Source organism: Brienomyrus brachyistius, chromosome 19 (assembly GCF_023856365.1).
Source record: "Brienomyrus brachyistius isolate T26 chromosome 19, BBRACH_0.4, whole genome shotgun sequence".
In the NCBI taxonomy this organism is placed as follows: domain Eukaryota; kingdom Metazoa; phylum Chordata; class Actinopteri; order Osteoglossiformes; family Mormyridae; genus Brienomyrus; species Brienomyrus brachyistius.
The window spans coordinates 2,977,016-3,121,194 of record NC_064551.1 but is presented as its reverse complement, the minus strand read 5'-3'; the positions used below and the strand labels follow the sequence as shown (position 1 = coordinate 3,121,194).

Here is a 144,179-nt window from a genome sequence, read left to right as displayed (position 1 = left end):
GCACTTTGACTATTCACCTCTCAGAGAAGAATACTGTACAATGCATGAATGACCTTGGTGAAATGAAACTGACATTTCCTTTTATATTTAATTTTTACTTTCTGGAAATACAGCTGCATGTTTTATTGATTGCATAACAGCAATGATGGGCATCTCCAGGAAACCTTTTTGCACCCACATGAAATTTAGTATAAATTTTCAAGAGACATTTTTTAATATATATGAAAAATTGTGCAGAGTATCCATATAAGTCTTCCATTATACCTTTAGGGTCTTACTGTTAGATTAAAATTTGTGTGACTCTGGAATCTTTTAGATCACTGATTAGACTCGAAACTGTTCGCAGTTCTCCCACAATGCAATTTTGTCTAAGATCGACTAACAAGGTAATCTTGCCCTTTGTAAGGCAAGGCAGAGTCTCAGGGAGATATTACGGGTTGCTTTGCTGAGACCACTCTTCTCTCAGTCTTACCTCAGCAAATGCATTACTGCAGTTCTTAGAGGCATTGTGCTATCGGAAATAAAGTCTTTTCAAAGACACACTAAACTACCGTCCTGCATGCAAGCCACATTAGAGATTCAAAGCATTATTCAATGGAGAGAAAGGCTATTAGCTCTGCCTTCTGGGACATGCTCCGGCTCCGATCGGAATTCTGGTGTGGGTAAATCCTCACAAGAGTTCCTCAAACAAGCCTGCCGGTTTTCTTCCGACAGACCAGCGACGCACAGTGAGATAATGACATTAGCTATGGTGCCCTTATATTAGGATCGCTGTTTGTCTAACTGCATATTCATTGGCTTTGTGCTGATAAAACCAGAGAACCTCCCCAGACCATCACTGATGAATTGCGACGGAGCCTTGCAGAACTGCATTGTTTCCATATTGGTGTGTAAAATGATCTCTGGCAAACTGACTTTTAAAATAGGACGTGTCTGCTATCACCAAATTCTCTACAGATTTCTTTTTACTTCCAGAACTACTATGGGCAAAATCATACAATGAATAAAAATACAACTACGTTTAAATGAAATTCGCATTCAGATTTTTTTTTGGGAGGGAAACATAGCTTTGAATCAATGATAATTCAGCAAGACATGAACACGATACCTGCCTCACGTACATTTTAATTATGACATGTCCTCCACGCTTTGCCAGTATAGTTTGAATGTGACACGATTTTGTCTAACAAAAAGATATAAATGGCTTTATTTATTGTCTGTATCATTGCCCACATTGTCTCAGAAAACTGCCCTTTGATGAAGTATTGGCCCATATCTGTCTCTCTCTGATTTATCCTTTCGCCTCCTGTGCTAAAGGAGAAAGCGTAAGGAAAATAAATGGGCTGGATTTACACAGGTGCTTCGGAGCGCCAATGAGGGACGAGTCTTTAATGGATTCAGTGATTATTCATATGCATTAATAATGACATCCATCGGCACACCTTTCGTACAGGATTTATCCCCTTACTATGCCCCCCGGTCGTATTTTAAAGTGCATGCCGACAGGCAGGCCTCTGTAAATACTCGCTAAAATTGGTTTCCTGTAAGCCACGGCTGACAGAAATGTGCTTCAGAAATGACGCAGCTTGTTTCCTGCCTCGAGAACAAAAGGAGCATGTCAGAGTCTCCTCAAAGGGACCATGGCAGCTCAAATGGCAAGTAATGCTTGTCAAGCTTCACACGTGTGCACCTACATGCGAATGCAGCTGCATGCGAGTGGACCTGCAGCTACATGCGTGTGCACCTACATGTGAGTGCAGCTACATGCGTGTGCACCTACATGCGAGTGCAGCTACATGCTAGGCCGCCTACATCCGAGTGCAGCGACATGCGAGTGCAGCTACATGCGAGTGCAGCTACATGCTAGGCCGCCTACATACGAGTGCAGCGACATGCGAGTGCAGCTACATGCGAGTGCAGCTACATGCGAGTGCAGCTACATGCGAGTGCAGCTACATGTTAGGCCGCCCATATACGAGTGCAGCGACATGCGAGTGCACCTACATGTGAGTGCAGCTACATGCGTGTGCACCTACATGTGAGTGCAGCTACATGCATGTGCACCTACATGCGAGTGCAGCTACATGCGAGTGCAGCTACATGCTAGGCCGCCTACATACGAGTTCAGCGATATGCGAGTACAACTACATGCGAGTGCAACTACATGCGAGTGCAGCTACATGCGAGTGCAACTACATGCGAGTGCAGCTACATGCTAGGCCGCCTACATGCGAGTGCAGCCCTCTGTTTCCATGTGGGTACCTGTGCTTGTGTACTTCTGTGCACATGTAGAGTTGCAGCAGTTTTGTATTAATGTTTTATTATCCTTTCTACATTATATGTATAAAATAAAATTGAAACAAATGCTTCCCCTTTGTGTATATTGCAGTATAAACCTAGTTTACATACAATAAAATAATACTAGAGTAAATGCTGATGAGTTCCGCTTTAGTTAAGATACAGCATGGAAACAGTAGCTATATCTGTTCACATATAATAAGATTCCCTCCTATTTTCGCTCTTGTATCATCATTGCTTACGGAATCGGTGAACCATGAGATTCTTAAGTCATTTAATAACCTTTGCCCCCATAAATATGTGGGTAATATTGAGTATGATGCATTAATTTACTGTCTGGGCCGACTCCCTGGCATCTATCTGCATAACAAACGGGCACAGGGTTCAACCCGTGGTCTAATTACCCCGCAACCAGCTGGTGAGTGCGGCCCGATAGCACCGTCGTGCTACCGCCATGCCAAGTGTCCTGCTTTTTGCAGCCCTAATGAGGAATCCTTGAATGCTATTTTTTATTTAATTTCCACACTGAGCCGCTCATGCCAACGTGCCATACACCAAGTCCAGATGGTACACTGTATGTCAACATCTTGAGGACCATTCATAGTGTGGTCTTATTTATATCCCAGACTGAAGTCTCCTTGCCAGTCAGAAAAGCCAACATCTGTTAATTCGCCAACTCAAACAAAAAATGACATACGCTGGTGTAATGAGGGTTGCGATATGTGCAATGAGCTTTCGGGTTTCATTTTTCTTTGTGTATAAAGCTAATGGCACAATAATTTACATTTGTTGTTTCATTTTAACAGCTTATATACCCAGTGTACACTGCACACACACTAGTGCTTCTGGCAGTGCTATACTGTGCCACATCTCCAACACAATGGTAACACCAGAGTTTAAAAATAGATGGAGCCCAGAGGAGCCAAACTCCGCCTCCTTGTGTCCAAATCGCACCTTGGCAGAGCGCAGCTTTTTGATCAAAATGCAATTTTGATCGCAGATACAGTAATTAAAAATATAAGATATACAGTTTTTTTTCTCAATGAAAAATTTTTGCCAAGAGCACAGACAAGTTTTGCCACGGACATGTTTACAGATACAGTGTATGGACAGATGGACAATCCCTGTTCCTGTTTGTTTATGGACAGATGTACAATCCCTGTTCCTGCTTGGTTATGGACAGATGGACAATCCCTGTTCCTGCTTGTTTATGGACAGATGGACAATTCCTGTTCCTGTTTGTTTATGGACAGATGGACAATCCCTGTTCCTGCTTGTTTATGGACAGATGCACAATCCCTGTTCCTGCTTGTTTATGGACAGATGGACAATCCCTGTTCCTGCTTGGTTATGGACAGATGGACAATCCCTGTTCCTGTTTGTTTATGGACAGATGGACAATCCCTGTTCCTGCTTGTTTATGGACAGATGGACAATCCCTGTTCCTGCTTGGTTATGGACAGATGGACAATCCCTGTTCCTGCTTGTTTATAGACAGATGGACAATCCCTGTTCCTGCTTGTTTATAGACAGATGGACAATCCCTGTTCCTGCTTGTTTATGGACAGATGGACAATCCCTGTTCCTGCTTGTTTATGGACAGTTGCACAGTCCCTCTTATTCCCTGTCATGTGCCCATAGCTTAAGGGATAAACCCCGGATTCCTGTGACCCTGCATAGAACAAACGGGTACAGAAGATGGATGGATGGTTGGTGGATGGATTGATTTCTAAAAAAATATGACCTTTGAAATTTCTGGACATTGTCACTGTTACATGTGTTGGCGTCCTTCGTTCGTGTTGGGATGCTAATGTTGTTTTATGCCAGAGGATACTTGGCTTGGTTTGTGAGCCCAGAACCTACCTGATTCACTACCCATATTAGAATTGAAAGGAGGACGTCTGGTCGATGGTGTCGAAGTTTAAGGTTAACTGGGAACACGGAGCCCGTGTTGTTGTGGAGACACTGTGTTAATCAGTAAGCAGACATGACAGAAGCCCTTTGGCTACAGCGTGATCCATACGGCACCCTTGGGCCTCTCTGTCCAGAGGAGCCACGCAGTGTCACCTCAGCGGCAGATAAGGCAGCTCGGAAAGAAGAAGCACTTTCAGAAAACCTTGACATTGCAAACGAAAGAACTTGACAGGATAATCGCATTGTTTGCACGACAGCACTGACATCGAACATCTCTGACGGGCTGGAGGGTCCTGATTCAGATAATGACGCCTTCAAAGAAGTTTGTTTTCTTTTTCTTTCTTTTAACTCAACACACATTGGAAAAAACGAATTGGGGGGGGGGGGGGCTTAAAAAGATTCATGCTCACTCGCAGGGTGTGAGTTCGATCTCTTTTAATGTACTGAAAAGTCACTGTGAAAGCAATGCCGTCTGAAACGTGGTAGGTGATCTATCAATAAGCCGAAGGGGGAAAATGGGGGAAGATTAATGAGCGATTGAATTCCCTGGAATATAAAAAGGATGTTCCGGGTTTCCATTGTTCTTTAAGGTTTATTTAAATGAGCATATATTCACATGAAAGACAGGACTTCTGGAGGGAACAGCGCATCAGTCAGCCATGACTGCCACGGAGACCACAGGAGACCTGCTCTCGCAGGACACTCTTTTGGGTCTCGTTCACTGAGAAGGAAGGTGGCCGCACTATGCATTTCTGAAAAACTTTTTTTTTTTTTTTGCAAGGGCTGCTTTCTGGAACCGACCAATTGTCCTCCGCATCAATCACAGCGCGTCTGTCTGGCCGTCAGTCAGCAAGCTGGCGGAGAAGCTCGCCATCAATAACCCGGCCCTGACAGGCAGCCGCTGAGCCCCGAGACATGTCTCCTGCCTCTCCTGCTCCTCCTGCTCCTCCTGCTCCTCCTCCCAGCTCCCAGCCTAAGCTGCTCACGGTGCCAAAGAAGCCTGCACTTTGGCACTTATTTAAATGGAGTCATGGAGCCCAGCGTGAGCCCGGCGGAGGACAAAAGCAGAGGGGCCCACACCATGAAAAGCGATTAACATTTTCACAGATTGCAATTCCTAGCAGCGCGGTCTCCCTCATTGTCTTAAACGAAACGGATGAAGTGTTTGTTTACTGAGTTATTTCAATACCAATTAGAATAATAAAACAGGCTTGATCGGAGCAGGAAACACGAGTGCATCCGAGGGTTATTGTCACTTATGTACTCAGAATCAAGGATTTGTTAAATCAAACAAACACAAACACACTACTTCCATTTTTAATCATTTTGTAAAGGCTGTAATGTCTCAGAGATTTGGGATCCTCTTAAGTATGAAGTGTAGTAGCGATGGCCTTATGTGATTTAAAAAAAAACCCTTTATAACCTTTTATATCTGAAAAAGAAAAAGAAAACAATTACAAACATTTTGTCCCAATATAAATTAAATCTTAAAGCAATTGTTCCTAAATAAAAACACCAGTAATGTATGTGGGATTTCTTACATTTTTTATTATTTCTCAAACACAGCCTTAAAATAAATCCATAAACTGAGACAAAGATCACGAAGATGGTGAATGCTGATTTATAATGGCAAAGTGTTGGGTCAATCACAATTCACAATGCAGTAATTCATCCTCTCTGAGAATTTTAGGGGCTTGCACGCTGGAGGAGATTGATGCCAAAATGCTGCTAGACTCGCATCTAGAAATTTTAAGCTTTAAGATTTAAATTATAAATCCATTCATAACTCGTTTTATCTCGTCTTTATACTTTGTTTTTCATTGTTGAGAATAACGTCCCCATAACTCTATACTGGTTAAAGGGATCAAAGTCAGATCAACAGAGAAATAACTGTCTGGGATCTATTAAGTATAGTATGTCTGCAAAGTTTATTTTGTACAAGATTATCTAATGACCAAAAAGCATACAAAGTACAGAAGACTGTCCTTGAAGGAAAAGCAGGAATTGGCTGACAGTCTGGCCGGTCGGGCTGCCCTCCCTCTGCATCCCGCATTAGGATTTTAGCAACCCGACCCTGGAAAATAACAAGGCGAAAGAACAAGCTGTAAGCAAATAGGCTGTACTGCTGTGAGTTCACAGAAAACATTGTGGATTCCAGGCTTTAGCAGAGTATGAGTCTGTCTCTGTGCTTTTTTTCCTCCTGCAGAATCCCTGGATACGAGGATTTTTAAAGCGAATTTGAGCAGTGAAGCTGGATGCCAGAGCTGATTTTACGAACTTCACGTTCACATGCTCAGCTGTTTTTCCACTAATTTTTCGCCAAATTCATTATCTATAAAAAACTCACAGACAAACTAATTCATTCTCTAATTTCTTCTGCTCCAGTGAAGAGAGAAATCTAATAATTGCAGTTAATTTGTTTGACTTTTGTAGACTTTTGTCATTATGAAGTTTACAGCCACGATAAATTTCTGCCTGATTTGTGTTGAATAAATGAAGTAAACAGTAGCTATTATCAATATACTTTAACACAATGAGTGCTTTATAAATGAATATTGTATGTAAAAATAATACCATGTTATTTGGCTGAAGATGTCTTTTATTTTCATTTCATTTGTGCACGTAAACACTGGGCCCCAAAAGTGAGTTAAAACTCAGTAAGACGGTGAATGTTCTCGGCCCCCGTCAGTGGAGAGAGTAGCCGTGTTCTGGGGACAGACGTTGATTAAGTGGCCTCAGGTCTGTTCAGGGGCATCAGGGCTGTTTGTCCTGGTCTCCATGCTGTGAGGATGACACCTGTGCCTTCTCATCCATGTCATCCCTCCCTTCCTCCAGCCCCCCCCAAGTGGAAGGAGGCACGGAGCCACACCCCCCCCGCCCCCCCAGGTGTACCGCCAAACTCGTTTTGTTTTCTCTGACCTCTACCAAAAAGAGGAGGAAAAAAAGGAGTCTAACACCTTCAATTTAATTATACAGAGGGTCCCTCGCTCTCTGCATACAGAGGGCAGCGTGCGCTGTGTTAGACAGAAATGAATTCTGATACTATGTGACATTACATAAGAACTGCTACTACTTATATAGTTCTTAAAATTTTATTTTCAACTTTATTTTATTTAGCCTTCTAGTAGTCCTGTTAAGAATTTGCCAACCTAAATGGCCAATGTAGTTGGAGAGCATATAAAAAAAGATTTCATTAATTCTCTTGATTTTCTTCTACCTTGAGTAATCAAAATGGTCTTTCTTCTTGCCTAAGTGTAATTTTAAACTAAATTCGCATAACTGCCCGCATTCAGGGAGGTGTCTTTGTTCCCCCCGCCACGGACGTCACAGACAGAGCATTGTCCCCCATCCCTGCAAATCACGCCGACACAAAACGAGACTGTCCTGTTCGGAAAGCTCACACCGTGGTTTTCTTACACACCCGTTAATTTGAGACAGGATTACGAGGATTAGGAGTGAATTTACATTGTGTTAAATTTTCAGGGCTGTTCTGTCCATTCACTTTGAGGTCGCCTCACACCAGCAGATTGCAAGGGGCTGCAATTTCCATCCTCTAATTGCAGAAGCAACAACAGAAGAGATGGAAAGACTGTTTATTTCAAAGGCATGAATTCATATTTTGTTATATGATACCTCTTGGGGAAAAGTAAGTAAGCATTAGACCTAACATTAAACTTTCCCTGAAAGTTAATTGTAATATCTCTAATTCACTGATTCACAGCAGAAATTGGTCTTTTTAAATTACATACTTTCTGCCAGCCTGTATTTCATTAGACCTTGTTTATGATGAGAGTATGATAGTAAGTTGCACAGGGTTTTCTCCCCACTTATGCCCTGTCTTCCCATTGGCTACTTCCTCGATTGTCCCTTTGACTTAGCAGTTACCTGCTGATTGAACGATCCTGAATTAATAGCTCTGCCTCTGCCAGAATTACAAAGAACTACAATGAAAATCCAATAATGGGCTTCAGGAATAAGCATGTGTTGGGTTATCAAAAGCACAGTGCTGTCACACAAAGAGAGGCAACGAGGGAGATACTAATTAATAACATTAATAAATTATGCACAAAATCATTCTTTATAATGGACCTTTCAAACAATGAAGTTCTTCCCGACCTTCAAGGTATTCCCCTTTTGTTTTGAATACTTCCATGTGTTTTTGGGAAATCCCCCCCCCCCCCCCCCCCGAGCCTGCTAACCATCTCTGCACCTCCTCTGAAGTCCCCTGAAGCAGTGCTTCATCAGCACCCCCACGGCTTTTAACCCCCGGGAGCCACACCCCCGAGTGCTGCCTGGCTTTCCTGAGGTCTGCATTGGCTACGTTCTTTCTTAGCTTTCTTATGGCCTGTTAGAAGCTCAGAATTCACTCCCCATTTCCACTTGCGATGTCTGCGGGAAGCTCAGAGTGAAGTGCAGCTCCGCCCGTCTGTGCCGCTTCTCCCCCCGTGTGCCTAGCGACCGGACGTCCAGGCGTACTTATCTGCGAGCTGCACCGTGCCGTTTTGGTGCTCTGCCTGCAAAGGGCTAATTCCCATCACAACTGTGTATCTTTATCTTTGTCTTTTAATAACCGTGCTAAATTGTCGTTAATTACGAGTTTACGATGCATTGTACTCCTAATGCATGCTTCTGTTAATTGGCTGTGAATCTGGAATCACTGTTACCAAATGTCTTTTTCACTCTCGAATGGATGAGGACATGCCTGAATGATATGCAGTCCCTATGAAAGCGATGCCTCTCTCTCTCTCTCTCTCTCTCTCTCTCTCACCATCTCACTCTTTTTTTATTTATCCTTCCTGATGAAGCGGTGCTTTGCTCCTTTGATCAGTGCGCCCATAAGCGTGCGGCACACATGAAGCCGATCTCTCACACGGAACCGCAGACGCAGCCCACGGGTAGATCTGAACTCGGCGAGAACATATGGGGTCAATTAGGCCGAGTTTGCTCCTGGAAGAATTTCAATTGATCTACAATAGAGACCTGCAGAATAGGTGGTCTCAGGCCATTTGGCAAAGAAATTGCAGACGGCTTCCCCCAAGCTCACGACATGATGGTATCAGGTGTTAGCCAGCAAATGATCCGGGAAAGGTGAAACCTGGAGAACAGATTGACTGACTAGAACCGAGTACCACCGGCAATTACAAGCAGCGCGGTTCTGCGGAAATCCTGCCATTGCTGAACAAACACATTATTCCCACACTGACGACGTTTCTGTTTGAAGAGTTAATGTGCTCCGACCTCCGCTTACTCTCTTAACGTGTTAAATGTGCAGCCTGCTTGACACCTCTTGTATTTTTTTAGCCGTGCGGTTTGTCACGAACCCCTTTCGCCACCATAGGCCTTTCTGTGAAGGCTGTCCCACGTATGCCATAGCACACAGCAACGACGGTGCCTCTGCAATCGCATGCAGTAACATGAGTGTGTGGATTAAGTTTATATTTCATTATGGGGACCAAATCTCCCCCAAAATGTGATTAAAAACCTGCTATTTTGATGCTGCGGTTTTTCAGGTCCCCACAAAAATCTGTGACTGCAATCATAAAACTAAAAATTCCAAATGTCTTGTATTTTGTTTGGTTACTTATGGTTAAGGTTAAGGCTGGGTAGGGGTTAACCCTAATCTCACCAATGGCAACCTACAAAACCCTAAGTAACCAAACAAAATACAGTAAGTAACCAAACGAAATACAAGACGTTTGACATTTTTGTTGTTTTTTCCCCTTCAAAAGGAAGGACGTTTAAGGTTTACTAAGGTTTTTGGGACACACACAACTACACTCAGGTTTGTAATTATATCTTTGTGGGGACTCTCAATTCATTTCTATAGGGAAAACGCTAATCCCAACATGACGACCTTAAGCCTATAGAAATGAATGGATGGTGCCCACCAACATAGGAGTACAAACTTGTATGTGTTTTTTTTTTTTTTTATTGTGTTTTAAATGTAGCGTGGGCCAAAACGAAGTCATGTATTTCAATTTACGCCACATTCCAGAAGGTTCCAACTAATGTTGACACCTTCACTGGATCAGAATCGTTTCACGTTATTTCAGGCATAAAATACAGTATAAACGCATATAAATATTGTGTTGACAGAAACTTTAACCTTCCTTGAAAAACGATACGCAGCTATCGTACTGTTATCGCTTGCCATAAATTTCCCACTCAAGGACAAAGTTTATTTAAAGTTTTCTGGGTGCTTGCTCTGGTATTCAAATGGGAAAGTGTTTTGATTAACTGGGTGCTTGACAAGTACAGCTCTTAGAAAGGAGGCAGTTAGATAAACATGTTTCTCAGGAGTTACTTATACAAACAACAAAATACATTCATTATACATTAATACATTCCACAGCTCTGAGACAGCACTTGTGGAAGATTAAATGGTAACAAATCCTGATGTGGTTTTGCAATTTTTTCACCGAGTAAAAACACAAATACCAATAGTTTATAAAGGCATCGCAAAAAAATAATTTTTCTGTAATAAAAGCAACTTCGGCTTTGTTGAGTCCGAGAAATCTGCAAGGGCAAGAAGGTAACGACATGGGCCCTTTCCTGGGGGGGTGAGTATGAAAGGCTTCTCTCTCTCCGTTGCAGGGAGATGAGAGATGGAGGAAAACGCATCCAAATGGTTCAGGTTCAAGGGATAATTCAGCCTTTCGTTCAGTTCAGTCTATTTCAGACCTTACAGCCATCATAGCAGTCAGATGAAGATGAGAAGTATTGTCATGTGAAGAAATTGAAATGAAATTCCTGCTGGACCCAGCGGGATGCGGGTTTTATCTGGACTCAATGGTGTTTCCCCAGGACGGTATCTCATTCCGGGGGGAGAGGTTCTCCGTGTGGCCACCTGCCGTGCCAGCTTTGTCCTGGGATCACAAGTTGTTCTGGGTGAGCGGGCTCGGGACACGGCGAGAGGAATGCACTCAGCTCCCTGCTGACATTTAGATCTCTTTATTTTCTTAGTGCTTTCATTCAGCCAAGAACAACTGGCTGGAATGGGGGGGGGGGGCGTGAGGGTGGAGCACCAACGCACCAGTGAGGAGGGGAAGTGGGAGACAAGGGGGCAGGGGAAACCGTGGGCTGGCAGTGGGATTGCCTATGGAACCCTCAAATTATCACTATGGGGGGGGGGGGGGTCCCAACTGGGCGGGCGACCAACGGCCGCAATTTCAGTTACTCCGCCTGGCCCCCGTTGTTGCTCCTCTCATAAATCGGTGGTTTGAAATGGAAAAATTAGGATAAAAATTGGCAAAATAATAAAGCACCGACAACAAGGTCAAGCAGCAGTTTTCTGCATTGCATGCAGAAAATGTTGTTTACAGAAAGGGAATTATGCAGTAGGGCTGTTTAATGCTCGCAAATGGATGGAACGGTTACTGTGACACGTCGAGGGGAGACGTTCAGCCGACTGCGATTTCCACTGTGCCCCGAAAGGAAATGTGAGCATCACTTCACGGACGATAAACACTATTTACTGCGAATATCTGCATTAAGAGAAGGCGAGGGCTGGTCTGAGGAGGCAGTAAGACCCCTATTTCTATGTTTGGTAAAACAATGCGGATGTGTTGTACAGCGAAAGGGCGGAATCACTGCACTGGCTTTGCTGACTCAAACCCTCCACGCTTATAAACTACAGCCAGGCAATGGGTGGGTGTGATTCTTGAAAGACCCCCCCCCCCCCCCCATGCAGTCAAACAAAAACAATAGACTCTAGAACAAGGGCCAACGTTGAAGAAAGAAACCTCAACCAAGCAGCAATCGCTATGGAGACACCTTTTATCCTGCTCGCCCTAATCCTGCTCATCTGCTGCAGGTAATTAATAGCCGGCTGCATTTTTCATTCCTGCCCTCACTTCGGCAAAATGGAAACTTCTCCCATGTAAGAAGTGATTCACATTTCCTGTTGTTCATTAATAATAGTTTTGTCTGTAATGTTTGTTGAACTAGGATGTTAGGGGATTCAGAACACAAACAGATATGGTGCGAAGCAAAATTCTCGATTGTTATCAAATATGCGAGTGTTTCGAAAAAAAAGACACTGTGAGGAATGTTGTGTAACAAACACAAAAATAAACCTCTGAGCTGGAAATGCATCTAAAAATTGCCTTTATTATGATTAACTGTAGCTAGTGCCAAACATAAGGTTATTTATACTCTATACTGTATACTGTGCTACTTGTCCCATAACATGTAGAGAAATGTTGCAATGTGACAGCAGGGGTCAGACTCTCAGTTTAATCCATCTATCTTCTATACCCTCTTTCTCCATCCAGGGTCAAAATGAGCTTGGAGCTTATTTCTGGAAGCAGAGGGCACAAGACAGGGGGCACCCTCCATCAATGGGCACAGGGCGGGGGACACCCTGGACAGGATGGCAGTCCATCAATGGGCACAGGGCAGGGGACACCCTGGACAGGATGGCAGTCCATCAATGGGCACAGGGCAGGGGACACCCTGGACAGGATGGCAGTCCATCAATGGGCACAGGGCAGGGGACACCCTGGACAGGATGGCAGTCCGTCAATGGGCACAGGGCAGGGGACCCCTGGACAGGATGGCAGTCCGTCAATGGGCACAGGGCAGGAGACACCCTGGACAGAATGGCAGTCCATCAATGGGCACAGGGCAGGGGACACCCTGGACAGGATGGCAGTCCGTCAATGGGCACTGGGCAGGAGACACCCTGGACAGGATGGCAGTCTGTCAATGGGCACAGGGCAGGGGACACCCTGGACAGGATGGCAGTCCGTCAATGGGCACAGGGCAGGGGACACCCTGGACAGGATGGCAGTCCGTCAATGGGCACAGGGCAGGGGACCCCTGGACAGGATGGCAGTCCGTCAATGGGCACAGGGCAGGGGACACCCTGGACAGGATGGCAGTCCGTCAATGGGCACAGGGCAGGGGACACCCTGGACAGGATGCCAGTCTTTTACTGGGCACAGACTCATACACACAAATGGCAGCTTGGAAACATCAATTTGGCCAACTGCAAGTTCTCAGACTGTATCAGGCACCCAGCATGTTCAGAATAAATGGACACTCGCACACACTTATACACACAGACCTGGAATCATATCTTTGTGGGGACTTCCCACTCATTTCTATGGGGAAAACTCTAATCCCAACATAACGACCATAACCCTAACCCAGCACTAACATTAACCACAAGTTACCAAACTAAATACGAGGCTTTTTGGAATTTTCATTTTTTCTTATTGCATTCATAGATTATTGTAAAGTTGAGGTTGTCCTTGTGGCAAACACCATTCCTCTGTTCATTGATCAGACTGTCCCAGTAACAGCCTGTAAGTGTGATCAGCCCGAAACATATTGCTTTTCTTTGTACATGAGCCCTGATCCATACTCATGGCCCTGTGATTGGATAATGTGAGCCCTGGTCCATATTCACTGCTCAGTGATTGAATAGTGTAAGCCCTGGTCCATACTCAGTGTCCTGTGATTGGATAGCATGAGCTCTGGTCTATATTCACTGCCCTGCGATTGGATAGCGTGATACCCTGGTCCATACTTACTGCCCTGTGATTGGATAGCATGAGCCCTGGTCTATATTCAGTGCCCTGCGATTGGATAGCATGAGCCCTGGTCTATATTCACTCTCCTGCGATTGGATAGCATGAGCAAAGGTCCATAATCACTGCCCTGGGATTGGATAGCAGGGAATCAAAACAACTGGACTTTGGCATTCGATCATTATAGCTCAAGGATACAAAGCATCATCCAACCAATTAATTTGTACAAGTAACCCGATCATGGCAATTACTGACTTTTATAAACATCTACACCCTTCATCTCACAGCAATGCCAGCAGAAACCTGCAGATGGTATTGTGAGCAGAAAAACACACACTCCCAGTATAACACACACTCCCAGTATAACACACACTCCCAGTATAACACACACTCTCAGTATAACACACACACCTGCTACAGTGTTTCATTTATTGTACAGGGGGGCATTTGAATGCATAAATCCACATATGCACTAAGCGGATTTGTTAAATTACTAGTTTACATAGAAACACTTTTTCTGCAGTTTGCTTTAAGTGGAATCTGATACCTGTGGACATCTACGGCCAAACTTGTTCTGGCAGTTCAGCTATACAACTGTGATCCCCCCCCCCCCCCCACTTCCTGTCCCACCCCCACTCTCCGCTCCCATCTCCTCTACCGTCTCTATCTCGAATATTCCGAGTTCATTACAGTGGAAAAAAAGGCTGCAGGGTTTAATGATTGAGATGTGTGCTAATTCTCAGCCTGGTTAGCACTCGTTATGAAAGAGGATTCATCAGGTCCATCGAGACGGGTTCACTCAGTCAGACTGGCAGAGTGCACCAGCTGGGATTCACAGTATATCTAATCAGTTGATGGAAGTATGCAATCGGATATAATGTCTCCCTTTCTGTGATTTTGGGACGGCAGCGGCCAACCTTGTGCAAGCCTGCTCCCGGGCCATAAATGACTCCAGAGATTGGCTGGGTGGGGGCCGGGGGTTAATGATGAGACTGGTCATTTTAAAATAGTGGGCAGCCTTGGTGGTTTTGAACAGTCACCTTGTAATTAAAGATACGTCAGAGATACAGTACCAGTCAAAAGTTTGGACACACCTGCTTGCGATGCATTTTCTCTACTTCTGCTGCGCTAATCACGTTATAATAAACGCTCTCGAGGCAATGAAGCACCGGCGAATTCTGCAAATCCCAGCATGCGTCGCAAGCGCTCGTGTATATAGCCCTGTGTCTGTGTCACTGTAAATATCCCTTGTACTGTTGTTGTTGTGGTTATAGTTCCTGATCACGGCGTTTACCCGTGTCCTGCGTGTATCCTCTCCGATCCTCGCATGTTCCTCGCTTGCGTAAATCCCCCACCATGTGTGCACCTTACAGTTTGGCGACTGACCTCCCTGTGTTTCCGTTGTGTGTATTTGGGGTTCGATGCTCCTTCAGTGCCTGTTACAGTCCTGTTCAGAACTACAATAACGAGCGTGTTCTGTTCTTGCAAGCAACTCTCCTCGTCCTTCACTGCACTCGCTCTGCCCAGCACTGTATTGGTGTCAGAAGTGTGATGCCAGAAACAATGTAACTGGTGCTGCTGGAGCGGGAGCTTTACAACATCATCCGGTAAGCCTGCTCCAGCCTGGCGGACCTCAAGGTGGCGCGCGAGGAGGAGGACGAGGACAAGGGACGTAAAGCTCGTCTACTGGTGCTACCGGAGAGAAGGCCCCAATGCCCAGGATGGCACTGGAAGGCTGACCAGATAATCCACGTCAGGAAAGATGCTTTAAGCTACTTCAGGTCTTACAAACTACTATAGAACTGAAAGGCTCCTGTGCTTGACTAAATACTTCAATTCTGGTACTATGATTGATCCTTTTCTTGATTTAAAGACTCATCTAGTTGTTTCACATTAACATTAGTGACACATGCATGATTATAAGACACTGACCAATCAGCACACAGAAAGAACTCAGTGCTTAAGTGAAATCCGGGTCCTGCTCATTGAAATGGCAGTTTATAAATCCGGTCCGACCTCAAAGTGCCTCCCTGACATAGATTATCTGGTTACTCTACCCCCTGGTGCTCAGTCAGCGGCAGAACGAGAGAGTAACCTTGGCCAGCGGTGTGGTCAGCCGCACGGACCACCTCACCTCGTGCGATACCTCAGACCTCCATCTCCTCCATTGTTCAGGGAGGTGAGGATCACGCAAGCTCTGCTAGAACCACGGCCAATAGCTGCTAAACACAAATAAAGCAATAGATAGATAAAATGGGTTTTCTCACTCAGGCATAAGCAGACGATTTAGAGGAAATCAGCGGGAGGGGGAGGGGCAGGGGTCCTTTCCTGGGCTCTGAAAAATGCATTATTCCCACGTAATGTATATAAAATGTTCTGGAAAGAAAAGGCTAGTATAAAACTTTCCAGATGGGAGAAGACGTGGTGGCAGGCAGACAATTTGCCGTTAAAAAACACAGAGGGAGAAGGAAAACAACTCGGAGGCGTTTTCTAACAAAGTGGGTAAAATGCGAGACAGTAGCAACGGCTGGGCAAAGAGCAGGAATGTCGAAAGGGAGGCAGAATCGATCACGTGGCCCCTACCTGATTATCAAGTGAAGCAGACCATCACGACAGCACAGAGTGTCTTTCTGTCCGCTCTGCGGCCGCATTAATCTTCTGGGCTTGTGCCAAGCCAAACACGAGCATACAAAATGCCTGCAAATTGGACCATTTTGTTTCCAACTTCCATATCCGTTTCTGCGCCTTTATGTAAACCATTGATAGGATTTCGCCGTCCTGAGTAAGACTATAAACATCATATGAGTCCCTTGCCTAGTAATTTGCTTAATGTATTTGATCTCCTTGGATGTTATTAATCAATATAACTTTAATGAGACACAGTGTCCGCAGAGACTTTACACCGGGGCATGCACCGCAAACCATAAATATTCACCGTATTGTGTTACATGACAGATTTTTCCGTCCTACCTCCTCTAACACGCTCTCATTTTTATCCATTGCTTAAATCTTGCATATGCAAAACTGCTCAGTTAAACAGATGATAATGCATTTCCCAGAAGCATGCAGGCAGCCACAAAACAGTCGCACCGCATCGTCCTCATTTCCACCCTTCTTGGATTATTATAGCTTTGCTGCTGACGACGTCGCCTCACGTGGGGCTGTGTTCGCGGACGTGAAGCGGCTGGCCACTGACGGCAGTTGACTTTTGGCTCCGTGGGTTTCGAGAGCACGCCGCTATACCGGGCACTAATGCGACATTAATACCTTGTTTCTGTTTTGAAGGGTACATGTGTATTCCAGTGGGGGGAAGCTGGGCCCCCGATATATCAAAGAAGTTCAAAGAAAGTGTTCTTTGGTGTCGACGACACAGCTGTGTTTGCACGGGCGGCTGGAACAGGGTCAGCGAGGGGGCGCAGCAACGGCGCACTGGAGGCGCACTGGAGGCGCACTGGAGGCGCACTGGAGGCGCAGGGAGCCTGGATGGTGACCTCTCACTGTCACCCTGAAAAGTTTGAGATGTCTTTTGGGGGTGTGGGGGGGGTCTTGTGGGGTCCCCAGCAGCTACATTCCCTTCTGTTTTATTGTATTTTACTAATTTGTCGTTAATTTACCGTTTATTTACGTTCCCTCATTGTTTTTACTTACATTTATTCCATCACTGGCCTGTTTGTTAGTCACTTCTCTGTCTGTGGTTTTATTTTAGCCCCCATATGTGAAGCGCTTAGATCTGTATGAAAAATGATATTAAATAAAGATTATTATTAGTATTATTGTTACATGAGCCAATGCTATGTGCTGCCCATTTAGCTGATTCGGTTTCAAATCCAGCATGGCCTGTTCATATCTCCCGGTCTCATTTCACGCTGCATATCACGTGGAGTAAAAATGACAGTCACCATATCCTCAGTCGCTTCCATTATTCTCTTTTTGACATTTATGTTGTCATAATTTTCCCGTGCAGAAACAAAGTAAATCACCCATTAATAACTGACGCCCAGTCTGGAATGTTCCCCAGCCTCTGGGATAGATGCCAGAGTCACCCTGACCTGATACTCGATAAGCGCTTACGGAAAATGAATGGACGGCCCGACCAATATCTATATATACACCTTAAAATGCAAGCTAAAGGCAAAGTACTACCATGGCAACCATGAAACCACCCCTGAAAAGGTGCTCATTCTGGTGTTGGATTATAGGGCTTTGCGTCTCCTGTAGGTTACATAGAACAAAAACAGGCTTTTCAATCAGAGATTTATAGCTCGATATGGTCTAAGGTGTGGCGAAGTCCTGGGGTCCTTTTTGGGGGCTTTTTCTGGATTTCACCCCATGATGTAAAATGAATTACACTGATTATAGTTTGATGCAGTAGCTCAGCGGAGTGCAGTCGCTCCGAACGAATGTAAACGCCCGACAGCCGGCGAGGTTATAGGAGCCAGTGGATTGTCCTGGAACCCAGTGGAACCCACCCAGAGAGCTCCTTTGATCGACGGGGCAATTTGTAGGACCTGATGGGGTAACGGAAATCTGCAGAGGTGTGTTTTATGTAGCCGACCAAATGTTTAAGCATCCCCCACGGCGAGCTGCTGCATTCTGAGTTTGGCTGGGAGGTGCGTGCACAAGATTTTAACCACATTTCCAATTCAATGCACAGTTTTTGTTTTGGAGAGCGATAAACGGCATGATTAGCACTTCAGCTTTAGTAATTCCTCCTCCGTTCCGTTCACATTTTCAAATAGACTTATTGTTCCCAAATCCTGTTAAAATAAAACATCAAAAAAAAATATTTAAACAATCATTTTGAAATGTAGGGGAATTAATATGTGTTATTTTAATATATGATGCTAATTCATAACATTACATGTTATTATATATATGAAATGCAGACGGGAATTTTCATTAATACTGGGCATTGAACTGTAGTGTTTTCTTACAAAAACTAAGGGTCATGATCTCAGTGCACTGCGGTTGAACCAAGTCCGCCAAGAGGCAGGATGCAAACAAACAAACTTATTTTGTCCGCCAAAGCCAGCTGAGGGCTATTCAGCCCCGGGGGGCTTTTAGGGGCCGCGGTGATTTAGGGATAAGTACGGGGAGTGGGGGTTTAAATACCAGGGCACATAAATGCGAGCCAAGAGAAGGACCCGTCCTAATGACACAGCCCGCGGCCTCGTTAGAACCAGTGAAAGAGGACAGAATGTAGACGGGCTGGAGTGTGTGCCCAGTGCAGGCCGGGGGACCGGAGACCCCGGGGAATGTGTGGGAACGAGACCTGCTCCCACAAACTCTGCGGCGGAACAGAAAATGGGAGAGAGGCAATTGACCCGTGAACCAGCCTGAAAGAGAAATGACAGGTTCGTGTAATGATGCTGCCTTTCAGCGCGCCGCACATCCCAGAAATGCGGTCCATGGACAAGCGGGACACAACTCCTGTCCCAGACCGGGCCGGAGTCCCCCCAGAGAGACAAGCCAGTGCTCGCTGCTCGCATGATAAGTGGTGGAAATGACCGTCAGATTATCCACTTCGGATACTTCCCTTAGCACTTAATGCACAACACGTCACTGTAAACAACTAATCTTAAATTAAACCCTTAAAAAATAATCTATGGTATTATCATCGAGGTATTAGCATGGAAATACCACTATGGTAAAACCACTGCAATCTAGCCAGCTATTTACCATGGTATATGACATAGTATTGCAATGTAACATCACTTGATATATGAAGGTAATCCGTTAAGCTTTTTTGAATTGTACCGTGGTAATAACATGTTTTAGAATAAATCTCCCTTTTGCCACATATAAATGCTAGTGCCTCATTAATAAAAAGCAAATATTTGCTTATAACTTGCTTATTATTGTCTATTAATGAAATACAAAATGTTACAGTACAACCTAATTACTAACCTGGTTATAAACCAATTATAAACCCTTTATAAGGGTGGTCTTATTACAAAGTGGTACCCAGGTTTTTATATATGCTATGTTATGGTAATGTCAAGCTTATTTCCGATTGCATTTTACGTAATGTTTACCATAGCATTGTAATGGTACAGCACTGAAATAAGACATAATAATTACATTGAATGAACTATGTACACAATAGAAAAACACTGAAGTACAATCCAGTACAAACACATTCTGACATGATGATACCATGGTAACGTTCTGTGAGGGAACCCTAGTGCACCCCAGTGATAACACGTCCTCACCTGTGAGACAGGTAATTGTGTATATGAGTGTGATTATTAAAAGTTCATCTTGGGAATGGTGTCATGCAGCATTTTATTTGCAATCCATCCATCCACTTTCTGTAGCCGCTTATCCTATTCAGGGCTGTGGGGGCCGGAGCCTGTCCCGGGGGCTACGGCCGCAAGGCTGGGAATAACCCAGCAAGGGGTGGCAATTCATCACAGGGCTATTTTAATTTAGAGGGGAAACACCCATATTCTGTAGCGAGTCGCTCTTTAAAAGGACTTTAACCATATACTGTATATATTCCCGAACCAAATTTTTCAGCAAAAGTTACCGAAGTTGGCAATAATAGCCGAAAGGGCTTCACACTCATCATTAAACCACAGATCCAGGCCGGAGTGTCTCGCCATGTGTTAAGCTGGCCCTGCCCCCCCCCTCCCCCCCCCAAATCTCTCTGTGATCCCGATAAGCGGTTTAAGTCTCCCTCGTCACCCTCCCCCTCTGTCTCACCCCCAACAGCCCCCCTGCCTCCGATCACCCCCCCCCGTCCACTCCCTACCCACTCGGCTTCTAGTCACGTATTAATTGTCCCTCATTTTCCATTTGAGTGAACACCCCCCCCCCCCCACCCTGCTCCCCCGCCTCTGAATAACCGTCTGCAGTGACAGTCCCTGGCAGGGAGACGCTCTGCCAAGAGAACCTAATAGCTGCGATTCTCCCAGCCCGACCCCTCTGCCATGTGACCTTTCTCCCGCCTGGCGCTCGACCGCTCGTTCTGAAAACCTCTCTAATGTTTTTTTTTGTGTGTTTTTGCGGGGCTCCCCGCATGCTGCATGTACGCCTAAGCCGAAGAGCGCAGCATCAAATGGCCCTGGAATATTTTTAGAGGCCCGGGGATTGTAACGCAGGGAGAGCTCAGTGTGGGGAATGGCTCTGGACTGACAGGACCGATGTGCAGCCCGGCCGGCGGAGATGTTTACCGCATCCTCTCCTGCAAATTGGCGAGGCTGACAGGACTCGAGCAAAGCCGCAAGTCGAAATAAATAAAGAAATAGCCCATCACGAAGGTATAACACTGTGTCCGGAAATGCACAGAGATTTTAACGCCGCACGCGTCGGCATCTCACTCTGAGAGCAGCCCAGATTAATAATGCATATCCAACCAGGTGAAATGGACTTTCCATGTAAATCATACCATCCCAGAAGAAAAAAGGACATTTCCTTAGTCAGCGGAAAAGGAAAAATATTGAACTTATTTTCACATTGCATACTAACCAGAAAGATAGCATGGAAATATAATATTTTTGTCTTAATAGATATATGCAGAGTGACGTTAAGTGTGTGTTGTACTGAAATCCCGTCACATTAGTTTGATTTAACATTTTCAGCTCGTTCAAAATTAATTCCCTTATAGTGAGTGATGGGTATCAAATCGGCCATCGTGATTAATTTGTCTTCCTTCTTGCTTTGCTTCTTTTCTTCTCCGATACCTAAGAGGCGTCTTTCTGGCAGTCGGACAGGTGCCGTAGAAACAGAGCATCTGAGGGGAATTTACATGTTCTGAATTCTCAGAACCGTAGGTGGAATGCAGGCCCTTCGGCTCCTCATCTGCGGTTCTAACGGATTTATGCGCAAGTAACCCGTCCTATAAGTTTTATGACATCCGCCGATTTTTTCGAATTAAAATTCTAAAAAACATCACGGCCGACTGCATAGGCTGGACATTATATCCACCCGTGTTCCCGCCCGCTTGAAAATTTACAGCTGCAATCTCTTACCCGGGGGAAAAAGGCAAAAAGAGTCAAGCTTCTTGGGGGGGTACTCTACAGGATAATGTGGGTGGAAGGTTAGATTTCACTTAAGGCAAGAGAAGAAAGTGGTCAGGAGGTCACCGAGAGAACAATAATCAATTAAAGTGGAATTAGTGACATGAGTTATGTTGGCTTATTATACGGTGTTACTTACACAAAACAACCAGCCAAACATGGGATAACAATATGGCTATCCAATACTTTTGGGAAAGTGATATAATTGTGTGCAAAGATTCGTCATTCTGCCAGAATTGTTCACCAGCAGAAAAGTTGTTTCCTTTCTGTTTCAAAGCACTGGGAATAGCACATTGTGTCTGATTTTAAACGGCACAAAGCGTAGCAAACAGTCATATAGTCTCCATTTCCGAAATTAAATGACTTCTATTAATGCTATTCCTTACTTACTTAGGAACCTGTCACCTCAGTATATCAAATGAAGTATTAATTCGTTGTTTTGGGTAGATCACTTATCAAGGAAATTAAATACTGTATTCAGACATTTTAGGGACAAAAGAATATTTGGTTTCCTCTTTTATTCTATAAAATCTTTACCATAATCAGGTGACTAGGTGTGTATATTTAGTCAAAGGGCACTTTTAATGTATCTGATTTATATACGTGGAATATTTTTAACAATGGAAAAGAGACAACATGAAAAACCAAGAAATCAATGCATCTAGCAAACGGCAATATAATTGAATGTTGTTAACGTTGAATGTTGTTAGCAGGGAGATGTAAACTGGCTTGTTTTCTGTTACACGTCTGTTGGCCCGAATAGCAAGCAAGAGCTGCAGGTTTCTAATGAGGCATTAATTTACCAAAAAGCCAAAAAACACATAATACCCCTCTGGATTTGCCAGACCATCTGTTTCATACTTTTAAGGACAGACAGTTATGCGTAGAGTGAAACATCGCTGGCTTAAACTGTGCAACCAAAATTTTAAAAATTCTAGAATCTCCAATTCCTGCATTATTTTTTTACGGGATGATGACTAAATTATGCTGAAGCAGACAGGCTGTTAAAGCCCAGTAGCTGCCTGTCTGGGACAGGGCCGGTCGGAGGACATCGGTAAAGGCAGGGCACGCTAGTCTGGGTCCATTGATCTCCCGAGGTTTGTGTCACTTAGTCACCTGACCTGTTTTAGCGGCCACGGTGTGGACCACGACCCAAATGTTCTGCCCCGATCTCATATTGATGGTCGACCAGCTCGCCTTTGCAGGTGCATTAATTGCCATGTCAGTACCTTGCTGCCTGGTGGCTTTGTGATCATTCCCAGAGGCAAACCGTTTCTAAGCGAGACTGACCGGATCGCGGCATCCATTGAGCCGGAAACTTCAAGCAAAAGCCAGTATGAGAGAGTCGAGTACATCGAGGAATGATATTCCTGGTTTCGTCGGATGCCTGTCATAGATTTTCTCTTTCAAAGTAGAAATCAGTTCAGACACCTATAATAAGAACTATGATCTCAGCTGTGACGCATCTTCAGATTCAGAAGCAGAAAACATCGATCTGTTTGGAGGGGGGGCGGGGCCTTGCTCAGTGGGTCAGGACCCTGTGCCTTTGATCAGATGGTCGCCGTTTTGAATCCCAGGGTTGGCAGAGTGATTGCACTCTTGGGTAATTGAGGCAGACACTTAAGCCATTTGCTCCAGGGACAGTCTGTACCCCATGAAATGTACCCCTCTTCGGATAAAAGCTGACGTTACATAAAGTGATTGTAATCTGTCCATTTGAAACGACGTGGCAATTACCTCCAAATGGACATTAGTATCCGGGTCTGTGGGCTCTATCAAACGACTTCCATAGCTTTTCCATAAGGCACTTCACCACCTCACATTAAATACAAACACACCATCTATGTTTTGTCGTTAGAAGAACTTTTGTTCGGGGGATGAATACACGACATCGTCTACTGCGGCGTGTGAAGCCAGCGGGGCTCCCCCGCTCGCGCGCGGCACGGCGTGAGGACAAAGTGGATTTCCATCGATCCGCGAAGCGCCACGCCGCACAAACAACAGCGTAAACATTTATAGGACGGAACAGGAAGGCTTCCTCGCGAGCAAATCAATCTATCGCACGCTGGGTGCCGATGTGAAGCAGCCAGGCCCAGTCACACCCACAATGCCCCCCCACCAACATGGCCATGTGTACACCGGCCTGCTAATTAGGGCACCTATGTAAGTCACAAGCCGAGGTATTTTTTAAGCCTTTCGGAGAACCACTCGTTTTTGGCGGCGCTAGGAGAATGAATGATGCCCCACATAGGGCTCGACTGCAGCAAGCACTCCATCACTTTTCATTTCATTTCATATGTGCACCACTCGACTACTGGAGAAGCCAATGAGTGGCGATTAAGCCATGCATTCACTGTGGGCATCAGAGATTCTAGGTGGCTCTAGACTCCATTTAGGGGGGGCTTCAGTCCCCCCACATTTTTTGTCTCAACCCCCCTCCCCCCGAAAAATATTTTTCCTGAAATCATTTAGCATCTAAAATCACACTCCACTGTGGTTTGCGTCAAGTCAGTGGCTGCTGGTTAAACGTGCATTAGCTGTGGGCATAGACGGTTCTAGGTGGCTCTAGCCCCTTTTAAGAACTTTTTTGTCCCCCCCCGTCTGAGACTGTGTCCCTCACTTGTCACATTCCGCTTCTGGCTGCTGCTGTGACGGTTTTATTCCTCGCTTTGCTTTGATTGCGCCTCTCAGGCGAGATAAATCACTGAACGGTCTCCTTTCAAATACCTCAGCTTATCGTTAATTAAATAAAACCGAACATCTCTGATGTTATTTACTGGGCGCCGCTCCTTTCGCTTGGTTTCTTCTCTGTCTCTAGGACAAATCCAGTACTTTAATATTCAAAGTTAAACACCAAAGCCATGAAAACAGAGAAATCATCGCTAACGTTCAAAATAACACGGCAAAGCTGATTCTCTTTTAATTGCTGTAAACTGTTGATTCGCTAATTGTTATTCACAAAATATTTAGCTAATTTGTTTATCTTCCAATGAAATTAACATCTTTATAAAAGATTTCAGAAACAGCTCCAGTGGATATCCGCCGCTTTTTCTCAGCTTACGAACGTGCGGAGGCTGCTGGGATCTTTAAGCGAGAGCATGATGGAGAGAGACGAGCAGGAAGTCTGGAAAGTTATAATTCTGAGTTCCCGCGAGAGGAACAGCACGACTCGCCCCCCGTCGGGCGCTTGGCTGCAGCGGAGGGGGCCATCGCAGGATGCACCGGGGAGATCAGGGGCGTGTTTACGTCCCCCGCCCCAGCCGGCCCACGCCGAACGCTCATCTCATGCCACAGACGCTCAATCCAAAAATGGAAAATGAAGAACAGCTAAAGAAAATGTGTTCGAGCGTGACGGGGGCTTAACTTCACACAGTCCCTGGGCTATGAAAGTAGTGGACAGGTCATGGCGGCCGGCAAGCTGGCCATCGGCGGATGAGTCACCAGACACAAATAATTTATGCATTTTTGAGAGGATCCTGCCTATTCCACTGTAAACCATCATTTCTCATATGAATATGTATTTCTAATATATATATATATAACCTATATACACACAATACACACACACACTACAGTTGTTATTCTGCTGTTAACATTGTCTTCCAAGGCAGCAGTTATCAATGACACGTCAAACTAATTTATTTTGCAACCGCCGCCCCCCCCCCCCCCCCCCCAGCTGTGCAGTGAATCATTCGACGGCCAGCAGCTGAACATGCCCACACCATGGCTCGGAGATGCCGGCCCGCACTGTCGCCCTGCCTCACGTTTTCCCTCTCGCCGCCGGCTCGGTGCGCAGAGGTGACTCGTGCGCTGTGTCACAGTGCCCGGCCGTGGCAGAGAGTCGTCCCCGCGGCGGGGGAGGTGGGGGTGGAGTGGCGGGGGGGGTGTCTGGCGCCCTCTCCCTGACTCACAGAACAGATGCTGTACGCTAACAAACCCGGCACTGGGGGAGTCCTCGCTGTCACTCCGGTGACAGGAAGCCAGAGACACACAGCTAGTTCAGAGGTGGCGGGAGGGGGCACAGGAAGAATATAAATAATTAAGGGACAGCAGGTGACATGCAAATCCGATCAGGATGCATTCAGTACCAATATGCTAACAATTAAGGAATCCCCTTTCTTGTTCAGGGTTTCTGGAGAATTTTATTTACTGACTTTAACGGAAAACAGACACAAGGACTTTGTCATCTTTAGTAATCATTACACACATATGCATAAATGTTTATGTCGTAACGCAGAAACTGCAGCTGCATTTGCAAGCTCCTCGTCACGTCGCACTTTGGAAGGACGCATCCCGGATAGACTGTGTATATTTACGCGAGCAGTTTTTTCTGCTTCTCAGTCTGTAGCTCCTTGACAGCCTCAAAGTGCTCGGCGCTGACAGGACTCGGGTCGCCGGCTGCGCGGCACACAGCCGAAGCCGCCGGATAGGACCCAAGCTCCGGGGAGAGGTGGGTCAGGACGAGGGAAACGGTGGGACGATGGACAGGGATGCGAAGCAACGCGTGGAATCAGAGAGAGAACCAAAAGTCTCAACCAGAACGGATCAGACAAATCCAAAAGTGCAGAACCGTACAAAACCAGAGAAATGAGAAATCTGAAACAGATTTACGCAAAAAAAAAAGAATAAGAATTCCAGACGGAGAGAGCAGGACCACCAACACTCACCAGAAAGAAACAACAAACCTCACGACTGAGAAAGGAGACAGCACACAGAATGAGCCTGAATACAGTGATTGCAGGTGTGGGTGGTTCTCTGTTCGGACCGTGCGGAGGTGTGCATGGTCACGGGGAATCACACTTGTGGCAGGGAGCTAATTAACCAGATTCGTTAGTGGATGTTGCAGTGTTACCGTAACACTCTTGTTTAAAGACTTGAATGACACGTAAATGAATGTTAGTTCTCTGACTGATATAATGTGCAGACTGACTGGCGTAACATTCAAAAGATACATTTATATCATTATATCCATTTGAAAGGTTTACTGAGACAACTGAAATGACATTACACATTATTGTGGGTTACAAGCACAGTGCATTGTTTGATTGCATTACTCATGCATTGTAACGTGCTGCGATGTCCCTTTATTGAGTTGGTATGGAGTGTAGCCTTGTACTTCTCAAAAAAAATGACAAAACATGATTTTATTGTTATCTTGTACTTGCCTGTGTTTTCTGAGCAACGTTAGGGATATTTAGCGTACGGGAATGGGGGGGTTGCTGTGCTCCCGAATGTGTCGGGTCACGCTCATAGTGCACAAAGAGAGAAAGGACACAGGGAACCGAGCCGCTGTTATCTGCCCAAAGGTGTTTCCTGCTCATTCTGCACACATACAGCAGCTCCTCAACAAAATGTTATTAAAATTAAGTATGTTAACAGCTGAGAGGGGAAAAAAAACTATGTATTCCAAGAAGTTAATGTTTTATTTATGATACATGTGCACCTTTTTTAGTCTATTTAAATGAGCTTTCCACATATTGGATGAGCATATTACACTATAGCGCATGTGCAGGCACGCGCACACATACACACACACACACACACACACTTTACAGATTCTTGTTCCTTTAGTCGCCCATCGTACAAACTCCTGGTGAAAGTGCTTGTGCATACAGAGTTCGGCCAAAGTGCACAACAGTGCCAAAGGCTTATAGGATAAGACACAAACATGCGTTTAATTAATCCACCATGAATAATTCAAAGTTACATCCCTTTAAAGCCAAATTATTATTTACTATCTAAAGTTATGGATAAATTATGAAGAGAAACGAGCACAGCTTGCATGCATTTTAATTACTTTGTACTGCGGGGAAGTAAAACTGGCTTTTCATCCGACGCCAAATGATCTACCACCTAGTGGAGCTGGTCTTCCACATTACTGGGCGCCACTCATGCGAACGCCACGCCTGAGCCCGCGTCTTACGACGTGATGTGCAGCAGTGTCGCATGTCTCCTGGGCGCCGCTCTGCAGGCCGACAGGCTGCACTGGCTACTCGGGACAGGTGCATCAGACTGGAATATTTGTGCATTCAAAATAACATACTGCATTATCACTGCAGGTTGTGCAGTGACATTTTTGTGTTTGCGTATGTGTGAACCTATATTGGATTTCATTAGATTAAAAAATATTCACTGATATTTATCTGTGGGGTGGCACAGCAGTCGGCACTGTGGACTCACACCTCCAAGAATTTGGGCTTCATTCCCATCATGCACCTGTGTATGTACCCGTCTTACATACTTCACTCCTCGTTGGTGACTTGCAGAACAAGGAAATATAAGGGTCACTGCAAGGCAGTTTAGCCGCTAATCCTATACAGAAGCAACTTAATCCCCACAAAACGGAACTCCTGAATGCCTATTTAGTAACCAATTAGAGTTTGAGAATGATTCCTTTCATACAATGATCACTCCATAATTAAACCTAATTTAGTATTATTTGGTTTGCTTAACATAATTTACCCTGTAGCCCACCCTCATTCTGTACAGTTTTTTAGAATTATAGGTATCACAGATAATTTGCTGCTTGGCAAATGTTCAAGCACTTCATAACGAATGATATGTTTAGCAGTTTCTCACTAGTGGGGGTCTTACTGACCATAATCCCAGTGGTGATATGTGAAGATATAAAAACCGGCCGACAGCATACTCAGCATACCTAAGAGAAGCTCAGAGGAATACAAACGCCTACTATCGGAATAAATCACAGAACATTTTTGAGGCCACACCTTGTGCAGTGGATATTTTCTACAGTTGGTTCCTCACTGCGAATAGTGTGCTTTTTCTGTCTCGTAAACCCAGATAAAGGTACGAGGGCTCGAGGAACAGAATCTATAATTCCACTGGACAGGAGTCTAGCAGCAGCACAGCTTTTCACTAACGTGAACCGGCATCATCGATGACAGGGATGAGAATGTGAAGGAATACACAACAGGCGTCAGAATCGAACAGCTCCTGTCGCGTCACTGCGCACCCCGCACACGCATACACAGTTCGAATTATTGGATCTGTAGCTGCACAGCTCTATGGGATACAGCTGTTTTGCTTTTAATCGATGGCGTTTCATAACCAGCTGTTGTTCTGGGCTGTTACAGTGTGCGATTGGCCACTGCAATAAGTTTGTTGATGCCCAGATTCAGGGTGAAACACTCTGGGGGTTTGGCTGTTCAAAGATGTATGTGTCGCGGTTCCTTCCGTTCGGCATCATCACTGATTGTCTTTTAGGCTGCGAGGAGCGAGAGGCTGCACCTGCTGGCCGCTGATGAGATCTTTGATAAGTTACTGTACTACAGAAGAAAAAAAAACAGAGTAACTCCAAACACATATTCGTGTCTGATCCCGCTCCTGAGTCGCTGTTGTTGCTTTAGTTGTTGGTCTTTTTTTTTTTTTTTTTGAGCCACTCTACTGCAGTGATTAATTTTATGTCGTGACAGAAGGTTATCGATTGCTCTATCTTCTCCACTACCCATAAGCATCGGACTCGGCTCACCTCGGCGGGCGTGTCTGGCCGCACGGGGTCTGCACGCTAAGACCATCGTGGAGATGGAGGAGGCCCGGCTGCACGGTGACCATCCTTGCCCCTGTGCTTGATGCAGTGTCAACCTTGGTGACACGGCGGCTTTATGCCCGTGCCGTCCGCAGACAGGGCCGAAGCGGCCCCTGACAGCCCCTGTCTTCGGGGAGCCGCCCGGCCAGACGCACCGCTAACCTCGATGCCCTTCTGCGCATTGTTTACCGTCAGAATTTGGCACCTAGAAGAAAAAAAGGTTTGCGTCTCCTTACTAAACCAAGATCGCACCTTGACAACTGCGGGATTCCAGCTCCTTGAGCACCAGTGGCTCCTTGGGGGCCTTCAGAGTTTGGCTTGTGCACTTCCTCCACCCGACTGCCTGATAAAAACCCTTTAGCATGACCAGATGAACTTCTGCTCCCGTACCCTGAACATAACAAATTCGTTACATAGGAAATATAATCACCTCTGCATCTATTCTTACAACACTTTGCAGAGGAATTGCCTCGTTTCTTTGTCTTTCTGCATATTTTGTTCAGTAATTTAATAAATAAATTGGAATAAGACAAAGCAATAAATTAGGCTTTGGATACATTTAACCCCCCAAGTCAGAGGTTACAAAAATGGACAACAATTACAGACCAACCTACTTAGCATCCTTGCCTAAATGAATAGTGTTTTATTCTTGGTGAGCATTAATGCATGAGTAATTATGCAGAATTATTCAATAGGAGTATAATTATGCAAAGTCGTTTAAATGACAGCCAAATCTGGTGCATTATGTTCATTGTTTTGCAAATGTGGTTGATGATTCAGTTATCGGTCTCTGGCTTAGCAACACCTGTTTGGTATAATTAAAACAAACTTTGACATGGAATTTTGACTAAGGCAATCATCATAAAGGCAAATGCTGTTCAGCTCCGGATAATGCTGGGTAACGTCTACAGTGCGACCGATCCCAGTATGAACTTCCTGGATTTATTTAAAAAATATTTTTAAAGTAGAGGTGAAGCTGTATTGCTAATTTGATCCTGCGAATAAAAGCCAGCAGCCATTTTGTCCAAGGTGATGTGCTGTTGTGATTATTTTGGGTTTGCCTTTTAACAGATATATTCAGTGCCGACGCCTGTCTTCCTGCATGCAATCACAGAATTTAACTGGAGGAATGTCACAGTTGTTCCCAGTTTATGGGCTGTTATTTTAGGCTTCGAAACCCAAACAATTTACTCTTTGTCTGTTTGGTTATTAAGGGTTATCGGTTATCACTGTAGCCTCACACTTCCAGGGCTGTGGATTCGATTCCCAATCTCAGCACTGTGGCTGTGGAGCTCGCATGATCTCCCTGCGATCGAGTGCGATCTCCCTGTGATCGAGTGTGATCTCCCTGTGATCAAATGAGATTTGCGCGATCAAATGCGATCTCCCTGTGATCAAGTGTGATCTCCCTGTGATCGAGTGTGATCTCCCTGTGATCAAATGCGATTTCCCTGTGATCAAACGCAATCTCCCTGTGACCCAGTGTGATCTCCCTGTGATCGAGTGTGATCTCCCTGTGATCAAACGCGATCTCCCTGTGATCAAGCGGAATCACACAGATACAGTAGAGGTACAGCCCAACGACATGCTGTTAATTGGTGCCCTTAAATTGTCCATAGATTATAATGCAGTGTGTCTCTCTCTAATGCACTCAATGAAAATATTCACATATATTAAGGCACTCTGAGCAATATTTATCCCTGAGGTGACATGTTGGCTCAGCGGGGGCACAGGTGCCTCTCACCATTGGGATGTTTCGGTTTGATTACCCCCCCCTGCTGTGGCAGAGTGTAGGTTGCATATCCTCTTTTTGTGGGTTTCCTCCCTCAGTCGAAAAACATGAACTTTAGATGAACTGGCTTTAGATGAAATTGCCCAAAGTGTGTTACTGACTACATGGATGCACACCTCGCGATGAACTCACACCCCATTCACAACGCCTCCGGTCTTGAGCCGTCTGCTTCCTCGGTTGCCCTCTATACTCTGGACTAGATCACTGCTCCTGGAGGAAGGATGAGTGTGTGTGTAATGTAGGGTTGGCAGCGCGTGTCTCACCTCCAGGGTAAGTGCTTCGAATCCTGGCTCGGTTCCTGTGACTGCAGAGCTTGTATGTTCTCCCGATGTCATGCAGGTCTCCTGCTGCAGCAGAAAAACGTGCATTTAAACTGGTCTGCATTACCAGGTTGTCTGTGGTGCATGTGTTCCGGATGCATGCCTGCGAAGGGAAAGGCTCCCTCTTTAACCCATAACCCAGGCCAGGAGAAGGAAGTTTAATGTATTTTTTTTCATTTGTAATGGGCAGTATAATGAAACAAGTATATGAGTGAACTAAAACCATTTAAATGAAAAGTTAGAAATTCGTACAGAACCACACAGCACTTTCACTTAGCTGGATATTACATAAAGTACAGCAGACCTTGGGATTAAATTATTTAAACCTTTTGTTCTGCCTCATTGCTATATATATTGCACATTTTTAGCAGAGGTATCAAAAGCCAGATAACTGAAATAAATTGAAGTATTTAAAATGTCCCAGAGGTTGAACTGTGGTGTAAGTAAAATAGGTTCACTGACATCTTCAGACCCAGTTCCCGGGAGGTCAAAGTCAATAACCTATTACATGGATTAAAAGAACCTTCCCGTCTCCTGACTGTTCTGAACTGGGCAACAAATGACTTCTGATTTTTATTCATTGGTTTTTAATACAAAGAAATAGTTGGTAAAGAATGTGTCAGAATCAATTTGGAATCAGCTGCACACAGCCAAGCAAAGAAGGAGCCGCGCTGTTACGTTTGGACTTGCTCTGTAGAAGCACACATACATAAAAAAGCAAATGTCTTGTTTTCTGGTGCAAATGTTAAAAGTCTGGCACAAAATCTCCCATGATCCACAACTGTGGTGCAAAACCCCATCCTGGTCAGGAGCTAATAGCATACTGGTTTTATTAACCATGGGTTTAATCTGTGACGGATCTTTCAAGAGGTTTCTGGGAGCCACCATGAGTCGCATCTAACCTCAGCTCTGAGTCCTTTTCGCTTTGGCTGTTTAAAACATTTAAAGTGATCCGGCGTGAAATGCCGCGTGTGGCATGTCTGTAATCGTGCCCCGACGGTTTCCAGTCGAGACCGGCTGCACGGCTCTAACCCTGATAGCTGTCTGCTGAAACCAATGCACTGAAATGCAAGACCTCATTCCAGCATTGCTGTAGCCCGCAACGTACATCTGACATTCCGGCATTCGGGAAATGTTCCGCAAAATAAATCAGGAATGAACAAAAAATAAACGTATCTATTCATAATAACATTGTCTATAAAGCTTGGCTGCAAAGAAAATATCGAATAGCTAAGAAAGATAGTACCAACAGCCTAATCAAGTGAATTGTGTCCAAAAGCAGTGATGCAAACCAAATCCCTGGTCACACAAATCCCTTACAGAATATATCTCTCTGCTTGTAAAAACAGCTTACATTAGATAAGGCTTTTTTTAAATTTTTCGTTATCTAATGGCTTTTTAACTTTAAACGCTTTTTCCCCTGAACTATTTACAGTTTTCTGTACTTCGAGACATACATTATGTTCAAGGCAATCAGAGCTAAAACAATAATAATAATAATTATTATTACTATTGTTATTGTGATCAGAAGATTTTTGGATGCATGACATCTCTCAGCCGGTTTAAGAACAGAACAGACCTTAAAGACAAACATCTGGGGCGACCTGTTGGCATTCTGCCACCATAGCTCTCACCAAATAATGATGATGACGATGATGGTGATGATGGAGCTTTATCATGCAGCAGTTCATTTTCTTTCAGAAACAGGACTGCAAATTCACCCAGGGCATCAGCGTATCACGACCATTGTGAGTTAAGAGTTCGGACATGTGTGCCATCTGTGTAGTATTATCATACCATCAAGGCGCTGCGAAGGCCCACAATGGAGGGTCAAACTGGCTACGAGTTGAAGTCCGCTACACAATTTACCTGTCAGGATTTTTAAATACATAAAGGCAGATGTTTGATCTGAGTCGATAGCCCTAGTTCTGTCTTTACTGTGCGCCCACTATCAGTGCTCCCGCTCGGTCTTTAGTATCTCTTATCTCTGACAGCTCCACAATTCTTATGCCAAGAGTTAAATTATTTTGGAATAATGCTGATCCTCTTAAGTGCCTTTACACCTTCTGTTTGGTTTAAAAGGGATCTGTTAGATAAAAAAAAAATGTCAGTATTTATCTCTGCGGCTCACATGTGCGATCACACATGCTTATGTGTGTCCGAACGAATGAATTCTTTCTAATGAGCTCATAGGACAGCAGCAAAGCTGCACCTAAAAGCTGGAAATCATTTAACGTTTAATTTAAAAAGGTAGTGCAGGGCGGGGGGGGGGGGGGGGGTAGTTTGAAGGCATCTGAGTCATGTGAAGATTTGAAAGTAAATTACATTTATGTGCCGTGGTCTCAGTTGTGCCCAAAATGAAAATTACGGCTTTACTGGAGAACCATCATCACAAAGCATAAACAGATGGTTTGGAATTTAAGAAAAGATTAATGAAGAATTTCAGACACCGTGTGAACAATAGTACAATATAGAAGAGAACTATTAACAATAGCAGATCTAGGATGCTGTTTATTAAAGTTTATGTTTGTTTGTTTCTCTTTCTGCTGCAGAAAGAAATGTCTCAAGTGAAAAGCTGCGACCTCTGTATCTGCCTGCTACCTGTTATTAGCCTCGTGTAGATCTGCGCTAACGGCCCCTTTCTGGTAACTGTGGTGTCCCCATTTTGTGGAACAAGCAGACAGACGCGAGACCCTGAAGCGTTGAATGCTGCAGCGTGGAGCCGATGTTGGGCGTCACCCCCGTTTAGGCGAGCAAAAGCAGGAGCGACACTCAGCCAAACAAGGGCAACAGGAGTGGTGAGTTTACCTGCTCACAGCTACTGGGAAGACTGGTCAGGGAGGACCTGTCAGCCAGTGTTATAGACAGTCTTGCTCCATTCTGATGGGTGTTTCCGGACTGAAACGAGAAGCAGATTATCGAAAAGCCCCCCGGGGCAGCGGGCTGCCTCTTCTTTGTCGGCTTTAGGCCCCGATAAGCGGGGAGGTGTTGAAAAGCAGCCCGAGACTGACCGGTGACTGCAGAAGCCTCACACTTTGTTCATATCACATGCCAGGGTCCTCACTTGTATACTTGTCACCTGGGCCTTTGTGTTCACAGCCCTGCACAGATCCACACCCTTCTTCTGTTTATAACAACAGACAAACATCACGAGATGGAAGATTTTCTGGGATTTTGATTAAAATGTCAAACAGTCATCCATCCTGCAATATTATTAAAATCTGCTCAATATTGCGACTCGAAAGATTAATTTTCCCAGAGGAATAATTGACATATGAGCGATTATCATTCACAATACGGTATAAGTCAGAGACGCGATTACATCAGGATATTTTTAATTAACCTGGGGCAGCATTAATTGTATCGATGTTAAGTGCAGCTCCGGTGGGACTTAAAGCTCAGGGTTGTCTCAGAGTCCACTGAAAATGAAGGGATTTATATAGAAACCACTCCAGCTGCCTTTGGCATGTAACACTTGCCTCTTCCATATGCATATGATCTCGTTCCAAAAAAAATGACGGAAAAGCAGAATTATTTCAGATGTAAAAAGGTCATCCAGCTGTGTTGAAACCTACTGACAAGGAGAGATTGTAATTGTTTACAAACGTACTCTTGAGTGAGATTACACATAAATTTCCCCCTGAAACCATTTTTATATGATATATAATGAAATCACTTTCCAACAGATGGTGCCCTTGCAGGTTCAGCTCCGGATCTGATCTCATCTTAACTTCGAGTAATCCTTTAGTCAGTGTGAAATAGGTTTCTGTTGCCAAAAATTAAAAATGTTAACTGTACATAAACACCTGATATCCTTTTTTCAGAAATTACAGTCATATATAAAAAAATTTCACAGTTATGATTTCAAAATGACAAGAGGTTTGAGAGAATAATTGTAATTTTGATTGTGGGGGGTTTTGTATTTATTTTGTTTTTTTTTTTCAAGCCACATATTTACTTGTCTGCCTTCCAAACATAACAAGAAGCCAAAGAGCTTCATGGCATTAGACTCACTGCACAAGGTCACCACCTGGTATGTGGCCTGTGTCGCCCTGTGCAGGCAGGGGCCTGTGCTGTCATCACTGCCATGCGCACAGGGCTCACCGCCTGGCTGGTATGTGGCCTGTGTCAGCCTGTGCTGGCATCACTGCCATGCGCACAGGGCTCACCGCCTGGCTGGTATGTGGCCTGTGTCGGCCTGTGCAGGCAGGGGCCTGTGCTGGCGTCACTGCCACGCGCACAGGGCTCAACGCCTGGTGAGTGCACAGTGGGTGCACAGAACCATCTCTGTGCACTAATTTTTGAACCCAGATTGTGCAAGTAGTAGGACACCTGGCATTGACACTCACAGGAACTTTTATGACATATACATACCATGACATTTTGGACAATTCTATGCTTCCAACTTTGTGGGAACAGTTTGGAGAAGGAAGGCCCTTTTCTGTTCCAGCATAACTGTGCCCCAATGCACATGGTTGGGCGAGTTTGGTGTGGAAGAACTTGACTGGCCTGCACAGAGCCCTGACCTCAACCCGATAGAACACCTTTGGGATGAATTAGAGCGGAGACTGCGAGCCAGGCCTTCATGTCCAACATCAGTGCCTGACCTCACAAATGCTCTCCTGGATGAATGGGCAAAAAACTCCACAGACACACTCCAACATAATGTGGAAAGCCTCCCCAGAAGAGTGGCAGCTGTTATAGCTGCAAAGGGGGGACCATCTCCATATGGATTTAGAATGGGATGCCATAAAAGTTCCTGCGGATGTAATGGAGGACAAACCACTGCCTCATGGCACCTGGATTAGGTTCCTGGCCCTGTCATGAGTATGAACATGGATGGATGGATGGATGGATGGATGGATGGATAATACAAAGAAATAAGAACCAGGAAGTAGATGTATATGCATTTATGTGGCAGCCTGAGTCACCAACCTGCATAGGTATGAATTTACAAGCTTGCTGTGTGGTGTTTCATGTGGAAGGGGGTCTATGTACTTAAGGGGAGAAGCTCAGGTGAAAAGCCTTTCTGTTCACCTCAAATTGATTATTTTTTATGAGGGAGCCAGGAAACTAGGTCATGGCTTTCATAGTTTTTCTCTCTTTTTTTTGGTTAAATCCTGTTATAAGGTCTCACTAATAAGATCCCCTTCCATCCTCCAGACTCTGTGTAACTGTGATCTGTGTCCCTCCACAGACAAAAAACATATACTTTGTTTTCATAACTTTCAGATGTGAGACCTACAGAATTGACATGCACCAATAAATATTTTGTCCTCGTGTTCCCTTATGGAGATCGGGAAGGCTGAGAGATAGAAATGCAGAGATGTAGAGTTTGCCCTTGCATGCTTCCATGGGCAAGAAAAGCTGGAAGGTGTCTGTCTTCGTATCACTTCCTGAGACAGGGTGACTGGTGACGGAGAGAGATTAATATATCAACCTGAAATCAGAGGAAAGACAACCAGTTGCAAGATGAGGAGAAGATAACATGCTGTTCCTTCTTGCGGCAGGAAGTGTATAATGTCCGGGAACGGTGATGTGTTTAGTGCTTTTCAGCTGGCGTCTGGTCTTATTTTGCTGGTCCGATGCCAGCACTGGGCTCCATGCTCACGTACGCTGCAGAGGACTGTGGCACCTGAGAAGCCTGACCTAGATAGAGACTCATTCTGAGCATGTTCACAGCTTTGCAGCTCGAGGACGGACACTTTGATGGGCGTGCTGATGCTGCACTGCGGGGCTGTCTGCCCAGTCCTCTAGAATAACAGCTGAAACTCACAGAGCCATTTAAGGAATCTGACAGCATTATAACTTTGTGTGGCGGCATGTTCACTGTTTACCAGTCTGGCAGTGCTATTACCATTTAGTATTCTGGGCTACTGTGTCACATTATTCTGTATATGAACATTGTTTTTTTTAGGCCCAGGTTAGTAATATATATGCAAAATCGAATAAACCTGTTGCTGAAAACATGTGTGATTTGTAAACATAACTGATTATAACAAAAGAATTCAACGATACTATAGAAATTCCCTTATCTGATACTGATTCATGCGGCGACCACCACGAGCAGAAAAGTGTAGCACACTTAATAAATACTGCTGTAATCATACATATCCAGTACTAGTCTTACATACATCACAAACCGAGGACAAAGTGTGCAGTATTCTAGGTAGTGTATTCTACGTAGTATATACTAAAAGTGCACACTACGGAGTTATAATATATATATATATATATATATATATATATATATATATATATATATATATATATATATATAGTATATACACTACGGGGTGTACTTCTGAGTGTACTATATATAGCAACCTCATCACTTACCATAGTTGTAACCCTACTGGCAACCTTAAGCTAACCTTAACAGGTGTCTTCAGTAATCTGGGGAGTGTGGTCTGTCTGGGTCAGCGCCCGCCCCACCCCACCCCACCCCACCCCAGCCTGTCCTTTGTGTCTCCTCCCCGTTTGGCCAGCAGGCGTTGCTGACCATCCTGTCCTCCTCCCTCTTTCTTCCTTTTCAGTCCCGTTGTCTCTGATCCCTAGTGTGTTTTGTTGGCTTCCCGACCTGATGCGTAGTTCAGTGGGCCGAGCGTGCGGTATACAGACCGCGACCCTCTGGCCGTGGGATCGAGGCTGATTAGGCGCCAGTCTCCCCTGTTCGTTTCCATTTATTATTTAGTTCCCCAGTGTTTCTTATTTTCTGTTTTGTGTTCTTGGTTGTAGGTTTGCGCTGCTTGTTTCTTTTTCACTTCTGGTCTTGTTTATATTATTTGGTTCTGTTAATTATCCTGCTATATTCCCAGAGTGTTGCTTAGTGTTTTCTAGTTTTGGTGTTTGTACTGTTCCCTAGTTCTGTGCTTGTTTATTGTTTCCACCTGTTGCTCATTGTCCTGCTCCTTATGTGATTGTTTTTTTTTTTGGTTACGATTTGCACCTGTTCCTTGTTTGCCCTGGTGCTCCTCTGTATTTAAGTGCCTGCCTGCGTTTAGTTCCTTAGTGAGTTGTTGAGTTGTGTGCTGTTACTGTATGATGGAAGCGCTGGCCCCTTGTATGGTCCTGGCCCTTTGCTTTTTGTTAGTTTGATCTGTTTTATGTTAATAAATCCTCATTGCCTTTTTGATCGATCTTCTTTTCCTGCCTTCATCATGCCCCATCGCCGTGACGATGATCAGCCAGGATAACTGCTTGTTTGGAAGATCCGGGCTGGCACCCTGATGACTGAATAATTTCAACCTCAACCTTTTTGTAAAGTCGGATGCCAACCCCTGCCCTAATCCTGGCGCTAACTCTGACCACAACCTGTCCACCCCTATGCTTTTAACCCTACCCCCTCTCCTTACCTTAATGACAATGCTGAACTTCAGCAGAGTTTCCCAGTCCAGTCAGCCCATGTTTTTGCTCCCTCCCAGCTCCCTGCCAGACAGGCCACATTTTTCCTCCCTTTCGCTACCGGGATCCGGATTGGGAAACACTGGTCTTAAGTGTTCATCGAGCAATTTCCATGTTATTGGGTGAAGCTGATGAGCTGTTTACCGCATCTATTATGTCAAGGGGAAAGGATTTCACTCTAATGGCAAAATATAGCTCTGTATGCATTTCAAGTCATAAGGGGCTCTTGAGGCTTCTCTGTTATTCCTTAGCTATCATACATCGAGGCACCTGGAATGAGGGATAAATGGATAATCGTGTTTTCTGCAGCATCCTAAAGCAGGGCCGTGCCTGAGAATGAAAAGTGTCTGAGTTCATGTGCTTTATGTCACCAAGTGCCGGTTTGGATTTCATACGTTCATTCGTAAATTTAAGAAGATGTAAAGAACAATTGTTTCTAGATTTAATTATCTGATAGCATTGTACAAGGTGTGCTTTTCCAATTAAATTCTTGTCTCTAAGCCGGTCTTGTCAATCCTAAACCCAACCTGCTTTCCTTCTCCTTTTCAGAAGTCTTCAGTATTATACAGTTCGGCAGATATGAATCTTCACGGTGCCTGCCATCTTTGGTGCTTAGTGCTTTTTTCTCCTTGTTAAATACAATCGTTCTTTTTTTCCCTCTGCTGCTTTTGTTCATAGCATTTGATGTTTCAGATTACTGGAAGGTGATTCACCGAGCGATGAGGATGTCCTTCCTCACTTAATATCTAAAAAACACATAAAATCTTCCTATGACGACGGAAGTAGAAGCATAAAGTATATTCACAAAGTAAATAACAATTCTTATTAAATGGATGTGTTCTGTAGGTGTTTGTTTGAACCACACAATCCCAACCACTGTTGATCTTCTAGTTTCATAAATCTTTCAGTTAAAAAATTGTTCTGGAGGATTCAAATGTGTAACATTTTGTAGAGCATTTTTATATAAAGCAAATGACCGCGTCTAGTTGTCTCTCATGCAATACGGTACAGTTATTCCTTTTATTGCATGTATGGTTTTATTAATCCATTTGATTTCGAGCATGCATGCGCAGACAGAAGAGCATCACGCAGGATGGCCAGCCACCCGGAACGCAGTGTGAGTGTGTCTGAAATGTACTCCGGCTGCCGGTGTGAGCCATGTAAACTGACACCTCAGGTGGCCCCGAGGGCCACACCAGCGCAGCACTGCTCCGGGGGACCGCGCTGACGTTAATCACAAACACACAAATTCACTTCAGTTGGAATTCATAATTAATATGAAGCGCTTCAATTTTTTTTTTTTTTTTAGATTACTAAATTCTTTCATTATTTAATTTCTAAAAGAGGATAAAATTGGCAGGTGTCTGCATATCTGGAGCTGTTGATAATTAACTGCATCGGTAATGAACTGGATTTTGTCCGGCTAAAGACGCAGAGGGAAATAACATGAAGTCAAATGTGTGCCTGGACATAATGAAAGTGCAGCCGCTCGCCGGCCCCTCCCACCGCGGAGTGCGTCTCCCCGGTATTAATATTCCAGCAGCATACGTTCACTCAGGGAGAGGTCGCTGTTGCCTGCTTCTGCTTCCCAGGGATCCCGAATTAGCATGTGAAAATATACCACTTGTTAACTTGTGTGTGACTTTGGGGTCTGCATGGCTGTTGGCCACGGCGAGGGCTCCCCTGGGCCCCTGCTCCATCCTCCGACCCAGGGCTCAGAGCGCCGCCCTCCCCCGCCCTCCCTCCCTACACCTCCCTGCCCCTCCTCACCCTTCCCACCCCCTCAAAGCTAACCGGTGCGGGGGGGAAGGAGGGGGGCCTTCAAAGACGCAAACAGCTCAGCACTTCTTCCTGTCCCCATTACTCCGGCGCAGAGTTAAAGGAATCAGGACATAAAAGAGGGGGAGGAATTGGGGTGTATGTGTGGATCTCTTTAAAGCTTACATAATCCCCCATGTTTCCCTTAAGGAAAAATTAACTAAACCTGCAGTAGGGGGGGGGGTCCAGGAGGAAAACTAATGACAGCAATGAATGGAAACTTCGGGGTCAGCAGCAGCATCCAATCGATGGCCACGGATGTTACAGATGACGACTTAAAAATCTCGGTTAGCGGCCCGTTTGCCAAACAACCCAAATTTAAGTCGGAGTATTTATGGCAGAAGGATGGATAGAAACGTTTTGAGGAAACAGGTGCGAAGCAAAATTAGGAGCAGAGACAGAGGGAGAGACTCACACTGTAACGCTGACAAGTGATGATTTAATGATGGCAGCGTATTTCCAAGGCTGCTCATTAATTATCAGGGAATGAGGGGTTCCGCTAAATCAGGAGAGGATAGCATCATTTCACAGCATCAAACATGCCAGCAAATGAAATTCTACTTTCATCCCCGGCGTAGATTGTTCAATCAATGGATACTAATGTAAGATACGGTGCAACTACGAATAGGCCGCAGACTCTGTCAAACAAATCCAGTAAATCAGATTCGTAGCACCGGGAGCCAAACCACCACAATTCCTGTGCCGCGATCTGTGCCGCTCTCACCTGACTGCCTCTGTTTCGGCGGCGTCTCCCGGCAGCCGTCACATCAGCAATCCCAGCAGCCTTTGTCACGGGATGGCCTGCCAAACCTGCGGCCATGATTCTACGCTCCTTACCGTCGAGGTCTTCTTCTGTGGTCTCGCTGGCCCATTAAACAACACAACCTGCTTACATGCAAACAACAAGGGGATGGATGGCAGGAGATTTGCATATTTCAAATGCCAGGCCTGTATGTATGGAAACCGCATAGTGTTTGACCATTTTGTATTTACACCACTTTTATGCAGTACCTGAAGTCACCTATAGTAGGGGCTGTTGTTCTGTCAGACCACTAATGAATACAGCACTGAAAGTTTTGCATACAATAACAATAGCAGCTGCAGCCCTTTTTAAAATAATAACTAAACATAGATAGAGGTATAATGTGCATATACCCTGTGAAGCACTGGCATCATATCCAGGGTGAGCCCCTGCCTTATGGTTCCTGGGAGAGGCTCCAGGCCCCACAAGACCTTGTACATAAAATATCTAAATATAAATCTTTTAAGCTATACATATAAGTAGTCAGGGACATATGATGCAATTAACAGTCAAGCAAGCCACTTGGCCAGAGAACCTGCAGGTGATTTGTGCAAAGAACTGGAAGAGAAGTGGGGGGGGGGGGGGGGCTGTTACCATGGAATGCAGAGGGGTGTTCAGTCTGGGCCGGGTCCTTGTTATGCACGGGGCGCGCAGTGAAAATCGCCACGTTAGGTGCACTCAGCATTTTTGGGCAGGCAGCTGAAGAAACAGTGGAACTCCATACTGTTGCTCCGGACGCCAATCCAATGTCAGGGTACGGTTCTACCCTTTCACGCAACGGAAATCCTACCCAGTTGGCAGACTCATCCTCGGCCCATTGATTTATAAGGACGCTGCAGTAACAGAATACCAGCGGCACATTTGGACATACTGTAAGTCAGAAAAGTCACGGCTAAAAGTCGCCGTACCTGAGTGGAAGGCTGTTATTTTCGATATGTGAGCCTCTTGTATTTTTGGCAGGATTGCAGAGCATTAAACCTCAACAACAGGATTGGAACCTAATGAAGAGCAAAGCTTTCATAACTTCCACTTGCAAAACAAGTACGGTCTATGAGTTTTACATGGGCTAAGAATAAACCCCTAAAGCGATAGCTGATGAAGAAGATACACGATCGCTGTGATTCGCCACCAGAGATGAAATATCCTGTTTTAATCTACAGCAGAAAAGCAGTGGCAATTAAAAATACCTCGGTTTCCTTTTGAGTGAAAAAAAAATAAATCCCCCCCACTTCTCGCTCCGCTTGCACTTTGATTGAACTCTTCTCGAAAGCGAGCGGTTTCATCACATGGCATGTTCTGAATACATTCCTTGCGAATTTCGACAGTCTGCCTGCTGCCAATTGCATGATCTGTTTGATTCATTCATTTTCATCTTTAGTTCAGAGGCAGCAAGAGCCACACTGGAAATTGAATATAAGGATACAAATCCCATAATGCCCAGAATATACTGGCATTTTCCAGTTAATCCCCATTAACATATTTGCATTTGAATATTAAAGCTTTCATAATAATAAAAAAAAAACCAAATTCCGAAGTCGTTTCACCTCATATTAGTTCTGCACGACCTGGTGTAACACTGAAAGTGGCAAAGCGTATATGTGAATGAATTTCAGACGGAAGACCTCAGGCCATGACCTACCAAAAATACAGGAGGTCATCGTGCTGACAGGTGACACTCTGCTGCCGGGTCACGCGAAACCTGCCCAGGAAACCAACACCTCGCCCTCCTGTGCTCCTGCATGTCTGGTTGTCTTCACCATCACTCTGGGAACCTACTACTTTCACGGAAATCGTGGAAGACAAATGACCCTTGGAAAGGCCCGATCATCGGGGATGATACGCCGACACTCGCAGCTGCCCCTGCTTCTCCTTTTAGTTTGTTTACAGTTGGTCGTTGAGGGCTTAGTGTGACCAGATAGGCGTCTCCCAGAAATGCCTGCTCCCAAATCCCATCGCGAATCGTCTAACATCCTCTTAATGTAGCAAAAACCTTACACCGTGATTAGCTTCCTAGCATGCAGTTGTTGCAAAAGACGGTAACACTATACTTGGCGGCCCACAAAAAATATAGCATTATGCTATTATTTATGTATCAATTAACCACAAACTAAGTCTTAGTTACACACTGATCGCATGATAATTCATCATTAACGAATCGTGATGCATGTTTTATCTGAAGCGGTTACGGTATTCGTTACTATATCTGTTAATTCTGTAAACCTTTGTGAACAAGTCATGAATAACATGAAATGCTGATCTCATATGTGTTAAGTGAATCGTGATCCATTTGTTATCTGACGTAGCAAGTATATATTTGTTCATGATTTGTACTTGAGTAGTAACTGAGTTATTGCTACGTATTTGTGCCCCATCAAATGAAGCGTTACCCAAAATAGGCATTTTTTCTTAATAATTATAAAAGATATACCGATGTATAAGATGCTTGAACTCTTAAGTACTGTGAGCGAGATTTCTTGTCTGAAAACCAGTCATTATATATCCTCAATAGGTAACGTTTTTTACTGCCAATGTACATTAATGAAACGTCTCCCTTAGTTTAGCTTGTCAGACCTTGGCAGTAATGTACTGTAAATCGCACACCACATGAAAAAATCCATTTCTTCTTTCGCAATGGCAAGAGCTCCATCTCCAATTCTTTGATGCTCATTGTTTATCAGGCGATATTTCAATAAAAGAGCAAGTCGGTTAATGCTACTCTCAATAAATCTGAAACACGCATCACAAAATTAAAACATTTTAAGGGAAAAAATGTGTGTGTGTGTGTGTGAGTGATGGAGAGAGAGCGAGAGTGAGAGGGAGAGAGAGTGTAATGTAGGTGTAAAACTGATGATATCGATCATGTCTGTCAAAGAGCATTAGCTCAACCATTTGAAAACCAATCCTAAGCCACCTCAGTATTTGCACCAACCATGCAATTTACCCAGTGTTTGTTGACTCAATTACTAGCATACCATGTTTGGTTAATCAATACCTCATCAAATCATTTAACTAATTAATCAATTAAGTGAGCTGAAGGTGAAATCTCATAGATTAACACAACGGTTGCTGTGTACCTTGGGGGAGGTTTGCGAGGGAAAGTGATAATCCTCTAGCCGTCCAACAAGATACCAGTAACTTTTTAGAGAACAAATGAAATCCCTATCATTTTTACGGCATTATGGTTCAGTTGGAAATATTATAATAGTAAATTGCATTTTTTACTATCCATATATTTTTTTTATATTCTCCTTGGCTGCCTAAGACTTTTGCACAGTACGAGGTATTTTTAAGGTTATTTTTACAAGCATACAAAATTTGGTTTTATGTGCTTTTATAGAAATATGTATCTATAATTACTTTTTAGAAAAAGAAAATCAGTGGCTCATCATGTATCCAATAAACACGTCAGATGCCTTTGACACACAGCTGCGGCACACAAATGACGATGTTATTTTCATTTGTTTCTTATTTCTGTTTCAGTGTTCATACATTTTTATGTCTTTAAACAAAACCTAAAACACTCCAAAACAAGCCTGATAGGAAACCATTAAGAACTTGTAAAATCACTCTCTACTAGCTCAATAATTGAATAACACTTATTAAATTTCTCACGATTCTATGTCTTGGCCATACTTTTATTTTTGCTAAATTAATTAAATTAATTATGACCCAAGGCTTGAATCTGAACTGTATAGCACCTAAATTAGCATCGAGAGAGCTCGCGTCTTCATTTTCCACTCAGCCGGAATGTGCTTGATGTTCCTGGGAAATTCTAATTGTGGTGATAAAAAGGTCGCCCCGAGCAGACTGGTGTGGGTTGGTACTTTGCTTCCTACAGCGCCGCCCTACTGTCTCGCAGTGGGCGATGCTCCACGTGCTTTAGGTTCCTTTTCTCGATTGCTGTTTGAAATCCTAGGCCGGAACTGGGCCTGGGCCTGGGCCCGGGCCTGGGCCTGGGCTTGGGCCTGGGCCTGGACGCTTACCCCGTGTTGAACCTTCCACTTAGGCTCTGACTTTCTGACACTCAGGTGGGCTTCATAGAGAGAAGGGCTTCCTTTTTGTCCTCTGTACATATGCATTTTATTGACCACCAGGATGAAAGCAGATTGATTCAGTCCTCGGGGAATCGGCTGACACCAGAGGCACAGGGAAGAGGTGCAGTAGGTTGTGCTGACGAGGAAAGTCTGGCCGGTGTAGGCCGGGCCTCATCTGACTGGAAGGGGCCCAGAAGATAAATGAGCGTATGATCTGATAAAATAAGCCAGGGAAGGTGCCATGTAACCTCAGTGCATTACTGATGGAAAGGGCTTCTCCGCCATCACAATCTCCACTTTGATTTCAATTTCTGATATTTGAATTTAATAACAAATAAAATGATTGACATGTTGTTTAAATATATATATATATATATATATAGACACACAGACACACACACACATTTTGGGTAAACATATCTTTATGGGGACCGCTCATTCATTTCTATTGGAAAAATGCTAACGCTAACTATGACAACCTTAACCCCTACCCAACCATAACCAAGCAAAATATTTTTACATTTTTACTTGCAGTCACAGATTTTTATTAAATTGAGTTTAATAAAAATAAATGGGTATTCATCATGTTGTGGGGACAAGGTGTCCCCATAAGGTAAGGTATACCCGCTCACACACACACACACACACACACATGCACACACAATCCATCAGCAATTTGGATTTTTCCACTGCAGCATCACACAGAAACCTACAGGAATGTATAAGCTCACTGTTTTTTCATCAGTATTTTACAGTATTTTCCCATAAATAAATATTAGATGACAGAGCATGTTACTTTACTTACTATGAAGGACTTAAGAGACGGAGATCATATTTAAAAAAAAATAAAATAAAAATAAGGCATTTTCTTTATAAGCGCCGTTTAATTGTGTAAATCGCGCTCATCAGTTGGCAAACATACCCGTGATGTCAACCATATCTAGCCAATCATGAGCTGCATATGATCTAAATATACAAATCCGATTTCAGGGGGGATTGATGGTGAGTAATAACATTGCACCTGTGTGCGGTGGGACATAAATTGCATCTCCGGCCTAGATTATGACAAATATGAATGTGGATTTTTTTTGAGGATGCTAACTAAGGCAAACTATGAAGTGGAGAAAAACTCAGAAATGAGCTATGATATACACCCACTAATCTAATGTGCTGTACTTGTGATTTCCGCTACGATAACTTCACTGACAAGTGTGTGTGTGTGTGTGTGTGTCCCTGTGTATCTCTGCAGCTGCAGTGAGGATCCAATTCTTTATTTAACGCACATCAGCAGTACATAGGAAGAGCAAATTAATTCAAATCTTACATTACATGGGCAGTTATTTCTGCTTTACAGTTCGCTGTGTCACTTATGGTTTACATTCTAAAAAGCACTTTTAATATACGTATACACAAATCAAGCTTTGAGGTTCCGCCATACAATTACCAGATGCAAACTTCAGTGGGCTATTATGCATCCTACACTGCGACGCAAAGCGCCTGGCGTCACCTGCATTTCCCTGCATGCGTCAATAAACACGGCACACAACCAACATTTAACGAGAGCAAAAATCTGAGAAGGGAAAACGAAAAGCTTGTCCCTGACTGAATCCGCTGCTACCTGAAAACTTTGCAAACTGTCTTTAAACGGACTCGCATATGCAAGCTCCCTGAAGCCTAGTTTGTGTCATTCACACCATCTGATGTTTCATCCGTCAAGGAGCGCCATCACGGGGCAGCTGATAGCCAATCTGAAATATTGGGAAAGCCTGTTCCACTGCACAGTGTCAATTTTACGTAACTGCAGTGTGATTATAGCATGCGATTCAAAGGCAGCCAACAAAAGAAGGTGACAGACACAGTAATCTGTATGTCACACCAACAAATGTTTAGTGGCAGGTTATTATGTTCTGGGAGCTCTTAATAAAGGCTTTCATTTAATGATTTCATGAGAAAATACATAATGCCATTATCATTTACATGCATCGTATTTCTCGTACGTATAAGTAAAACTTCCAAACAGTTTTTTGGCCTAAGTAACATTATATCGCACTTATATTTTGCTATATGACGACACATATGCCTTTCATAATAGAAGGGAATAGAAGTACAATGCCTGACCTTGTCACAAAGCATTATGACAAATTTAGGCAGAATATCTCTAAATTAAATGGTCTATTAAGTTGAATAAAATAAAAAAAAAAGAAAAAATTAAGTTGTGAACATGGGAACAAAAACCAAGCGGATTTCACTGTGTGTAATATTCTGTAATATGTAATATTCTGTTACGATATTTAAATCTAATGAATCTGCTAATACATACCTTATTGAGCAGTAACTACAAATTGTTTAAAATATTATATAATAAAGGAAGATCTCAACCAGTTCATTTATGTATATAATGCAGTTTAATATTGTAATAATTCAACGGTTTGAAGCGTAAAGAGGATTAACATTGATTTGCATAAAGAACAAGGAAGGCAACAAGAAATCTGAGGAAAATAAACCTAAAAGCAAAGACCTTCTACTCATCCGTCCATTTGTGATGTAGACAGTTTATTAATCAATATTTGTGGCCTATAATTACAGTCGTTCTACTTCTATGAAGTAATGGAGATTAATTAGTGACCTGGAATAAATGCGACGTACGTAAAGACGTAATGAGTCCTCCTTTGGGTTTTAATTTATCAGTGATTTACCAAGTCATCTGAACAACTGGAAATTAACTTTAAAATCTTTAGTCGTGTTGCGTGTTCATCTTGATTTTTTCCACATGAAGCACAGTCATAGCAGGTCAATGGCTTACGATGCGAAACCATCACAACGCACACAGAACACACAGAAAAATGGGTTAAACGTGGGGTCTTGAGTTACACTCTCTCTTTGATTGATATAAATCTTAAGGGCACCTTCTGAAGGAGGCAGGAGCAGATGCCTTTTGAAAACTAATTTAAATGGGTGAGCAGCTGAGAACCAAGGTCCGACTGATTTACAGCCGGCTTCGCATGAAATAAATAGTCCAGCTGACTTTTCAATTTTTTTGTTTTAATTATGTGCACAAAAAGGTTGTTAATCTTGATATTAACCCAGCATTGCACTGTGTCAGTAGTTTTCAGGATACAGACCTTTTTCACATTGTGGCAGAAAATTGCTGAATTTTATTACATTGCCTGTTTTCTGAAAAAGGAAAAAGAGAGAAATTTAAACCAGACTCCACTGAAATATACCGAAAAAGTAATGGACATTCCAAAATTGTCCTAATTAGATAATAATAGTTTAATATATATATATATATATATATATATATATATATTATACCTAAATTGTCAATTATCTAAAAATAAAAGACTTTCAATAAACTCATTCAGTTGAAAAAGTTCATTCATATGTATTTATACCTACATTTATTCATTTTGCAACAATATTCGCCTCTTAAGAGGAGATTGTTGTGATTTCAAAATCAGTTTCTCACATAACAGAGCAAGAACTTTAGAGATGTGAATAATTGAAATATATTTATTTAGATAGACCTCACCTATGTAGAATGTAAAGAAATACTTCAACTACTGCCAACACAAACACAAACACGAATATAAATAATAATAATAATAATGACAATAATAATAATAATAATAAACAATAATAATAATATAGATAGATAGATAGATAGATAGATAGATAGATAGATAGAATATAATACAGTATAATATACAATGACTAGTTGAATCGTTCCAAAACAATACAGTTTAACTTATCTGTGGCGAATCTTCTTATAACACGCCAACGCGATTATTTCAAATTTGATACGTGTCCATAACAGCACACCGTTGTTTTTTAATTTTGCCCACGCAATAGCACCCTAACCTAACAATACGGACTCCTAACTTAAGAAATACCTCCATGCACATCCTTCGCGAGCCACAATGCGAGGCCCGCCCTAAAGTGCAAGATCATTGGTCGGACGGATTGTATCGTGCTGGCGTCCTCGCACATTTTGTGGCTGGCCTTACCGTCAATCAAACTGAATGGCACGCTTTCTATCGCAGGCCCCGCCCCGCAGCTGCCGATGCTATTTGAGTGAGAGACTGTAAAAAAGCACATTCAGAGCTGGTCTAGCATCGTCAATGGAAATCGGGCGTTGTGGAGGCAAAGCGCGCACACCGACTAGCTAACTTCCAGTCGCACCATGGTTTCCACTACGATTCGTTTTCCGTGGATTACCCTTTGCCTTCATTTATGCTATTTTACGAACACTGGAGTAGCACAAAATGCGAAAGAAGGTAAGCGCTAAAGTTTACTCTGCGCTTCTGGCGTCCTGTCATTCTGGGCATTGTCGCGGCCCCGTGGTAAAGTGATATACAAACAGGAGCTGGAAGTACCTATATGCGCAGCGACGCTAAAATCAAGTGCTTTCCTGCGAACCGCTGGATGAAACGTTCTGTAAACTTTAATGGTTAATTACTGTATCATTCTACGCGACAGCAGAATGTTATAATGTTACAATGCATTTTTATAATGTATTAGTAAGTAATCCGTTACATTTTGATACTGTTTTACTGATGACAGCAGTTCTAAAACACAATATGTAACAATGAAAACCAAGCCGAATATTGGAAAGTTTACATGGTTTTAAGGTATATTTATATGTCTAATTATGAGCATATACTGATAATCATGTAACAGAATAGCTACATGTTAACAAGAGCCATAATCAGCCTGTAATTAACTGGAAATGCTTCATCACCATCACTAAAGGTGGTCGCAAAAATACAAGCTCGGTTTTTTCAAAACAATTAAATAACTGGTTTAAAAAACATATAAAGAGAAAGTGTGAATAAGAAAGTGTGTCACACAGGCAATAAGGTATTAAGCACACAGACAGTCGTTCAGTGTTTCACCTTAAGAAGACTCGCTGTATTTCATGTAAAATATTCGACAGTTTCAGGGCCGCCTTATGTATAAATCGACATTGTTTGCATTCAGCTTACTTCCAAATATCTTTCCTATCTAAATTTAATTGGCTAGCGTTGCAAATGTAAGGCTTTTGCCAGTTGTTTTATTGGTTTTTTTCCTTCCTATTGTAGACTTCGGAAGAATCAGATTTTTTTGCCCCTTTATCTTATATACAGATAACACAACGAACAATATATAGGCTATCATATATTATGTCTAGTAGCCGTAATATTTATGCCACGGTGTTCCAAGAATACAAAGGTGAATCGGAGCACTGAAATGCACACCGAGGCATCGGAGGCTCAAAAACTATTGAGCGTCGAGGGTTTTCGGGTATGAATTTGCCAGATAAATCTCGGCCGCTCGGGATGAGACGAACAGTTCCGTCCGTAGCCCAAATTCAGATTCCGTCTCCGAAGATACGCAGGAACAGACATTAGATCACTTGTTAACTTCTTCACTTGTTTGTGTTTTGCTAAGACCGTAAAATGTCACACTGCCGCTGCGGAGAGGTCAAAGTTACCGTGCTTTAGCAAATGACCACCCATAAGAAAACTACAATATATTAAGAAAATCACCTAGGAATAGTCCTTAGGCTATGCTTCATTGGGTAGCAGGTGCTTTCTCCCGTGAAAGGTTCTGGGTTTAAAAAGGGGGGGTTTGACAAAACTGGGAAGCGATTATGGCGGTTTCTGTTCTCTGTAATCGCGCTTATCGTAATTTCTCAGATGTTCACGGAGATAAACGTGGAAAGAAATAATTCAGCGGTAGGGTGAAGGGATATTATAAATATTATGACATCTCGTAGTGAAAGGTCGCCAGGGGAAGTGAAAAAAAGGAAAGAAAAAGAGGAAAGACATAGCGAGATCCGCGCGGTGGTCGCGCTCTGCCGCGTACCCGTAAGTGCACGTGCGCCGCCGGAGCCGCGGCGGCCCCTTTATTAAGTAGCAGGTGTGAGGCCGCTGCAAAAGTGCGTCCTTTTATATTCATCTGCGCTTCTGTTCCCATTCGCCTACATGCGTCAGATTTATTTTAATTAAAAAAAACCCTTTCGTATGCTGTGTTTATTTCACCTTACAGCTTACATGCAGCATTGATGTCAGAATGTCGTACGGGAAGTGTTTAAGTCAATACGCTTTTCTTTTTTATTTTTATGTATTTTTGTTTTTCGCCGTCAGTGATCCTGTTGGATTCTAAAGCGCAGCAAACCGAGCTGGAGTGGATTTCCTCACCTCCTAGCGGGGTAAGTACTAAATTACCGCACCTTATATTTGTGAGCCAGATCATTTAGCCCCACTCACATTTTTATTTTGCTTTGTCGTCACGAGCTCACCCGGATTATTCCGTTGACTGGAAACCCTGGCGTCGATTCGTTATTTTCCAGGTGCAGTCTAACAGGACAATTATTTAATTTTAATATTTTATGAGAAATGTTCATTGACTCATTCGTATAATTGTGTTGGCTGTAAAACCTGTTTATAATACCACTGTAGCTACACTAATGAAATATGTCAAACCACAAACCGCGCGCAGGGCTCCAGGGGTCCCAACAGTGTTTGGTAGTTGAACAAAGATGTGGTTGTAGCTATTTGCTTGAGTGTATATAATCGTAGTATTTCTAGGTCTCAGTGGTCTAATTTGGTTTCATTATAAAAAATTAAATCCAATGGTGAACTGACAGGTAAGAAATAGCTGTTGTCTTGTTAATGCGTGGTGTTTCTTTCATTTGGAACATTTCATAGCCACCTTGGGGAAAATGTTGAATAGGAATAGGAATAAAAATTAGGAATGCACACTAGCATCCTAACTGAAATATGCAAAGAACGTTGTTAATGTAGTGAACATAAATCTTCTCGAATTTATGGGGTTCAGAATATTAAAAATAGAGGCAAGTAAAAAGAATAGAAAATGGACCATGCCGTTATATCGTCAGTTTGTTTAAAGAGTTTAATGTGGTTATTACCCTCTCAACTATATGTCTCCTTCACTCATTTAATAGGCAAGGCTTTCTTCAGATTCAGGATTGTGACTTAGCTGGCACCTAGACAGCATTTGGCAGCTCAGCGCAATAAATGCAGGCACTTGGACTGCAGGTCTGAGAAAGCCATTTGTGTTAGAATGTTTGTTTATGCAAATGAAATCAAAGGGGGCTGACATTCCGAATGTGCAAGCGGTGGGTGGCATTTTGTCTGCTTGGTTGATACTACTTTTGTGTTTCCGACTTGACTTCGGCCCTGAACCAGTTTGGCAGCATAGCACTCCGCGGCGCACACATTATATAGCTTTACTTGATGTTATTGCAGTCCCAGTCTTACAAGAAATGTTTCATAAAGGAAAAAATAATTCTTAATAAATAACATACAATTTATTGGGGATTTCCAGTTAGTTTTTATTGTCCAGCATAAAAGAAAAAGAAAAAACGTTTGCACAGCGCACAGATCGTGTATTATTTTAAAACTTTGGTCTCAGTTTATTTCAAGACAAATGCCAAATGGCCTGTAAATGGTGCTAGTTTCCAAATAAGCATATTTCAATGCTTTCATTTATAGTATTCATTCCATAAACATAGATTTGTGTGTAGATAGATAATTAAATATAATATAACATTACATATACTATCTATTATTTATTAAAGCAGATATATTTAGTAGGATCCAATAACTGCTGACTGAAGGTTAGTTATTTGTAGTCGTCCTTGTATTATAATCAACTGAAGTGAAAGCAAAAAAGTTCCTTTTAGTGAAACCTACTTTACTTGCCTTTATTCTGAGTTTGATATTCTTATGGGCTTGCCAGGGACAAATAAACAAAACCATTGTATGGTTAGTTAGCCCTATTGATGTTCTCAAATCAAGAGCTGAATTGCTTTAAAAGGATGGCTTTCGCATCGACGACTGAGCTACGCCGCACTTAGTGCCGACGCTAACCGGCAAATTGGATATCGCCATTAAATATCATTGAGATAAGCTGCAACCGTGCTCATGCATATTCATGAACCAGGATGGGCAATCTGATAAGTGGAATACCTGTATTTGTTGAAGAACGCGGTCAAATGTCAAAGCTGTGTCCTTGTCTTGCAGTGGGAGGAGATCAGCGGCCTGGATGAAAACTATACCCCCATCCGCACATACCAAGTCTGCCAGGTGATGGAGCCCAATCAGAACAACTGGCTACGGACTAACTGGATAGAGAAGGGCGATGCCCAGAGGATTTTTGTGGAACTGAAGTTCACATTGAGGGATTGTAACAGCTTACCGGGCGTGGTGGGCACATGCAAGGAGACGTTCAACTTGTATTACCAGGAGACCGATTCGGAGGTTGGAAGGAATATACGGGAGAGCCAGTACGTGAAAATTGACACTATTGCCGCTGATGAAAGCTTCACCCAAGGGGATCTGGGCGAAAGGAAGATGAAGCTGAATACCGAAGTGCGCATTATCGGCCCCCTATCCAGACGCGGGTTCTACCTGGCCTTCCAGGATGTGGGAGCGTGCATTGCACTGGTGTCCGTCAAAGTGTATTACAAGAAGTGCTGGTCGATCATTGAGAATTTGGCCACTTTCCCCGACACTGTGACCGGATCTGAGTTCTCGTCTCTTGTCGAAGTGGAAGGGATGTGCGTGAGCGACGCAGAGGAGGAGGCCGACAACTCTCCCAAGATGCACTGCAGTGCCGAGGGGGAGTGGCTTGTTCCCATTGGGAAGTGTATCTGCAAGGCGGGATTCCACCAGAAGGGTGACGCTTGTGAACGTAAGTACATCCATATGGAAGGTTCCGCTTTTTAAACTTAAATTATATTATGTGTGCTGAAGACCTGAAGGTCCTTAATGGACTGAAACCACTTAGGAGTTTTTATAGAAAGCCTTAGACTCAACAGGGAATAAGGGAAAGGTAAAGCTGAAATATATTACAATGGTAATGAAGTTCTGTAAATATCTCATTTCTCGTCCTGGTTTGTTTGAGTTTTATCTGAAAATTGGATCACGCATAATAGTTCTGATGTCGTTCTTCAGTGCATTATTTCCCGCGCATGCTGGCCATGTTAATTCCCATCGATTTAATGCACCCGGAAAAAATGCAGATGACAAATAAGGTCACCTCCGAAAACTGCGATAAGCATCGCAGGGGTAGTTTGCTTTGCGTGCTCGACAGCCATGTAATAAACAGCAAATTACGCAGGTGAAGAAAATCTGCAGTGTTATAATTGGGATCCGTGGTAATTGTTTGATTACAAGCCTCTTAATTTATTGCCGTAGTGCTGCTGACGCTGGGATTAAATGATAACTAGCACCTTGGTCCCCCCCCCCCCCCATGTCCCCCAGTAAGAGCAGTTCCTTTGCTGGCTCGTGGCCAAGGCAATCACTTTCCGAATACACAAGTCTGGAAAAAATCCAAATAATCTTTCAGTATTCCTTTGCTTCCCCCCCCCCCCCCAAAAAAATACAAAAAATTCTAGTGCACCATAGTGGTTCAGTCCCAGGACATTACAGCCATAGCTGGGAGCCCACAGTCTGTGCCTGAGTGTGCCATATTGCGAAATTAGGCCCCCTTGATTAGCGTGGTTTTCAGGTCCCTCGTGTGGCACCCAGTGTTATTTCTTGATGAAATTTCCCGTGGATTAGAAGAGGAGTAGTCGGTTATGTCAGTTTAAAATACCTTATCCTGTCAGTCCGACCTTTTGTGTACAAAATATGCAGCCAGCACAAAAACGTGTATGATGTGTAGACGCGGCAGTAATTGAGCACTTTTTCCTCTCAGGACAAATTAGCTGCCAGCTTTTATGCCGCAAATATACACAAGTTACTGTGTGAAGGGTGCTTGTGAAATGTATGACAGCGTCGGGAACCGTAATGGGCCTCATCCAGTCCGAGGCGCCTAATGTGGGGAAACATAATTTAACGACAAAGGGGCGATTCTACAACCTGGAGCCTGTAATGGTCCAAAAAAAAAAATCATAAAAAAAGCTTTGGGGTTATTTGGATTATTCCCAAATAAATATGCGTGTAACGCGGTGTGTGTGGAAAAATGAAATGCGAGCAGCTCGGACATTTTTGTCACCGTCTAAGTAGACAAATTGCACGGGGCTTTGCTAAAAGCAGTGAGCCACGCGCTCGGAGTACAAGGAAAGGGGCGCCGGCCATTCCGGCCAATTAAACAATGTTCCTGGCAGGCCAGAGATGATCGTCGGAGCCGTCGGTCTCCATCGCTCCAAGGACGGCGCCAGTATCTCCCGCGCCGAGTGAAATCCCGCCATGAAAAGCGACGTGTCGACCCACGCAGGTTGCGTCAGCGCGACTCGGCAATGGCGTGGTCCCGAGACAAAGGCTGCTGCTGCACGGAAGTCATTCCCTCTCTCACCAGAACAGGACTCACCTTCCATGGAGGCCACGTTGCCCCTCGCTCACAGGCCAGAGCTTTTCCCTCTCTCACCAGAACAGGGCTCACCTTCCATGGAGGCCACGTTGCCCCTCGCTCACAGGCCAGAGCTTTTCCCTCTCTCACCAGAACAGGGCTCACCTTCCATGGAGGCCACGTTGCCCCTCGCTCACGGGCCAGAGCTTTTCCCTCTCTCGCCCCTTTTCCTTTATTTCCCGCCATGTCTCGTAACCACACTATCCCTCCCCAGCGATCTGAATACAAGTCGAAAATGGCCTATATAAAATATTAAGCAGGAGAGAGCTCGGCTGTGGGGGGGGGGGGGGAGCTGTCAGCGGTGTCATCGTAGAAGCCCCTTCCATGTTTGCATGAGGTTGCTGCGAAACCTGTTGTGATCAAGTCATTCATCACCGCCAGCGGAGAGGGACAGCTTGTCTTTCGCCTCTCGCTACGTCTCTCTTTGTGCAGCCGTCAGTGCCGTTTTTCTTCTTCTTCCCATGCTCCCCCCTCCTCCCTGTTCCCCCCCCGCACCCCCACTCCTTCCCCAAAAGAGTCGAATCAATGTTATGGGTGTTGAAAAAAGGACATCTGAAGTGTCCGGCTGCAAGCAACAGGGTTTATTTGCATAGAGATACGTTGTGTAAAAATAGCGGGCAATCGTTTTTTCTACGTTTTTTTTTTTCCCTCGTTCTTTTTCTTCTGCTCCTTCTCTCTCCACCGGTGCCCACTTGCTGAAATGGAGTCATTGAGTCTATCGAGGGCAAACAAAAAATGGAGGCCCGTCTCCAGACATTGGCGTCTTTGTTTCTGAAGTCGTTGCGCGCTCCGAGGAATGCAGATTGTGTAATTGAACACATCGCGAAATTACGCCTTAATTAGTGACCTGCGGTGCGTGATTGACCGCTGGCCTTGCTCCGATGTACGCAGACAGTGGATGGGCTGCTTACTCATTTCACTCATTTATCTATTCGCTCTGTATGAAGAGCAGTAAATGTAAGTGCAGGCACTCCTCAGGTTACGATGGAGTTACGTTCCAATAAACCTGTCGTTAAGCGAAAATATCGGAGGGCAAAAATGCATTTTAATACAGTGCACCTAACCTGACAAATGTCATGGCCTAGCCTAGCTTAAACATGCTTATAACTATTTATAATAGTTATGTAGTTATTTTACAATAAAGTGTTGAATATCTCATGTAATTTATTGAATAGTGTACTGAAAAACATTTACCCATCGTAAAGTCGAAATATCGCAACCTGGAGAGCATCTGTAGTCTTGTATGGATCTTGTTTTGTTGGTAGATGTTGTGTAGCTCCTGCTCCAGTCCTGCTTACACTCATACCTGAATGTTCATTGGAAGCTCAGCCTAGCTGCAGTTAGGCCGAGTCGCCTCCTCAACAGCATGTATGTTTGCAATGTGCTGTTTGCCTCACTTGTACTTTGCTTTGAACAAATGCGTCTGTTAAAAAAAAAAAAAATGTAAATGCAATGGGTGGTTATGACTCGCCGCATGGCGACGGGGGTAACGTCAGGCAAACGGAGAAGCCATCCGTCTCGGGACCGTCAGAGAGTCTGACAGGAGTTTGCTGGAGAGTGATCAATGGCAGGAGCCCCCCAGGGGATGGACCGCCTATTCAGGTCGGGCCACAAAAGCCAAGGTGCGTCACGGCAGTGGGGGGGGCAGGTCCAGGCGCAGGTAGGGCTGCACTTCGCATTTTAAATGTGGCTCAGGGCTGGGGAGTTGCATCGCATCCTGACAGCTTCCTGATGGATACGGTGAGGGCTCACGCTACGAACGGCCCTCTGTAACAAGTGCTAATGAGCTCGTTTGTGTAAATGAGGTGGGGGGGGCAGGAAAACACCAGGGTGGGGGGGGGAGCTCAGGACTCGAGCGAGTCAGGATGAAAACAATTTGGACGCTGGATTGAGGTCTTGTCACTGTCGCTGCAGCAGCATGCACACGCCCTGCGCAGAGTCAAACACAGGAATATGTGCTTGTTTTACACAAGAGGAGCAAGCGAGCGGGAAGAAAAGGAGGGTTTTCACGCTACAGGGCACTTCTGAGCACGTTTAAAAAGTCCTTTCTTGGTGCTCTCGGTGTTGGGGGGGTGGGCAGGGTTACGTAATAAGTTATCGATTTTTCTCCTAAGAGAAGATTGAAGTGCAGAAGCCCCCTTGTGGGACACCCCCGGCAGCGGGGACACTGACCCGCCAGCGTCTCCCTCCCTCTTAAATGCCGTGGGGGGGGCACCACGCTAAACGGCCAGATGCTGTCCCCGCTGACACCGCGTCCGCCCGTCCCATCGCATCGCTCCCAGCAGACGGCGGCGAGCAATTACGAAATAGACATCTGTGCCAAGGTTTGGATAGCAGGGGGAGAGTCGGCTTAGGCGGATCAAGGGGATGGAACCGGGGATCGATGGAAACGTCGGGACCTGTTAGCGCCGGTGGAGATGAGGCCCGAGAAGCGGCCCAGGCTTTTGTTCCTTGCTGGGGGGGGGGTGACTCCTCAGGAAGCGGGGGTCAGCCCGCGCGATCATCCATCTTCGGCCGTGACAGCGCCCTGTCAGGCCTGCGCCCACGTCACCACAGCTCAGGGCAGGACCTCCGCGGCACACAGCAGCCGGGTGTAAATGAAGTTAATATTCGCTGACCCTGTGCGTGGCCAATGAGGGGGGCGGGGAGTCACACGGCCGCTAATGCCACCTGACGCCGAACGCGGGCGCTGCTCCTCTACAGCTTCACGCTCCGTGCCAGTGTGTGCGTGAGGAAGGGTGCGTGTGTGTGTGTGTGTGTGTGTGTGTGAGAGAGCTGCTTTCTGCCGCAATACAGTGCATATCTTATCTGAGCTGCATCTGTGTGTGTGCTGACTGACAATCGCGGCACAGAGAGTACCGCACATGTGGATGCGCGTCGCCCGCGATGCGTCCAGGCAGGTTTATCAGCATATATTATTCTATGAATCGTTTTTTCCGGAGCAGCGCTCGTGTTCGGGGGGCCAAAGACCCCGTGGGGCCCCGTCCCCCGAAAACAGCCTCAGCCATCAGATGGATTATTTTTATTACCCGCTGATTTATATTCATATATACATGAGTTATTTCCGACAGCTTGTGGACGCCTGTCGTCACTCACGGCTCCGCAGATGCCCGGGGCCCAGGTCGTGTTTGGTGTTTGTTGTCACTTTAAGGTGGTTCATACCTCCCTTTTCTGCTACCTTGAAACTCCATGCATCAGATCGAAGGCCCTGTGTGAAAATGCTGCTTGCAGATGAGGAGACGGGAAAGAATAAAATGATTTTAAGAGAGGTCTCTTCATCTCCCTCCTCCAACCTGACCCTTCGTGACACGTGATTGGTGTATGTGACAGCCAATAAGAATGCTGCACAGCTCGCAGGTTTCGACAATAACTCTTAATTACTATAGCTTTTTAATGGGAGACCCCCACTGCAGACAAAGTTTTAAACGAGCGTTGAAAATATTTATACACATGAAGAGCCATGCACGTCATCGCCGATCACACACACACGCACGCACACACACACACACACACGCACGCGCTTCCGCACATTGTGTTGGCGCTCAATGGGAAACATCGGCTTTGTATCCAAGGTAACCTCTTATTTTTCGTGATTTCCAATTTAGAAGCAGGGTACATATTTATAAGGCATGAGGGGTCAACCTTAAAATGGGTGGCTTATTTGCTGTGGCTCTCAAAGTTACAACAGAATTGGCTCTCTTAGGTATTTCTTGTTCGTGGAGTGAGATGCAGTTGTCTAATGAGCAACAGAAAAAAATAACGTTGTTTCTCATAAAAAAAAAAAAAAAAAACAGGAATTTGGAGAAAGCAGTAGGAAAGCCTTAATTTAGTGACCTCTCTTTGTCAGTACCTTGCCTTTTCAGAAAATAAAGCTGCTTTGTTCCGGCCTGATCCAGCATATCCTGGGTGACTGTCGCAAATTGAGTTAGGAGTTAGAACTCGGCGGTGAAATTCCAGCACAAGCTGTCTTAATGATCGTAATCCGTAGCATATAATTATCGTTAATGTAAACAGCCCGCTGTCATTTGCGAAGATTGATTGCCTGGCTTGACCTGCTGGGGGCTGCTTGCGGATGCACCGGCACTGTCTTTGTGCATCACCCTGGGGCCAGGGGCCACGCAGTTAGGTCAGGTGGCCCCTTTGACATCTGAAGAGGCTGGTAGGTCAATCTGAAATCCTGATTTGTGTGTCAGAGAGAGAGACAGAAAGACAGTGAGGCCCTGAGTGCTGAGATTTTGGGATGTTTTTTGCCTTCGATTAGTGGTGGTGGGGGCCTCCAGACGAGGCAGACCTTTAGGCTGCCTGCTTTCATGTCTGATAAAAGCTGGTTTCCTTTTGTCTTCTCGTGCCTGAAGAACTTCACTGGGAGTGGACCATGACCACGAGCAGAAGTGACCGCTTTGAAATGTTTTTTTTTTTCCCTTAAATGCACCACACTAAATGCGATTTCGCACGCATAAAATGCAGAAAATAAAAGTACGGGGTTCACTGGGAGCTGAAGGTAAATTCGAAAATAGTGGATGGCGTTTGTGGACAGCTTTGCAGAGAGTTGTTGCATGTTGCAGCGTCGGTGTTTGTAACTAGATGATTCAGTGCATAAATCAGTCTGACAACATGGCTGGGGGAATGAGCCTGTGCAGGTGTTGGGGGCTGTTTTTCTGTGATCGTTTTGTCCGGGCTGTTTTTCTGTGATCGGTTTGTCCGGGCTGTTTTTCTGTGATCGTTTTGTCCGGGCTGTACTTCTGTGATCATTTTGTCCAAGCTGTTTTTCTGTGATCGTTTTGTCCAAGCTGTTTTTCTGTGATCGTTTTGTCTGGGCTGTACTTCTGTGATCATTTTGTCCAAGCTGTTGTTCTGTGATTGTTTTGTCTGGGTTGTTTTTCCGTGATCATTTTGTTCGAGCAGTTTCTTTGTGATTGTTTTGTCCGGGTTGTTTTTCTGCGATCATTTAACTATCATCATTAGGACTGTCCTGTTGGCCAAGGGCCTTGCAGTATCTGTGACATTATTTTGTAAAAATTTTAATCAAAGCATGGTGATAATTTAAAAGCTTCCTGTCCTTTGGAAAAAAAAGTTTACGGTTTCATAACAATAACAACAGTTAAATGAGTGTAATTAAAGCTTACATTTCGTTCACAAATTTGTAACATTCAGCTGTAAATTTGTAGTAGGACATGATATATATTTACACTGTAACTGAGATCAATTAAATTTTTGAGTCTAGTGTAAGATTTCAAACAATAACAAAATATAATCCAGATGAAAGTATTATCTGTTTTTGATATACCTATCAAATTATTTTCAATATAGTATTATTTAGTGTAAATACCTACAATAAATGGAAAGTCTTTAAACATACATATTTTTAAGCAAAAACGTGCATTTCAATGGCAATTGCAATTGTTTCTTGGCTGTCAAATCATTTTATGTCAATTTTTTTATTTATTATTATAATTTTTTTTATGTTAAAGAGATCCACTGGACACGAATTCCTCCAAGTCCGTGTTAATCTAGCCACACAAAAAGGAATCACACATTATTGTGCTGATATTATACAGCACCGAGTGAGGTGGGCGGACGCCCTGCTATAACCATCTATGAATATCAGGCATTAGTTATTCTCTGTTAAATCTCAGAAGCGGGACAGAACATCAGTCTACTGTATCCTGACGCTCTGCTCGTGCTGATACACAAAGACTTTACAGCCTAAATGTGTGACACGGGCAGCAGCCAATGTCCACATCCTTCCAAATGTAGGCCCCTAGCATATTAATCACATCATTTTTTTCATTAAATTCAGCTGCTTCCTTAATTGACAGCTTGTTTAGGCTCTTTTTCGCGAAATAAGTCTGGAAAGGGCACTGCTGGTGAATTCAGAATAGTGGCTTTCTGGCGGCCTAATTGCATTTTCATTTACATCCCTGTCATGGACACACCGTGGACATAATTAGGAAATCTGTCTGATGTCCAATCAAACACTTTCTTCAGGATTAACCCCCCCTTTTTTGGAGAATAACCCTTTAATACGGTGTAAGGAAACACTAATCTTCTCTTTGTTTCTTATGGAAAGCTACTTATCCCCATCCAGGCACAGGTACCAGCGATGAATAGAGTGGTTGTCTGCCAGTTTTGTCCCTATAACGTGTGGGGTTATGTGTGAGCTGGGGTGAGTATGTGATTTCCCCCCCCCCCATCCAATCTTTTATTTCTGATCTGCTTTTTTGCCGTCCTTTGTTACCCTCCAGCAGCCTCTTCCACTAGGATGTTGGTGTTTGCAATGAGCTGCGTTTGGAAGCGCGGTCTCTGAAACTCAATCCACAGCGGCTTCGCAGCTCCAGCCGGGCCCTGCTGCCGGGCTCCGCTCCCCTTTGTGTGCTGTGCGCGCCGCCCCCGTCGCCCCACACCGGATACAGACGCCTTTTTCTCTCTAAGGCAGAAGATTAAAACATCTGAGGGTGAAGCCCAGATGTTCAGCATATAGAATCTGCTTCTGTTTCTTTTATCCCCACTATGTGGGTTTTAGGGAGAGCGTTTTTTTTTTTTTTTTTTTTTTTTTGTACATTTTTATACATTTAATTAGAGCTGCAGGTTTTCAGTCTGGCGAAAAGATCTCGGGGCACCTGTTGGCCCCAAGTGTCCGTATGAAAAGGAAAAAAATCACAACGACATGTCAGAACAAGGAAGTATTATCTAAATATAATAAATGGCTGTATAAGAAAGACAATATATAAATGCATAATAAATACATTTAAAAACAAGTTCATAAAACAAAGTTATGAAGGATTAGTAAATTATCAGAGATTTGCAGTGGGATAAGGTAAAGCAGGTCACTAATTCCTTACTAATGTTCAAGGAAAACAAAGCAGAAATCGTGGGAACCCCGTTAATCACGAATGAAAAGTTCGCTGTCTCGGGATAGCAAATGGGTATTTAAGCTGCGATGGTAAAAATAGATTTTTATTTTTTTCATTTCCTTGCACCATGAATTAACATTCATATCACTGGCAAGGTACAGTTTGTCTGGAGCCAGGCTTGGTTCTTAGCAGTCAACAAATTCAGAAATGGCCTGTGTCAGGCGGGAGCGGAGCACGGTTTTGACATCAGGCTCCGCAGCCTCATTTTCGCTTCTTAAATATTACGTTGAGACTTTCTGAGGAAAATAACAACTGGAAACGAGGAGCTGAAGTGCAGGCAGTTGAATTTCAATGAAATGTTCAATTTCCTGTGTATTCCGGACTGGTGTCGCGCCTTAAATGAAACCAAGATGGAGAAAGGAAAGAGAACAGCAAACCAACAAGAAGCGGAGCAGATTAGGGAAACAGGAGGGTGCGATTTGCGAGCGGGGCGTGCTTGTCGTCTCGTGGCCTTGTGTTTCTGTGTCGGTGTTTAAATAGAATCTCACCGTCAGTCAGTGCAGCGGCGGCCGAAATAAGAAAACAAACCGGGCCTTTTATCACGCTTGACCCGCTCCACCTGGCATTCATCAGCAGCAGGGGTTGCCTGTTGCTGCTGTCGTCCGCTCGTTTCCTCTACCTCCTTTATCACTCTAATGGGGTGCTATCTGCAGGCCGCTCTCCGCGTCCGCCGCCCCGTCGCTGTGCATTCTTTCCACATCCGTCCCGGCAGCCGGGCAGATTCAACACATAACCGGACCTGGGCAGGGAGGGAAGTCGGTGTTGGGGATGGAGACTGTCTGCCACGTGCCAGTCGCTGTCCACTCCGAGCCACGGGAAAACAGGAAGTGAGACACTCGGGGTTGCCCTTCATTTCCTGGTGGAGCCGACCTCGCCGCCATTCTCGATGGGAGACGGAGATAACCGCCCCGGCTTAATTTGGGTGTTACGCTAAGCGGCTGTTTTGCAGAAAAGACGTGATTACCGAGCACATGACTGGACGCACCATGACATTTAATAATGCTGCTCGGAATCTATTTAGTCATTTTTAGCAGAAGCTTTAGCCCAGCATGCCAAACAAGTAAGGCAAATGGCACATAGCAAACATACTTACTTTCAAGTCGGCTAGGTGTAAGTGTGGCTAGACTGAGCTTCCAGTGTAAGCAGGACTGGAAACAAAGTAAGAACATCATTATACTATTAGTCAATGAAAATAAAGTGCAGCATTAACAACATTCCGAGAACACTAACAGACGCCAGCAAAAGAAAAAGAGTCTCATACATTAATAATCGGCGGTGATTAGTAGCTGAAAATGAGTCTGGTACATTAGTAACTGCTGGTGACTAGTATCTGAAAATGAATCGTTAATACACCGGCGGTGAATAGTAGGTGAAAGTAATTCTGTTACATTAATACACTGGTAGTGACTAGAATCTGAAAATGAGTCTGGTATATTAATAAATTGGCAGTAAGTAGTAGCTGAAAATGAGTCTGATGCATTAATAACTGGTGGTGAATAGTAACTGAAAATGAGTCTAGTACATTAATACATCGGCGGATACTAGTAACTGAAAAGGATTCTGGTACGTTAATACACTGACAGTGACTAGTAACCGAAAATGAGTCTGGTATATTAATACACTGGCGGATACTAGTAACTGAAAACGAGCCTGGTATGTTAATACACCGGCGGATACTAGTAACTGAAAACGAGCCTGGTACGTTAATACACCGGCGGTGACCAGTAACTGAAAATGAGTCTGGTACGTTAATACACCGGCGGTGACCAGTAACTGAAAATGAGTCTGGTACGTTAATACACCGGCGGTGACCAGTAACTTAAAATGAGTCTGGTACGTTAATACACCGGCGGTGACTAGTAGCTGGTGTGAATGAAAGAATGTAGATCTGTTGCATTAAAATGTCATCCCTGAGTTTGACGTCTCATCCATCCATGGCCGCCTTGTCACAGCTGTCCTGGTTGTTTTCATGTAACCAGCAGGATGTTTGAAGCACGTTAACCTGACCAGCTTTAGCTGCCCTTTGCTGTGTTTTAACGTGTCCATGTCGGACGCCGATGTCTGGCTTGTGGGACGGCAGCCTGTGATTGAGACATCCCCCCCCCCCCCCCGCAGAATGCGCCGGTTCTTATTCCCCCTCCGGAGCCACCTCGGCCATATATAAAGAAATGCTGAGTGTGGCGGTTTGTCTCCTGCTCTGAATGCGACAGCTTGACCACTGGAAGGCAAAATTACAGATGCAGGCTATGTGTAGTTTGCCAAGGAGCTCGCTAGAATGTCAGATGGTTTTAATCTAAACCCCCCCCCACCGTTCTTTTTTTCGTTGCTTAACCTCAGCCTTATTCTTAAGGGCGTGCCTAATTTCCCCGTGTAGTAATCGAGCGCTGTGTTTTTCCCGGCCCTCCTCTAGTTTGTGTCAACCTGCCGCTGTGTTGAGCTACAGCGGGGGCCTGACAGAATAGGGTCACAAATCCGCTAATATGTTATTCGTCCTACCTTTGTTTGTTTAATTTCCTTCCCTTGTTTGCTGTATGTCTTCATCGCCAATGAGGACAGTCAGTCAGTCAAACCTAGTCTAAAAAAAGCCTCCCTTTCTTTTTTCTCCCCCAGACGCTTGAATAATATTTGTGGAATATTCTCTGCATGCTAAAGCCCTATTGCTGTGTGAGATGCAGGAAGTGTTGCCTGCTTATAGTCATCAGGTTAAATTGATAGGGGAAAAAAAAACCAAATAGATTTATTCTATCCGTTCAGAATAGGCCTGTATTATAATGGTTCCATTACATTATGAAAAAAAAAACACAGAACAAGAGAATTATGACCCAATAGAATTTTTTTCCCATCCTCGAGTCGTGATGGAGGAAGCGTCACGTAAAATTAATCCCGAACGTACAGTTATGTGCTCATGAAAGAAGATTCTGGCACAGGGTTTGCCGAGCAGAGGAAGTTTGCCAGCCCACAGCACTCGCTGCCAGGCTAAGAATGCACGCCCGGACCGTCGTGTTTATGCATGTCACTGAAAGTGAGGCGGAGGCAGAAGCCGTGCGAGGGCGTGCACACGGCCACTCATGTCCCAGCACTGTTTGATTCCAGGCCCAATTTGCAGGCCTTTTACTTGCTCTGGATTACACAAACATTTCGGCTGTTCGGAGACATCGATAAACAGAGAGCGATCGTGGGGAAAAAAACGTTAAATAAACACGATAGCGCAAAATCTGTAACTTTTGAGGGCTGTTTACTTTCAGGGCCTCCGTTTACGTCGCACTGGTGCAGATAACTGCTAATTTCTGGCCAGTAGACATTATGGCCCTTTTAGGCATATGGTCGGTGCATATCCTGGCTACGCCACGGACCTGCTGGCCCGTCGGCTTACGGCTCTCAGATAAGAAACGGCAAACAGACGGGGCGACTTATCAGAATGTTTAAACAGCCGTATAGTTGGAAACATTTAAACAAGGGACACAGTATGTCTGTGATTATCCCAGTGTAACGGGCCTATCGTTTTACCATTAACACGGGTGAAACTGAAAGACACAAAAGCAATGAGTTAATCTCGTAATGCAATACAGATTTATTCTGTTATATATTTATGACCTAGTTAAAAAAAAATAAACAGTATAGCATAGAAAATTAGTTTAACAGTATTGTTAATGGGGCTGTGTTTCCTGTTAGGAAGTTAACCACAAAGTATTGAAACCACAAAGCACTGGAATTCCTATTTTCATTCCCAGTCCTACGGGTAAGGAAACAATACCGATGAAATCGGATCTTTTACATACTTTGCCAGTTGTCGTATTTTGTGAAGTCTGAAACGCAAAGTAACGGCTTCTGCGTATGCCGAGCGGATATAGCGGAGTAATTATGGCCCAGACGTGTTAAAATGTTGAACTCGGGCATTATCCATCGGCTGATTGTTTTAATTGCCCACCCACGACGTCATCCCCACCAAAATAACCTTTATATGAGGTAACACCTTATTTGGGATGTGTCAGAGAAAGGACTGAATTTAGCAACATTAAGTTGCCGCAGTCTGTTTCTCCTTTGACAAGAAGTGGACAAAACAGATTGTCTCTGCAAGGTTTATATAAGCTCCATGCTGTTAATGAATTTCCTACATATCTACGCTCTGGTATTTAATTTTTAGCAAAATTTAATTCCTGGAAGTTTATATTGACCTCTTATTTCCCAGAGAGTGAAGCAAGCACTTTGTGTATGTTTAGCATGTTGAAAATCGGGCATAAATCCACATTTTCTGAAGGATTTCTTTCTGGTTTGTCTGTCCATTGGCAAATGAAGTGAATGAGCTCATTCCGACACACATCGCTTACTTCCTGTTTCTAAATATCACCTTTCATGGTTCTTCACTAGAACATTGTGACCATATGGTGAGATAAAATAAGTGCCTACATTATTTATGAACGCAGAGTTCGGATAAATCTAACCATCCATGCCTGTAGCCACCGGCGATTTCGAAATAATTTATGAATTGTCTTTGATCCTAAGCTGACAAGTCATTTCATGTTACCTTTAACTTTGAAGGTGAAATGCTGGAAAACTCTGCTTCTATTATGGTGACCAGACCTGGATGGCAATGCCTCTGACACACAGTCGCCAATTTTCTTGTTAATCTAAGTACACCGAATTTTTTGCTTAGTACGATGTAATGCGTAGCATAGCAACAGATGATGTCATGCCTAGGTGTCTTCTCTGTCGAGGAATGTGTTCCTTAGCTGAGCTGTGCACTCACAGAGGGGCTGTTTGGTCGCGTACATGGGCGCCTACGCCCTTCTCCTTGCCCGGGGCCACGCGGCTTTCTTTCCTGCTCAACATGGACTCCTCTGTGTACACGGCCCTCTTGACCCGCCCCTCTCTCCCTCCCCCTCTCTATTCCTGCAGCCTGTGGTCGTGGCTTCTACAAGGCATCGTCGCAGGACCTGCAGTGCTCACGCTGTCCGGCACGCAGCTACAACGACCGCGAAGGCTCCTGGCGCTGTGACTGCGAGGACGGCTACTACCGCGCGCTGTCCGACCCGCCGTCCGCGGCCTGCACGCGTAAGTCCCTCGGCGTCTGGAGAGCACGTGGTGCTCCCTATGGCCAGGGCTCGTTAAACCCCCACCCCCCTACTCCTGCATTGTCTTTTTATAATTATGTCTCAGCGTCTGCTTTTCATTTTTTCATTGTGTTTTTTGTAATGATCAGAAGAGCAATTTGCCACTTGCTGTCGGAAAGATCGCAATTACAACCGGACGCCCCTCGTGTCTCCATTTGTCCCGGTGAAGGTTACCCTTATGGGATGAACGTCTCTGGAGTGTTTGCGTGGGCGCTGGGAGCCCGCAGTGGGGGCAGGCTTTCCTCCCCCTTGCCAGGGCTCCTCCAGGAGCCAGGCCGTACTGCCTTTGTACCATCTCTCCCCCAGGGAGCCGGCGGCCAGCTCGACGGAGTCAGACGGGGGGGAGGGGGGGCTGAAAATTAAATTTAACGAACAGCGTTCCAGGGCGGAGAAGGACTCCATTAACGACGGATCAGGGAAAATGAGGGTCCTCCTCTGACATGCTGATTTATACTTTACACATTAGCTGAAAATTGAATCAAATTGGGTACCTCTCTTCCCGGTCTTAATTCCACTACCCAATCAGTGGCAGAGCGGGTGCAGATGGCCGGGTCGACCCAATCGCCACGTAGAGCCTCCCCATTGGTAAACCGGGCAAAAAGAGTCACACCTCCCCCCCCCCACCCCCCAACCGCTCAGTCCATTTTATGAATGACAGATCCATAACCCTCCTCTCGTGTCTCAGCTCTGCTTTTACCGTGTGCGAGCGAATTGCTTAACTTTCCTGTTCTACATTTGTGTTCCACATGCACAGAGGGTAAAATACTTAAGCAGGAAAGGAGTTAAAAAAGTGCTTTGTGTTTGTCCCTGTCTCTGAGCAGTTCTCCTCATACCTAATGGGCCTCTTGTATGAATTTTTTCCCGCATTTTAAACCTCTTCTCTAAAATAACATGAAAGGAAAAAAAAAGTCGTACAGCATGACCATCCGCCATGGTTAACGATGCTTTTCGTCCGTCTGTTTTATCTCAATTATATCTGGATTAAGTTATTTTGGCCAGACAAATTGACAAGGAGGGAGATTTACTTGCTGGGATTTAGAATGTCATTAAATTGAAAGGTAATTGGATGTGAATTTACATGCTTTGAATAAAGCGCTTGATTGGCAGGTTTTTAAATGAGCGCTCGGACATAATCGTAGGCTCAAGACAAACAATGTGACATATCACTATAGAGCATGGATTAGGAACATCTTCTTGAAATTCCAGTTACGGAAATTACATATATAAAGGGAAATCATACTCTTAATAGTCAATGAATGAAGATATATTTTTTTAAAAGGACATTAAGCTAAAATTCATATTACGGGGTGCCATGTTGTAGTGTACGTGCCCAGTGGCACCCAGGATACAGGAGTATAAAAGGAGCCGTCTCATTCAGATGCAAACTGATGCGATAATGAGATACGCTGAAGGGCCTCTGCTGAGGATATTTCTGTTAGCACAGAGGGGAGACATGAGATGGTGACAGATTTTGGATTCCCCATCAATCAGGCGACAGCTGTGAGCAGCGCCAGGGCTAGTGGGGTCTGAAAAGGGCAGCACTGAGTGCCCCCCCCCTCCCCCCCTCGTGTCCGCCACCTCTCTGGGCTGACATCTCTCAAAGCTTCCATCCTGTCAGCAGTTGCTAGGGGACGAGGCGGGGGCTGTAGGACAGAGAGTCGTAAGGGCCTCACGTCCATCCGCCTGTCATGTGCGCTCTGCGCTCGGCTGCCATTTTCTGCCAAGAATGTGCCGGCCCCCTCCATGTTGGCTCAGGGGTCAAAGGTCAGGGCACACGTTTGCCGATTAGGATTTAGAGCTGGTGGGTGATGTAATTACCATGCTTGGGCGACCCCCCCCCCCCCCAGCCTGACTCTCCATTGAGTCCCTAGATCCATAATAGGCAGCGGTATGTCCGTACCGCCCGAGAGTCGTTTTCTAAGCAGCTAAGCTTCAGATTCGCTTGTCCTAAGCCCCGACTCACGAAGGTCTTTAAAACTCTGTGCAGGATAATAAAAACAAGCTTAAGGGAAGAGCTTTATTTAAGGACATTTAGTAGTTCAATAAAGAGGCGTCAACACTGTTTTATGAAGACAGCCGACAAATTAGTTTAATTTATTAAAGACCTTTACCGTGCTCTGTCGTTTCTCCCGGCGTCCTTCCCAGCAGCTCGGGCTGGCCACGGAAAAGTCATTTCAAAGGCCAAGTGGAAGCGAGAGATTTTGGCAGCAGCGCCGGGGTTCGGGGGAGAGCAGCGGGTCTGGAGTCCGCCAGAGAGGGGGGGCAGGCGGCGCGGCGTGAGAATTAGTCACCGGGGGGTGCTTATTCAAAAGCGGAACGGAAGGACAGCAGTGTCGGCGGACGAGAGTTTCTGTGGCATTGTGCCGTCAGAAGTGGCTGACGGGGCAGACAGACAAAGGCGCGCGGGGAGCGGAGGCCGGTCCCGCCACCGCCGCTGCTCAATTGAGACGTCCCAATCTGTGCAAATCCATGAAATGAAGCTTCAGTCGAAGGCAGAGAGCGAGCGGGGAAGGAACACAGCCCGATACGACGGACAGAGGCGCAAACCCCTGAGCTGAGAGGATCAGCAGGCAGGCAGCGGCAGCTCAGGATGTCGGTGCTGTGCGCTGCAGGTACAGCGGGCCGGAAAGGAAGCCGTCCGGGGGTGTGGGAGCCGGGCACGCGCGGGGGGGGTGCAGACAGCGAGTGCTGTGTTCAGGGCGCCTCCCCAGCATGTATTTATATTGCTCAGCGTGTGATGCTTTTAGTAAAAATTATTTTTAAAATGGTGCCGGAGTGGCTCAGTGGGTAGCCGCATACCTCCAGGGTTGGGGGTTCGAGTCTCATTCATGTTCTGTGGGGGGGGGGAGCTTGCAGGTCCTCTCTGCATCACGCTGATGTCCTCTGGGGGCCAGAGGCATGCATTTAGGAACACTGGCTTTGCTCCCATGGTGTGTGACCGCGAGTGTGTGACTTGCACGCCCCAGGGTCGATACGCATCCCCTTCAGGGTGCGCTTGTGCCTTGTCCTGCCTGGGACAGACACAAGGTCACAGTGACCCCATACCGGATATGCCATTAGAACAGTGTTTCCCAATCCAGTCCAGGAGAATCATGGATCCTAGCTCTGAGGAAGCAAAAATGTGGACAGTCTGACAAGGAGCAGGGGGGGAGCGGAAATGTGGAATGACTGTGGGTCCCTGAGGACCGGACTGAGAAACACTGGCTCAGAAGATGGATGGATAGAATATATGAAATATTTGTAAATGGCTTTTTAAATAAAACCAACAAAAATTACATTTCATTGGACATTATTAAGACAACATTCACAAGTTCATATTACCGTTATATATTTTTTTAGTTGCTGGCAAAATGCGTTGTTTTTTTCAGCAATTATTCTCTAATGCCTTTGGGAAACGGCTGCCCTTCACTCAAACCTTTAGCCCGCCTCTGTGGTTTCTGTTGCAATTTTGGTCCGTAATGTGTTATTGATTACAGTCTGCTGAGCAGGGCTGAGGTGGGAGGTCGGGGCTGAGGGTTAGGGCAGTCTCCCCCAGTCTGTCCACAGGTGTGCAGTTAAGTGATTTATAAGAATATGGGCCCACATCTGAAACAGCCGTATCCATGATGACAATTTGCGTTATAACGTTGTTTCTACGTTAGTCGGACGTGAGTCGCGACCCCCTTGTGCCGTGTGTTACATTTTTCACAATGGAGGAAAACGCTTTGATTTGAATTTTTTTTTTTCTTTGCTTCTCAAATTGCGGTTGAAAGTAATTTCAGGATCTTTGGGCTAATTAATAGTAAATGTTGCCAAGGTGATTGTGGGCAAACAAAAGGAGGAACTGAGATATCTCATTTGTCTGAGCCGTACATGTGTCGCTGAGAGGCTCGTGGGCGGGATTAGCATCAGCCAGTGGGATTGCAGACACACTTATTTACATCACTTCCTGTCCTGGGGCTGTCAGCTCCACTAGCTAGCCACCGTACCGTCCAGCAAGTGGTATATACGTGCCAGAAAAAGGTATATGTTCTATACCTGATGCATGCATTGTATTTGTAGGGAGGGTGAGATCTTTTAGAAATTCAGGATAAGACAGAGTGACATTTTACTGTCTGAATTTAATCAGATGGCTACATATGCATTGGCCGTGTCATTCAGTATCTTTATACTCACAACATATTTGCCCCAGAGCGCTTAACGCATCTAACAAGAATAACAGCATAGATTTACATAACTGTTAATATTGCACTGGTGTAAAAAATCATAGGAGGAAATAACAAATCTGTGGAATGGAATCAAAAACCTTTACAATACTTACTGGAGAATGAAAAACCTCGGAAGGTCAGAACTGCCTGCCCCCCCCGACACTGGGACATTGCATGTGCTTGTATTTCACTTTGCATTTGTACTAATTCCACATAGTATTAAATAATTCTTTCTCCTCTTCTGCCCCTCCTTAATTCCGGGAAATAAAAAAAAGGTGTTTTAAAGGTTTAAATAAACTGCTCGGCACAAAGTGCATAGCTGCCTCCGCTGTGGTGTGGAGTCCAGGCTAAATCCATTAGCAACTCCTGACCATTAGCAGTCCCTGTGTTCACCTTTGGAAAGGCTAGCGCCCCCGCCTGGAGGGGAGGAATAAAAGCGCATGCTCATACTGAGCCCCGACAGACACTCGCAAAGACAAACCTCAGCATGGCTCTCCATGCTGTCCCACCTATGACCAGACTGCTGTCCCAGGCTTTGTCGTTTCATAACATTCCAGACCGTCTTCAGCATAGTAGCTACTTGCTGTTTTCATGAACCTCCCCTGGCCTGTTAGGCTAAACTCCGACTTGCATGTGCTTGTATTTTGCTTTGCAGTTGTACTAATTCCAGATAGTATTGAGTAATTCTTTCTCCTCGTCTGCCCCTCCTTAGTTCCTGGGAATAAAAATGGTGTTTTAAAGGTTGCATTTCTCCAATTGCCAGGTTACGTCACTTCAAAACTTTCCGCATTGTTTTAGAAGAACCTTTATGTGAAATTTTTTTACATCTGGCTCATAAAAAATGCAGTTTAATTGAGGTAGAGATTGTTACTGTCAGATTAGGCCTGGACTTCGTAATATTTAAAGCCCAAATGCTGTTTATGAATCAGAGCTTTATGGGGTAATGACACCATCCTTTAGCGGTGCCACACTGTGTCTGCACTCCATGCTTAGCTAAATAAGGCCTTATCACAACACTGCGTTCTGTCTGCAGTACAAAATGGGCCAATAACATGAGTTTAAATCTGACCCATAAATCGCTGGAGTGTGCATTCTGGCCCGGAATCGTGAAGTCGGACCATCTCCACGATCAGCTGTATCGAGGAAGCCTCTGCGGTCATCTTTGCAGTCCATAGGTTCTGATATGTTTTTTTTTACATATGCGTAATGAAATGCGAACGGCATGCCTCATTATGCACGAAGAGCCGCGAGGCTCTTCACAGTCATCACCATCATCACCATCGTCTTCACGAGCGCCATGCCAGTACACGGCTAACGTCCCGCAGCACGCGGAACAGCACTTTGCTTTTGGGCCTTAACATTAGCCTCACAGTCCTGCTGGTTCCCCTCTCGCGTTGCCAAACCTCTGACTCACCTCCCCTCTATTTTGTGCCCCCCCCCCCCCGCCCCCCATTCGCAGGGCCCCCTTCAGCGCCGCAGAATCTGGTCTTTAACATCAACCAGACCACGGTGACCCTGGAGTGGACCCCCCCAGCAGACACGGGGGGCCGCAGTGACGTCACCTACCGGGTGGTGTGCCGCCGCTGTACCTGGGACCCTGAGGAGTGCGTGCCGTGCGGCAGCAATGCGGTGTACGTCCCCCAGCAGGCTGGCCTAGCCGACACCTATGTCACCATCTCCGAGCTGTTGGCGCACGCCAACTACACCTTTGAGGTGGAGGCGGTGAACGGCGTCTCGGACCTCAGCCGCACACAGCGGCTCTTTGCCGCCGTCAGCATCGCCACCAGCCAGGCAGGTAAGAGATGCCGGTGACCACCAGCAGAGGGCGACGGCGGCCGACTTCACGGCATCTGTCATCTGAGAAACGCTGAGTGATGACCCCCGCGTCGTATAAGCACGCGCCGCTTGTTTGCCATCCATTATTCCTGCTTGCATTTAGCCGCGTCTTAAACCCGTTAAGCGATTTGCGATGTTTGTGTTTCGCAGCACAGAACCACGTTGCCGTAGCGACAACGTCAGCGGTTACATCTCGGAAACGTGTACGCAGTTTGCCAGTGTGGGTCTGATGCTTCGGCAATTAAATACGCTCCAGTAGTCGCAGATCTGTAGTATTTATGATAACATGCATCGTTAAGCCTCTCTGCCAGCACTAGCACAGGGAACGATGTCATATATTCTTCTGGTAATCTACAGTAATTAAAACGCTCGGCCTTTGACAGCCTGAGAACGTACACCGAACTGCACTGAACTCTGTAATTATTTCCACGGATCCAGCAAATGGGGCTCTAGTTTTCTGGTTAGGTGTGCGCGGTGCACGCATCCTGTGCTAAAGAGGGCTCACTGTCACCGTTTTAGTGCCTTAGAAGGGAGCGGGGGGGGTAGGCCGAGGGTGGGCTGATACGATTGGCGTTATTGGCATCCCAGTCTGCTGTGGTGGAAGCTTGTAGACTCTCCTGTCGTGGACTGTGTTTACTGTAAAGCGGCCAAACGCTGTTAATCGAGGATCAAAAAATATATATATTTCAACAAGCTGAAGCATCCAATCAGCAGAAGAAGCAAAAATCTTTGTTGGTGATGACGGTGCTTGGAGTTTGGTCCCACTGTACTGCACATGGATACTGCTAGCGGTCGGCTGTTGTATTTCTGCATGTAATAGGACTGTGTGTGTCTGTGTATATAACCTGAGAATAGAGTATAAAACACACACACAGAAGACAAGGAGACAGAATGGGTCTTATGAGAGCCATCTCCTTCTCAGTGTTCCAGGAGGTCAGACGGAAAAGAAATGGTAATTGTTGCCAGGCAGCAGAATGAATGTGTGATGTGGAGAAGGGGTATGATGTATGTTGGGTGACAGGGCCCGTGGCAGAGGCGCACGCAGGCATGTGCCGTGGGTAGCCTTGGCAGGGACGCAAGGTCGAAGGAAGGAGACCTGCGAAAAACAATTAACACAGCCTCAGCGTGAGCCTTTCATCATTACGCTCAGCACGCCGACAGCTAACAATTACCGCGCCAACCAACCAGCTCCGCCGCGTCCCTGCCGCTGCCATCGAGTGGTACCGGGTGTTAATTGATAAAAAAATGAGTTTGCTTATGCAACACGAAGGGTATGTATTACATTTAAGTAGCGCCACTTTAAATCAGAGTTTGCCTAATAGATGATTACGTCGCGCTTCTGTCCATAGGGATCCCCACGTTAGTGATGTATGTTAGCGCGCACACAAGGCAGTCTCACTTTCTCGCACGCAGGATATTAACCTGTCTCCGTGAGCATGTGGGCGCCAGCCGTTTTCCTGCCGCATGCGGTGCACGCCTGAGCGACTCGGCTCCTGGAATCGGTGGCCAGCGCTGGCCCGGCTCAGGAGGGCGACTTTATTACCGAGAATTCTGGAAGCGGTTAACCTTTGCCGGACCAACGCAGGAATCCTATCGCGGGAAAAGTGCTAAAGAGGGCATCGGCCTTCTCGGGAAACCTTCCTCTAATCCGCGCGGTCATTTTTTTCCACAGCCAACGGCAAAACAGGCATGGGGAGGATGTGATTGCGTGAGGGCAGGTGGCAGTGCTGATGAGGATGGCACATCTCCCCTAATTATACTGAAGACACTGTCTGGGGTAACACATCTATCGTTGAAGGTGTTGAGTGCTTATTGCTCCTTGAAGTCTAATTGCGATCCAGGTTTGTCTTTCCCGAACTTAAATAACGACGCTTCACTGAAGTATATGCGAATTTGTTGTGATATTTGGAGTAGTTTACAGGAGATAGAAGTTTTGCGGTGTAAATATCAGCTGCTTCTCAGCTACTAGCTACAAAAGACCTTTCTCCCAGGCCCCGGTTCCAGTGTCACAACAGGCTTGTAAACGGGACGCATTGGTCAAACGTGTCGCTGTAGTTTCTTGGATAGCCATTAACATGCACTTTGAGGGACATCGCATCTCAGAAGAAAAATGTGCTGTGGAAAATAGCATAGAGGACGGATCAGAATCCGACTCAGCAGTAGGAAATGCGCAGAAACAAGTGCGCAGGCGGCAAGGGGCGTAGACAGCGTGATCGGTGGGTGGGGGGAGCCGTTTAAATTGATTTTAATGCAGGTGTCAGCTAGAATCCATTGTACATTTATACGCATTCAGATGCAGTGTGTGCTGCAGAGTCGAGCGGCCTTTTGCAGTGAGGCATGCTGGGGCAGACAAATACGGGAGGGGGGGGGGGGGGTAGGGCTTATCTCATCAGTGTTTAAGCTGCTATTCATTGACTTATTGACTTATTGTTATTGCCCGAATACATACACAAGCCTTAACAGTGTCTTATTTTTCTCTTCACTCCTTCATTTTTGGAATCTTTGGAAGCACACATGCATACATTTCAGCCACATATCCAGTACACCAGTGTGGTCCCACAGACGGTCCATAGTTGCGAGGGAGCAAAAACACGGACCGTCTGGCATGGAACTGAGAGGAAGTGAAAACATGGAGCGACGTTGAGTCCTCAAGGACCGGATTGGGAAACACCGCAGTACACTATTCCCGGTACCCCTGGCAACGTAGCAGGGAATGCCCAGCCCGGGATGCCAGTCCCTCGCAGGGCACACACACATGCAAGCACCGGGCAATTTAGAGATGCCCGTTTGCCAAGTGCATTTCGTGGGGCTGTGGCAGGAAACCAGAGAGCATGCAGGAAACCCACACAACATGGGGAGCGCATGCGGACTCCACACGCACGGACCGGGACGCAATTCAAACCTGCGAATCCGGGGACATCAGGCAGCAGGCCTGCCCACTGGGTCCCCACTGCCTGGAAGCAGTTCAGGATAATTACTAGATATAAACCTGAGCCTCTTAAGGAAACCGAATAAATAAATCTTTATTGCTCAAGCAGAGAATCTTCATGGGCTGTACTGCAGCTTTCAGGACTGGGATGGAGAATCTTTAGGACAGATCCGTTTTAATCACAAAGATGAGGTAGTAACTCACCAGGATGAGACGTCTTATTTTTTTTTCAGCAAACATGCAGTTGTTTATCCCACTGCATCTCCCACTGGTAAGGAGAAGAGCAGAGCCAGACACGTAAGCCTTTCTGTGGGAAATCGGCAGCTCGGCGGCTCACTGCCGGGGCCCCAGATTAGTCATAAGCTATGTTTGTGATGCTAATCTCCCCCCAGAAGACTTGCCCATAGTCTGCGCTTCGCCCGGTCATTAAGAATAACTTATATAACCGCTCTCCTCAGTCTTGACGGCAAAGACGGGCGTTGCAAGAGAACAAATGGCCGTCGGGCGGAGTGACATGCTCGGGTGCCTGCATGCGCTAGCCGCGGAGGTGCTAATTCTATCGCTGTCGCCGGCTAACTTTGTAAGCAATGCGGCTCAGTGTATTTGTAAACAGCGGCCGGTGGGAGTGATAAGGCCATCGACGCAGTGCCTGCGTCTGAGCTCCGGCAGAGCGCCGCTGCAGGGTGAAGGTGGATTGATCCGCGCCCGTCCCGTATAACCAGACTCAGCCGGTGTCATTTTCTAGTTAAGTGGAACCCGCTGCTGTGGCGTTTGTCTGCAGTTTTTCATTACCTGGCAACCCATCGTCCCACCCCTTTCCCTCTCTCACTCTCTTTCTCCTTCTCTATCTCTCTCTCTTTCTGTCTCTCTCTCTTTCTCACCCTCTCTCTCTCACCCTCTTACCCTCCCTCTCTCTCTCTCTCTCTCTCTCTCTCTCTCTCTCTCTCTCTAACACACATACATCCTTTTCTTTACCTCCTTCCGCACAGTAATTCGATGAGCCCTGGGCAGAGCGGTGGGGTTCGACAGCTGTAGCAGAGCGGCGGTGGTCTCTCAGGGCAGGGGCTCCCGGCACTTAACCCCCGGCTTCCCGCAAAAGCCTCCCGATTCGTCTGCCACCCAATCCGTCAGCAATGAATAATTTTCATGGAAGGTGCACTTTAATTACTTTCCCATTTAAATGGCATTATCGTGCCCTATCTAGGTAATTAATCTCCCCAAGTATCCTGTTTCAGCCTTTTATTGCGGGCAGACGAGCCCCCTAAATCCCCCCCCCCCACCCAGAATCCCGTGTGGTTGAATGAGCGCCCCTGCTCACAGTGAGGCCCCCTCTGCCTTCGCCCTCCAGTCGGCCCTATGCTGGCCTCGGACCCTGGGAACCGCAAGGTGCTGTGTGTCTCTGGGAAGGATACTGGTGGGTGGCGGGGGAGAGGGGCTGTGCCAGATCTCTTAGTGCTGCTGCTGTGCGGCCATTTCCCCCGCACTGTCTCACTGTCAGGGGCCATCATCATCATCACCATTATCATATTAATATTATTATTATTATTAATAATAATAATAATAATAATATTCATAATAACAATCCCTGCCTCATGCCCATAGCTTCCGGGATAGGCTCCGGACTCCCCGCGACCCAGAAGGATAAGCGGTTTGGAAAATGGATGGATAATAATAATATTAATAAGCCACTGTGCTCTGTTCTTCCTCAGGTACGCTTGATGCTGACTGTGCCTGTACTATATAAACATGGGGGCTTGTAATTAGGACCCCAAGAGCCCCTCAGTGACAGGGGTCCTAAGAATCTGGATCATAATTGGATTGGCCTGGGTTGGGGCCCAAAATCTCGAACCTCACCCGTGCGTATAAGCTCTTCTTTCTTTGCTGAGAATGGATGGATTACATCGGCATAGTTTCTTTTACATTGTATTTCTCTGCATACATATAACAGTGTAATGTGCATTTTCCAGAACGGGTGTTATTTATGTGGCAGATTAAGAATATGCTTTTAAGAAGCGTGCAGCTCTGCACGATGGCAGGGGGTCTCCCATGGCCTCGTCTTCTCCGAAGGTGTGCAGATCAAGGTGCACTTTAAATAGTCGGATTCCAGTGAGCCAGCGGAGTTTTGAGTGTATGTCTGTGCCAGTCTGGCTATTGTTTACAGTGACAAAAAGCCAAAGTGAACTTTAATATGGAAACCTCACCTTTGGAGTGTGTTTAAGGCATTCGGCACTTAGCAGGGGTAGAAAAAAAAAAACATTTTGGGATTCCATTATACTTACATGAAAAAAAAAAAGTCAGAGTTGTGCCCTGCGGAGAAGCTTCCTGCCTTGCGAAAAGCTTTTAAGCTGCGACAGCTGTGAGAACATAGTGGATGGCATTGCACTGCAACGTGAAGGCCCTCTGGAGAAAGTGTCGTGGAGAATGAAAATGAAACACTATTTTTAAACCATAAATTAATAGTCTTAATGTTAATTTCAGATTCACTAAACTTGTATTAATGAGTTTCTTTTTGAATGACAGGTACTAATTGAAGTGGTCTCTAAGGATAGCGGTCTCATCTCTCAGACGAGACTGATGATAAATACGGGTGTTATAAACTCGGAACAATGAGCCGGCGCTAAGAATTATTTAGAATTTGAGTGCGGTGTTGCAGCATAATGGCTAAAGCGCTGTTGGTCAGGATGGAAGGGTGTTGTTCTGTGAGGGGATTGGAAAGCAAACGAAGCCAAAATCTTGCTCCTCTTTAATCTAATTATGCCGTCATCTCTTTAAATTTTGTTTACTGAAAACAACATTCATATATTGGAAAAAAATATAGTGGAGGCCTGGTTTTACTAAGATTCTCCAAAGACGGGCAAGGATGTGGTCAGGGGATAAGCAGCAATAATAATAATAATGTATATAATGATTATATGTAATATATATAATAATAAAATTGGGTTTGTTGACTTCAATAGCACTAAGAAGGTTACCATTCAGTCTCACCTCAGTTCCATGTGGATCCGGCCACTGTCCCAGCCGAATTTCATCTTCCACATGGTCCGGAAAGACCTTTGCATTCTTATCGGTGTGATTTGGGGACACCTGACCAGAGCTGAGTATTCAGAACCATCGTGGCGCTGGTGTGCGTTTACATCTCCTTATGTGATGACAGCGGTCACCGCGCGGACAGCGGGGGAGTCCTCTTGGCCCCAATCTCCCTTTACTGCCCTTGCGTGGCCCCGGGGCCCTTGCAGTCCCCTGGTGCCCCGTTTATGAGTAGCAAATGCTCGCGGGCCAGTCCTGGTCGAGGTGGTAAAGTGTTTCATTTCCTGTCGTAGAACCAGAGGGAAAAGAGAGAGAGAGAGAGAGGCAGTAACTCTGAATATAGGTGCATGTCACAGGTGTCCAATAAATGCAGCAGGATTTCAGACACCTGCATGTGGCCGTCGGGATTGAGACGTCCCCCTGCACCCCCGCTGGGTCGCGATCCGCCGATCGCCTGGCGCCGTTCAAAGGGAGCATCTCCACGCGACAGCACAGGGCCGTCTTCACCGCAGGCTGACAGTACAGAAGCAGCCTGACAGGTCAGATCAAGCCATCAGTTACCGGGAAGCGAAGACACAACCTGGCCCCCACCCCCCAGCTAAAAAAAAAAAAGGCTCGCTGACAGATTTGGAGGGATTCGGATACCGAGGTCCGGTGTAGTGTGTGGGAGGCTTTAAATGCGTTTTTATTTATTAACAGGGCCATTTTGAAATGGGCCGGTGTTAGCGGTGCCGTTAGCTTAGCCCCGGTGACGTTAGAGCACGAGCTTCAGCTACCGAGGCATCTCAGTACACAAGCGAAGACAAAAGACTGACAGGCTGCTTTGTGCCTGTCATTGTCTCACTGGCAAGCCGTCTCCTGTAGTGAGAAGAACTAATTATGTGTTGAACGTCCCCCCTCCCCCACCGCCGCCACCTTATTCAGACCATCACATTTGGAAACCATAATGACTTTCACTCAGACTATTTCTGCTATGGAAAAAAGCAAGTCTTGCTGGAAAATTCACAGTTGACACCTCTGTGAACGAAAGCGAGTAATTACACATGACCCTGTGACTCCCTCCCCCGGGCCCCACCCTGCCACAGAAAGCTCCACAGCCCAGTGTAAACTCAGGTCTGTCCTGTGCACCTGCTGAGTCCCTCATTCGCTCTCCCCTCCCCCCAAGTACATAAGCTCCGTGCTAATACCTTTTACCAAAGTGGGGCGGGTATATGACACACATCTGCGATGACTCTTTTAATGGTTCGGCGTAAAAGAACAGTGAAAAGATTACAGCTGCTGCAGTGGGATTGTGAGAATTTGCACTGGAACAGATGGGAGATCCAGCTGGCCTGGGGGTGTCAGTAAGGGCAGTAGGAGGCCGCAAGGTCGCGCACAGACGTGTCCGTCTCCCGCTCGCGCCGCGCACCGGCCGTCCGCAGTCCTCGCCGTCTTTAGCAGTAACTCATTATTATTTTGGTGCCCTCCCTGACAAAAGCCCACGGATGGACCACCTGATGAGGATGCTTCTACCCCCCGCCCCCTATTCTCCAACCACACACTCCCTGAGGTGTGTTGGGGAGGGTGTGGGGGGGGGGGTTGAGTAGCGGCAGGTTTAATTGATTTTTTTTCCTGTTAATTCTCATCACTGAAACCTGAAAGCGCTGAAGCCTGCCAAAGTGTTTCCATGTGGACACGTGCATAACTGCAAACCTGTACTGTGTTTGCAGTGATCTGCCAACAGGAAAGGCTGTTTTTATTTTGCAATTGTGTCTTTTTCTTTATTTGGCAGGGGCATTTATCCAGAGCAACATGTACTTTTGAGAGTAGTCAGGGTCAGACAGTCCCTGGAGCTATTGCGGGGGGGTTAAGACCCAGTGATGACATCATTCCACCGATGCTGGGATTTGAACTGGCGACCTTCCGATCACAGACAGAGCGTCCTGACCTGATGAGCCCCACACTGCTTCCAGTGAAATGCGCTGCGGTCTTCAGCCGTGACTTTACGGCAGAGACATGAAAAGTGAATGTGAAATGTGTGAATGACATGACAGTGTGACGCCAGGTCAGTCCGAGGGGGCGCAGGGCGAGCGCTTTGTGATGCGTTCCAGCCCTTTAAGAGCGGGTGCTCCACGCGTGTCGTCCTGCCATCACGATCCGATTCAACACACGGCCGTCGAATTTCAACCGTCACGTTTCACAGCGTGTTTATTTGCGTGGACTCGTCAGACGTTGTACCTGTAGCGGAATCCTGTCACTTACATACCAGATAATTCTCTGATGCCAAACAAAAAAATGACATTAAAATTAAACCTGGACACACTTATGTCCTCGGAGACCGCCATAATTTAATTTTTAGATTCCGCTAAAATCGCTGTTTTACACGGCATCACCGTCAAATAGGGTAACGCTGCCAAAAATTGTGGTGAATGCAGTGTGGTAGGAGCCCAGGATGCCTCTGTTTACTATTTTTTTCCCTGGCTTTGATTAATTTGCACGGGGGGATATTTAAGCTTTGGATCCAAGTGCCTTTATCAGTAGAAACACTCGCTTTTGCGGCTCCTGCTTCTAAACCATGAATCCTGATCCCCTGTTGGCCGTCTTTGGGTGAAACGCTTCTCTTTGACGGGTATTGGCGTTGCCAGGTTTTTAGTCCATATTTGTTTTGATACCGTTACACACAGAGTGACTTGCGTATCTCAGCATGGTTACGATGAAGCTGAACTTCTGACCTCAGTCTGACTTGCCGAACTCATGGAAAAAAATGGTCTTCTGCTAAATCTGCATGGAGATTAGCTTTATTTGGAGTGATGAACAGTTATTCAGTTGTAAGTCTTAATTTCAGTCCATAATAATAATAATAATAATAGTACTAATGGTAACACTTTACTTGACGGTGCACAAATAATTAATAGCTCATTTACTGCAGAAGTACAAATTATAAAGAAATCATGAACGAATAGTTGCTACTTAGATAAAAGATGCATCGCAATTCATTAGTGAGTAACAAACAGGAGATCAGCATTTCACTCGTGTCATTCATTGCTTGTTCCTTCAATCTAGCCTTCAGTAGCTCACAAAGGTTTACAGAATTAACAGACATCGTAACAAATGCAGTGACCACTTGAGATAAAACATGCATCAAGATTCATTAATTATGAAGTAACAAGAAGTCAGTATGCAACTTAGACTTAGTTTGTGGTTATTTAATACGTAAGTAATAGTATAATACTATGCTATTTGTGCCACATCAAGTATATATATATCAAAATATATTGGAGGTCTGGTTTTCCTAAGATTCTCCAAAGAAGGACAGGGATGTGATCAGGTGATAAGCAGCTGCATTCACCTGAAGTTATGTAAATAATAATAATAGTAATAATAATAATAGTGATAATAGTGATAATAGTAATAATAATGGAGATGGCACCAATCTGATACCCACTACCAGTATCGGTAGCAAAAATTGCTGGATCGGATATCGGCGGGGGAGTCATAACCCAATCCGATTTTCCATCAGAGATTCAGTCTAGCCTGAAAAACTGGGAAAATGTTGTAGCCTCAGCGCAACATACCGTGAACAGAAGTGGATAACTGCTTCTTAAAAGTTCTGTCTGTGCTCCAATCGCATGTATTGTACTGGAGACTTATGAGTACTTTTTGACTAGAAATGGTTAGTTTGGGTATACAGTTTTATTTCTATGATTGATTTTTGTATTATATTTCATTTGGGGACAGATTGCACAATTTGCACTTTAAGAAACATTTCTGTTCGGTTTTGTGAACATTGTTACTGAAGCAGGATTGACACTCCAGCCCACCGTAAAAAAAAAAAAAAAAAAAAAAACTCACTGGTCCATTCAGACTAGTGTGGTGCTGAGGTGTCACCCGTCACGTGACTGCAGTCAGGCTCTCATCTCTGAGGTGGTTTGTCATGTGGTGGGTGCTGGAACACGCTGTAATCAGTGCACACTCCTTTCCTCTCTGCTGAGTAAAACAAAGAAGCAGACTTGTGTAAATCATGTCGGCCATGGATTTCCTCCCGTAGCGTAACATAGCTTGGAGCAACGTGACCATTTCCCTGTTCTTAGCTTACATTTCCCTTAGCGTACACTACATGCAAAGAGCTTGCCATGTTAATTGAAATGTATTAATACAAATATCTTATTTCATGCTTAGTAGTTGATAAAGGTGAATAAATATGGGGTTGGTATCGGTATTGGCAGGTATTCAAAACTTTAATATCGGCATCAGACCAAAAAAATTATATTGTGTCATCTCTAATAATAATGATAATAACAATAACAATATCAGCATGCTGCAGCATTGTAATTAGAATCATTATCTGAGATCATTAAAGGTAAAATCAGTTGCAGTAGTAACATTGTCTGGCAGGTGATATGGAGGTGTTTGCTGGAGTAACATCGAGGAACCATAAAAGAATGGTGGGAAATATGATGATATATTCGTGCTTTAGCAGTGCACACCATAGTTACAAGATATCAAAATGAAGTTGAGGTCAGGGACGAACAGGTAGACAAAACCTCAAAAAAAAAAATTAAAGATTAAATGGGCCTACGTAAATGGGAGGCGAGTGTCGACATGACGACAGCAATTGGTAATTATGGAAAACGATTCTTGCGGTTTCCCTGTTTGTAAAATGATAGCAATTAAGCAATTAAGTATTTCTGGACAATCTTCTGATTACACCCCAGTCCTAACCTGTGTTCAGAGTGTGCATTAGGCAGAACGTCTCAGGACACACACTTACGCACGATCGGCAATTTGGAGAGACGTTTTTGGATGGCAGACAGAAACTGGAGAACGTGCAGCTCACCGGCACAAACTCTACACCCACTGGGTGCTGACGGGACTCGAACCCAACCCCCCCCGGTGGTGTGGCGTGACAGAGCCACCCGCCGTGCCACCTCGAAATAAGAATCTTAAAATAAACACATAAACCATCTCAGTTAACTCACCGAAAACAGCTGTGCTGATGCAGCGGCCGGGTCGCCTCTCCTGGTGAAGCCTGACTGCCCAGTCAGCAGAGCTGTTTCCAGTAAGCGGTAACTTGCCATTTGCGCAGTTTAGGTGCCAGGCGCCACGTTAGTCACTCTCGCCACCGTGTGATGGTCGCCCGCCGGGTCACGCTAAACTCAACATCCCGTACGTTTGCATGACAATAAGGCAGCGTTCCCCAATTAAGGGGTGACAGAGCGGTCTGGGGATTTCCGGAGAAAACACTGCGGCCAAACAAAGACGGCGGCAAGGCTCTCCACTCTCACTGCACGGCTCTGTTAATTGGGAGCAGGCTTTGGGGACGAACACGGCCAGCCATGAGCTGCGTTGTCTGTTAGGCCACTTCACAGGATGCTCGTGGGAGTTTGACTTACACAAAAATGTTCTAGAGCAACTAGAAGGAGTGGGACCAACCAATCCTCTAGTTGCTTAGACCCACCTCCTCTACAGTCTGATCGGTTATCTCTCTAAACCAATCACTTTTCATTCTGGCCTCAGACAAAATTTGTGTAAGTACAATTCCTATTAGCTCACAGGATGCGCCAACCCATGCATGTGAGCATGCAAGCACACATGCACGCACACGTGCACGCACACATTCCCACACTGCCGTTCCTTAATTATCGACTTACAGGATTCTCCTGTGCTCCGCATTAGCTTGACCTCTGCTCTATGCCTGTATTTCCATACACAATCACACAGATCGCGGGTTAAAGGTTAGCGGATGGCTTTCTCCCGTCTCCACCCCGTCGTCGCGGACGCTCGCTGGTCGCACGGGCAGCCAGCCCCAGACTTGCTTCTCACGCCGAAATAGGAGGGTGTTATGGGTATGAATGCTGAGGCTGACCGTGCTTCGCTGTAATGGCGCGGATTAAGGCAGTTCAGCCAGATAAACAAAACACAGGCCGGGGAAGCTTGTTAATTGTGCTGTTTGATTAACGGCGCTTACGTTGGGACGGGCGTTTTAAGAGACACCACAATTACATGCAACTCGGGGGCCTGTCTACTGATTAGTTCCACATGGAGACGGAGATTTGTGTTTCGGTGGGAGCCTGGCTTCTGCAGGTTCTTCATGCACACGAAGGGAAGTTCTGCATCTTTTTTTTTTATAATGTACCTGCTTATTATGTTGGAAGAGCCAGAAAACTCGAATTACTGAGCAAGCGAAAAATCGGTGTTGTTTTAATCGGTATTCTGCCGATGTGCATTTCAATACGTCCCCTTAAGCCATTCTCCTTTCATTGTTTAACAGAAGACTTTGGTCCGACCGGCATTTTTACGACTGAGTCACCTGTCTCCTAGTTACGCTTCTGGAATAACCTCCTCATCTATTTTCCATAATTGCTCATCCAGTGCAGCTTCCCAGCATGTCTGGAGCGCGTCCCAGGAACCAGCAGGCACAAAGCAGGATACACTCACCTCGCACACAAAATCACACACTGAGGCCAATTTAGAGACTCCAATCCACAGAAACTGCATGTGTCTGAGGTGGTCTACAGGAGGAGAACTGTAGGGTTTTGTGCAGATCCTCAAGATTGCGGGGAGAACATGAAAGCACATACACACACACACATAGACACGCTCACACATACAATCCTGTACTCATATCTTTGTGGGGACCATCCATTCATTTCTATGGGCAACACCCTAATCCTAACAATGAGAACCTTAAAGCTATCCAGCCCTAACCTTAACCATAAGTAGCCAAACAAAATAGAAGACTTTCAGCATTTTTAGTTTTCTGATTGCAGTCACAGTTTTTTAAAAATTTGATGTTCCCCTTGTGGTCCCCACAATGTCAAAATTACTGATTTTTATCACATTGTGGGGACATTTGGTCACACACACACTCCCAGTGTAACATTACACCTCCAGCGTGCTGCTGTCTGCCATTTTCCCATAACCACTCTAATTTTTTTAAGACTCTATATCCAATTTGCTTTGCAGTTACAAAAGTTAATTGGTTAGGTATTAACAGTGACAGACAGCTTATAAGTTATGTATGACATACAAATAGATAATCTCCATTGTTCATTAAGCACCTATTAAGTGTTAATATGGTCAGTTCAGCAGTTCACCTAAACCTTAATGTGTTCTTACTGAGACCAAAGTCCATTTCGATTGGTTTCTGCTTTGATGTGGTGGGTATGTCATATTTTTAATATTCTTAGTTTGCTCGCACACGTGGCCATGTTTTCGCTGTTGTGGAGGGAAAAAATGATGTACTGTGCAAGCTGCCAAATCCCTTTGAAGTGTAATAATTATCATAAGATAATGATAACATTGTCATTTGTCATAATAGACAATCTGCGCTTTTGCAGTGAATCAGAATATTCGAAAAGGCCCCGCATCTCGCATGCTTTAGCTCTCCCTGCGCAGAGAAGCATTTCAATGTGAAGCCGAAGCTCCTAAACTAACTACATCCATTATTTTGTCACTTACCATAATAAACAGTTAGAACTCTTTTGTTGACAGATGACAGTTACCCCAAATAATCTGTGCTGGGCAGACAGGGAGGATGGGTCTGCCTTTCAGCAGCTCAGGAGATTTGTGCAAGAATGTACCTATTAGGTGGTGAAAATTCGGAGGTCGCAGGTCAAACGTGACGAGTGGCAGAACCTGCTGTCAATTAGAAGCATTCCTCTGCATTATTATGCACATTATTTTGTTTTAAGAGGAGGATTAAGACTGGTCTTGTAGCAAAATGATGGAGGCCTTTTTAAAAAGCTGATAATTATTAGTGGAGCAGCTAAGGATTGCTAACAGGCAGACTGGGGCTGAACGTGGTTCAGCACGCCTGCCAGAGGCGGCCAATCCAAGGCTCAGAGCTGTCGCGGGCCATCAGCTACCCCACCCACCCCCCAGCCCGGTGAAGTCTCTGTGGCTTTGGGTTTGGCCGAAATGATCTGTGAGGGACCATTGTCTTAGCAGGTAGCAAATCGCTCAGCGGAGTCTTGGAGATGGATCAAATCGCCAACTGACTCCCTGGCAGGGTTAAGAGCAGCGTCGCCTGGTTCAGGGATAATCGGGGCTTTTCGCAGCCTGCTAGGTTCAGTCTCCGGGCCCCAGGTGGAATCAGACAATATCAAAGGAATTGTGACTTAAACAAGTTTTTACCTGATCGTTGTTACTAACAGCTTCCTCGGGGGTCAGTAGAACAGGTTCATGCTGGGTCGGGGGTAGGGATCAGATTTGGGTTGGAAAGCTTAATGTAATTGTTCAGTGGATTGACCCAGGAAAGACCAACTTTAAAGCAAACTTGGGGCGTTCTGTACCTAAGTTAGGGACTCATTGCCCTGACATACAGCAGTGACGGTATGTAATTAATGGCCGTCAAGGGGTGTGCAAAGCAAAATAACACTGAGCTTAATAGATTTAACTATAACTGCAGCCTTTGAGACTCCTAAATCACAGTGGCCCAGAGGTTAGAAATCCCAGTTGGAGCACATGGGCAAGTCCAACCAGCGTCAGTGAAGTAATGGTAGTTTGCAGACAGTCTTAAACAATGTAATGTGTAAATCTGTTTTCCTCGAGGCTGCATTCATTTGGTTTTGAGAATCTAAACAGTAGCAAATCCATGACACTCACCGATGACAGATGAGCAGGAAAACAAAGACGCGGGTGTAAGGCCTGCTTGTGCAAGCTCACAGTGTGCTCGGGGGAGGACTGAGCTCCTCTGGGTGTCTGGGATGGTCTTAGTCACCACGACCTCTGGTAGCAATTCTGCCATTGCGGCGGTTGGCTGCTGATGAGTAATGGGAGCGTTGTGTCTCGTCTGTGGTGATGCAACGAGCAAGTTAGGTCTTCCAGGGCTCAGCACAAACAAGCTGCTGCTTTTATGTGTGGTTAAGCATGGTCTGCTGTCATACTGGAATGTGGCTCTGACCCCTTGCCCCCCACCCCCGTGAATCCCCCCACCCCCAAGCACTGAACTCCGGGCTGAGAACATAATCGCTGAACCAGGAGTCCCCATGTTTGGTGTGTCGTCGCTGGACACAAACGGACCCTAATTATAGGACCTAAGTTTGGACTGGAGTCATGGTGGCTGGACAATCGTGGGATGTGTTTGATACAATCGTGCTGCGCCGTATCGCTCAGTGACGACCGTGGTTGCTGTAGGAACACAGGAACATAGGCTGGGCCTCCCCTAGGACATACCAAGGAGATATTTGAACCGAGAGGTCACAGCCCCAAAAGAAACAACGCACTTTTCCCTATCAAAGGAAACTCCATATTTGTTTTTTTTTTTTTTTTTTTTTTTTTTTTTTTTTTGGGGGGGGGGGGGGGTGTTATTAAGCTGTTTTTCATTTCTTGTTTTGTCTGGCGCTGACTGAATCTCGTGTTTTGCTGAAGTATCCCGGGTCACGCTTCCGTTAGTCTCCTCCCCTCCTCGTCTTTTCTTCCACTTTGAAGTTCTGCTAGTTTGGCTACAGTGAACCATGTCCGCAGTGAGGTCGACTCGGCCCCCTCCCTCCGCACACACCAAAGGAAATAGGTGCACCGAGGCGTGCGCCATGTGCCCGTACACTCAGAGAGTCAGCCCCGAGACTCTGGAATCCCATAACGATCTCCAAATGTTGAAGGTGACTCTGGGATCCTGGACTGGGCGTCCAGCAGCCTGGAAACATCTGAGTCAACGGAGGGTCAGCGTCCACTGGCCCACGGGGATCCAGTGCATGTTCAGGACCAAGGTGCGCGGGCAAGGAGGAAGCTACTGCACGTTTGCTGTTACGGGCTGCTTCGGTCGCAAACGAGCAGGATGATCTGCACAGACAGGCAACTGGAACTGCGGTGCCCCTGTAAGTCCCTTTCCTGTGGTGGACTTCATCCGGCGTTGTGATGGAAGAGCACATGCACAGTGATTTATATGATCATCCCCCTGATGACAGAGATATTTCTCTAATAGGCGGCTGTTAGCTATTCCAAGTCTCAGCCATTTGCACGTTCCCCCTCTTACAGTGAAACAGCTGTGGAGTATTCATTTGAAATTATGATACTCCCCGGAGTAGCCAAACGCACAATTTATTGGCTGCTGATAAGAAATCGGGGGCTCTCGCCGGGTGAACTGGCTTAGCAGATAAGTGGCCCCAAGTGCTAAAAAGTGCTCTTTTCACCAGACTGCTCCGTGATTGCAGAGCGCACCTCACTGCGTGAAAGATCCGGATTTTCAGTACCTCTGCCATAGAGATAGCCATCCAGTGCTTTAAATGCGGCACGCCAGCTGTACTTGCTGGAAATTAGACGGTTGTTGTCCTCTGGGCTGGTTAGCATTCCCGATAACCCGCGACGTTTCTGGCTAAGCTGCTCCTCTATTCAAACAGACATGCCTCATAGCTACTCGGTACCGGAAGGGCTGTTTCAACAGGCTAATAAGCGACTGGCTATTTATGGAAAATGTCTTTATTCATCGTCTGGACACTGTTTCTTTTCAGGAGGGTGTATTTTCAGTGACATTAACCGTGTCAAGAGGTAGTTAAAACCATCTTTATTAAACGGCTTACAAGAAAGGGTCTTGGACAGGGAACATATTTCAAGGATGAGTCATGTTTGCCGTCCGCTTGACTTTTGGATCTCGGGAACTCTGCAATTAAGAGCTCAAGAGCTGCAAGGCACGCCTACGAGACAGACAGGTCCCCGGGATTATCTTGGTGAAGTGTGTCCTGGCAAATGCAGGCTGGGCAGGTCTGCTGGCCTTATTTGCCAACCCAGAAAGATCTGGCCCCATTTCTAACGACCACCCCGAAGCTCTACTTAGATCTTTTCAAACCCTGTATAGTATAGTAGCTGTTTAAGGATATAGACCCTTGTTATGTGTTGGCTCTGATAACAACAAAGGACACAATCTGTGGTCTGCACTGATAAATACTGTGTCATTTGTTTGTTTGTTGTTGTCTGTTGTTGTTGTTATATTAAGCTAGAAAATGGTAATACTGCGGGTACAAGCTGAGCATGACACCACATTCTGCTGAAAACGAAGCTTATACAGTATATTCCGTGGTCCTGACTGGCGTTCCAGCACATTGGGGGCTTTCCGTGCACCATGTCCGCGCTTCTCTGCAGACCCTTTCTGTGGGCCAGCGTTACTGTTTATCAGCAAAGCAGATAATTGCGATCCCTCAGTTTGACAGGACAGCGTGATGAATAAAGGGAATCCTTGATATAGTGTGGCGACGTCACTTACTGATCCAGACTTAGATGCCTGATCCAATTTGCTTGGCAACAAGTTGAATGTTATGGTCAAAGAGCATCTTACAGATTATTTTGGACAGGTAAAAACGGTAAGAAAAAGACAAAAAAGTTAGAACAATCACTATGTATAAAGAAGTCATCGGATCCGTTCTAAGCTGTTGTTTTGCTGACTGCCATACTGGTGTTGCTTTATTGTGTTAAAGAGATATAGCTGTAAATACAGTATGGGCATCACAGGCTTCCTGGGTAACAGGGCAAGCATGGCATGCGGAGAGTGCATCATGTGACCTGGTGAACTGCACGTGTCGCACGGTGCCCAGTGTGGGTACAGAGCCACTCATGGATGATGGCTTTCCGCCCAGGGGGGGGGCCCAGATCTGGACACCAACTCAGAGCAGTCAAGCGATCAGTCATTCATGGGAACCTACTGATGGGGGAATTACGTAATGGAGTCTCTCGGCACTTGGGGGACGCCATAAGCAGATCGCTGAGGGTTCAAATCAAATTGCCATGTCTGGATGCGATAAAGATGCGCACAGTGTATGACCCCCGTGAGATGTGTAGTTGCCCCCCCCCCCCCCCCCCCAAGTGAACGGCAGATACCGGCATCTGCTCGAAGCTCCACTGGATTACATTGTCTGTGTTTTTTCTTTGTGTTTTTTCAAAATATGGATATTTCTCAGGCAGGGGTGAAATGAGGGAGAAAAAATAAATGTAGACCTTTTTTTGGAAATTGAATACATTTCAATGTGATATTTTTTATTTAGTTCCTAAGGTTACACCAGTGATAGCACGTTCAAGGCACAGGAAATTGGTTTTGATATCATGGTGTTGATTCAGAGAATTGGAGCTCATGCATGATGTGGAGTTTTTACGGGGTCTTTGAGAGGCGAGACAATGATATGAAATTGTCGTTTTGGGCACAGAGACGAGCTGCCAGTCCCTGGCTGTCAGGCGGTTATTAGTATTCCTGCTGTCAGCGCAGACGCCGCCGGCCTGCAGCTGGAACATGAAAGGCCCGTCGTCCCTCCAAACAATTCCCAGCTAATTGCTTTCAAGTCTTGACTTTCTGACCCCTTTTTGCACCGTGTGAAGCTTTTCACAGCCCTGCATTGCAGGTCGCTGTTCTTACTCTTTTTTATTAATCCTTTTCCTGTTTCCTTCTGTAGCGGAACCACAAATATATATGATATATATGATAATCGCATGTTTGTATACCTGAGTTAGGTATTTGCCTTTGTTTGGTATTCTTGTTCGAAGGAGATACTGGTGAGACACTCTTGCCGAGGTGCAGACACATCCACCATCCTGTGCGGGATCGCGGCAGGGAGCTGGACACCGGCTCCACGAAAGATAACTTTCTGAGCAAAAACCTCACGGCCGCTTCATCCATATTAAATCAGCGGCTTTGATCCTCTTGAAGATAAAGGCATTATTTATCTGCCTGGGCCATTTACGCCTTGCGCGGCTGCTTTCGGACTCGCTCCGGCTGATTTTAACCGGAGGTGCCAAAGCTGTCGGGGGGGAAGCACATCTCGGTAGTTCCACCGAGGCCGTCATGGAATGAGCAAGGCCCCTGTCACAACCGAACACCCCCCTTCTCTCCACCCACCTCCACCCGTCCCTGAGAGTCCGGAGCCATCATCGATCGCTCTGTTATTTTCTGAGTCACTTGGCCCCCGCCTGAGGCACGCAGACACAGAGGGGAATTTTTCTCCTCTTTTTTTATGTCTCTCAGGCTTCCCGTTTGCCAGCGAGGTGATTGAATAAACCTTCTCCTCCAAGCAGGGCCTGAACTGGCCCCCCCCGGACCATACTGGGAATCAACAGCTACGCCAACAGAGCTCGGCGTGATCGGCGGCATCCGAACCCGCCGCTGATGACACCTCACCCCTCTGCGACGGAGCGGGGCTTTTTAACGTGATGTCTCATCTGGGAATTTCCGTTACGCAATGAGTCATCAGCGCTCCGCCGGATGTTTTCTTTATTGTGCTGGAAAAGCCGTTAAGAATACATATTAAAAACCGGCAGTCCCAGAGTAATCGATCGTAAATTCGGGTCCTGGTTGCAACACAAGAAGAAACGGAAAATCTGTCGGGAGGAAATAATAAGTAAAGCTGTTGTCTTCAAGAGATCCAGTTGTATTGTTCTAGTGAAATATCACTTTCCAGTTTGTTTGTTTTTTTCAGAATTTAGCACGACTTTCCAGACCATCTTGTCTCAAAATATCATAAAGAAGTTATTAATATATCTTGTGTTTCTGAGCCATACACACATTCTATTTCTAAATGACAAACAAAGTCAACGTACAGTAAGGGCCCCCCTTAAAGATGGTCCTGCATTTTTTTTTTTTCAGATCAGGTCAGTGTAGAGTTGAAGTTACTCAAATAAGCAAGGAGGACAATGGTTTAAGAATCCCTGTATCCATTATGGATTCATAATGCTTTCACATGTTGGCGTTGATCGAGAGAGGCTTCGGAAGGAATTAACTTTGCGGGAGATGGCATTAAGGTCACTAATACGCTCTTTAATATTGTGCAATGATTGTTAAATGTGTTCCCCAAACAGTCACTTTGAGAAAGCCATAACAATTACGCAATTTTCTGGTACGCTAAGCCCCTCAGGTATGCTAAAAGTCTTTAAGTGGCTGGCCGGGGCTGGCCTTCGCGTTGTTAAGTGCGTCATTAATGGCTGTTACCAGCCGCTCGCTAAACAATCCACAGGGGAGGCAGGGGGGCCGAGATGGAGCCGGAGAGGCGGTGCTTGGGAGGCGGAGTCAAAGCATACGGCGCTGTCGCCGTGGTCGGGTCGCCCAGCGTGCTCAGGGAGAGGCGTCAGGCGGACATGAGCGAGAGAGGGAGCGGGAGGCAGATGAGGAGGCGTCACGGGGCGGACAGGCGGCTGGCACGAGTCACGGGGGGGGCCCGCAGGCGGCAAGGCGGGGGGAACGTCCTGCAAACAGAGGCGGGTAATTGCACGGCAGAGCAGCTCGTGTGAGGCATTTCCAGCCCGCCTGTGTCATTCTTCCCCCTTATTTTTATTCCTGTGGGGGGGGGGGGGTCCCACACACATTATTGTTCTTCTTCCCTCCGAAGGCTTTGATACCTTCAGGGAGACATTTGACTCCACAAACAAACTGCCAATGTGGCCGAGTGACTGACAGCGAGGCCGCAAACTGATCCAATTACCGTCCTACAAGTGTTTTCATATGTACAAACGCCACTTTAAATTGCGACTCGGCACATGCATCGCAGGAATCTCCGGCGGGTAATTGGCACTCGCCGCACGGCCCAGCCCAGCTGCAGCAGGCTTAAGCAAACGCCAGACGAGGACTGGGAAGAGGAAGCCGGCCCAGAGCCGGTCCGATGGCCTGGCTGTTTACCACCTGGTGCTCCAGGCATTTAACTTGATATCTGCATTTATGTAAGGGAGTGACACTTGACAAATTCCGGAAAATGAGCAATGGCTTCGGAGTAATAAAAAAAAAAAGGTGACACTCAGCTCATTAGCATTGGTTCGGTGACAGTTTTGTGACAGTTTTATTGAGTCACAATTCACTGTCAGGTGCCCCTCCCCCCACTGGTCTCTAAACTGTTGGCAGCGCTGGAGAGATACAGCTGTGGCACAGCGGCCAAGGACCCGAGGCTGTGTGGCCCTTAAAGCAGGGAGGGAGGTTCGGGGCTGATTGAGTTACCTGGTGGGATCAGCGCGCTGGACCGAAGTGTGACCAAAGGGGTATCGGGCCACTGGAGCCAGGGACGCTTCCCTTTGCGGCCCTTTTAGCTGGATCATCGCCACGCTTTAAAAAGCCCTGGTTTGTCTTGTGCCCGCCGCGGTGGCCAGACACTCGTGTTAGCGCGGGGCACCGGGGATAGCCGTTAGCATCGCGCTAATCCACGGCGACTCGTTAGTGTGGGGTCAGCATTTGGAGCGATTCAGCATCAAATTCGGGGGGGGTTCTGTTTCCCATGTTCCAGGAGAATGCACTTCTTCATTTTCCAGTTTTTTGCAGGATTACAGCGTGGGGGGTTTGTGGGGGAATTTTAGGGGGGGGGGGAGGGTGTTGAATTATATACTTTGAGAGAGAGGCCCTTGGAGCCGGTCAGATGGGCGTTCTTGTGGGGGCCGGTGACCCATTTCCCTGTACCGCTCCTTTGGATGTGTGTAGCTAAAGCCAGTATCTGCTGGAAGGATAGAGACACACACACTACCGGTCAAAAAGTTTTGCACACTATGGGTTTTCGCGATTTTTCCATTTATTTCATAAACTGCAGATTTTTATTCTTGTTAAGCTTCGGAAAGTTGAGTGAACAAATATAAATGAAAATGTAAGTCGAATTAAGCAAGTGTCCTTTATAAGATGGAAAGAGTGTGTAGCAGTGCGTGTCTGACACCCTATTAACTGGGTGTGTGGTGATGGCAGAGTCACATCCTAGGCTGTCCTTTAGCTTTAAATGCGCCAGTTATCTGTTTCATCCCCTGAAACACAGCAGTGTTTAATGTCCCTTGCAGAAAGAATGCATCGCATTTTCTCTGCTGTTATAACTGCTAGAGGAGGTTACTTTGATGAATGAAGGATATGACATTTCCTTGCTAATAAAAGAACTCAAAACGGTGAACACGCTGTAAATGTATTTGTTGACAAAGAATATGGAGTGTATTTTTAGTAAACGGTGAGTAACAGGGAACTAGAAAATGGCAATGTGTGCAAAAACTTTTGACATTGGTGTAAATAAATTCTCCGTGTGTCTTTATTGTAAATGTTAATCATTTAATCAACGTTCGGTTTAATGAAATGCCTTCGCGTTTTTGGCTACATGCATTTTGGCATATATGAATATTTTATTTCCCCAAACAACACATGTTTAATATTCATATGCCCCCCCCCCCATTCCACTCAAAAAAAATATTTCCTGAGTAATATTGTTCTCCCTGGGGTGGGATCTCCCGGTTTGCTTTCACACAGTGATTACATCCCATACGCTGGGAAAAGGCTTCCTTTGCCATCAAAGTGCTTTTAATATTCATTTCAAACTCCTCTAATGAGACAGAACAGAAACATTTAGAGTTGGAGGCAGTGGCAAACACCTTGATTACTCGTTGCATTCCTCAGGAATGCGTGAGGCTCCTCAATGAATTCTCCATTCATATCATGCACATTCCACTGCGAGCGTACGCTTTCTCAGACTGGAATGCGTCGCTTATTTTAGAAGAGCGAGCGCGTGACGGCGTGCTGTGAAACTCCGCTCGGGCGCTTACAGCGGCGTGGATGTTTAACTTAGCAATGAAAGCCGCGAGATTAATTGCCGTTCCTGCCGTCGGCCTGCTAGGGAGAAGCAGTTTTCTCTACACCATACACATGCGATTTTAATAGCGCGATGCCAGAAGTACGTAGAGTGCAGCAGAGTTTTTTAATGCTACATTAAGGGTGAAGGCTAATTGGTGTATGCTAAGCTAATGTTATAGTTACATGTACTCCTTCATAAAAGCATTCTGGCTGGCTTTGTCGCCAGGAGTATAAGTGCTGTTGGTTCCACTGACTTCATTTAAATTAATTTGCCTAATTGTCATTCATAAGCCAGCCATTCTGGTGTTACACTGAGTTGGATAATGCCATCTTCCGCTGTTTGCTCTGTAATTGAAATTTCCATTATGGAGAACAAACATGTAGGAGGCTGCGTGTGATTATTCATAGGGATGTTTTGTGTGGGCGGAGCCTGTCCCGCTTCTATCATCCGTCCGCTTATTTCGCTACTCGTCCTGCTCCACAGCACCCTCACAGGTCAGCGAGGTCATCAAGGAGTGGGTCCAGCAGCGCAGCGTGCAGCTGTCGTGGCAGGAGCCCGAGCAGCCCAACGGCGTCATCACCGAGTACGAGATCAAGTACTATGAGAAGGTGAGGGGCTGCTCTTCCTGGAATTCTCATCTCACTGACCTACGGCCACATCACACTAAGCGCATTCTCAGCGCTCAGCATGCTCGTTCTATTTCCTCACGCAATTATATTATATCGATTGTCTTGATTGCCTAATTGAGTGCTTTTTGCATGAAACATATGTAAGTTCTTGCCGATAAATAAAAGATTCCGATACCTTGTATTAGTCCAACAGCATGCAGGCGTGAGAGAGAGGCTGAAAATTAACTTATATGAAATCTTGGCAAAATGTGCTTCTCTGATAGGTTCTATGCCACTCCCCTTCTGATTAAGCCCAATAGCGTAAGACCTGCAGCACCTCAGCAGCTTAGCAGGCTCATGCCCCCCCCACCCCACGGCCCCTCGGCCGTAACCCCTCTGAGGTCCTCTGTGTTTCCCTGCGGTAGCTCCCCGGGTTGTACACGGAGGCGGGAAAGTGGATTAGCCCACAAGATTGAGCCTTGCACCGTGGGGGCCCATGCACAGATTCTTATCAGATACAAGTTCCGAGAAACCCCCCCCCCCCCCCCCCCCCCCCCAGGTAGTTCCCGGCTGTACGTCACATTCCGGGTCCTGTCAAGCCGTAAAATTGGGAATGAACCTGACTTCCCCTCAAACAAGCTTTGGCATTCCATTAGAGATCGGCAACACGAGGCGAGGCACGTGGGGCCCAAACTCATTCGGAGACGCCCGCAGTGGTCGCATCTTTGCCGCTGTCACTGTGCAGCATTCTCCTTCACAAGCAGCACGTGCATTTGACGGTCCGCTGTCGAGCCCGGCGACCATTCTTCTTTACTGGACAAAAAATGACCTTAAGATTTGACATTTCTCTCCATTTGTACAGACTTGATGATGTGTTAACGTTTTTTGTATGTTTTCGCAGGATCAGAAGGATCGCATTTACTCAACGGTGAAATCGAAGTCGACGTCCGCCACAGTTAACAACCTGAAGCCCAGCACGGCGTACGTGTTTCAGATCCGGGCCTTCACGGCTGCGGGCTACGGCACGTACGGCCCGAGGCTGGAGGTCACCACAAAGGAGGAGGCCTCAGGTACCATCAGCAGGGAGGGGGATGGCTCTTTTTAGTCTTTTACCTGGTGATCAATGAGCCTCGATGAGGCCGTTTAACCACTCTGTAAAGCTAAGGTAGCCACCGTGGACCAAAGGTAACAAGCAGTCGTATCGAAATTGGTTGTCGGCAGTTTTATTTTCGTGAAAACAATAACTCCGGTAAGGAAGTGGTGACGGTAATGCCGTAACGCCAACCACTCTTTGACATTCTAGTAGTTAAAACGGCATCAAGGGACCGAGCTTGTGCTAATACAACAGCCGTTCCTTTATTGACTTAAGAAAGCGGACATTTTTATTGCTGCAGCTCCAGAAGTTGTGCCAAGGCTAATAATTTTCACTGCTAAATAAGCATAAAATGAGCAGGAAAAGAGACTAACCTAAATGTGTCATTGTTTCAAATGAAGGGCACCGGCATTTTCACCTGGGACTATTAAGCCTACATTTTAACACTGCGGAACGATACACGTAGAGGTCCTTACCATAAAAATAGACCACCCGTCCTCGCTGGAAGGACAAAAAAACGAGTTATTGCTCCGTAGTCAAGTGCAGCATCACTTATTTTTCATCCGCACGTAGCCTCCATATTGGCGCTAGCTGGACGGATCTGGTGGGAGGAGCTAGTCTAGCCGAGCCAATCAGAATCACGGCGTATCCTCTGCTGTGTCCCTCCCTGCAGCCACTGTTGTCTCCAGCGAACAGAACCCGGTCATCATCATTGCCGTGGTGGCCGTGGCCGGGACTATCATCCTGGTTTTCATGGTCTTTGGCTTCATCATTGGGAGAAGGTACGCTCTCGCGGGCCCTGTTGACTCTCCGCTCCTGTGAGTCGCTGTTTGTCAATTAGCCTTTATTGTCACCCACAGGCTTCCATAGCCGTGGAGTCCACACGCACACCATTCGTCTGTGGCATGCCGCCATGATGCATCACACTTCTTTCACACCTAGGGGTCAGACTCACTTTTGCATGTGCACTTTTGAGAGCATTTTGCGCATCACAGGTTTACTTATGTGTGGATTTTGTGCTACCTGAGAGCCTATAAAGCTCTAAAAGGCTCACATTTGGATTAAAAAAAAAAAATCTTTTTTCTTTATGGACCATAATATCCATATCTTTCATCTGCCATGGACTATTTCCTCAAGAATTGTCCTTCCAAGGGTAGCTATTAGCATAAACGACACAGAGGGTGTGACCACAGGGGTACTGGCCCCAGCTGAAAGCTGATTGGCCACCGGAGTGCCACTACCCTGTCACTCACAGATTCAAAGCATATCACTGGGCAATGATAAGGTTGGCACTTCCGTATGAATTATTGCCCCCTGTTATGCCCCCCACCTTAAAAAATTCTAGAATCGTCCTAGAAACAGCATGGTTCCAACAAAGTCTTCATGAAAGGGGATCCCAGCATGTTGATGTATGTCCATGCGTGCAATTCATCTGCCGGAACGAGCTGCTTCACCCCCCCATGCCGCATCTGCACGCCTGCACCTCACTTTCTCCTTCTCCCTGCCCGCTATTCCCCCCCCCCAAAGATGGCATCTGGGGTCACTAAGTAGTAACCAGGAACAGCTGTGCGTAGTAAATGGTTTGCCCCGGGGCCCAGAACATTTCTGACTTCTGAGCGATTTCGGATGAACCGTCGTTTAAAAAGAACGAAAACAAACAAACAAAAAAAGACAAAAAGAGGCGACAGTGGTTTTGCTGGCAGAGCTGTAGTGGTGGATGTATGCAGGTATACAGAATATCCCCACCTCTAAAGAAGGGATTTACTGAATACCAGCCAACCTAAGAATTGCCAGAAATGCATATTATGTGGTATAACGGTATACCCGCCCACCAAGACACCACTACATCACTGCTTGCTAGTGGACCTATGTGAACAGGCCCCTTAGTGGCTGTTTTACTGAGCACGCTCCCCTGATAACTATCGTCTTTTGTAATTAGAGACAACCCTGTGCCAAACATCTCCTTCCGCTTACTTTCTAATTCATGCTGCTCTTCTTCCTGTCAAAAAACTGTGCATGGCTGAGTGGCCGCCTGTGTCTCCCTGTGCAGGCACTGCGGATACAGCAAGGCCGACCAGGAAGGGGACGAGGAGCTTTACTTCCAGTGTGAGTGCCGCTGTGCCCCCCCCCCCCCCCCCCATTGAGAAGCCATTCGCCTCTTAAGCAGGAAGGGCAAAGACACAGCCAGACAGATCGATAAAAAATCAAATAAATAGGAAATATCCCTCGGAGGAAATCATCTATTTAGGTTAAAAAGGAGGGGTATTTATTTTTTCTTAAAATAGCAGTGTCCCTGGAGGGCAGGTTTACTTTGGGGGCTGCCGGGCCCCTCCGGAGGCTCTGGGTGGAGGTGACGTGGGATCTCTAGCCTTGTGGCCTTCTCTGCCTCTGCGCCGTCACCAGTAAGTGTCGCAGGTCGGCCTTAATGATGCCCCCTGAGATGCCCCGGTGGGCACCTTCGCCGCAAGCCCTTAGCGATCCATGCCACGGGCACAGTGCCACTATGGAAGGGCGGGGTCATCGGCCACACTAGGCCTGGAAGCGGTGCTTGGAGACAAGACCAGATGACGGGCGAGAGAGGGGCCCAGCAGGGGGAATTGCACAGCACCCCCCTGAGACAGCACTTAAATGCCACTCGTAGGACCGGTGAAAGAGCCAATAAGCCAGCGGTTGTCGGATCCGGTGACGGCTCAGATGGACGAGGTGGTTATGGAGACGGGGAAAGGAAACATCCAGGCATCTCGCTCCTCCGCATTTGTGTTCCTACTGCCAGATGAGCCTCAACCAGGCCTCATCTGGGCCAAATCCGGGCCTCATCCAGGCCCCAACCTGGCCTCATTCGGGCCCAAAGCAGGCCTCACCCAGGCCCCAACCAGACCTCATCCGGGCCCAAAGCAGGCCTCATTCGGGCCCAAAGCAGGCCTCACCCATGGCCCCAACCAGGCCTCATCCGGGCCCAAAGCAGGCCTCATTCAGGCCCAAAGCAGGCCTCACCCAGGCCCCAACCAGACCTCATCCGGGCCCAAAGCAGGCCTCATTCGGGCCCAAAGCAGGCCTTATCCAGGTCCCAACCAGGTCTCATCCAGGCCCCAGTTGGGCCTCGATGCAGCTCCATCAGCACCATTTGCCCTGGGGCAGATTGTTTAAAGTCATTATTACCACATATATGATTTTCACTCGTTTTATAATTAGGAAAATGTGATATAGACAGATTTGGTCACTAGAATTCCAAAGCATGATGTAAAATAGTGGTGATTTAAGTGCAAATACATCTGGCTAGAGGATTATCTTTGTTAGTTACAGAGGGAAAAAAAAACAATGAACGGTTCTGAAATGATATATTTGCATATAATTCTGTCCAATTTTTATTACAATAATTGTAGTTTCAAGCTTTGTTAGTGGTTTAAAAAGCTGTCCGTATTCAGAGGTGAACATTCCGTCACGGCGCTGTCTGCTGTAACTGAAGGACCGTGTGACGGCGACATGGCCTGACGTCACACCCGCAAACGCAGATGGGAGGGATGAATAAGCCGCGCGCGTGACTCACCGCGCAAACGTGCAATCCCCATTTCGCGACAGGAGACCTCCGACAGCCTCTGTTTTCTCATGGCCCTGATTCACTCGCGTGTGGAGAGCGTTCCTTTATTTGTTAAGTGGTCTTCATGAAAGCTGTATTCTGTGGCTGCCGATACGAGCCGCTTCAAGCTGACTGTAACTCTATCAACCCACTTATAAGGCCCTTTAAAAGGAAAATGGTATCGTACGTTCGTCTCTTTTTTTTTTAAAGAAGTGTCTCTTTCTTTTTTCTTCCCCGCGCTTGGGTGCCGTTTTATCGCTCCTGCTGTTTAGTAATGCCTTCCCAGTAGCCAGTGTCGGTAATCCTGCCTGACCCTCTAGCTCCCCCTGCTTTGTGTGCATACCTAATCGCAACAGTAATCCTCTTACCCTTCTACAGTTAAATTTCCAGGCACCAAAACTTACATCGACCCTGAGACCTACGAGGACCCGAACCGAGCCGTCCATCAATTCGCCAAGGAGCTGGATGCTTCCTGCATCAAGATCGAGCGGGTGATCGGAGCAGGTAAAGGCCCAAGTCTGCTATATATTCTGTATATACAAATATAAATATAAATATATACACAATATATCACGACGAAAGACAGAAATGCAGACTTTGCATCCTTGTTTATTTATGTATGATTCAATTGGATCCCTACAATGGGTTGGCGCCCCATCCTGGGTTATTCCCTGCGTTGTGCCTGTAGGATAGACTCCACCCCCTACAACCCTGATTAAGATAAGCAGTTACAGAAAATGGATGGATGGATGGATGTTCCAGTGGCTCTGTCACATGGAGGGTGGGGTTTTCAGTTGATATGTTCTAAAAGAAAAAAAAGCTGTCTGGTAAATGACTGTTGCATAGTCATAGGTAGTGAAAGAGCTTGTCGTTGTATCTGTAAACTCGGAGGGAAACCTATTGCGGGGTGCTGCCCACTGTGTAAGCCTGTCAGCCGCACGCCAACCCGTATCCTCTTACGAATCACGGCTGAAACATCATGCTAGACAGTATGCTGTTAGTAAGCGGCAGTGCAGCGGCTATGCTCTGGGTCACGAGGACACCTTTTCTTCCAGGGGAGTTCGGAGAGGTCTGCAGCGGCCGGCTGAAGCTGCCGGGGAAGCGCGATACAGCCGTGGCCATTAAGACCTTGAAAGTGGGCTACACAGAGAAGCAGAGGCGGGACTTCCTGTGCGAGGCTAGCATCATGGGCCAGTTTGACCACCCCAACGTAGTGCACCTGGAGGGCGTCGTGACCCGTGGTGAGCATCGACCACCTCCGCCGGGGAATAACAAAGACGCGATCGATTTCCACAGGACCCCTAGCCGAGAGCCAAAAGGTCTCCTTCCTAATTTTTTACCCCTCCCTGTTCTTCACTTATTTAAGAGCACGGCGCAAAGCTCACATGCATCAGGGCTTCGGGAAATGCATGAGCCGTCTGAGGTCACGCAGCCGCAGGGGGCAAAGTAGAAACTTTGGTCTGATTTTTAAAACTTGGATTAGAAAAGGGTAAATCATGAAAGAGCCTCGATGCAGCTTTTTTATAATCGTTTTTGTTAAGAGCCCATTGTTTCTCAGCGCCACAGGACATATGAGGGGCCGCATGCATAGCAGCATAACAGCATTAAGTTTGCTCTTTTCTGGCACTGTGGTGCAGGTTGCACGCGTGTGCCCATGCATATGGCAGATAGACATGCGATGCAGGGAAATGATGCAACATTCCGACAAACATAAAAATCTGGCTTATGAATATGTATGTGCCCTTTCATAAAATCCGTCGTCTCTCTCTCTTTTTGCCAGGAAAGCCCGTGATGATTGTGATTGAATATATGGAGAATGGTTCATTAGACGCATTTCTTAGGGTGAGTGTCGCTTCCTTTCTTCCTTTTCTTCGTACGAGTGATTCCGTGAATAATATCGTCGGACTGGAGCGGCTCGCGTAGCTAAAGGACATGTTTCCTGGCCACACGTGCCGGGGAACGTGGCGGCCGATTTGGCCAAGCTCCCCTCCCCCCCCCCCGGGCACCCCCCCATGACGTCAACCTGCCTGAACTGTCATGCCCCACCCCACAGAAACACGACGGCCAGTTCACGGTCATCCAGCTGGTGGGCATGCTGCGGGGCATCGCTGCCGGCATGCGCTACCTCTCCGACATGGGATACGTTCACCGCGATCTGGCAGCGCGCAACATTCTCGTCAACAGTAATCTTGTATGCAAAGTGTCTGACTTCGGACTGTCAAGAGTGATCGACGATGACCCTGAAGCCGTGTACACGACTACGGTGAGCGAGATACATCCAGACAAGGTATTTCAGAAGCCACAAATAAAAGTACAGCTACTGGATTCGATGCAAAATGGACCTTTAGTTCTGCAGACATCTGTACCCAGTCGATGCAGTTTCAATTAATACTCCTGTTTCTTATTTAAAATTGATTATTGTGTTTTTAATATTTGAAGTCTTTCTAATTATAGAAATCTAGTTATTTTAAGGGACGATTCAGGATATAATGAAGGTACTTCAGAGACTGACCTGAATTTTACTGAACAGGGTGGAAAAATACCAGTGCGGTGGACAGCGACAGAAGCTATCCAGTACCGCAAATTCACATCTGCTAGTGATGTCTGGAGTTATGGGATTGTCATGTGGGAAGTCATGTCCTATGGGGAGAGACCTTACTGGGACATGTCCAATCAAGATGTGAGTAGCTGATTTGTGTTTTTTTGCTTTGCTTTTTGTTTCGGTTTTGGTCTGGTTATTTTTTTTGCACAAAGTACAACATATGAAAGTAATACGTAGGATTTGAATCATTTAGAACAGCAGGGAATTGTTATTCTGGGAATAAATAATTATTTAACTGAAGAATAGTTTTAAGGCAGTGAGTTATGAAAAAGTTGACCAAATTTATCTTCACTTGAGTCCGAAATTTTCACTCAATCAAATATAACCTGGCAGAGGAGTAGGAGTCATAGTTTTTTGTTTTGGCTAAATTGGAACAGATGAGCGTGACAAAGCTGTTCATCGTGTTGATAATAAAAGTGGAATTTCACCGGTGGAATGGCGAGCTGGGAGGGGAACCAGCTCTCTGCATCCGCACGTTGTTACAGTGGCGCAGACACATGCATACAGATGGCCGTACATAGACTTGGATTTATGATTAGTGCCTCTGCGAGACACACTTACATGATTGCATGTGCTAAATGCAAAAAACTCGAGACCATGTGACTTCTTGACAGGCGTCAAAGTCAGACATTTTTTTGCCCTCTGTGACGGTGGGCAGTCATTTTCCTTTGGGGCTGCGGGAAAGGAAATATTTACACTTCCTGAATAGTTGTGTTTTGGCTGTCCCTCCTCACTGCGATGCGTGTTTGTTGTCGCTTCGACCTGACAGGAATATACAATGAGCTCGTAGAGAAAGAAGGAGGTGCTCTGTAATCCGTGGGATGTTGGAAGAGTTACTAACATCTCCTATGTAAAACCAACCCTCCTTAGAACCTTAATACATATATTAAGGTTGGCATTGGTGGGATTAGGGTTTTGCCCATAGAAATGAATGGACGGTCCCCACAAAGATATGAGTACAGATCTGTGCATGTACCCATGTGTGTGTTTTGCCATTGAAATTGCAAAAAAAAAAAAAAAGCATATTAAATGTCTGAGAATCAAAGGTGTGAGTTTGCCGGTGGATCCTGCATAGAATCGCACACGGTGGTGAACTGTGAACCTGCCTTAGGGGTGGCGAGGTGGGAGGGGAGGGATGAAACGAAGGGCTAAAGAGAGCCAGGGGTGATTTATACTGACTGGTGCTCCTTCGCCTCCCGGCCCCCCCAGGTAATAAAGGCAATTGAGGAAGGCTATCGCCTGCCCGCCCCTATGGACTGCCCCTCGGGGCTACACCAGCTGATGCTGGACTGCTGGCAGAAAGACCGCAACGAGCGGCCCAAGTTTGACCAGATAGTGGGCATCCTGGATAAAATGATCCGGAACCCCAACACACTAAAAACCCCTGTAGGAACCTGTACAAGGTAAGAGCTGCTCAGGCTGTGACCTCCAGCCGGAGAGCGGGGGCCCACAATTGCTCCTGTACTTTCGTCCACGGCAGCCGCTCATCATTTATGCATCTTTATACATATTTAAACATCTTCCACAGTTTTATAGTCAATTTCTAGGCTTAAAAATCAATCTATATAATGAGTTCCCATGACTTCAAAGTTCTGGAGGAACTCGGAACTCTACTGTGACATCCATCAGAGGAATTCTGAGTGGATCACAGTACAATGCGTGCGAGAGATTTCGGGCATCACCCAAAAGCCGTCCGGTCACTCTAACAGTTCGATAAAGCCGTGCATTATCACACATGCATGTATAGAACAGAAAATACTGTATTATTTTTTGCATTACATTTGGTTCAACTAGGTATCGGCACTGTGATTGTTGAGTTGCACCATTGTTTCACACAAATTGACAGTGTGACTGACCTTTTAAATAGACAGACTAACTTGCAATCTTTTTATTTTGAGCTCAATTTGCTTTAGCACGCACATTTTTCCTGGTCATATCTTTCACGGCAATGACACCCCCGCCCCCCTCCGTCTTCCAGACCGATTAGTCCCCTTTTAGATCAGAGCACACCAGACTTCACCACTTTCCGCTCGGTGGGGGATTGGCTCGAGGCCATCAAGATGGAGAGATACAAAGACAGCTTCACAGCAGCCGGCTACAGCTCACTGGAGTCCGTAGCGAGGATGAGTATCGAGTAAGAACACCGGCCGAGTCGCCGCCCTCGCCGCCATGCGGAGGTCGGGCTCTTGGTAACAACAGCAGACATTCCGCTAATTAGTGCTAATTAGCGGCTCCCCTTTGATTCGACAAAGGTGCTATTTAAGCATCATATCGAAATGCCATGTCAGAGGTTTTGTTGATGCAATTTACTGTGTCAAACCATCGCAATACTTTAGTCTGACGATTCGTTTCAGTAGTTTTAATTCAGTAATTTTTACGGGGGAAAAAAAACAGCTTTTCCCTTCAGCATAGCTGTCTGTTACTTCATATTGCATAACGATAGTTACTTTCACTTGCTAGCAGTGAATTTAATTAATAAGTATTTGCTACTGGTTTTTATTTTCCTTCCTTTTTTCATTTAATGAAAATGCCCTAGGCTATAAATCCTCGTTGTTTTGGCTCTCCATGGTCCAGTGCCGTGATTTATGACTGGTTTCTGTCTCTGCTAGGGATGTGATGAGCTTGGGAATCACCTTAGTGGGTCATCAAAAGAAGATCATGAGCAGCATACAGACTATGCGGGCGCAGATGCTGCACCTCCATGGCACCGGGGTCCAGGTGTGACATAGACCCCCCTCCCCCCATCCAGAACAATGCCTGGGTCTACCTGCGGACAGTCATCCAAAACATGTCATTTCCTGTCGCTCTTGGATTTGCGGAATAACACGGTCATGCCTCTGGGCTGTCCGCACGAAGGGTATGACTTTCTGTCGGTCACGGGCCGGAGAAGATGCTACCTGGACGCTTAATTTTTTTCAGGGCTCTGAAGAACTCTTCCTTGTATTTGAGAAAAGAGGCAGAGCAATGGAAATGATTTTATGGATTTTACATTGTTCATTTATTAACTTTGTAATTTTATTTTTTTTCTGGTTGCCATCAGTATGGATTCCACTAAACCCTCATTTTTCCCTCCACGAAGAAACACTAGTTTTCCCCACAGTGGTGATTTCACTGTTATATTCACTCTTGTTTTCTTCCTATTTCCACCGCGGTGACATGGTATGAAACCATAACATCTTGTCTTTTTTCCTTCTTCCCCTCGAGTCTTTCTTTTTTTCCTCTTAATTTGGAACTGACGACAGGGTAAAGTCGGAACCGGGCTAAACGTGGCGTTCGAGGGGCCTAGTGATAGGTTCCTAGGTACTATGGACGGTGTGTAGGGATGCCCCCCCCCCCAGTCGTGGGGGTGCACATGAGGTGCGGCATGGTGCTGCTGCCCGGTATTCACTTAAGGGTGATATTTTTGCACCACAGTTCAGCTGTGTTTAGGAATAAAGTTCACAGAGCCGTTTGCTGCTTTACGGAAGTGTTTTATAGTGGGTTTATTTGATGGTCATAATTTTGTTGAAATCATCTTTTTTTTTTTTAATGTTCACGTGCCAAGAGCAAAACAATGATTATACCTAACGACTGAAAAAAAAGAAAGAAAACATGCCGAAAACGACAAATTTGATTTATGAATATCAAGCATAGAGATTAAGACATTCGTAAAACTTCATTTACTACTTATATTTATTTTGTCTGCAGGATATTTTGCATCCTGAATTTTAATAAATGATAAGGATCCTCAGATAGCACTATGGAAAGATTGTACTAAGGCAAATAGGGGTGATTCAATCTAACGCAAAGGCTTTAGAGATGGTGATACCCTTAAAAAGGCAAGGTGAACAGTAAATAAAGCAGTCATACCTTTTGTTATTTCCTTCATGACATTTTTCCATTCTGTCTCAGTTCTGATACGTGGAAAGTGTTGTGTTGGTTTTGTCGGAAGCTGTAACGCCTTAAATGATATTTTTTCGGTATCACTATAAGTAAACTCTTTGCGGTTGAATGTGCCTGATGTCTTTGACGGACTGATACGACAGTATGCTGGGTTTCTCCTCTGTTATTGTGGTATCCTTCCTAGAACTTGAATCAAATAATAAAAATAAATATGTACTTTCATCTAGAGGTTGTAGTGATAAACATTGTTTGTATACTAGCGGGTCACTCGACCAAACAGAGCAATAATATCTCCCGATAAAATATGTCATCTTTGAAATGTCAAGGTTCTAGGTTCTAGGTTTTATAGCAACGTTGCTGGTGTTTGGGTGAAAAGTCTCAGCTACTGATGAGAGAGAGAATGCACGATGACCTTTCTCAAGCAGCGGACCGCCTGGAGAGATACTTTTGATTGTTTATTTAAGTGTATCTGCTCAATCTACCCAGGCATTTGCATTTTACAACATACATAAATATTTTAAGCCCCCCCCCCCCCCCCCCCTCGTATTTATGCATAACGGGGCAACGTGAAAAACAGACTCTGCAACCAGGTGTTCACCAATAATCCTTTGGTGCCGCCATCCTCTGGTTTCCTGCAACCAATGAATGTGTTACAGTGTGGAACCTGTCTCCAGCTTTTTTTTATTTTCTTTGCTTTGCTCTTCATTATTAAAAAAAAGGTCTTTCCAGTTGGAGTGGTTTAAGGGGGTTATGATGACGTGAGACATTCCTCTCCAATTGCAGAAGACACCAACACTGTTAGGGCAGTGGTGCATTGCTACGTGCGTGTTGTATGGAACTGTGAGACTGGCATCCAGCAGTCTGAATGGCGAGAAGCTCAGAATAGAGAGGTAGTCTGCCCTGAAGTAATCCAACTGACTACCTCATAAATCTATCGCGGCTTCATGCTAACAAATATCTGCTTCCCGAGTCGACCTCCAGAATCTCCCAAAATGTCTTTGCGTGAGATCCCTCCCTTCCGCTTTGTATCAGTGCGTTAGACTGTCGCTGGCTTTGAGGAAGCTGAAGCCAGCGTGTTTGTTTGCATTCGCCCCGTGTGACGATGAGCTCCGAATGTGACCCATGGCCGGGCATAATCTCTGAACCACAGCAGCCCGCACACGCTGCATGTGGGGCCGCCGGTCCACCGGCCAGCTGGGTGCCGGCGTGTGCCGCCCTGCTCTGGAACGTGGAGCGGGCTGTAGATCCTCTCCTTCTGCCCTTGCCTTAAACCTTACCATCTGGTGCTCTGCCAGCCTTCTAAATTGAATACCAGCATGAACACCCCGGTCAGCACAAACGTTACGGACGAGGTGCTGCAGTCAGTCATCTCCATCCCTCTGCACCTCAAAAAGGGACGGATCCTTAAACAGGCCCAGGTGGGACGCCAACTACCCTCCAGGGTTGGGGTTTTGACAGAAGGTAGAGACAGGCCACAAAAATTTAAGGTGAACCCCCTCCCCCCCCCAAGACAAGTAAAATGACTAAAAATGAGACGTGGACATCCCCTTACAATAGTGGCTGGTGATTCCAAAGAGTAAAGCACTGTTGATTGTGTGAGAAAGATCCTTGCGATCAGAGAAATACTTTGTATATGTTCCATTGTAAAACTTGTACATTTTATTTATATTGTCTGTTTTTTACACACATTACTCTGTAGTGAGCTCTGAATACATTGAAAATGCACTATATTTTTCTATCTCACTTGCAGAAGATAATATCACCCCACTGATTTCAGTTGTACATAATTTCTCATTTAGGACCAAAGATGGCTTATAGGTTTTCCATTCAAATATGTATTTCAATTCATTGTCTCATTTAGTTTATGTACAGTAATATGAATTGTCAATTTATTATTTATTTTTACTGTGACGAGAGTATTGAGATATTCATTGGTCAAAAGTATTTTCCCCAACAGCTGAACTGTAAAATCCTTTACCTAGACATCTTCGTGTTACATAGACATTTTTTTTTCCTTTTTTGCTTTGTAATCTTTGTAATAGACTGTACATATATTTTTGAAAATATAATACAAACTCTACAGAAACATTGTTTTTTCACTGGAGTCTGTCACTCAAATAATGCTATAAATGTATGATTTGGGAAGTGGTGACGATGCCTTTCGCTTCTTATTGGAATCTTGCAAACGTGAGACGGAGTTTTGCCGATTTGAATCATTAAAGTCTAATTCCGGTAAAGACGGTCGGAATGCCGTCAGGATTATCGGAGTGGCACACTGGTTTGATCGCTGGTGAATCACTCAATAGCATGTCGCGAAAATAGCAGTTATTCTGGGGAGAAAAAAAAATCATCCGTAGTACAGTTGTGTGTGAAGTGAGAAAATAAGTGGGACAGGATGGGTGTCATTAAAAAGACATCATCAGATATTATCAACTTAAATGTATCTAATTAAGTTACATCATCTGGGAATTAGACAAGAAACTTGGATAGATTTAATGGATTTATATGGAGAGGCTATAACTCTCCATATATTCTAATATTTATGTTATTAATCTCAACAGTCTCATTCCAGTGCCAATAAAATTAAATGGGAATAATAATAATATATATGAGACTAAAATGGCAGCCCGTCTCTCTGCTCCGCAGAGGGGCTGAGTAGCATCCCACGCCTAGAATGAAACAGTTTGCTTGTCACCTTCTCTTTTAATCCGAGGTGATTGAGGTTCCACAAAGAGCTTATCGCAGGTGGGAAGAAGGTAACACATGGGGGATTAGGAGGAAAAGCAGCTGTAGTAGGTGGCACAGGGACAGGATGTCAGAGAAGGAGAGAGGTGACCCTTTCCGAGCGGGTCCTCACGGCGCCAGCACTTCCGTTCATGCAGAAATGGAGGAGGGAGGAAGCTGATCGGCTGCGGCGCAGTTCGACGTGAGGAACGCTGCGCTAAAAATACGCCGATGGACACAATAGTCGGTACGGACCCGGACTGACCTGTACAACCAAAACCAGCCTGTGGATTTGCTCATAAGTAAGTAACTTAAAACATTATTATTATTATTATTATTATTATTCATTATATAATTGTCAGTCTTCAGTGTAACCTTATCTGGAATTATGTCTTTACATTGTCAAGTATTTTGTATGACGTATTTCAATAATCACCAGTTTTTTTCCTGCTACACAAATTACACTCCATTTTGCCATTTAATTGTAATACTTCATATATATATATATATTATTAGTATTAGTATTATAATGCACAATTATATATGACCACACGCCCCCCACACTCAGGGAAAAGGGAGGCAGTGTTTAAAAATACCTCCAATTAGAGCACTTTGCTCATAATCACACTCCAATAGCGCAGTTCTACTCACTGGAGCAAGTTAAGAGCAGCTGCTTTTGACATGTACTGCCTTACGTTTCCCGTGCTGCGCTGGCGAAAGAGGAGATCCGGAGAGGTGATTATGTGGTAATCGTATAGTAATTCTGTGCTGGATTCCCTTCTCATTATCCTAACCTCTACATCTTAAAAAAAAACAGAAGGATGATGGAGAATAGCGGAATAACAGGCATAGTGAATTTGTAATGACATCATATTACACTTACTGTACAGGGCAGCCAAGTGTGCGTCGCAGGTAAATAAGAGTCTGTAACTTGTGAGATTCAGTTTGTATCAATTTATGCAGGATAGAATTAATAATAAGAGGAAGGGGAAGCAGGACAATAATAATGATCTACACCAATCCGATAAAGCCTGTTATTTCCAAAAATAAGGCTGCAGTTCTCACCCCTGAAGGAGAGCATGGTGTGTGGAAGCTCACAAAGCTCATTGCGCTGGCCTGGACTAAATCAAAGGCAGGCGTAGGAAAGTAAACATTTGTGTTGCGTACCATGTGTTGCAACTGATTCCAAGAGTAATGACAGAGACCAGTGTGTGTGCGTGCGTGTGCGTTTGTGTGCCCGAGTCTGTGGGAGCCACACACCGAGAAGATGTAGGACTTTGTTGGAGAAAAGCGTTACGGCACGTCGCAGGCTAATGCCTGTGGATGCCGGTATTATTAGGCACACCTACAATGTCAGCAGCATTACTGCAGGTGGCAGAGAACACTGGTCAAAATATCCCCTCTCGTTTCATGCATTTGTCAAAAGAGGCAGCTTGAAAACATCTGCTTTCTGTCTATGTTAGGCACCGGCTCTATAAATGTCCAAAGCAGATGTGTTAATGTGCTGCCTCTGTCAAGTCTGCTTTTGGTCCAGCTTTCCACTTATACCTGTTTTTCTCTGGTTATTACCTTATTCTTGAATCAAATATATGCAAAGATTTATATTTTAATCCAGCAGTTAAATACAATGTTTGCAGGAGTAAAAATTAATTTTATTCATCCATAAAAAAAATCCATGCAATAAAACACAGCTGATGACAAAGATTATAAATGTCGAAGGTATGCGTTTTATGTGAAAAATAAATTTGTAGACTTCAGATTTATATTCTTTGCTTAATGGATTTCAATAAATGGTTTTCAGTAACTCCAAACTGCCTTAGAAAAGGACTGTTCATAGTTTTCAAAGGTGATGTCATGTTTCTGGACTGGGAACAAATAAATAGCTAAGGCAACTGTTATTGGTTTACAATTTTAGAGATTCTGCCAGCTCAGTGAAAATACAGAAAGTTTTTTTTTTTCTTTTTTGTTCCAATTATTTCTGGTTTAGCAAAGGTTTTAAATAAGAACCATTGGTTTATCTCGGAAAAGGGGAAATAACCCTTTTAACAGAATAACTGAGCTCGTTTGCACAAGGGAAATTCATAAATAACGAAGGCTCACATTTGTCGTTCAAATCTATATTGACACCTTGCGCAATATTTCATTTTTCCTCCTTCGACTTCTTCATTTTAAAAAATCTCTTTTTGATGAAAGGCACACAGGATCTAAGTCAGATGTTTGACGTCTGAATTATTAAAGCTAAGCCGCTCAGCTGGTTAAGGGGCGGCTACGTTGAGCGATGCGGCATACGGAAAGCAAAACCGCCGAGAAGCCTGGCTGGAATGTTCCAGCATCGCCCAAAAATGCCGTCCAGCTCCCGAAATCCATTTCGCAGGGACCTTCCTGCCTCTCAGCTTGGCGAATGATCTGCAAGTCGGCGTGAAAAGGTGAGAAGAGTTAGAAACGTCACGGTTTGCAACCCACAGGGTGACAAGATGGCGCCCAGGAGACTCCTGTGATCGTACGCTGGACGTCACGCTCTCTGCACGGAGAAATCGCCTTACCGTACAGATTAGTGGTCTTGCTGATAATGTGAAAGCACCCAGACAGGAAGTTCACCTATATAAAGGAGTGGGGGGTGAAGTCAGACATGCCGGGGACGCACATCATAATTACAGAACCACTAGCTGTGGATTTACATTGAGGATACTGTGACTTGGGAGCAATTTCCCAACATTACGTTATACATGACCTGCAATGGCTACTGAACAGCAGTCCCCAGTCCACTTATCGGAACCAGTTTCCACACATGTACATGTGGCCCATGTGATAAGACTTTAAATGGGGAAGAATTTCCATATCCAACCTGCCAGTCACATGTGTGTGGGCTGTATGTCACATAGTACATGTCACACAAGATCACAGTCTGCTATATCATAGTAGTTCAACATATATCTTCTTTATCATACTTGACACTTTTGGATATTGGCTTAGTTTTTATTTTCGTAGAGTGACATTGAGCCATTTTACGGCCAAAGTACTGGTGCCTCCCGACATTAAGCATCAAGGCGGCTGTAACGCATGTGTCCTCCTCTGCAGAGTCCCCTCCCCCGGACAGCTGATCATTTTCACAGCCTGGAAAATGTCTCTTCGGGGGACGCTGATGGTTTTCGGCGAAGACACATTGCGGTGAGCTGAATCTCGGCCTCCCTGCCCCCAGAGAACCAGCGATAGGTCGGTGTAACGGGAGCCCAGCCAAATTCCGCGGCAAATTGTCCATGTGTCGCACTGCTAATGGAACGCCCACAGGCTACCTGCCGCTAAAAATGGCCACCATCATCCACGCTTATAGAAAGACATCGGTAATCGCGCCGTTATTTCACAGACGAATGCAGAAAACAAAGGGAGTAACACCAAGCATTTGTCGTGTTCATGTTCTCGTCAGCTCTTGTAGCAGTTACCGAATTGCGCTATACCTTTAAGGAATGTCGCCAAGCTCGCGCCCGACTGAGCTGCAGCGTTGCACGCTCGACCGTACGGGAAGCGGGCGTACATGTTCCCGCCTTCAGGCGTCTGCATTCCAGCTCTTTAACTGTAACACAACCCCGTGTTTAAATAGCAGAAAACCAGTCGCTGTGCACATGTGGGTCTTTGAAAACCGGTGTAACAAAATTGAATTTTGGTTATTGATATAATTCACCGGCACCTACTGGGTCAGGTCAGGTTTATATAAGCATTTATATCAGGCCATTTTCCTCATTCGAACACAGATACTAAACTGAGCTTAGTGCGCATGAAATACCCAGAAGGGGTTTCTGGGAATGAAAATGCACTGTGCTTTCAACTTTGAGCTTGGGAGGATATGTTAAACTCCGAATTAAAGTTTTGAAGACAACATGAATAATGAGCTGCAGGCTGTATCTTGGCCAGTCCATTGTATTTTTCTCAGTTCCTCCAAGTTTGAATATTGACTAGAATATCAATATCTACACACACTAAGCCATTAACTCAGCGATATGTATCAGTGTATCATTTCTCTACACCAGCATGCTGGTATTTTCTGAGACCTGATGGTGTAACATGAAACGCTGTATGGATTGCAGTGCTTTGATGAAAATGTTTCAGTGTGAAGTATGATGGTTGTGTGGGTAGCGTTATTGATGCACACTTCCTGGGTTAGGGCTTTGGATCCTGGTGCTCCTGGTAGTTTTGCTTGCACAAAAAGTTTCTGAGGGCAAAAGGAAAAGTAATGATTGGTTCAGAGAGATAACCAATCTGATTGTAGAGGAGGTGGGTTCAGTCAACTAGAGGAGGCGGGACCAACCAATAAGATGTCCTCTACTTGCTTGGACCCACCTCCTCTACAATCTGATTGGTTATCTCTCTGAACCAATCATTATTTTTCCTTCTGCCCTCAGAAAATTTTTGTGGAATTCCCCCACTATCCTCCCCATGTCCCAGGGGTTCCTTCAGGTTTTCTGTCTGTAGTCAAATGACAGTTGTAATTGGGCAAAGTGGTGTCTCCAAATCCCCTGTGAGTGGACATGTATGACCTGTGAGGCTCCGCCCCCTGCCACCACCCAGCCACACCATTGACCTGGAAGAGTGATTGAAAAAATGGATGGAAATGCTTTTCTGCTGATTTTCTTCAAAGTCAAAGATACAGTACATTTTGATTTGTCTCAGATTTGGTTTTGCAGTTTAGTATAGCATTTTGTAAGAGCATTTACAGTTACGGAACAAGAACAATCCCACAGTGCACATGGAGACCAAGGCAATCAAACAGTAGGCGACTTTCGATATGGATTTAACGTTATTTGCTGATTTAATTAGAATGTTCTCATTTTGTAAAGAAGGTCCATTGAGGAAAAATAAACAGCAAGCATGTTTTGGGAAACCTGAGATACAAACAGATGTCTGAAACAGCTTGTCTGCTTACAAGATGACTCACTTCCAAAGAAAATGGGAGAAAATGACACAAAACATTAAATCCTGTCCAGACCTGTCCCTGCAATGTACTGAAGGCTGGAGTATTTAAGTTTGAGTGGGTTGCCAGGGCACCGAAGGTGAGAGCGGAGAGCAGGCTTGAAGCATTTCAGAGGAGCCTTAAGTCTCTGACCACAGGTGGGTTTGGAGGTGGGGGGGGGATGCACCACAGTGCAGTGTGCATGAGGAGGAAATATGTGCAGGCCTCACAACACTGTTATCTGTGACTCTCGCCATTGACGTGGGGCATTCGTCATGAAAATGAACAGCTGGAAGATGGGGGAGGCTTGGGGGCATGCGTCCGCACAAACACACATGCACCTGTTTTACTTCATGAAAAGCAGACGAATCCCGCCCTTGGTGGAAGGCATTTTGGGCACTTTAGCTCAGTCGTTTTATTACAAATTGTTCCAGCGTAGCACTAAACACTGTTACAAAATGTCATGTCTCCTGATTTCACTGGAAGTCCCCCCTTCATTGATTACCTGGGATAATATGATTATGTTTTATGAACGTATCGACTCCCTAAATTAAAAGCCAAGGCAGACGGCGGCCACCATGAAAAACACGTTAAATTAAATTGCAGTTCGGTGAGCCAGAATCATTGCGGTCTTCTTGTACTGACGACGGTTTAATTGCCCTCTTACCAAACGCGCGACTCCAGCAAAGCTGGCGATCCTGACCTCTCCTAGCGTCAGCGAGACCCACGCCTGCAGAAGCTCCCGCCTGCTGAAATAAACGAGGGACCCGCGGGCGGGGGGGGCACAGGGGGGCACAGGGGGGCACACCTTGCGGGTCCCCGCGGCTCTGGAGCTGATGAATTAGCATCGCTGCGCCCGGGATCGCTGCCACCAGACGGGATGAGCGAATGGCGGCCCAGAGCCCACCCTGTGAGGACGCCTCTAATGGAGCCGTATCGATTTCGGCACAGCACTCCGCTGATGGATCTGTAATGGCAGCGTCGCTGCATCATGGGGACAAAAAAAGGAAACAAGAAAAGTCCCAGGAGAGATAGAAAATGAAACACAGCGTTCTGATAATTCAGACGGCAGGTTCGCTCTGTACTTCCTTCCGTTACGGCTCTGGTGATTTTCTTACGAGCAAATTAGCAAGGACGCCTGGTGACTCGGGTTTTATCCGGTCATGGTGTTGCGAAAGCTCTCGATCTTCCCCTAGTGAACCATCGATTGTTGTAGTGCATTGTTTTATGCGAATTGTCGCTGTAGCCCTGGCGTTTCTGCCTGCGAGGAAGCAGCACAGCTGCCGTGATGTATGGGGCACGTGTTCCCTCTCAACCTTGAGGTGTATTCACAGCTAACTGGGTTACCTAACCATGACCTTCAGAGTATTACATGGTGGTAAGGGGCTAGGGCTGTACCACAGGTCAGGGTAAATCTTCCACTGGGGGGACATTCATCATGGTCTTAAAAGAAAGGCTCGAATGGGCAGAAGCTAAGCTGACCAGACCCAGGACAGGACACGGCACGCGCTACGCTGTACGGGGATCCTGGCGTGGCACCCCCCCCCAGCGAAAGTTCTTCGGTTCTGCTGAGCTTACGCTTGTTAGGGGGTAGGACCGTAACTGAAAATCCCAACGGGGGTGGCTCGCTATTGGGCCCAAGGGAAAGGCACTAAACTGGATCGTCTGAAAATAAGGCCGTGCGAAATGGTAAAGCATGATGCAGTGTCCCGAGCTGTCTGCCTCGAAGGGTTCACTGCGTAAACAAAGAATGCCAACTGTAAAATGAAATAGTAAAAGACTTCCAATTTCTCATAAATGTGCCTTTTAATGTCTAATAACATTCCTGTTTAATTCTATTCAATGCAGATGTGGCCAAGATTTATGCACGTTTTAGTCTGCTCTGTGAGCCTCGAAATGACAGTTTCTGCTTAATATGCTTTAAATGTTTGTTCTGTTTCTTTTCCGATTTTGTTCTATATATAAATATATGAATTAATTTTCCATTTTCAAACGTGACCATGATTAGTTTTGCGAATATATGTAGCTGCCAAGAAAAGCTGATTATTAAATTAGTCTCCGGAATTAATTCATCGTGTAATTGTTTACTAGATATGTAGCCGTCTTCGTAAGCGCCTGCTTTATTTTAACGACTAATGCAGCTGTCAGCTGTAGGCCACATCTGTTGATAAACTGTGTGTGTGTGCTTGTGTGTGAATGAGCGGTCCCCAAAAAGACATGATTACACGACTGTGTGTGTGTGAGGGTGTGTGTGTGTGTGTGTGTGTGTGGGCAGAGAGTACAAGATGCATTTTAGCCATCAAAATGTATCCAGTTGTCTTGTAAAATATCTTTATCCGCCAGTTAACACGACTGGAAGCACCGTACTGAGAGGAATTTGAATAAAGGGAACAGACTTTTAATTTCAAGCTGTTTCATACTATTTGGACTGGAGTCTGGGTTAGAATGGGAGCACTGGTTAATGACAATTTTCACGGCGACGCTTCAGATCTGTAAGATGAATTGATATGTATTATAAAGCGAAAAAGATTACAGGCATGAAATATTAACACGATGCCCAACAATAAAGGCGTGAGCACAGCTCAATGACCAGCCGTTATTGGCCTGGATAATCAGCATAAAAATTGTAAATATTAAACCTGCCTAAGCGTCCCAGCAGCTTGTTCTACAGTCACAGGATGCTGAACGAGAAGCACCTCCACCCCAGCCATTAACAAAACCTTAGCACATCACATAATACCCCAATATCAATATTAAACCATTATGCAATTCATAGCGACTCTTGAAATATAGCTAACAGCTTTCCAGAACATGCAGATCTCTCTGGAAGCTGTCAGGTATGTTTACGCAGAGGGTTGTCTTAAAAAATGTATGGACCCAAGTCTGGTTGCTCACTTTAGTGGATGTAAACATTCAGTGTTTTTTTTTTTTTTGTTCCAACCCTTTTAATTTGTTCAAACAGACTTAAACTGTTTAAAACACGTTTTAAATTGTGGCTTGAGAGTTTCAAACACTTCTTTATAAAGAGCTGACAGCCAGCACAGCTTATTAGTAAGCTTACATCATAAGGGTAGACCAGTTAGTTTACTTTCAAGCGTCTGAGGGTCCTATAGAAGATGTTCGGACGTATTAGCACATGACATAAAGCGTACCCTCTCCATGGGAGAGGAAGGCGGTCTGGCATGATTTATGTGTGACACTAACGTAAAAGGTAAACACTCCGCACTGATCCTCAGTGGCATTTTGCATGAAGTGGAGCAGGTCGCGAGCAACTCTGTCATATACATCATCAGGCAAGAGGCAATTTGTGTAACTGATGAGTGGGTTTTGTAATGGCAAGATGTTTCTCATGATATTATCGCGGGAGCTTAATGTTATCGGCGGAGTGAAGAGAGCACACATTTACATAGACTATTGTCACATATTAATAACAAGCAGCTTGGAAATTCCTAAATGAACCATAAAGAGTGGCACAAACAAATTAAACAGCGGAGAAAAAAAACCAACAGAGTGCTTTTCCTATAACTCGTCTTTTTCAAAAAGTAGTTTAAACTGCAGAAAGTCTCTCTGATTTAATTGCTGAAAACGGTACCGAAGGAACAAGCGTTTCTGGAGATGAGCTTCTGCCTTTGCTAGTACGACGTCCTCCACGCAGAACCTAATTTGTTTGTCTCCCTCGATGGTGCCAATGTGCGCGAAAGAAGGTTCCCCTCTTAGCTGATTTTTAGGTCATTCTCTTCGTGGATCATTAAAATATTCATGGGGGGGGCGGGCAGTACCCTTTGGTTTTTTTTGTTGTTTTGCGAACAGTGCAAACTCCACAGCTGGAATAATGTCCCTCCTTGTATGTTACGAAGGCTTGGCAGCTCTGTGACATGGTCCAGACAAATTGCATCATGCTGAAATATATCTCCGAAATTTGCATGCATCGTTGTATTCTCGGGCACTCATACGCTCAACCTGTGTTAATTGGTTTATGGTGCCGAAGGAATCGATAGAAACTCCAGAAAGCAAATTGATTATCAATGGAATGTTTCCTGGCTTCACGAGCGCATCCTCTGATGTGAAGTGACCCCCCCCCCGCCCACCACCAACCATGTTCCTGACTCAAGCAGCAAATCATTGGGCGTGACGCTCCAGACGGAAGACACCGGTGACCTTTTGTCAAGTTCCATGAGGGAGATCACAGTGGCCGCGGGAGTGAGATCAATTGCCTCCCGCGTGTCACTTCAGCTGATGCCGCCGTCCCGTAGCGGATCGTTCTGTGCAGCCAGACAGTCGCTGTGGACGGGTCCAGTGCTTCGACTTTGATACCCTCATTCTTCCGGATCTGTATCCCATCGCTACTTTTGATTTGCGATGCGTCACCGTTGCACCTCATACATTCAGCATTTCCCACAGGACAGAAGCATGCACAAGCTGAGTATCGTAGCACAGTACCAAGCTGGAGACCAATGCAGTGGGCCTCATGATCTTAGAACCGGCTGGGTAAATGTTAGCTCTTTAGCAATAAAATGTATATGGACAATTAAGTACTGAATTCACGGTACTTCTTTGCAAGGTCACGCCTCAGATCTAGAATTTATTATCTCTTTTTGTGAAAAGGCGCCCATATGAATCATGTTTACATTTTCACTTTCAGTCATTGTAGAATGTTTTTGCTGCTTCCAATACAAAGGCTTAATTGCTGACCATGTAATTGTCACTGATCAGCTGTGGTGTTAATTGGTTGAACGCAGGTGTTGACAGCAGGTATTCCTTGTGTGGGCTGCACTGCCGGGGTGTTTGCTGGATGTGTTGCTGGACGTTGTGTTCAGTCGGCCTCCACAAATGTTCCCTTGAGTTTTACAGGAGTTGCTGATATCTTACATTTTCCAATATATGACATCTACAGCATTTCCAAAAGCTCTAAAGGAATGTCAAAATGTTACAGCACAAAGTGCAGATTATGGTGTACAATGGGATTCTCTATATGGATCAACTAGCATTTTTGTTCACAAGGAAGCTATTTACTATAAACATAATATTGAGTATAATATAATATTGAATATACTTATATGTTTTAAAATATTAATTTGCAAACTAAAATTTACTAGTTCCAGATTATTTCCTAGTCTTATAAATGCAAAAGACTGAAACGGTATATCGTCTAATTTATAGCGAACGTTCCCCCCGTCGTCTGAACTGTTTCTGGTGTAATCATTCCTTTAATCAGGACACCATCCCCCACAGTGAATCAGAGCGCAGGCCAATCAATCTGGTCACGCATTCATTCATTCCTAGGCTAGACGTGTACTGATGAGTGACCAAAGACTAATCAGTCCTTCTGTCCCATTGACTGCGCCATCTGATGACACAAACCCAGCCCCTCTGAAAAGATCGTGAGACCGGAAATCGCCTGATCACTGGATGGCACCAAGGCTAAATGGCCTGACAATGAGGCCTCACGCCGGTATTATGGGATGGCATTGCATGTTTGTATGTGGCTCAGCGGGCTAAGCTCGTGTGCCTCTGATTGGAAGGTTGCCTTGGGAAAATAGTCACGTGTCTGTGGACCCTTGCGCGAGACCCTTAACCCCCAACTCCAGGGGTACTGCATGCTGGCTGTAACCCCCTAAGCTTGCTCGCATATGTGTGTCATGGAGAGTAAGGTGTATGAAAAGAAAATTTCCCTAAGAGAATTGATTTAAACATCACTAGTCTATTCCTAACTGTCCCCAACACTGTCTGCGTGGAATTTGCATGCTCACTCTGTGTTTTGTGTGGGTCTCCTTCCAGAATCCAAAGACATGCAGATAGAATTTGCTAATTTGCCCTTGACGTGTGCCTCTGTGTGCTGTGCTTCCTGGGATGGCTTCCATGCTCTCCAGGACTGGCCCTCTGCTGGAAAAGCCGTCGTCTCTGATAGGCGGATGGATTTTTCTGCCGTCTTCTAAGAACTGTTAAACTCCGCCGCAGGACCCTGAATTAGCAAGCACGCACGTGCCCTAGATGTAGCTGAATCGCCAGGCTGTTAAAAGAAAATAAGCTCAGTTTACAGCGGCCCTTAATTAGTATGCGGAACGGCATCTCGCCGTGCAGGCTGAGCGAGGTCACTGTGCTATTACTGTATTCCCAGTGTGTGGAGATTACAATCATTTTTAAGGGAAGGAATCTTTTGTTTGCTGACTACAGGTCAGTTGTGGATATCGTTTTAATACACAGCTTGTTTTTACCTCTGTGTATGTTATGGACGTGAAATGGAAACACAAATGCTTCAAAAACAAACAGGGTAAAAGAAGTGTTTTTTTGTTTTATTTGTGTGTTATATAAGAAATTAATGTATAACATATTTTTTAGAGATTTTTTGCTTAGTTTATTTTAAGCACAATTGAATGCATGTAAATATGCATTAAATTTATGCTTGTTTCACTAAGCTGTGTCGTCACCAGGTACCGGTTATGAGAGGGAAGCCTGTCATTTGTACTGGGCGAACCTTTCAGGGATGGGCAGAGTTTGTTCTGGATACAGATGCTAATTGCATTTTAATGTGTCATTAAATATAAAGCCATAAATCAACTGGTAGCAGTGTAATTGGGGTTTAGAGATTTAAAGGCCCCCTAGGCTTATAATCCGGGTCTCGGAAAAGTCGAGAGCTCTCTCTGCAGTGCGGTATCGCGGGACAACACGGGTAAACAGCAGGGCTGTCATCAACTGGAATACCCCAAAGACAGCACACAAACACCCACACAAACAAGGAGGAATACCCCAAATACAGCACGCAGACACCCGCACAAACAAGGAGGAATACCCCAAATACAGCACGCAAACACCCGCACAAACAAGGAGGGATACCCCAAATACAGCACGCAGACACCCGCACAAATAAGGAGGAATAACCCAGACACAGCATACAGACATCTACACAAATAAGGAGGAATACCCCAAAGACAGCACGCAAACACCCGCACAAATAAGGAGGAATAACCCAAACACAGCACGCAGACACCCGCACAAACAAGGAGGAATACCCCAAATACAGCACGCAAACACCCGCACAAACAAGGAAGAATACCCCAAATACAGCACGCAGACACCCGCACAAATAAGGAAGAATACCCCAAAGACAGCATGCAGACATCCACACAAATAAGGAGGAATACCCCAAAGACAGCACGCAAACACCCGCACAAATAAGGAGGAATAACCCAAAGACAGCACGCAGACACCCGCACAAATAAGGAAGAAAACCCCAAAGACAGCACGCAAACACCCACACAAACAAGGAAGAATACCCCAAATACAGCACGCAGACACCCGCACAAATAAGGAGGAATAACCCAAACACAGCACGCAGACACCCGCACAAATAAGGAAGAATACCCCAAATACAGCACACAGACACCCGCACAAATAAGCAAGAATACCCCAAACACAGCACGCAGACATCCGCACAAATAAGGAAGAATACCCCAAACACAGCACGCAGACACCCGCACAAATAAGGAAGAATACCCCAAACACAGCACGCAGACACCCGCACAAATAAGGAGGAATACCCCAAACACAGCACGCAGACACCCGCACAAATAAGGAAGAATACCCCAAACACAGCACGCAGACACCCGCACAAATAAGGAAGAATACCCCAAACACAGCACGCAGACACCCGCACAAATAATGAGGAATAACCCAAACACAGCATGCAGACATCCACACAAATAAGGAAGAATACCCCAAATACAGCACGCAGACAGTCGCACAAAGAAGGAGGAATACCCCAAACATACCACACAGACACCCGCACACATGAGGAGGAATACCCCAAACATACCACACAGACACCCGCACAAGTAAGGTGGAATACCCCAAACACAGCATGCAGACACCCGCACAAAGAAGGGGGAATACCCCAAACATACCACGCAGACACCTGCACAAATAAGGAGGAATACCCCAAACAATACGCAGATATCCACACAAATAAGGTGGAATACCCCAAACACAGTACGCAGATATCCGCACAAAGAAGGGGGAATACCCCAAACATACCACGCAGACACCTGCACAAATAAGGAGGAATACCCCAAACAGTACGCAGATATCCGCACAAATAAGGTGGAATACCCCAAACACAGTACGCAGATATCCGCACAAAGAAGGAGGAATACCCCAAACAGTACGCAGATATCCGCACAAATAAGGTGGAATACCCCAAACACAGTACGCAGACACCCGCACAAATAAGGAAGAATACACCAAAGACAGCACGCAGACACCCGCACAAATAAGGAGGAATACCCCAAATACAGCACGCAGACACCCGCACAAATAAGGAGGAATACCCCAAATACAGCACGCAGACACCCGCACAAATAAGGAAGAATACCCCAAACACAGCACGCAGACACCCGCACAAATAAGGAGGAATATCCCAAAGACAGCACGCAAACACCCGCACAAATAAGGAGGAATAACCCAAACACAGCACGCAGACACCCGCACAAATAAGGAGGAATACCCCAAAGACAGCACGCAGACACCCGCACAAATAAGGAGGAATACCCCAAATACAGCACGCAGACACCCGCACAAATAAGGAGGAATACCCCAAACACAGCATGCAGACACCCGCACAAAGAAGGGGGAATACCCCAAACATACCACGCAGACACCTGCACAAATAAGGAGGAATAACCCAAACACAGCATGCAGACATCCACACAAATAAGGAGGAATACCCCAAACATACCACACAGACACCCGCACAAGTAAGGTGGAATAACCCAAACACAGCATGCAGACATCCACACAAATAAGGAGGAATACCCCAAACAGTACGCAGATATCCGCACAAATAAGGTGGAATACCCCAAACATACCACGCAGACACCTGCACAAATAAGGAGGAATAACCCAAACACAGCATGCAGACATCCACACAAATAAGGAGGAATACCCCAAACAGTACGCAGATATCCGCACAAATAAGGTGGAATACCCCAAACACAGTACGCAGATATCCGCACAAAGAAGGGGGAATACCCCAAACAGTACGCAGATATCCGCACAAATAAGGTGGAATACCCCAAACACAGTACGCAGACACCCGCACAAATAAGGAGGAATAACCCAAACACAGCATGCAGACATCCACACAAATAAGGAGGAATACCCCAAACAGTACGCAGATATCCGCACAAAGAAGGGGGAATACCCCAAACATACCACACAGACACCCGCACAAGTAAGGTGGAATACCCCAAACATACCACGCAGACACCTGCACAAATAAGGAGGAATACCCCAAACAGTACGCAGATATCCGCACAAATAAGGTGGAATACCCCAAACACAGTACGCAGATATCCGCACAAAGAAGGGGGAATACCCCAAACATACCACGCAGACACCTGCACAAATAAGGAGGAATACCCCAAACAGTACGCAGATATCCGCACAAATAAGGTGGAATACCCAAAACATACCACACAGCCGCACAAAGAAGGAGGAATACCCCAAATGTACTACACAGACACTCACACAAATAAGGAGGAATACCCCAAACACAGCATGCAGACACCCACACAAAGAAGGACGAATACCCCAAACACAGCACGCAGACACCCGCACAAAGAAGGAGGAATAACCCAAACACAGCACGCAGACAGCCGCACAAATAAGGAAGAATACCCCAAACATACCACACAGACACCCGCACAAAGAAGGAGGAATAACCCAAACACAGCACGCAGACAGCCGCACAAAGAAGGACGAATACCCCAAACATACCACACAGACACCCGCACAAAGAAGGAGGAATAACCCAAACACAGCACGCAGACAGCCGCACAAATAAGGAAGAATACCCCAAATACAGCACGCAGACAGCCGCACAAAGAAGGAGGAATACCCCAAACATACCACACAGACACCCGCACACATGAGGAGGAATACCCCAAACATACCACACAGACACCCACACAAAGAAGGAAGAATACTCCAAACATACCACACAGACACCTGCACAAGTAAGGTGGAATAACCCAAACACAGCACGCAGACACCCGCACAAAGAAGGGGGAATAACGCAAACACAGCATGCAGACAGCCGCACAAATAAGGAGGAATACCCCAAACATACCACGTAGACACCCACACAAAGAAGGAAGAATACCCCAAATATGCCACGTAGACACCCACACAAATAAGGAGGAATCCCGCAAATACAGCATGCAGACACCCACACAAAGAAGGAGGAATCTGACAAACACAGCACGCAGACACCCACACAAATAAAGAAGAATACCCCAAATATGCCACGTAGACACCCGCACAAAGAAGGAGGAATAACCCAAACATACTACGTAGACACCCACACAGAGAATGAGGAATACCCCAAACATACCACACAGACACCCACACAAAGGAAGAATACCCCAAACACAGCACGCAGATACCTGCATAGATACCCCTAACAGAACCATATAGCAATACCCTGAACACACCCAAAGAAAGATACAGCAATACCCCAAAAAACACCATGCAGACACCTACACAAATACTCTAAAAACACCATGCAGACACCTGCACAAATACTCTAAAAACACCATGCAGACACCTGCACAAATACTCTAAAAACACCATGCAGACACCTGCACAAATACTCTAAACACACCATGAACACACCTGCACAAACATACAATTCCCCAAACACACCATATATACACACATACAAAAATACCTCAAACATGAGACACATGTATTCACTGACACAGAAATACATTGTACAGCTGCACTCAAAGGCACACAGCAGCGCCTTGAATATATCATACACATACAAACACGTTATATATACCACACACAAAGAAACACACATACCCAGTTGTGCTACGGTGCACCAAACGTCTGGTTTTCTAAGTAGGTGTGCATATACATATATAATATATACTTTTAATTAAAGAAATCTGCAAAGGCCACAAACTACATCATCATCTTTGCGTTGAGCAAATTTAAATAAACGAGCAAAACATTACTTAAGGTGGACCCCAAAGTTAGACAGTGGGCTGTGCCTCGCATTCTCATCAATGAGCAAATTACATTGTGTATTTTTAGATCACGTCTTGGTAGCTATTTTAGAATCTGCATGATGTATGTTCTTCCCATATGAAATTTCTGTTTATTGTTGAAAAGCAAACAGTCGTCAAATGGGGGCGGCTGCCACTTGTTCGAGGCGGAGCAGATGTGTCAGTGTCGGCCAATAACAGGGCTCATGAAGAGAAAATATGGATTTTCCAGAAACATATAATGCAGTTCAATAGCTTCCATGCCAGCCTACTTAAGCAAGTCAGCCAGCATGACTGGGAAATCAAATTAAGTCGTTGCACAAATCATATTCAGAGCTAGAGTTTACAACACTGGGGTGCACCAAGCCAAATGGAAACCCAGATTAAAAAAACACCAACCCAAAACCAAAAACTCTTCGAGTCAAGATAATGTATTGAATTTTTCGTTTTTAAATCTACCTCTTTAGCTGTCGATTTTCGAGGCGTCCATTTTTTAACAGAATTAAAGTATCACAGCTCAAGCCGCTCACATTCCCAAATGCTCAATTAGCCTTAAATATTCTGTGCGTTCACGTCCTCCGTGATGTGCGGCAAATGGAAAGATTTGCAGAGCACACATATTAAGCCGGCAAAGTGGAACAATGTGCGTCGCTATCTCTGCTTCAGTCACAATAATTATGCAAGTTGACATTTCTGCTCACAGTGTGAGTCTGGGATTACATAAATTCCAAATTGATTACTTCTTTGAAGAATGAAATAAAAAGAGTTATATATATATATATATATATATATATATATATATATATATATATATATCAACATTAAACAGACAAGAAGGTTGAAATACACTTAAAATGCCCCGTCAAATTGAGTTTTTATTCCCTTATGTATCTTGCAACATTTAAATTATGATTTACTTAAATAAGCTGCCTGAAATTTAAAGGACAATTAAGAATAAAGGTTTTTTTTTAATTGGTTCTTTATTTTCAAGTGCGACAGGGAAGTGAAGAAAACTTCTTCTTAGGAACAACATCGTACTTTTGAGAAAGAGACACAGTGGATCGACCTTTGGTTGCGTGGTGGATCCTTGCGGATGATTCCTGGATCCCAGCGGATGATTCCTGGATCCCAGCGGATGACTCCTGGATCCCAGCGGATGATTCCTGGATCCCAGCGGATGACTCCGGGTAGATCCCATCCAGTGGAGGCCATGAAGAATGTGAAGTAAGGCAGTGTGCTTGTGACCAGCCGTGACATTTCCGGGGGAGGGGTCAGGCCAGGTCCCGGGATCCATAACAAACGGGATTACTGCTTCTCCGCATTAAAAACAAAAACAACACCATGAGAATAATGCCCAGGTTGTCTCTCTGACTCTCCCTGCATCGCACCAGCTCTCCCTCTCAGGCTCTTATGTAAAATTCAAGAGTGAGGAACAAGTGAGAAAGAGTGAGGAAGGGAGAGATTATGCTTTAAAATTCTAGTCATTTTTTATTGTTGTCCCACAGCGATGTGTCATTGTCAGAAGCTTTATCTGTCAGCACACTCTTGCCCACGGACAGCCCCGGACCCTCTGGGAGATTTTCACAGGGGCCTTTTCACCCCCCCCCCCCCTCCCCCGCCCGACTGCGGCAGGTGTGCCATCATCACAGCTCTATTAGCTGCACCATGGCAATAAAAGCGTGTTAATGTGAGAGAAAGGGATCCCAGCTCATTATGGGGGGGGGATGTTACAGGCCCGAGAGCAGGGACTGCACCCCATCCTAAGGACCGACTGAGCACGCCCCTTTGTGTGCAGTAGGGTGTTGGGTTGGGACCTTCGGGGAGGGGGGGGGGGTTCAATGAACACATCAAAGGCTTAGGCTGGATTGCAGCCACATTGCGGGCCTGGCCCTCCTCCCTCCCCACCCCTCTAGATAAAAGACGGGGACAATAGGTGCCTGCTGACAAGCCCCCCCCCTCGCCGTGCTCCCCATCCCAGACCTCTTCATTCACATGCGGATAAAGCGCCACCCCCCCACGCAGGTTTTCTCTGCCAGCCCTCGCTGACATCAGGTGAGGTCACCAAAGGAGCGGAGGAGCCGGCAGCCAGTGGGGGGGCCGTGCGAAGCACCTGGACCCAGCATAACAAGCCTGCTCACTTTTTAGTGAAGCACACCTTCACCTGACCCAGCATAACAAGCCTGCTCGCTTTTTAGTGAAGCACACCTTCACCTGACCCAGCATAACAAGCCTGCTCGCTTTTTAGTGAAGCACACCTTCACCTGACCCAGCATAACAAGCCTGTTCGCTTTTTAGTGAAGCACACCTTCACCTCTCTCAGAAAGTTGATATTGACTGGATCTGAATGGGCTCCTGGAGGTGCGGACTGGCGCAGGCGGACGTTTTGGCTCTTCAAGGAGCTGGTAATTGTGCCGCTTCACTTCCCCTGTGGGGCTCCTGCTCACGGTGGAGACTTTGGCATGATTAAAATCAGCATGTTAGGCCACAGTGAACTAGATCCATCCCTCCTCTGCTTTCTCTATTGCCATTCTAGGGCTGTTTTTTTCTATGTTTTTTGCTCTGCTACTCATTACTTCACTAAGGCCAAATTCAAAATGATGATTTAATAAAGAAAATCACACCTCTAAATAGTGCTAAATACACACTCACACACAGGTTTGTAATTATATCTTTGTGGGGACTCTATATCTATATTAATTTCTATGCAGAAAAATGTAATCCCAACTTGACAACCTTAACCCCTACCCAGCTCTAACCTTAACCATAAGTAAATATGAGAATTTTTGCATTTTTACTTTTTTGATCGCATTCACAGATCTTTGTGGGGACCTGAAAAATGGTCGTCACAATGTCAGAATAACAGGTTTTTATCACATTGTGAGGGTCATTTGGTCCCCACAACGTAATAAAAACACACACACACACACACACATATTTCCATTTTCCGTGTACTCAGAGACTAATGGGACCCATGCATCCTCACGAAGCAGTGATTCATTTCTCATGCTGTATATTTATTACGCTGGACTGTTTTATTTACGCGTCCCATTCTCCTCCAGCGGCGGTGGCAGGCAGACCCACCGCTGCGTGTTTCTCAGACACGGCTTGGGACACGCTCTGTGTGCGCGTGTGGGGGGGGGCTCTCTGCGTCACTCGAGGCCTTTCTTCTCAGGGGCGGGGCTTCTGTCATTTCTTAACGAGCAAAATAGCCATTAGGATAACATGACGCTTCCTTATTGCTTTTAGATTTTCAATTAGGCAGTTTTGTTTTCCGCCATATCTGTTGAATTAGAATTTAAATGAGAAACATGTAGTATCATTAATTATCACTTTTCTCTGGCTGGACCCAGAGGCGCCTCACGCAGGAGTGAAAGGCTCTGTGAATTCGATAGCGTCCGTCCGCCCACGCAGCCGGGCCTCACCACGCAGCCGGGCCTCACCACGCAGCCGGGCCTCACCACGCAGCCGGGCCTCACCACGCTGCTGGGCCTCACCACGCAGCCGGGCCTCACCACGCAGCCGGGCCTCACCACGCTGCTGGGCCTCACCACGCAGCCGGGCCTCACCACGCAGCCGGGCCTCACCACGCTGCTGGGCCTCACCACGCAGCCGGGCCTCACCACGCTGCCGGGCCTCACCACGCTGCTGGGTCTCACCACGCAGCCGGGCCTCACCACGCTGCTGGGCCTCACCACGCAGCCGGGCCTCACCACGCAGCTGGGTCTCACCACGCAGCCGGGCCTCACCACGCAGCCGGGCCTCACCACGCTGCCGGGCCTCACCACGCTGCTGGGTCTCACCACGCAGCCGGGCCTCACCACGCAGCCGGGCCTCACCACGCTGCTGGGCCTCACCACGCAGCCGGGCCTCACCACACAGTCGGGCCTCACCACGCTGCTGGGCCTCACCACGCAGCCGGGCCTCACCACACAGTCGGGCCTCACCACGCTGCTGGGCCTCACCACGCAGCCGGGCCTCACCACACAGCCGGGCCTCACCACGCAGCCGGGCCTCACCACACAGCCGGGCCTCACCACGCAGCCGGGCCTCACCACGCTGCCGGGCCTCACCACGCAGCCGGGCCTCACCACGCTGCTGGCTGCCATGGCTGCACTGACTCCACTAGCATCCAGCTGTGGGTGGAGACAGCATCCTCCGGCGGCTTCCGGAAGGTTCCAGGTGCCGTGTCTATCGTCTACCTGACATCTCTGCTGTGCGTCTCTCTCTCTCTCTCTCTCTCTCTCTATCACTGGTGCGGAGGGGGGGGGGCTCTCTCAGCAGGGTGCTGGGCTTAGGGGGGGGGGGAGGGTCGAGGAAAGTGTCACCAGTTCCACTGCCACGCAGAAAAAGTGGGTCAGCCAGCAACTCCCACGGCCGCCGCCGCCGCTGCCGGTTCCGCTAGAAGCCGCCGAGGCCCCCGGGGGGGGGGTGCCCGCATCTCCCACTGCCACCCATGTCCCGCTACCAGGCCGCTCCTCCACAAAAAGCATCGCGTACTTATCGCAGAATAACAGCCGTATCGCTGACTCCGGGTCGGGCCGTGTCCCAGTGGGGGTGGGCGCTTGCCAACGTGTGTCTGTGTGCGAGACCCGTATCTCCGAAAGGAAAGCCGACCCTCAGTGACGAGCACGTCCCCTGAATAAAACAAAGGCTGCCTATCTTATATCCGGCTCCTGCTTTTTATAAAGCGACCCTCCGGTGGTGCTGAGGTAGGACCTTTTAACACTAGAACTGCCAAATCTACGCAAATTTGCGTAAATTCCCTGGGCCTAACACCTACTAGCATCCCTGCTGAGAGTTTCTTGGGCCATTGTCCTCCTGCTTTTGTTGTGCAAACACACCCATTACCTGTGAGGCCTGGCACATTTGCATTTTTTTACTCAGAGCAGCTAAAATCCAAGGCAGGCTAAACCTCTGTGTGTGACATGGAAACCTTCACAAAAGTCTGCCATATCTATACCAAATATCCCACATGCTGACTGACCTGCAAATATGAAAGACACACATTCACAAAATATATGGAAGCACAAGTCTGTTTTATTTATAAAAAAAATTTAGTGTTTCAAACTTTGCAGTGTTTGCAGACCCAGTGACCATCATCCCTGCATTTGGCGCAAGTGAATTTGTAACACTTTGCACTGGTAAACCTGCTGCGGTTTCTGTTGCAGTTCTCCTGTACCTGACACTGAGTTGTCCATACAAGTCCTGGCACAGCAGCAGCCTTCCTCTGTCCCCATAGCCTTTTGTGGCATAAATTGGCAATGGAGTTCCTTGGCTAGATGACTCAAAAATAATCTTCTTTTGCCTTCCCACCCTGTACATGCCTTGTACAGAACGTAGGAATTTGCCACCACCAGGTCCAGCATGTTGTAAAATACAGCTACTGGCCACCTGCATGTTGCTGCTCTTACGGAATACATGCGCGCCATTTGGTCCAACACATTTACACCACACTATAACAGCAGAGAGAGAGAGAGTCATGAGTGTATTTGCTTTTTTTCTACCTTCTTTCTATATAGGCCTGTATAGTACATATCAGAAAACATTGTAGCACTGATGTAAAATTATACACACATTCACATACCTTCATGTGGTTATAGTCTGTTATCGTGTTGGGTTTCCTCTTTCTGCCTTCACAGATCGCCACATCTTGGTCCAAGGAACTCAGAACACACACAATCTTGTTTTTTTAGGTGCATAAATTGTCAAGGAGACACTGCCACTTCTAAGCACTGACGCGGAGAATTCCTCTTGCTGTGCAGTGTCCTTTGAAATTGGAGGAAGTTCATACCAAACTTTATTCCCTGTGCTCAGTAGTGTTGTTTTGCGCTGAAGCAGTCTGTGTGACAGTGCCAGTGAGGTGAAGAAATTGTCCGTTGTGACATTTCTCCCGTCATCCAGAAATGGCTCCATCAGACTCATGACCATGTTCTCTGCCAGCCTCTCCCTTTTCTGGTGACTGGGGTCCTTTCCCAAGTTAGGGGACACGTTGCAGACGTATTTGGTCTCCAAATCCGTGGCCATCCAGAACTTGATCCCAAATTTGTCCGGCTTGGATGCGATATACCAAGTGACATGGAATGGATCCACCTCTACTCCACGTTGTCTTTCCACCGGTGTCCCTCAGGGCTCGGTTCTTGGCCCTCTCCTATTCTCCCTCTACACTAAATCTCTTGGCGAAGTTATATCCTCACATGGCTTCTCCTACCACTGCTATGCCGATGACACTCAACTCATCCTCTCCTTCCCTCCCTCAGACACTCATGTCTCCACTAAGATCTCTACATGCTTGGCAGACATCTCATCTTGGATGACCACTCACCAGCTAAAACTCAAAACTAGTAAAACTGAGTTGCTTTACATCCCGGCTGACTCATCCCCCCTCCAGGACCTTGCGATCTCCTTTGACAACTCCCTGATCCGTCCTTCGGTTTCTGCTAGAAACCTTGGAGTTACCATAGATGATCGGTTGTCATTTTCCTCACATATCGCCAGTCTTTCTCGCTCTTGTCGGTTTCTCCTCTTTAACATCAGGAGGATACGCCCATTTCTTTCCACCCAGGCTACCCAGATACTCGTCCAGTCCCTCGTCATCTCACGCCTTGACTACTGCAACTCGCTTCTAGCGGGTTTACCACTGAGCGCCATCCGTCCCCTCCAACTGATTCAGAATGCAGCTGCTCGTCTTGTTTTCATCCTTCCCAAGTTCTCCCACACCACTCCTTTGCTGCGCTCCCTCCACTGGCTTCCTGTAGCTGCACGCATCAGATTCAAAACACTGATGCTCGCATACAAAGCCAAAAATTCTCTGGCACCATCCTACCTAAAGGACCTCATCACACCCCGCTCTGCACCATGATCTCTCCGATCCTCCAGCACTGCTCGACTGGTCCCACCTCCCCTCAAGGCACAAGGAAGACACGCATCTCGGCTCTTCTCTGTCCTGGCACCTAATTGATGGAATGAACTCCCCCTAGATGTCCGAACAGCTGAATCCTTGAGTGTCTTCAAGCGACGACTCAAAACTTTTCTTTTTCAGAAATACCTGACGTAGAACTTCTATATTCTTACTCGACTCTTTTTCTGGTGTGTGTTTTAAAAAAATTAAATAAAATAAAAATTCTGCACTACTCAATGGCGTTCTCAGAGATAGTATTTGTAGCTGGGGTCCTTATTGAGCTAGCATCGGAAATTCATTGCAGAGTCTCAAAGCACTTATGTAAGTCGCTCTGGCTAAGGGCGTCTGCCAAATCCTGTAAATGTAAATGTAAATATACTGCATGGACAATGAACCTTGGTCGAGAACAGCTGTACATCTATGTTCATGTGTTCTCCTGGAGTGAAACTTTCAGCACAGTTCTTGGTGAAGGCTGGCAGAGAACGTGGTCATGAGTCTGATGGAGTCATTTCTGGATGACGGGAGAAATGTCACAATGGACAATTTCTTCACGTCACTGTCACACAGACTGCTTCACTTTACTGGGCATGGTGAATAACGTTTGCCGTGAACTTCCTCCATTGGCAAAGGACACTGCACAGGGAGAGGAATTCTCCACGTCAGTGTTTAGAATGGCGCGCATGTATTCAGTACGAGCAGCAACAAGCAAGTGGCCAGTAGCTGTGTTTTACAACATGCTGGACTTGGTGGCGGTGAATGCCTACGTTCTGTACAAAGCATCTACAGGGTGGAAAGGAAAAAGAAGATTGTTTCCGATTCTTCTAGCCAAGGAACTCCATTGCCAAATACAGGGATGATGGTCACTGGGTTTTCAAACGCTGCAAACACAGACTTTGAAAGATAGACAGACTGTGTGGGACAGTAACCACTGAGACAAAAGGCAGAAAGATGACGAAGAGATGAACCTGGAACTGAGGCACGGATACATCAATTTTTACATGAACAGCCAAACATGCAAAGCTGGAGAGATCACACAAAAACAAAATTCACTTTTGGTGTTATAATTCAGTGATGGCCAATGAAAATGAAATGACATTTTATTCTGTATGTGTATGAGCATGTCAAAAACCATGGACCATGACTTCACTCAGCTTATGACATTTATATACAAACATGCATTGGAGACTGAAGTGTTAGCATGTTTTCATTTTATTCATTTCATTCTATTAGCAACTTTTCATTCTATTTTCACTCAATTTGTTTTATAAATAACACAGACTTGTGTTTCCATATATTTTGTGAATGTGCGTCTTTCATATTTGCAGGTCAGTCAGCGTGTGGGATATTTGGTATAGATATGGCAGACTTTTGTGAAGGTTTCCATGTCACACACAGAGGTTTAGCCTGCCTTGGATTTGAGCTACTCTGAGTAAAAAATGCAAATGCGCCAGGCCTCACAGGTAATGGGTGTGTTTGCACAACAAAAGCAGGAGGAGGATGGGGCTGAAGACCTGCGAAAATCACAGCAGGGGTGACAAACACCTTGGGACTCTCAGCAGAGAATAAAAACTCGGTAAATCTAGTGTTAAAGGGCTGCCCTGGATTTACCTGTTTCCTTTCCCAGACGGGCGAGTGCGGGGGCCTTCGGAATCGGAGGAAAGCGGGGCACTCAAGGATACGCAGGGCGGGGGCAGGTGTCTGCAGGCCCAGCGGCCGTGCTGCGTCATAAGAGGCAAGGATGGCCCGGCAGACTTGCAGCACTGCATGTGTGGGATTTTGATCAGTAAAACAACATATTTCTTCCTTCGAAGAAGCAGCAAAGCATTATGAGCGAGCAGCAGTCGCCGTTTAGCCGAGCTAAAGAACAACGCGAAGACTATCGACCACTGATCTGCGTGTCGCAAAAATGCGCTAATCAATGCGGATCTCCGTTCTGAAAAATATTTCAATGGGATGCCTGATCTCACCTGCAAGGCATTGGCTCGTGTTGATGCGCAGGTGATGTCATCTATTTTCATGGAGAGAAACCAATGGAACAGTATTATATGCTTGAAGATCCTAAGCCAGCACAGATGTTAGACATTAGAAAGGAGCTGAAATATTATCCACGTACTGTGATTAATGCCTTTCACTTCACACTTGCCCTCTGGCTATGGTCGTTTGACGTGCTATGCTTCCCTCCTCAGATCTGATTCCCTGACCTCTGCCTGTCTCCACGGTAACGCACGGTAACACGCATGACCCCTGCTTCAGGAAATTAGTGAAAATAAACCTCCAATCTGCTTTCGTTTCTGGGGGCGGAACCGGCATGTTCCTCTGGCATATGTGACACAGCATAACAAGAATGTCACTTGTCTCAGTTCCATACGTCTTGTTAGACATTATTTGTTTGTACAGGTTACCTGCAAATATTTTTGCTCTTTCAGGTTTTTAAGGTATTCTGAGCATGGATGTCACAACCAGAAAGAGGAGTTTTACACCAGACTCGGCTCTTGGTCCAGGCACTTGTCATCTCGCTACTAGACTACAGGAACCACTCTCATGTTGCAGCCCTTCGTCTCCCTTCATTGGCCTCCTATAGGTACTTACTCCAAGTCCTTGATGCCCGCTAATAGAATAGCACCTACATACACCGAGTGAGTCACCGAGGCCGAAATTCCGTCTCTCATGATCCCCCATGTGAAAGTACGTCCCACTGCAGACATTACTTGTGTGTGGTTCCTCCATGGTGGAAGGAGATACAGATCCACGGGGGGGTCAGCAGAGTCTGTCTCACTCCTTCAAGAAATGTCTCAAGGTCCATCTTTCCTGGGAACACCTCAGGCAACTCATCCAACCACTGAGCTCCTCCATCGTCACTGGTTGTGGTCTCTTAGCAACACTGGATGCTCTTGTCGTTTGCACTTGTCTTGTAAGTACCCGGAAACCATGTGACCTTGATCTGAGCTGCTCTTACCATGTTTTCTAACATATCGAATAGCTCTTGCCCCGATGTCGACTCCCACTTGTTACTGGTCATTTGCTGGAGTGCAGCCCAGCTGCTCTTACACCTAAGTTGGCTCCTTGACAGCTGCGTGCTCGCGATGCACAATCAGCCCCACTGGCACGTCGCTTTGGATAAAAGCATCTGCTAAATAAGTGAATGGAATCGTGAATATAATCTGAATCACTGTCGGGCACCACGTGACTATAAGATACTGAGGTTTTGCCACATACTATCTAAAATTTAAAGTGATGGGTATGTCTTTCACCTGGAAAGGGCACGTCAGTGCTGCCCGTCAGTGCTCTCCTCAGCAATGGAAGCCAGGTGCTGTTAATACTGTTTTTCAGAAGCTCCAACAGGAAATGGATCCTTCCAGGGCAGATTTACATTTTTTTCCCCTTCTCTTTACAAATTTCTGCAATTAAAACTGTCCTAATTATCACAGAAGATATACTGGAATTCTTTGAAGGTGACTGTTTTCAGTTGGCATGCCTGCATAGCTCGCTGCGGGAAACTACCCTGACACCTCCACGGGAACTTTGTACATAAACTCCTTTTGCAAATATAGTTGCAGCTTAAATACAAGTGCGCTTCGTACAGTGTCAGATACGCGGTGCCTCGTCACTTGTTGTCCCAGCGTCATTACACGAATTAAATATTATAGTTGCCTACTTAGATCATAATTAAGCCCTTAATCACACCTGAAAACTCAAGAGCAGGCAGGAAAACAGCAAATCGGCGCAGCATTTCTCACTGATATGCGCCGTGCCTCAACACGTAGCAAGGCTGTTTGCCCACAACATACATCCGCTTCACTGATTTCTAATAGGTTGCACTACTGCTCCCTAACTCCTTCCCATGGAGCTACTCGAATGAATGTGCGTCGAAGCACGGCGGGTAAGTGCTGTTACTGGACCCCTCCCCCAAATGCTCTACGGGGTTCGGCTCCTGTGACTGGAAAGGCCAAGGAAGAGGGATAACTTTATCTCTGCACTCCAGACCTGTGCCCCATGGGCCAGCACATTGTCGCGGTGACGGACACGCCTCCCGGCAGGGGGGAGCAGTGCATGATGGGATGCAGATGATTGCACAGGATGCGAGTGTGGATCGTGGTACAGGGCGCAGTGTGCAGCAAGCTCCGGAAAAACTCCTGACCATTTCTGAGGATACAGACTTATCAGGCACAGCCTCATACATATTTTCTCAGCTGTTATTCAACTGATTCCATTTGTAATTAAGACTAATGCCGCTGCATCAAATGCACAATATACAATAAATTTATTTTGCAGGCCCCAAGGTCACTTTCTTCAGCCATGCTAACCCTGCCGTGGACTGAACACCAATCCTGATTATATCCCGGAATGAAGAAATGCCTTTGCACTCGGATAAATCCTGCTATAGTCATTCCTTAAACTATTACACCTTGTCTGTTTTTGGAATAGAAATGCAAATTGCATTAGAAAAAATGTCATGAAATGCAATGCAATCTGTCTGTAAACATGGAACTAACATGTTAAGGGAAAAAAGTAGAATCCAAGAAAACAACAACTGAAGCTGTTTTCTTGTCACCGTTAGTCGAACAGGAAATGTCTTGTAGCCAAGAATCCAGCGTCTTCATATTGGCAACATTGAATATCCACACTGAGACCCTCTCCCTTAACAGGGATCCCAAAAAGCCCAGCTTAGTGTATTTACCGCGACTGCTAAAAGTAAACACTTCTTAATCACGCTAATAAATAACCGACCCGACATCAGACTTCATCCCCTGCGTCAGACTCTCTGCTATCGAGCGACAGTGATGCAGAGTCGAAACGACAGCGAATGCTGGTCGCATTTAAACCTTTGTAGCGTTGAAATGGAAGATGCCACCCCGTGAGGAGCCCGAGAGGGCCGCTTATGCCCCCTGTCACGCTGCCGCAATTAACTTTTGTACCGGGCGACGGCAATTAATTCGCTGGCGTGCTGCTGACGGCTCGGCTAACGTTCCACTGCTGCTGCCCCAGAGGTGCGCGGCGGCGAGCGAGGCAGCCCCCGTCTCTCTCTGTCAGCTGCTGAGGCGCCGCCCTCCTGCTGTCAGTTCCCAGCACTGCCTCACGGTGAAGCAACGCTGCTCCTGACAGGCCTGCTGCACGCGCTCAGCTGAAATCTCTCTTTGGCGGAGGCCCGGAGTGAGCTAAGGGCACACCTTTGAAGCCGTAAGAGGCGCCGTTCTGCGTCCTCAGCTAATGAGAGCGAGTAAATATAAATCTCCCATTGTGTTGTCGTGGCCATTTTACAGGAAAAAGCTTAGTTTTCGCTTCTCGCAGTCTGAAGTTCGCTCGAAAATGTCATTAAGCCGCTGCCAGGCGCAGATGTGCAAGGCAAGTCTCCTCCTTTATTTTCTTTTTTTTTTCCGAACGAGGCCCTGGCGTTTCTCCACCTGGATGGGTACCCCCGCCACAGCAGCAAGGACAGGCAGGCGGCGGACCTGTGGCCGACAGGCAAGGGGGCCGGCGCCTTGCCCAGCCGCCACGTAGCCCGTGCCAGGCCTGTCTCCCAGGTTACGCGCGGCTGTGCAAACAGAGGCTGGAATCGGCTGAAGGGGTCGGGGTAGGGCCGCCCGCTCTGCCTGTTTGTTTGCTCTTGCCTGCTGTCACCACCCGCAGCCGCGGTGGTCGCTCGGCATCTCGGCACGGCAGCCCAGGGATCCGGTCAGACGGGCGAAGGCACACTACAGCAAGCTTGGCACGGGCGGCCAGCTCCTCTGCCGGCCCTGGGCTGTGCCCCACCATGGGAAGAGCTGATTATTCTTCTGATCTACCTCATTATGTAGAATATCAATTGCTACTAATTACCGGTACAGATGTCTCTCTCCGAGTCAGCGATTGGCGTCCACCGCTGGCTATGATAGCAATGGCACTTAGTGTTTATCGTTTTTTTTTTTTTTTTAATTCTTCTGGGTTAGCTTCAAAGAGTCAGACAGATTTCTTTACTTTTCATATCCAGTTCATGCCCCTGGGGAGTTGATGTTTTCATTTTACGCTCCTATGAGTGAGATATTAATCCTAATTAGGCAGTACTTATGTTGCCATTGACCGGGGCAGTGCAGACCTTGAGACTGCCTCTGTTTCTGCCGCATCGATGGTGTCTCCATCCGAGAATCTTCTTGAGCCCAATTATATCTGCAGGGAGTGTCCTCCACATGAATGAATGTAGTTGTTGGGGAAGTGAAATTGCAGAGCTCAATGCATGGCTCAAGGTATCGCTGTTAAAGCTCAGATAGTCACTTGTTACTCCACCAGAACAATTATGGGGTGTTTTTATGTTTCTTCGTAATGTTTTGTTTTTTTTTAACGATCAAATGATGCACAGAGTCGCAAACTAACTTGCAGATTTGCAAATGAGTTGAATATGTAATGGTAAATCTATCAGATCAACTGAATGTTCACTGTTCCTTCTCGATCTTCTGGGCCGAACGTAGACATCAGATAAGAGCACGAAACGTCACCTTGCAGTATGACCTATTTAAGCAGATTGTTTTACTTTGTGAGTCACACAAACAATTTTCCATGCAGTGTGGCAAAAGTCTTGACGGAATATCGGTGTGACGGGTGAGATGTCAATTAAATCAGTTTTATTATAATTATTATTTTATTTTTTTCAAGATAATCAAAGCAGAAACCCAACTGTGCAAGAATGGGCTCCAGCTCTCAGATATATTACCTCAGAAAAATTATTTATGACTCGGGGTTTTCAAAGTCTTTGATTCACTCTGAATAATATGTGATAATTAGCGCAGCCCTTTAAGTGTTGCTTTTTTAAAATGAGTGGGACTCAACGGTCGCTTTATTTCAATATAATGTTGTGTGGCACCAAATGGTGGCTTTCACATCTTTGTCATGGAAACACGGAGGCTTTCGGAGTCGCTGTTAGTATTGGGTGAAAACAATGAGCTGAACAATGGCAAATACAATAGGGCTGCTTTGCATGGCGATGCCACAGTCGATGGTGAGCTACATCAAAAGAAGGTGCTACATCCACTTAAAATCAAACTAAAAACACCGCCATTTATTTTCTAACCTCTACGATTTGAGCCTGTAAAATAAATGGAAACATAAATATCAATAAAAACACACATTAATCAGTAAATCTAATGAGCTACAGATGCTTCATTTAACAGTTCCCAATATGTTATTTGCAATCGTAAGATATCAAAAAAAAAAAAAAAAATATATATATATATATATATATATATATATATATATATATATATATATATATATATATATATATAAAATTGGAAAATTGCTTATAATTTCATGGCTAAATTTTCTATGATATGAGCGCAACTGATATGCATGGCTTGCTGATGTAATTGTCTTGGACCCAAGAATGGACCCGAATCACTTTGCAGATCCAGCAATGCACACTCTAAAACGGGTCATAAAAGTGAATTATCACTTCAGGCCCGATCTGGCCCCGGAAGGTGAGAATCACAGCCCAGTAGATGCCCGTGCGCCGGCTTCATGAGAGCAAGACTCTTCACTGTCACGAGCATCTTCTGGGCAGATAGTGAGTAGCGTACCCGGATGGGTACCGTTTTTTGTAAACCAGTTCTAGCACAGAAGAACCTTAGATATAATTTGCATTCATTGTTAAGTGGAAATTTACTAAATGTAGTCTGAAGTTTCATGTTTTAAATGTTGAATTACTCTTCATCAGTATTCCGTTTGGTTTCAGTGACGACCCTCACAAATTCAACTCTATTAATGCACTGGAGGCTGGAACATTCCGTTGCAGAGTTCCTACATAAGTTAGGAGTTTTAGCTGCTCAATCAAGATGAGCAAATCGTGAATCACTTTGAAAAAGTGTAGCTATAACTATAGTTGCATACATCTGTTATTACTTCATTTTAGCATATTGCAAATCATTTTCAAGTTGCCCAATCTTGTACTGACAAACACTACTTTCAGCATCGGTAAATAAATCCGGTTGTTTGTTATTTGAGACTACCAGTTGCACAAGATACCCTGCCAACTGAATCAGGACTGGCTGAGATTCTCAGGCCATGAAAAGGTTAGCCAACTGCTTAGGCATCACCGGATGCCATATCTGCGGATTATAAGCTGGCTGGAAGTGAAAATAATCAGCCGTAAAATGAAAGCTAGTGGTCAGATACCAAGAACCTCTTGAATATGTCATTTAAGTCTTTCACTGCTAATCCACACTATATATATATATATATATATATATATATATATATATATATATATATATATATATATATATATATATATATATATGCTGATTTATATTCTGTATGTACATTTTCTATATTTATTGTTTCTTGGCACATTTCAATCTAATCTACAGTAGTTTATGGTACCATGGTCTGAAAAGTTGAGCATTAATACATTTCAGCTACATTAATCCTATTATCGCACCAGTCAGTTTCCAAATGTGCTTTAATAAATGTTTATTAGTTTTATGGATTAACATAAAGTGTAATGGTTGCATTTTCAGCTAATTTGTATGTCAGGGGCAGATTTCTGATGTTAAGTATAATACCTTAATTATTTTACCAATTATGTGTTTTGCAAAGCTGTGCTTTGGTGCTGCTAAACATGAATGTCTGGGTATAAATATTACACTAGTCTGAATAATTAATTCTCTGTGGGTTCAAATGCTGATGGAAGTAGAAAGTTACAAAGTTTTATTGCCAGGTCTACAGAATACGGTGCAATTCTTAATCGTACACTTTCTTCAGACTACAATACCGATAAATGACTATAAAGAATAACTATAATATACAGACGCTCCTCTACTTACGAATGAGATACGTTCTGAATGGCCGTTCGTAACTTGAAATGTTCGTAAGTCATTATTCAACATCATTTAAGGATATATGCAAGTACAATGAACTAAGATGCCGGGAGTTCGCACGCTAGGCTGCTGCACGGCGGGAGTAGCGGGAAGAAGTCATACGAGGCGGTATTGGCGTGCAGAAAAAAAAATGATGTTGCGGACAGGAAACGGGAGCCCAATGAACACAATTTGGACTTACGGTATTCTTTATTTGTATGTCTGAAAGTTCGTAAGGTGAAAGTTCGTAAGTAGAGGAGCGTCTGTATTTGAAATATAACAATGCATGCAGATAAATAAAATAGCATTATGGTGCTACAAGCTAATGGCTGCTCATGGTGTTGCTCTTCAGGTTAGTGCCTGTGATCGGAAGGTTGCTGGTTTGGGCCCCAGCCTCGACGGAACACTCACATCTCAGTTGGGCCATTGAACACGACCCTTACCTTGGTCCGGGAGGTGTCGCATCCCTATGTTCGGACTCTCGTGGTCATAAACTTTGAAATGGTAGCGGTGGTAGCTGTAAAAGTGGGGGGGGTCGGCCCCCTCAGAAGATGCCACCGACTTTGTCCTTGCCTGGAGCCGCCACTGCACTCACCTGCATGTGCACGTCTCAAAGGAGAGCATGATGGGATATGTGAAAAGAAGCATTCCAATGGAAAATAAAGGACCATTTCATTTACACTGATTAAAGTCAGACTCATCCAAAGAGTAGTTACATTAAATGTATCCATCTAAGAAACATTACCATGTGACCAGTCCATATGGCCAAGCCGTTGTTCAAACGTACATCGGAACTGGAGTTTGTGATCCTTCTACCTCACGTCCCATTCACTTATCACATGCACTGAATTGACTTGTACCTGCCATAATAGCAGATGTGAAGTCCATTCTAACATCTTTAGTGATGGAGGATGAGAAAAGAAAGTGGATGATCCTGGTGAGGTCATGTACACACTCAATGTCGCTCTGTCGCCAGGCTCCATGCCTTCATAGCCCGAGACAATGCCTCGTATTTTTTAGGAAAGTCAATCATTTATGGTGGGGATGTCAAAGTGGCAGGCAGGAGTGGTGCCGGTCCGCATGGGGCCCGTGACAGCGGCCGCTCGGAGATGCCGTTTGGCATTTGGGTTGCCTGCCTACAGCGTCAGCGCTGGCAGCCTCAATGATCTCACTCCCTGTCGGGTCCCGGCGAAGGCATGGTCATTTAGGAACACACTCGCCATCACTAGTCACATGACAAGAAGCTCGCGCTGCTCCCAGACACACCTGCTGGAACGGAAGGGGTCGGCTGAGTGGAATGCCACATATCGTTAAATGCTACGCAGCGTCCCCGAGGGGCCACTGGTGTCCTAAAGCCAAGCTATTTATTTTTCCCGAAAAAAATAGATAAAACCAGCAATTCTTTTCAAAACACCTGTGATTAATCTGGACAACAAGAAGCCCCAGTATAATACAGAAATACAGCAACAATAATGGATTCACAATGCCTTTATTAATGCTCCCGCAGCCCATGTTTTGCTTGAAAAATATTATTGTGTAATTCACAAAGTGAAGAGCATAAAGGTGCACATGGAATAATTTCAGGGAAGATTACAATTAATTTCTTTCTTCACCTTCTGCTTGTACCAGCTGGATTCCCAGAGGAGAGCTCAGGTTC

The 144,179-nt window shown here is 45.6% G+C and overlaps 1 protein-coding gene across 4 annotated transcripts; it reads left to right on the top strand.

The window, feature by feature from the left end:
- Positions 1 to 49,584: 49,584 nt before the first annotated feature.
- Positions 49,585 to 110,171, top strand: epha7 (eph receptor A7). 4 transcript variants are annotated; one of them, XM_048986376.1, is made up of 17 exons: positions 49,585 to 49,759; positions 51,611 to 51,675; positions 53,513 to 54,182; positions 67,655 to 67,810; positions 73,516 to 73,851; positions 96,807 to 96,931; positions 97,833 to 98,001; positions 98,698 to 98,806; positions 100,075 to 100,130; positions 101,992 to 102,105; positions 102,657 to 102,842; positions 103,382 to 103,443; positions 103,655 to 103,864; positions 104,132 to 104,281; positions 105,413 to 105,606; positions 106,182 to 106,337; positions 106,813 to 110,171. In XM_048986376.1, exons 1-17 carry the CDS (start codon positions 49,666 to 49,668, stop codon positions 106,925 to 106,927), a joined length of 2,967 nt encoding a protein of 988 aa, XP_048842333.1. In that variant the 5' UTR covers positions 49,585 to 49,665; the 3' UTR covers positions 106,928 to 110,171. The 4 variants fall into 4 exon arrangements, with proteins under 4 accessions (XP_048842333.1, XP_048842331.1, XP_048842332.1 ...); XM_048986374.1 differs by having other exon boundaries at positions 103,655 to 103,888; XM_048986375.1 differs by having other exon boundaries at positions 101,980 to 102,105.
- Positions 110,172 to 144,179: the final 34,008 nt, after the last annotated feature.

Bases quoted from the DNA above. Each gene is read 5' to 3' on its own strand.
- epha7 (XM_048986373.1), top strand. From the start codon at position 49,666: ATGGTTTCCACTACGATTCGTTTTCCGTGGATTACCCTTTGCCTTCAT. The intron at 73,852-96,806 runs GTAAGAGATGCC...CCTGCTCCACAG, and splicing joins CATCGCCACCAGCCAGGCAG to CACCCTCACAGGTCAGCGAG. The intron at 103,444-103,654 runs GTGAGTGTCGCT...CCCACCCCACAG, and splicing joins CATTAGACGCATTTCTTAGG to AAACACGACGGCCAGTTCAC.